Raw genomic sequence first — 144179 nt, forward strand, 5'->3', positions numbered from 1 at the left:
CTGCCTTCTCATTGGTTGTAGACCCAACCACATGACCTCCTCGTCACTGCCTGTCTGTACAGACCTCCAGGTCTTCTATGGTTGGTATTGAGATTAAAGGCATGTGTCTCCATGCTGGCTGTATCCTTGAACACACAGAGATCTGCCTAGCTCTGCCTCCCAAGAGCTGGGACTAAAGGCATGTACCACCACCACCCAGCTTCTGCTATGGCTTGCTATTAGCTCTGACCCCCAGGCAACTTTATTTATTAACATACAAATAAAATCACATTTCAGTACAATTAAAATATCACCATATTTATGTGATCTACAAACAGGGATAATTTGACTTCTTTTCCTATTTGTATTATTTTAATTTCTCTATCTTACCTATTCTCCAACCTAAGACTTCAAGTACTACATAGAGTAGAAGTTAAGAGAGTGAACTCCCTTGTCCAATTCCAGACTTCAAAGGAAATTCTTTTACATATTATGCTTGCTATAGGTTTATCATATATAGCCTTTACTATGTTAAAGTATGTTCTTTTTTTTTCCTAAGTTCTTAGGACTTTTATCATGAAGAGATATTGATTCAGAAAGAATCAATTGAGATAGTGGTTTTTGTCTTTAAGTCTATCTATGCTCTGGATAACACTTACTGATTAGTGTACATTGAACTATCTTGAACTCTGGAATGAAATTAGCTTGGTCATGCTGTGTGATCTCTAAATGTATTATTGAATTTGATTTGCACAAATTTTATTGAGAATTTTGTATCATGTTCATCGGGGAAATCTATAGTTTTATTTTGTTTTTTATTCCTCTGTGAGTCTTTGGTTTTGAAACCAGGGTGGTGCTGGCTTCATAGAATGAACTTGGTCATCATGTTCCTTCCATGCCTGCTTAGGGAAGTTTGTGGAACATTGGTGTTGGCTCTTTAATGACTCGACGGCACTCAGCAGTGAATCCCGCTGGCCCAGAACTTCTCTTTGTTAACTCTTCAATCTCATTGATAGTAACATGTCTGGCTAAGTTGTTCATATTTTCTTGATTTAATTTTGGTAGGTCACATATATCTAGGAATTTGTTTCTTCCACATTTTCTAATTTTTTGGAATATAAGTTTCAAAGTATTCCATAATGACTCTCTGTATTTCACTAGAAATAATAATTTAAATATATTCTTTGGTAATATCATGCGTGTACACAATGTATCTTGGTCATATCCTCCCCTAGCTCTCTCCTTCCACTCCCCAGAACTCCCCCAGACATCATCTTCTCATCTTCATCTTTTTAATCCATTTTCCTGAGGCTAATTGGTGCTGCGCACATGTCCCTGGGTATGGGGCCATCCACCAAAGCTGATGATCTACCATCCAGGGGCCCTCCACCAAAGCTGATGACCTGCCATCCAGGGGCCCTCCACCAAAGCTGATGACCTACCATCCAGGAGCCATCCACCAAAGCTGATGACCTGCCATCCAGGAGCCCTCCACCAAAGCTGATAGCCTACCATCCAGGGGCCCTCCACCAAAGCTGATAGCCTACCATCCTGGAGCCCTCCACCAAAGCTGATAGCCTACCATCCAGGGGCCCTCCACCAAAGCTGATAGCCTACCATCCAGGGGCCCTCCACCAAAGCTGATGACCTACCATCCAGGAGCCATCCACCAAAGCTGATGACCTACCGTCCAGGGGCCATCCACCAAAGCATGGCTAACCTGCCAGTAGCCATAGCTTCAAATGAAAAGGACTTTTCCTCCCAACAGCTATCAACTGTCAGTAGTTCCTTAGCTAGAAGTAGAATCTCATGTGTGTTCCTCCCCTTTCCATGCTGGAATATTGACAGCCTTGATCTTTTTTTTTTTAAGATGGCATGTATATGTATGTATGTATATATGTATGTAGAGTGTGTGTGTGTGTGTGTGTGTGTGTGTGTGTGTGTGTGTTCATGGGTATGTGTGCATGCCATGGCATTTGTGTAGAGGCCAAGTAAGGAACCTATGGACTTTGTCTTCTCCCTGCACTATGTGGGTCCTAGGGATCACACTTGGGTCATTGGGCTTGGCAGTAAGTGCATTTACCTGCTGAGCCATTACTCTGGCCTAACTAGACTGGTCTTATACAGGTCTTGTGCAGGTATCCCTAGCTCTTGTGAATTCATGAGTGCATTGGCCATGTCACATCCAGAAGACAGCATTTCCCAGCACTGCTCTGTATCCTCCCACTCTTATATTCCATCTGGCTCCTCTTCCATGAACCTTGCAAAGGAGTGTGCTATGAATGCCCTGCTTGGGGTAAGTCTCCCACAGAGCCAAATTAGAGAGGACCATGCTGATATCTCCTGATGAGGCTGGGTGGGATTTAAAAATGCATCCACAGCCTCTTGGTGTAGTACACTGTAATCCTGGCACTTGGAAAGTAAAGACAGCAGGGTCAGAAGTTCAAGACCAGCCTTGGCTGCGTAGCAAGCTCGAGTCCAGCATGGACTGTGTGAAACCCTATTTCAAGGGAAAAACAAACAAACAAACAAACAAACAACAAAAACCCTTAGCCAGCTATCAAGAAGACCCGAGCTCTCTTACCCCTATGGGGAGCCTGGAGCCCTTCTCCAGAAGATCTCCCAGGATCTTCCTGTACCGAAGCTGTTCCCGGGGGCTCAGCCCTGGAGTCCAGGCAAAGTACTAAAGTGGTGTGATCTTCTTTTCCTCCCCCAAATTTGCATTTCCCAAAATGAAGTTTATTTTTAATCAAAAGTGTGCTATCCTTGGAAAAACAAAGAACAAACCCACCAACCACAAACCTGCCCTGTTTGCTCTCTTTAGAGTCAAGCACTCAACAATCTATTGTCAACATGTTGACCAGATAAGTCTCTGAGTTAGCTGCTGCCCTCTCCACATAGAAACTTCTCTAGCCAAAGTTAAGAACAGTATTAGTCTATGGGGATAAACATAAATATTTAGAAGATAGTTTGACAATATGTCCATTTAGCAAAATGATAGTGGTGACTCTCCTCTAGACCTGTGACCTCCCCAGTCACGGGATTTTGACTAAGTTTACAGTACCACATATGAATTTGCTCCTTGTGAGCAGGCTTCAAATCCAACTACAAAATGTGGTGTATAAACTAATGATATGACCGACCCATGGTGTGGTTAAGGGGAGGATTTTTATTGTAGATATAAGGGAGAGAACAGCCAGAGGCATCTGGGAGAGTCCAGAGCAGAAAGAGAAAGTAGACTGAACATAGCCAGCAGACTGGAGAGAAGCAGAAGCAGAGCAGAGAGAGAGGAACATAGAGAGATGGAGAGAGAGAGAGAGAGAGAGAGAGAGAGAGAGAGAGAGAGAGAGAGAGAGAGAGAGAGAGAGCTGAAATAGCAGAGGTATTAGGAGAATGAGTAGCTGGGGGGCAGGGAAGCCTGTAAGCTGGAGGGAGTTTAGGTTAAGGGAGGAAGGGAGAAGAAGGAGGATGCTTTGAAATGTGTAACAGGTACTTGTGGTATTAAAAAAAAGCCTGGAGGCCAGCTTGTGCTTTGGTGTGCTAATAGGCACCATGGATAGCCATCTGTCTCTTTCACCTTTTGGTATTTGGGGAAATGAAGTTTCCTCTGGACCTGAGGGTTGGTTAGTCCCAATGCTACTTGCACCAGTGGGCATATCTTGTCTGGCGGGTCAATGTTGTACCATTCAGGTCTACCACTGGATAAGATTATCAGTGACTCTCCTACTCCAAGCTTGCACCACCCAGGACGTTGAAAGCTGGGGAGCAGGGAGGAGGTTTCCAGGTTAGTTTCAGCTTGGTTTCTCAATGTCCTATGATCAAAGCACATTGTGTCTTCAGCAACAGGATTTTCCCATCTAGTTGTTGTGGGCAACCAAGAGCAAGCACAATAGTTCATGATGTGTCTCTCCCCCCACCACCACCACCATGGTGGTTTTTCATTTCAGGCCTCCCTGACTAATAATAACAGATAGGGAGGTATCCCAAGCTTAGCACTTTCATTAAGTGACTCATGTCTTCTAGGATAATGCCCACATGGACAGAGTACCTACATTCAAACTCTTTGAAACACACACACACACACACACACACACACACACACACACACACACACACACACTAAAATCTAGTAGGTTTCTGTAAGACTTTCTTTTTATATGTTCTTAGGTTTGTTTAACCTACACCCTTTCCATCCCAGCTTAAAGCTTTAACCCCCAGTATTCCTACCCTGTACTTTCAGATCTCAGGTGCTCCATTATCCCGTCCTGTCTTTAGTTCCCCTCCCCCTCTCACAATGCCTTTCCAGCTTCCTGATCTCTACAGACATTCCAAATTAAAAACACAAACAGAAAAAATTGAACCTAAGATCTACATATGGGAGAGAACATGCGTTTGTCTTTCTGGGCCTGGGCTACCTCACTCAGTATAATATTTTCCAGTTTCATCTATTTTCCTAAAAATTTTATGACTTTGCTTTTCCTTTCAGCCCAATAAAATCCCACTGTGCCCATGCACCGCGTTTTCCTTATTGTTCATCAGCTGATAGACATCAGGGTCGATCCATCTGCTGTTGTGAATAGAGCCACAGGGAACATGGATGTACAGGCATCTCTGAAGGAGGACATGGAGCGCTCTGGGTGTGTGCCCAAGGGTGTCAGGGCTGGATATACGGTAACTTTTAGCTCTTTGACAAACATCCAGACTGGATTCCTCAGTGGCTGTCCCAGTTTATAATCCGACCAGCAGTAGATATGGGTTCCTCTTATCCCCAGGTGCATGCCAGCATTTGCTGTCATGTGGATTCTTGATGATACCCACTCCGATTGGGGTGAGATGAGACCTCCAAGTAATTTCGCTTTAGATTTCTCTTATGGCTAATGCTATTGAACATCTTTAAAAAATATTTATTAACCATTTATATTTCTTCTTTTGAGAACTCTCTGCTCAGGTCAATAGAGTCCACTTTTTGGTTTAGTTGTTTGTCTTCATGACATTTAGTTTCCTGAGTTCTTTGTAAATTCTACTACTCCTATGTTAGAGGTATAGTTAGCAACAATTTTCTGTAGGTTTGCCTTTTCACTTGATTGACAGTTTTCTTTACTGTACAAAAGCCTTTTAATTCCATGAGCTCCCATCTGTCTATTGTTGGACTAATTTTCTAAGCTATCAAGGTCCTATTTAGAAAAACCTTTCCTGTGCCGTATCTTCAAGTGTTCTCTCACATCTCCCTTTCTGTTCTAGCAGTTTCAGATCTTAAGTCAAGGTCCTTGATCCATGTGGCATTGAGTTTTGTGCTCAGTGAGAGGTAAGGATCTAGTTTCATTCTTCTACATGTAGCTATTCAGTTTTCCCAGCACAATTTGTTGAAGCTAGTCTCTTTTCCTAAATGTGCATTTTTATTAAAAAATTATATGGCCGCAATTGCAAATGGATTTCTTTCTGGGCTTTCTATTCCAATTCCTTTTACTATATTTCCATTCATGCACCAACACTAAGCAGGTTTCACTACTAGGGTTCTGTAGTATAACTTGAACTTGAGAATATCTCCAGCAGTATACTTTTTACTTAAGACTGCTCTGGTTGCCAGGTGGCAGTGGCACATGCCTTTAATCCCAGCACTCAGAAGGCAGAGCCAGGCAAATCTTATGAGTTTGAGGCCAGCTTGGTCTATAGAGTGAGATTCAGGATAGGCACCAAAACTACACAGAGAAACCCTGTCTCCAAAAAAAAAAAAAAAAAAAAAAAAAAAAGATTGCTCTGGTTATAAAGGTTTTTCTGCAGTTCCATATGAATTAAATTTTTTTTTTACTTATGAAGATTATCACTAGAATTTTTATTGAGATTTCATTGAATCTGGAGAATGCTTTACATAGGATGAAGAGATTCTGAATTTTGTCACTTTTTGATTCTTATGATACATGAGCATGGGAGGAATTTCCATCTTCTAATGTCTTCCTTTATTTATTTCTTCACTGTTTTAAAGTTTTCACTATAGAAGTCTTTCACATCCTTGTTTAACTTTATTTCAAGACTTTTATTTTCGAGGCAGTTGTAAATGGAATTGTTTCCCTGGTTTTTTTTTTTTTTATCACTTATGTTTGTCATTGGTATATAGGAAGGCTACTGATTTTTGTATGTTGATTTTGTATCCTGCCACTTTGCTAAAAGTGTTTATCAGCTATAGAGATTTGCTGGTGGACTCTTACATGTAGTTAGAAGTTTCTTCAGTCCTGCCTGGACCCCTGCAGTCCCATGGCCCTTTATAAAATAATCACTCAGAAGCTTAGATTGATTAAAACTGCTTGGCCATTAGCTCAGGCTAACTACTGACTAACTCTTATACTTAAACTCAGCCCATTTCTGTTAATCTCTATGTTGCACGTGTTCCATGGCTTTACCTGTGTGCCATTACATGTTGCTCCCTGAAAGACAGGCTGGCGTCTCCTAACTCAGCCTTCCTCTCCCAGAATTCTCCTCGTCTCCTTGTCCTGCCTATACTTCCCACCTGGCTACTGGCCAATCAGCTTTTTATTTATCGACCAATCAGAGCAACACATATTCACAACATACAAAACATCCCACAGCACTTATATGAGAATAATATATCATTTTCCTTTCCTATTTGTACCCCTTCTCTTGACTTATTGTTATAGCTAAGACTTCCTCTACTATATTGAATAAAAATGTGGAAAGTAAATACCCGTATCTTGTTACTGATTTTAGTGGAAATGCTTTGAGTTTTTCCCCCATTTAATATTACGTTGGATGTAGGTTTGTCATACACAGACTTAATCATGTTGAGGCATGCTTTGTCTATTCCAAAATTTGCCAGGGCTTTAGCATGAAGAGATTTTTTTGTCATAAGCTTTTTTTGCATATATCAAAATGATCATGTGATTTCTGTTCTTCTATCCATTTATGTGATTTATAGCACTTTTTATTTATACATATTGGGTTTTTTGTTTTGTTTATTGTTTATTTATTTATTTTTATAATTTAATTTAATTTTACATATTAACCACGGATTCCCCTGTTCACCCTCCTCCAGCCCCCACCCCCCTACCCCCACCACCTCCCAGCCCACCCCCCATTCCTATCTCCTCTAGGACAAGGACTCCCCTGGGGATTCACCTCAGCCTGGTAGATTCAGTCGAGGCAGGTCCTGTCCCCTCCTCCCTTCACCCAGGCTGAGCAAAGTGTCTCTGCATAGGCCCCAGGTTCCAAACAGCCAGCTCATGCACTAAGGACAGGTCCTGGCCCCACTGTCTGGGGGCCTCCCAAACAGTTCAAGCTAATCAACTGTCTCACTTATCCAGAGTGCCTGATCCAGTTGGGGGGCTCCTCAGCTACTGGTTCATAGTTCATGTGTTTCCACTAGTTTAGCTATTTGTCACTGCAATTTTTCCAATCATGGTCTCAACAATTCTTGCTCATACAATCCCTCCTCTTTCTCACCAATTGTTCTCCTGGAGCTCCACCTGGGGCCTGGCCATGGATCTCTGCATCAGCTTCCATCAGTCAATGGATGAGAGTTCTATCACGACAGTTAGGGTGTTTGGCCATCTGATCACCAGAGTAGATCAGTTTGGGCTTTCTCTCTACCATTGCCAGTAGTCTATTGTGGAGGTATCTTTGTGGATTTCTGGGGACCTCTCTAGCACTTTGCTTCTTCCTGTTCCCATGGGGTCTTTATTTATCATGGTCTCTCTTTCCTTGGTCTCCCTCTCTGTTCTTAATCCAGCTGGGATCTCCCGCTCCCCTAAGCTCTCTTTCCCTTCACCCTTGCCCTTCATTAACCCCCCTCATGTCCAGTTTGCTCATGTAGATCTCATCCATTTCTCTGTCCTTGGGTAATCCCTGTGTCTTTCTTAGGGTCCTCTTTACTAGGTAGCCTCCCTGGAGTTGTGAGTAGCAGTCTAGTCATCCTTTGTTTTACATCTAGTATCTGCCTATGAATGAGTACATGCCATGTTTGTCTTTCTGAGTCTGGTTTACCTCACTCAGGATGATTTTTTTCTAGATCTATCCATTTGCCTGCAAACCTCATGATGTCATTGTTTTTCTCTGCTGAGTAGTACTCCATTGTGTATATGTACCACATATTATTTATCCATTCTTCAGTTGAAGGGCATCTAGGTTGTTTCCATGTTCTGGCTCTAGCTGAGCATGTGCCCTTGTGGTATGATTGAGCATTCCTTTGGAATATGCCCAAGAGTGGTATACCTGGGTCTTGGGGGAGATTGATTCCCAATTTTCTAAGAAAGCGCCATATTGATTTCCCAAGTGGCTGTACAAGCTTGCATTCCCACCAAGAGTGGAGGAGAGTTCCCCTTGTTCCATATCATCTCCAGCATAAGCTGTCTTCAGTGTTTTTGATCTTAGCCATTCTGACGGGTGTAAGGTGGTATCTCAGAGTCATTTTGATTTGCATTTCTCTGATGATTAGGGATGTTGAGTAATTCCTTAAATGTCTTTCTGCCATTTGAGCTTCCTCGGTTGAGAATTCTCTGTTTAGCTCTATAGCTCATTTCTTAATGGGACTGTTGGGCATTTCTTGAGTTCTTTATGTATTCTGGATATCAGCCCTCTGTCAGATGTGGGGTTGGTGAAGATCTTTTCTCATTATGTAGGCTGTTGCTTTGTCTTGTTGACTGTGTCCTTTGCTCTACAAGAGCTTCTCAGTTTCAAGAGGTCCCATTGATTAATTGTTTCTCTCAGTGTCTGTGCTACTGGTGTCATATTTAGGAAATGATCCCCAGCACCAATGCGTTCAAGACTACTTCCTACTTTCTTTTCTATCAGGTTCAGAGTAACTGGATTTATGTTGAGGTCTTTGATCCACTTGGACTTAAGTTTTGTGCGGGGTGACAGATATGAATCTATTTGCAGTCTTCTACATGTTGACATCCAGTTATGCCAGCACCATTTGTTGAAGATGCTTTCTTTTTTCCATTGTACAGTTTTGGCGTCTTTGTCAAAAATTATATGTTCATGGGAGTGCAGATTAATATCAGGGTCTTCAGTTCGATTCCATTGGTCCACATGTTGATTTTTATGCCAGTACCAAGCTGTTTTTATTATTGTAATTCTATAAAGAAGCTTGAAGTCAGGGATTGCATTGAATTTGTAGATTGCTTTTGGTAAAATTGCCATTTTTACTATGTTAATCCTGCCTATCTATGAGCATGGGAGATCTTTCCATTTTCTGACATCTTCTTCAATTTCTTTTTTCAGGGACTTAAAGTTCTTGTCATATAGGTCCTTCACTTGCTTAGTTAGAGTTACTGCAAGGTATTTTATATCATTTGTGGCTATTGTAAAGGGTGATGTATCTCTGATTTCCTTCTCAGCCTGTTTTTCAATTGTATAAAGGAGGGCTACTGATATTGTTGAGTTAATCTTGTATCCTGCTACATTGCTGAAGGTGTTTATAAGCTGTATGAATTCCTTGATCAAATTTTTGGGGTCACTTATGTATACTATCATGTCATCTGCAAATAGCAAAAGCTTGACTTCTTCCTTTCCAATTTGCACCCCCTTGATCTCCTTATGTTGTCTTATTGCTCTGGCTAGAACTTCAAGTACTATATTGAATAACTATGGGGAGAGTGGACAGCCTTGCCTTTTTCCTGATTTTAGTGGAATCGCTTTGAGTTTCTCTCTATTTAATTTTATGTTTGCTGTTGGCTTGCTGTAAATTGCCTTTATTATGTTTAGTTACGTTCCCTGCATTCCTGATTCTCCAAGACCTTTATCATGAAGGGGTGTTGGATTTTGTCAAATGCCTTTTCAGCTTCTAGTGAGATGATCATGTTTTTTTTTTTCCTTTGAGTTTGTTTATATGGTGTATTACATTGACAGACTTTCGTATGTTGAACCACCCTTGAGTCCCTGGGATGAAGCCTATTTGATCATGGTGGATAGTTGTTTTAATGTGTTCTTGGAGTCTGTTTGCCAGTATTTTATTGAGTATTTTTGCATCAATGTTCATGAGGGAGATTGGTCTGTAGTTCTTTTTCTTTGTTTGGCTTAGGAATCAGGGTAATTGTAGCCTCATAGAAGGCGTTTGGTAATGTTCCTTCTGTTTCTATTGTGTGGAACAATTTAAAGGGTATTGGTATTAACTCTTCTTTGAAGATCTGATAGAATTCTGCGCTGAAACCATCTGGTCCTGGGCTTTTTTTGGTTGGGAGACTTTTAATGACTGATTCTATTTCCATAGGGGTTATTGGACTATTTAAATAGTTTATCTGGTCTTGATTTAACTTAGGTATGTGGTACCTAGCCAGAAAATTATCCATTTCTTTTAGATTTTCCAGTTTTGTGGAGTAGAGGTTTTTGAAGTATGACCTGATGATTTTCTGGTTTTCCTCAGTGTTAGTTGTTATGTCTCCCATTTCATTTCTGATTTTGCTAATTTGGATGCTCTCTCTCTACATTTTGTTTAGTTTGGATAAGGGCTTGTCTATCTTGTTGATTTTCTCAAAGAACCAACTCTTTGTTTCATTAATTCTTTGTATTGGTCTCTGTTTCTATTTTATTGATTTCAGCTCTCAATCTGATTATTTCCTGGCATCTATTTCTCCTGGGTGACTTTGCTTCTTCTTGTTCTAGAGCTTTCAGGTGTGCTGTTAAGTCACTAGTGTGAGATTTCTCCAATTTCTTTATGTGGGCATTTAGTGCTATGAATTTCCCTCTTAGCACTGCTTTCATAGTGTCCCATAAGTTTGGGTATGTGGTATATTCATTTTCATTGATCTTTAGGAAGTCTTTAATTTTTTTCTTTGTTTCTTCCTTAACCCATTGGTGATTTAGTTGAGCATTATTCAGTTTCCATGAGATTGTAGGTTTTCTGTAGTATTTGTTGTTATTGAAATCTAACTATAAACCATGGTGATCTGATAGAACACAGGAGGTTATTCCAATTGTTTTGTATCTGTTGAGATTTGCTTTGTGGCCAAGTATGTGGTCAATTTTAGAGAGGGTTCCATGGGGTGCTGAGAAGGTATATTCTTTTTTGTTAGGATGGAATGTTCTGTAGATATCGATTAAGTCCATTTGAGTCATAACATCAGTTAAGTCCTTTATTTCTCTGTTAAGTTTCGATTTGACAGATCTGTCCAGTGGTGAGAGTGGGGTATTGAAGTCTCCCACTATTAATGTGTGGGGTTTTATATGTGATTTAAGCATTAGTAATGTTTCTTTTACATATGTGGGTGCCCTTGTGTTTGGGGCATAAATGTTCAGAATTGAAACTTCATCTTGGTGGATCTTTCCTGTGATGAGTATATAATGCCCTTCTTGATCTCTTTTGATTGATTTTAATTTGAAGTCTATTTTGCTGGATATTAGGATGGTTACACCCACTTGCTCCTTAAGACCATTTGATTGGAAAGACTTTTCCCAGCCTTTTATTCTTAGGTAGTGTCTATCTTTGAATTTGAGGTGTGTTTCTTGAATGCAGCACAAAGATGTGTCCTGCTTTCATATCCATTCTGTAAGCCTATGAATTAAGTCCATTGATATTAAGGGATATTAATGACCAGTGATTGTTCATTCCTGTTTTTTTTTTTTTTTTTTTTTTGGTGGTAGTGTGTGTGTACTTCTCTTCTTTGGGGTTTACCATGGTGGTGTTATCTATTGCCTGTGTTTTTGTGGATGTATCTGACTTCCTTAGGTTGGAATTTTCCTTCTAGTGCTTTCTGTAGGGCTGGGTTTGTGGATAAATATTGTTTAAATCTGGCTTTGTCTTAGAATGTCTTGTTCACTCCATCTAGGCTGGCATCCATGGTCTCTTAGTGTCTGCATTACATCTGTCCAGGTTATTCTGGCTTTCAAAGTCCCCATTGAAAAAGTGGGTGTTATTCTGATAGGTTTGCCTTTATAAGTCACTTGGCCTTTTCCTTTGCTGCTGTTAATATTCTTTCTTTATTCTGTAGGTTTATTTGTTTAATTATGTGGTGAGGGGACTTTTAGGGGGGTCTAGTCTGTTTGGTGTTCTATAGGCTTCTTGTATCTTCATAGGCATTTCCTTCTTTAAGCTGGGAAAGTTTTCTTCTATGATCTTGTTGAATATATTTTCTGTGCCTTTGAGTTGGTATTCTTTCCTTCCTCTATCCCTATTATTCATAGGTTTGGTCTTTTCATGGTGTCCCAGATTTCTTGGACATTTTGTATTAAAATTTTTTTGGGCATTAGTATTTTCTTTGACTGATGAATCCATTTCCTCTATTGTATCCTCTACACCAGAGATCCTCTCTTCCATCTCTTGTATTCTGTTGGTTATGCTTGCATCTGTGTTTCCTGTTTGTTTACTCAGATTTTCTATTTCCAGCATTCCCTCTGTTTGTGTCTTCATTGTTTCTATTTTCCTTTTCAGGTCTTGGACTGTTTCCCTCATTTGTTTCATTGCTTTTTCATGGTTTTCTTTAAGGGATTTATGTTTTCTTTTGCTTTATTTGTATTTTCCTCTAGTTTTTTATAGAGTTCTTTCCATTTTTTGTTTGACTTTTCATTTTCTTTATTGATTTCCTCTACTCTTTTGTTTATCCTTTCCTCAATTTCATTGTTGATTTTTTTCTTTAAAAGCCTCTAGCATCTTCATGATGTTATTCTTAAAGTTGCTTTCTTCTGCTTCTTCCACTTTGGGATGTTCAGGTCTTGCTGTTCGAGGAGGGCTAGGTTCTGGTGATGCTGTATAGCTCTTTATGTTGTTGTATGTACTTCTGCCTTGACATCTGCCCATCTCCTCATGAATTTGTTCTTGTTCTTATCAGCGCTCTTGGTCCAGTCAGAGCTGACAGATTCGGTGTTTCAGGAAGCCTCTCTTGGTCCAATGAGAGGTGGCAGATTCTGCTTCTCAGAAAGCCACTCTTGGTCTAATCAGGGCTGGCAGATTTCCTGTCTCCTGAGTTTACTTTTGGTCCAATGATGGCTCTTTGTCCAATGAGAGCTCTCTCTTTCTCTGGGCCAGGTGGGAGCTCTCTGGGCTAGATGAGAGCTCTCTGGGCCAGATGGGAGCTCTCTGGGCTAGATGGGAGCTCTCTGGGCAAGATGGGAGCTCTGGGCCAGATGAGAGCTGGGGACTGGTCTCTATGTCTCAGGAAGTGGCAGGGGTCTTGGGCAGATGGGTGTAGGGGCAGGGTGTGTAGATTACAGGGTCTGATGGGGGGTCTTGGAGAAGGGGAACCTTTCCACAGGAGCTCAGCCCAATGGTGGGCAACTGGGGCCAAATTGGGCATGTCTTCCCTGGGAACAGCTGGTGCCCAGGGATGGGACCTAGGGGCAGGCCTCCCTGGGTATGACCCCAAAGACTCATCTCTGGTCCAGATCTATATATATTGTTTTAGCTAGGATTTCTATTACTGTAAAGAGACACCATGACCACAGCAACTCTTATAATGGAACATTTAATTGTGGTGCATTACAGTTTCAGAGGTTTAGTCCATTATCATCATGGTGGGGAGCATGGCAGCATGCAGGCAGATGTAGTGTTAGAGAAGGAGCTGAGAGTTCTACATTTTGATCTACAGTCAGCAAAAGGAGTCTGTATCCACACTGGGCATAGCTTGAGCACAGGAAGCCTCAAAGCCTGTCCCAACAGTGACACACTTCCTCCAATAAGGCCACACCTACTCTAACAACGCCACACTTCCTCATAGTATCATTCCCTCTGAGCTTATGAGGGTCAATTATATTCAAACTACAACATTCCACTCCATGGCCACCATAAGATTTAAACAACATCATAATGCAAACTGCAATTAGTGTAACTTCAAAAATCCCCATAGTCTATCACAGTCTCAACAATGTTTAGAAGTCCAAAGTTCAAAGTCTCTTCTGAGATTTATGCAATCTCTTAACTGTAATCCCCTGTAAAACTAAAATCAAAAAGCAGATCATATACTTCCAACATATAATGGCACAGGTTATATATTACCACTCGAAAACATAGAGAAGAGAGCATAGGGAGGAAATGCTGGAGCAAAGCAAGACCAAAAACCAACTGGGCAAACTCCAAACTCTGAATCTCCATGCCTGATGTCAAAATGCTCGTCAGATCTCCAACTCTTTTCAGCCTTGTTGACTGCATCATACTTCTTTCCCTTGAGCTGGTTCCACTGCCTGTCAGCAGCTCTCCTTGGCAGGTATTCTATGGCTCTGGCATCTCCAACATCTTGGTGTCTCCATGGCAATCCAGGCTTCAGCTTCACAGCTTCATGCAATGTCCTCTCTAGACCTCAATTCAGGGACGCCCCTGACACATGCCTGGCCTCAGCAGCTTTACTTAGTCACCGAGGAAGATTCCATAACCTGTTTCTTCTGTCCTTGATTCTAAAACCATCACCACATGGCCCAAACTGCCAAGTTCTGCTGCTTGCTGGGACTGGAGCAAGGCCCCCTTGTTCAATTACAGCTTTTTCTTTCAATGGTTACTGTCACTGCCTAATTTTGGTTGTCTTGGAACTTGCTCTATTGACCAAGCTGGCCTCAAACTCAGAGATCTGCCTGCCTCAACCTCTGGAGTGCTGGGATTAAAGGTGTGCACCACCACACCTGGCTCTGAGCTTTTCTTTAATTGCTTTTCGCAAATTGAAAACTTACCTGTGTGGGATCTTGCCCCGAAGTTACCACTCCCTTTATTCCCACTTCTTAATCTGTTTATTTCCTCAAAGCCAGGACTTAGTTCCATTCCACCTGCACTCCTTTTCTTCTCAAATTGTACATTTTGTATTTTTCCTTTCTTAGTTTGCTTCTTTTCATTATAGATCTGTATGAGAGACCACTAATAACCACACAACAGAGTTCATTACTAGGCTTTTTTCATATTTCCTCTGCCAACAGAATTAATCCAAATCTCTTCACTTTAGCCTCAGGCAGACTCTTCAGACAAGGGCAAAAAGGAGCCACATTCTTCACCAAAATATCACAAGAATGATCTCTGGGCCACATATAAATATTCTTCTCCTCTGAAACCTCTTACGCCAGGCCCACATGCTTCAAATAATCCTCAGCACCACTGTCTTCCATGGTCTTACTAGTATGGCCCATTAAGCAGCCCTTAAAGCATTCCACTGCTTTCCTAGCCCAAACTCCTAAAGTCCAAATTCCTTCAAATAAAAACATAATCAGGCCTATCACAGAAGTACCCCAGTCCCTGGTACCAACTTCTGTCTCCAGGTTTCTACTGCTGTAAAGACACACCATGACCACAGCAACTCTTACAAAGGAAAACATTTCATTGGGGTGGCTGACAGTTTCAGAGACTTACTCTTATAGTTCACTATCATGGTGGGACATGGCAGCTTGCAGGCAGACATGGTGCTAGAGAAGGAGCTGAGAGTTTTCCATCTTGATCAATAGGCAGCAGAAGGAATCTGTATCCATAGTAGGCATAGCTTGAGCACAGGAGACCTCAAAGCCCGCCCCCACAGTGACACACTTCCTCCAACAAGGCCATACTTCCTAATTGTACCACTCCCTCTGAGCTTATAAGGGCCAATTACATTCAAACTACCACATATATTGAACATTTCTGGCTTGATACTGTAAAATCAACTATGTCACTGTGAGCAATCTTTTTTATGTATTATTGAATTCAGATTGCAAGTGTTTTGTTGAAAAGTTTTGCATCTATGCTCAATCAGGGAAAATAGTTTGTAATTTTTTTGACTTGCTTTTGGTATCAGAATAATACTACTAGCTTCACAGAAGAGTTGGTAACATTTTCTAATTTTCTATTTTATAGAATAGTTTGAAAATCTTTGTTGTCTGTTTTTTCTTTGAAATTCTGGTAAAGTCCAGTGGTAAATTTATCTGGGCCTGGACTTTTTTTTTAAATTGGGAGATTTTAAAATTACTACTTCAATTTCACTACTTATATGGCTCTGTTAAAACTGTTTGTCTAATTTTGGTTTAATTTGATAGCTCATATGCATCTAGAAATTCATCCATTCCTTTTAGATTTTTCAACTTAATATAGTATGTTTTTAAGGTCATACCTAATGATTTTTCTGAATTTCATTGATATCTGTTTAACACCTCTTTCAATTCTAATTTTATTAATTTAGATCTCTCTTCCTTCTGTTTAGTGGCAGATGCTTTGCCCATCTTGTTTATCTTTTCAAAGATCCAGCTCTTTGTTTCAGTGATTCTTCTAATTGTTTTTGTTGTTTATTTGTTGTTGTTGTTTTTTGCCATCTCATTGATTCTTGCCTGATCTTACTGATGTCTGTGTGTCTATTGATTTGGGGGTTGTTTTCTTCTTCATTTTTCCAGGGTCTTGAGGTATATCATTAGGTTCTTTATTTGTGATCTCTCTAATTTCCAGGATCTCTCTGTGTAGCCTTGGCTGTCCTGGAACTCTCTATGTAGATCAGGCTGGCCTCCAACTCACAGAGATCCACCTGCCTCTGACATTTGAGTGCTGGGATTAAAGCATACGCCACTATTCCTGGCCTCTCTGATTTTTTGATGTAGGCAGTTAGAGCTATATATTTTTCTGAAAAGACTCCTTTCATTGTAACAGCATAGATTTGTTATGTTGTTTACCCAAGAGGGAGCCTGATTTGTTCTGAAGATTTCTCATTTGATTGTTCAAACAAAGGCTGTTCTCTATATTTATTGAACAACACAGCAAATATGATACTGAAAAAGAATAAAGAACTTTCATTTTAATCAATCTTTTACAGGAGTCTCACAAGAGAAAATTGTTTTTCTAACCCTATTGACTTAGAGCAGCACACAAAGCTATCAAATGTTATCAGTCTATGCCCACATGTTGCTGTCAATATTCTTTGTTGGGGACTGTTGCTTTCAATGCCTTGCTGCTTTCAGCAAATGATCTTAGGTCTTGAACCACATCTTATAGAAAGACACATACATTGTTCTGTGTCAGGGTCATGATGGGTCATGAAAGAAAAAAAGGAAACATGATATGTTGGGGAGCCCAACATATAGTAAGTGTGATAGTTTAAATGTAATTGGCCCCCCATAATCTCATTGGGAGTGGCACTATTAGTAGGTGTGGCCTTGTTGGAGTAGGTGTGGTCTTGTTGGAGGAAGTGTGTCACTGTAGGGGTGGGCTTTGAGGTCTCTTTTGTCCAGCTTTGCTCAGTGTGATAGTCAGTCAGTCCACTTCCTGATGCCTTCTGATCAAGATGTAGCCAGTACCATGTCTGACTGCATACTGCCATACTTCCTGCCATGATGATAATGGACTGAACCTCTGAAATGTAGGCTGCTACCACAGTTAAATGTTTTCCTTTATAAGAGTTGCAATGATCATAGTGTCTCTTCACAGCAATAGAAACCCTAATGAAGACAGTGAGATTATTTAATTAACAATTACATTATTTTCTTAAAGGTCATTAATTCTTTGTTTGTTTGTTTGTTTGTTTATTTATTTTTATTTATTTATTTTTTTAAGAAAGAGTCTCTCTATTTGGTCATAGATGTCCTGGAACTTGCTATGTAGACCAGGCTGGCCTCCAACTCACAGAGATCCTCCTGCTTCTGCCTCCCGAGTGCTGGAATTAAAGGTGTGCTCCACCACTTCAGGTACAAGGTTAGTTAATTCTAAATAGACTAAGTACGCAGTATGTGAGCAGAATGAGTGCATAGTTATAAATGATCTCAAAGAACATTATTAACTTAGTTACAGATTGGATGAAAGTTTGATTACTTTCTACAAGTAATCTAATACTACAAACAGCATTTCTCAGAGAAGTCATTCCCACAGTGTGTGTGCATAGGGAGGTGTCTTCTTATTGAGTAGCCTAGTCTTGAAGCCTCAATCCCCAAAGTCACTTGGCAAGGAGCAATGTCAAATTCTAGAAATAGAAATACACTTAAAATCAATTACAACCCATGAATTCATCACCAATGATCATAGAACTAAAAATGGTAAGACCTGAGTGGAATGTGCTATGTTGATAAAAACTCTTTAGGGTAACTGTGTAAACAGTAAATGAAATGAGATAAAGGGGATAGGAAAGGAGAGGGGGGATTGTTAAATAGACAGAGGAGAAATAAGAAGGGGGTGGAGAGGAATAGTATAGAGGAGAGAAGAAAGGGGGGCTCAGAGGAAAGAAACGTTTCCAACAGTGATAAAGTTTAGAAATAACCGTGAATACGTATATCAAAGGGGATAATAAATGAAAATACGTGAGAATTTTGTAAGCCAATTAGGTAAAGTTGAAAGACTACTAAGTGTGTGTGTGTGTGTTTGTGTGTGTGTGTGTGTGTGTGTGTGTGTGTGTGTGTGTGTGTGTGTGTGTAGACATATAGGCAAAAAAGGAAATAAGAAAATGAAAAAAAAAAAAACATTGCCCTAAAAGGAAAAATATGCATGAACAAAATTAGATGAGAATAGGATGTGTGTTTGTGAGGGGTTATGAATAAAGCATAAGAATTTTAAATATGGCCGGGCGGTGGTGGCGCACGCCTTTAATCCCAGCACTCGGGAGGCAGAGGCAGGCGGATCTTTGTGAGTTCGAGGCCAGCCTGGGCTACCAAGTGAGTTCCAGGAAAAGGCGCAAAGCTACACAGAGAAACCCTGTCTCGAAAAAACCAAAAAAAAAAAAAGAAAATGGAAAGAATTTTAAATATGGGCTGGAAAGATGGAAAGACTGGCTGCTCTTCCAGAGGACCTGGGTTCAATTCCCAGCACCCACATGGAAATTCACATCTGTCTGTAACTCCAGTTCCAGGGGATCTGACACCCTCACACCAATGTATATGAAACAAAATAAATTTAATTAAAAAAAAGAATTTTAAATACAATAAAGAAGTAAAACCCCCGTTACATGTGTAGAAAAGAAGAAAAACCCTAAGAATCATATCAAAATAGAAAGACAGACATGAAGTGGTGAAGCAGCTGTGCTCTGTGCCCTCGGAATTCGTGAAAGGTGTGTGTGTGTGTGTGTGTGTGTGCACGCGTGCGCGGGCGGAGTGAGCTCTGCTTGAGGACTTCCGACCTCCCTGTGCTTTACACCGTTGCTGAGTTATCTTGGGCAAGCACCCAGTGCTCACTAGAGCTGGTGACTGTGTATTCAGGGCTCTGCAGACCACACTTAACCATTGCCTTCTGTCTACTGGCATACAAGACTGTTGATGGCAGCCCCTGAGATGGCTGTTTTAGCCGAGGGATGCCTTTCGAGCGCACTGGGATGTTGGAAGTAATCACAGCATTGAGTTTAGCTGAGACAGAAGACCTGCCTGACTACTTTCAGGGCCTCGTCAGTGTTAGTCACCCCGATGGAGAGATGCCACGATGGGTATCATGTACTGCCCTGGAGCTTCAGAGTCCAGAGTCAGTCTTTAATTGACCTGTTGTGAGTCCTACAAAACAATTTCAGCTATATCCCCTTGGTGAAAACTGTGTCATAACACACTGGTTTGGGTAATGAGCCCAAAATTGAGGAGAGATATTGATTAGTCAGAGACTATTCTTGGCTACACCAGTGTTCACAGAGTGCTCCAAGAGTGATGCCACTTGAAAATTTCTTTCTTTGAAATGATTAAACTTGCAATGAGCAAATCTTGCAATGAGTAAATGCATCTAAAACCACCCCATAATAGACAATACATTCTGAAATCAACACTTTAAATCTCAGCTAAAGGTGCCAGAACATTTGGAAAACCAAAAGTCAGGTGTTGCTTGAAAATCAGTTTGCAGAAAGGATGACTTTACTATTTTTAAGGCAGAAACATGGAGAAACCATAAGGGGTAATATTGAGATTTCCCCAAGAATATATAAAATTTAATACTATAATTCACTAGCAACCCCAAATTTGGGTATTTCCAAACTGGAGCTGTCCATGCTCAATAGGGTTATGGGTGCTGACTTCAGCTAAGAGTCATTTTTTTTTTTTCTAAATTAACTTCAGGAGACTAAAGTCTAAAGATCCACAGTCCCTTCTCTACGGTTACAAAGGAAGGAAAATCTTTGAAAAGCTTAGTAATAAGCTGCATTCTCATAGTTAGTGGGAAAAACTGATTCAAATTACTGTGGTCTACCTGTCTTATTTACTCCATTTATTGCAACTGGCCATATGTATTTGACTACAAAAACAGTAATAAATTTAATTAGGATTGAAAGATTTCTGTATCACCTCTTAAAAATAAAAAAGATTGCACTCAAAAACATGTCTTCCCTTACTTCTCAGTTCTGTGAGGGAAGAGTTTATTCATACACTGGATCCCAATTTGAAGTGTCTGAAAATTCTGGCTCCTAAGGGCATTCGAGGGATCTTGTCACTGAGTTGTTAGAGCAATGAATGTTCTAGATCTTAGATTTAAGCAGTTGAACGTGATGTTTCTGCTCATGTGGACATGGTATTTCAGTTTGCTAGAAGTCAGGTACCAAACTGAAAGAAAATTACTTTTTATTCTAACTAAGTATTCTAAATTCTAGCTTTAACAATGCTTTGCATCATTTATAAATATAGAAGATACTCAGATTTTTTTCAACTGATTAAAAAGATATAATAATTTTTTGGTTTTGTTTTGTTTTTGAGACAGGGTTTTTCTATATACCCCTGAGTGTCCAGGGACTCACACTCTAGACCAGGCTGGCCTTGAATTTTGAGATCTACCCACCTCTGCCTCCTTGTGCTGGGATTAAAGGAATGTACTACCATACCCAATTAAAAAAAAAAAAAAAAGTAAGAATTAAAAAAAATTAAAGTGCTAAAGTCAGCTAGGCCTGAGCTGTATGTATAATGAGGTTCTGCAGAGGAAAACAACCAAAGTACAAATCAGCACAACTAAAGAAAATCCAGGCGAGTAGTTGTATTGCTACTTTTTGAAATTTTTACTACTATTATGTGTGATCTGCTTTATGTCTTTCTTTTTCACATTTATGGAATTTTGTTGTTGTTGCTGTTGTTTTTTGTTGTTGTTTTTGTTTTTGTTTGTTTGTTTGTTTTCTGAGACAGGGTTTCTCTGTGCAGCTCTGGTTGTTCTGGAACTCTGTAGACCAGGCTGGCTCAAACTCAAGAGATCCACCTGCCTCTGCCTCCTGAGTACTGGAATTAAAGATGTGCACCGCCACCACCCAGCTCTTTTTCATATTTATTAATGAATTAAATCATCCATCATCACTAGCTATAACCATGTGGATGGAGAGCAAAACTCCATGATGCAGCTGTGTGAACTCAAAATTAGCATTGTGGGTTTTGTTCTCACCTTCATGGGTTTCTCTGGGGTTTACCACCATCAAAATCTCCAAGTGCATCGTCCTTGTCACTGCCTGCAACTCACTGCTTAAATATGGAGCTCTAGTGTGGGCCCAGGTCTTCTCAATTTCAGTCTGATTTACCCATCTAGTCCCCTGTTCAGTCTCAAAGCCAGGACAATAGGCTGAGATGCCTATTTAACACATCAAAACGAACCTTTGCCTCCAGACTGCTGCGCCCAGCTCCCCTCTCACCTCATCCTTCTCCTCTCTTCTCCCCTCACATGCCTCAGGGTCATGTCCACTCTGGGCTCTCCCAAACGTCTCTGCCTTTGGCTATGGTCCCCCTTTCATCTGCAGTAAACTTTCTCCTCCACCAAGCCTAGGAGCAGCCCTCTCCTTTCCTGTTTCTTTTTTACATTCACTCTTAACCTCAATCCTACTTGCAACTCTGACCAGATATAGCCATAGTGCCATTTTCCTTTCTTTGGGTATGCTCTGGCCGTTCTGGCCTCCATGTCTCTTTTAGAATGTGCCCCTGGAATCTGCCTCAATGCCCTAGTATAGGCCGCGCTGTTATTTCCCAGGTAGTCTTCAGGTTTCCCCATCTTTCACGGCTAACATCAATGTCATCTGCTAAGAGGCTGTTTCTCTGTCTCCCGGTTGATGCATTCTCTGGACCGCCACGCTGCTTCATAGATGGCACTCACCGACATTTTCAATCATATGTTTGTTAGCTTGTCTCTGGATTGTAAGTTCCATGAAATAGGAGATAAGCCATATGCTTATTCATTAATATCCATAAGCAGCAACCACTGTGCACAGCAAATGCAAAGTTCTCAAGAACCCTAATAAACCTGGAAGTTATTTTTCTTCCATTTTTCTCTGAGAACTTTTCTATACTTTATCCTACATTTTGCCTTCGTACACACAGAAAAAAAAAAAACAAGAAATCTATTCATGTATATCACAAATATGGCTTCAAAAATTGGAAAGCAAACTATTTCATCATCAAGTTTATAATTTAAACTATGCAAACCTCACAAAGTGCTCAGAATAGTCTAGCCTACAGATAATAAAAGGGACCTATCTTTTATGTATACTTACTTAAGTGTTTATTCCTGTCTAGATATTCTTCTTACCAGGGCTGCTCATTAAATGTATGTGAACCCAGGTGTACCCCAGTTATCTACCTCAGTTGACTGTAGGACAAGTACAAAATATAGAGGCCAGAGAGGGAGCCTAGCCCAGACTCTAAGTGATCCGCATGCCTGTGGGTCACTCACTACCTGTCTGACAAAATTCTGGTTTCGCCAGCCTTCTGGTTTGCTGGAGGCAGGTCCTGTTTATTCTAATTGTCCTGTAATTAATAGCATTTGTTGTCTCATTCTCAGAGTCCTGTAGACAATGAGTGATATAGGAATCCTAGCTATAGTTTTGTTGTTGTTGTTGTTGTTGTTTAGTCTGGTTTTTCAAGATAGAGCCTAGCTCTAGTTTTTAAGGTGATTACCCATTAAATGCGAGCCAAGCATAGCAGACCTCTGAGGGGGTGGGGGTGGTCTTGAAGAATGGCGGCAATTCTCCTTCCTTTTTTCAGCCTTTAGTGTTTTCTTCTGTCACCCTTGGCTCACTGGAAATTTAGCTGGCAAGGAATCGTACAGTGAACACGTCCAGTTCACACATGTAAGTATTTGAAACGCTTTGATATTAGCTGACTTTGGGGACTTGACACTTGCCACCTCAAGCGTTGGATTCCTCTAACATTTTTACGTTCAGCTTTTCAGACTGTCTTTATTAGAAAAGCCTGTTTGCAACAACCCTACTCAGCTCACGACTAGAGAGAATCAAGTTTCCCAGCCCACTTAATTTGAAAGCCTGCCAAGATAGGTGAAAGACCTTATAAATATGTAAAGCAGGAAGTTCAAATTACAGTCAAGTAAATCCCTAATGATTGATGTTCTTTTCAAAACAATTAAAAGAATTTTTAAAAAAGAACCAAAAAGCAGCGCATTTCCTAGACACCCCGCTAGCACCAGCACCAAAGGGTGGTCCGGAGTTCAGACTCAAGGGTGTACTTTAGTGCTATATTTATTTTGAATTTTTACCACTTCCTGGAGGCCGGGTGGAAGGATCCAAAAAAACTGGGCACCTCAGCCATTTTGTTTGTAAGGCGGAGCGGTGGAACTGGGCCGGCCAGGAAGGGGTTTGGAAGCAGTGTTGAAGGCGGGGGAGCTGAATATGGTTTCAACTTATGTCAGGATTCGGCTACTTAATGCAGGGGCCGTGGTGCTCGTGGCTGCAGGAGGGCCTGGGGGACGGCACACCGAGCACACTTGGACGGGCTTCTTTTCCAAATGGCCGCGTCCGCATCCACATCCACATCCCACACGGACACCGTCTCGCGTGGAGCCCCCCACGCGCCCGTGCGCAAAGGGCGTGCCCAGATGCTCCGAGGACGCGGCCGCTGCCATTGTTGTGCTTGTCACTTAATCCCGAGCCCCGATTCAGGCCCGGGCGGCGGCGCTCTCCCGAGCCCGGTATAAAATGGCACAGTCGTGCATTCTTTCCGAGCTGCGGGAGGCGGGAGCGAGGGCCGAGCTGGGCGGCCGCCAGCCAATCAGCGCGCCCGCCCGCCCGCCAGCGCAAAGTTGTTAACCCCGAGCCTCCCGCCGCCGCCCGCTCCGCATCCTCCAGCTTGCTCCATTCCCCCGAACGCCCTCGGATCCTGCGGCTGCCCGCCCCGCTCTGCCGCCCTCCATGGAGGAAAGTCTCACTTTTGATTTACCAAATATTTTCAGGATGTTTGAAGATCCGTACGCTGCCCGGAGGCTGTTTTTTCTGGACAACCCAGTCCCCAGCCTATATTGTTACAATTTTTTTTTGAGAGCTGGTTGCTGCTTTGCCTACACTGATGGTAAGTTTATAATTTTAAACATTCTTGGCATTACATCTTTGAAAGGGGCACCAGATTAAGAGAGATTTTCATTGTGTTTCTTCTCACAAAACCAATCTTGGTATTTTTTTTTTTCTTCTTTAGCTTCGATCTGTGCACGTTCCACGTAATTTTATCTGGTTAATTTTTACCAAAAGGGGGGGAAAAACAGTTTTTCTCTCCATTGTTAAAGATAAACATATATAGTGAAAATTATACTTTAATTGCTGTGAACTACAGGGGAACTCAGATGTTTCAAGATGGACTTTTTTTGTGTGCCAGCAATGTTGGTAGTGCCAAATATGTACATATCCTCTTTATAAAAATTATCTATTGCCTAATTTGTCCAGAGTCAATTATCAACGAGCAAACTACCGTTGTAGTTTTTTTGTTTGTTTGTTTGTTTGTTTGTTTTAATAGACCTATTGTGATTCCCTTGATGGAGTACTTGAATACAAACTACCGAAAGCAGCTCTGGTATAATGAAGGTGGAGATTGACAGAACCGGGTTTAAGTTATGGCTGTTGCTAAATAGTGGCTCTTTTATTGCTGAGCGGATCTAACTTGTGGTCTAGGATGTGATTTCTTTAAAGCTCTTTGTCGATTCATGTCTGTGGGTCTATCTTGTGTTTTCTCCGGAGAGGTACATTTGGGAGACATTTTGTAATTTTTGGTATTTTTCTAGTTTTCTTCTTTTTGCACACGGTAGGAGATCTTTTTTTTTTTTTTTTTTTTGTTCTGCATTGATCTGTGTTGGTGGCGCTGTGGTGCGCCTCAACAATTTGTCAGTTTTACTAAAAGAAAAAAGGAAGAAAAAAGGTGGGGCAAGATTTTATCTATTATCCTTTAATTTTCATGAAGAAAGTTCAATTTGGTCAGCTCTTATTATTTAGGCGTTTTCTGTGCACTGTGCACCGTGGTGAGAGCAGACATGTCGTCACATCCAATTCAGGGGACATTATGGGCAAGCATTCAGGTGCCAGTTGTGTTTGATCTGATCTGATTTATGATCCCTATCAGATTCTTTAATAATAAGCTGCCGTTTACCCTCCCTCTCCTCACTAGCGTTTTATATTATTTTTCTTATTTTACAAAACCATGCCTGTTAGGACCCTTTCAACGTAACAAAACATTTGAGTATTAGTTCCTTGGACGTTGTAAAAGTTGAATTTCATTTTGAATCAAGGGAATTCTCAAATACCTATTCTGAGTCTGTCTTGAGGATATTCTAGTAGCTTGTCATGTCTGTTTTATTTTGAGCTGCTCCTTGAATTTAGAGATAGCCTTGTTGTTGTTGTTGTTGTTGTTTAAAAAAAAAACAAATATTTTCAGAACTAAGATAATTTTTTTAAGAATATTGCACACCTACTTCTAACTTAAAAATATTGATGTGCACACATGTAAGGATGGGGTTACATCTTTGTTCTTGAGAGTTATCTGATTAGAGAATATGGGATTTAGGCCCAAAGCCTGCTAGGAACAAAAATATGTCACAATATGACATCGGTTTTACTGGTTTCTGTAAAGATTGTAGTTGTTTGTGAAAATAATAGGGGTGTCCTCAGTTCAGAAAAAAAGTGGGAGGAATCAGTAATTATACCTTGAAACATATTATTTGCCAAATAAAATAAAAGCAACTGAAATAGCGTTTGGATTATCTGATTAATAGGTTATGTCTCGAGAGAGTGACAATGTCAGGAGCTGTTAAGTGTCTTTATTTACTTGGAAATAGGTAAATGACCTTTCCACTAATCCGTCAGCAGTCTGGAGTAAAAGAATGTGTGGAAATGAGTAGAAATAGTATTTCCTAGAATCTGTTTATCTCTTCCCTTGAACTTCAGAATAATCATGCCCAGTGCCTATATTTTGTTTATCCCCTGCTCGGAAGGTTTGGATGTGTTCACTGGTACGTTTCATTTTCTCTCTTTGTAGAGTCTAAATGCAGCTTCGAGTGTGGCTTCTGACAGTATAGATTATTTATGGAATGAAATATTGCAGGTGTAAACGTATTATCTAACCTGGTTGTGCTCGAGACTTTAGTTCTCGGAAGTTGATCAGCTGAATAAAATATACCTCCCAGCACATTCAGTGCTAAAATATTCGGTTCTCCATAATGCAGTGATTTTTCATTTTGTTCAATTTCTGAAACTACCAATGTTTGTCTAATGTCATGTCTTTTAAGAGCAAACTGAACTGGGAAGTCCATCCGTAGCTATGCATCCTCTTTGTTCTCCTCCTGACTATTACATCATTGATTAGGAAGTAACCATTAGAGTTCAGTCGTTACTTTTGAAAATACCCATAGACATTTCTGTCACACATACTCTTCTCGATGTGACCTTTCCATCATTGTGTAAGTAAAGAGGTTTAAATCCATGAGGTAAAAAGAATTCCCTGTTTTATATTAGTCTCCATTTTAAAATGTACCTGGTGCTTCGTTTCAGCTCTTGATTCTTTGGGAATTAATTCTTTTTAATTGATAAGATTTTATAGACGTTTAGTTCATGAGTTTGGTGTGGTTATGCTTAGAATTATAAAACCAAATTTTTCCTTTGATCATTAAAAATCCTTTATAAAATTTAACATAGAGAACTAATTCAATTTTTCATGGCAGTAACTGCTAGATCATGGACAATCAAAAATTATTTTTCTCAGAATTCTGCTATGTCATTTCAGTCAAATTGACACCTTTTTGCATATAATTTTATCACAGTAGTAGCAAGTAGCAAAATTGATTCTATTAAAATATGTGTGTGTGTGTGTGTGTGTGTGTGTGTGTGTGTGTGTGTGTGTGTGTGTGTGCTGCCCATCCCTCTTGTGGAGGGAGAGATTAATGAACAGTGAAATGGTCAGGAAACAGGTTGCAGAAGGAAGGATACAGAAGACAGGGACCATCTTTAAGTTGGATTCTAAACAATACAGCTCAGAGAAAAAATGAATTTTGGATCTTCAATAACAGGACTAAAGTGAAGATTGTATTCAGACTGAATGTACTGAACCAGCATAGTTCCCTGACTCCTTACTATGTAGCTGTTTCTATTCCGACATATTGAGGACATTCCAGGTTAGACAAGCCCACTAGGTAATAGGTAATGGTACGATGGGGCAACAAAGGGAGGAAGCACTTAGAGACCTTGAGGTAAGATGTGGTGCTGACCACACTCAGGGCCAGGCTCCCTTAACTTGGGACGAACTTTTTTAAAGGGAAGAATATCTACTCTCTGAGTACTACTTCCAATCCAGAGCTGAAGCTGCATGTTTTAAATGCTACAGTTTGGTCCATCTTGTACAATTTGCCTCTTCTCTGTTATTTCTTGGACACACTACAGATGTTCTATCTATACAGGCAACTGACTGTTCCTGGCCTGATGTTGCCAAGGAAAGAAAAATAACATGCAAAATGGGTGTGTGGTGTTCTGACTTGGTTTTGATCTTTCCACAATGACCCTCAAACGAAGACCCCAAGCAGAACGTAAGGCAGAGCTGAAGATTTCATTCTTGAAAGACACGTTTCTGCTTGCTGTGTATAACACGGGTTTTACCAGGGGTTTTTGGTTGTTTGTGACCTTCTTCTCTCCATCTATAGGACAAGGTGCTGGGTCACAGTAGTGAGGGAGAAAAGAAAGATTCCTTCTCTTATGCAACTGAAAGTCCAACATGGCTCCTTGTTCTAATGATGTTTTAAATCTGAGGCCTTAGGTGTGGGGTGTTCCCATCTGGAGCTGTTGACCATGTATAATTTCTAGAGGGGGAGAAATGTTTAAATTTCACCCTGCTTATATGGATCTGACAAGTGTCCTTCCACTAAAGGATCATAATTTGGGCACCAAATACTCACAGCCAGGTTAGGGAGGTGGTGTTCAGCCTTGATAGCCCAAACAGAATACATAACTGGGTAGCCATGTGATGTACATTCCCATTACAAAGCAAGAAATACAACATTGGCTTATTTGTGTGAGAAAGCGCTTGGGGGGTTCCCTGGTAGGATGAGTTTGGGGCGTGTCTCTGAGCTCCATTTGTTTGTTTGTATTGATGGTTAGGATTCAACCCAGAGTCAGGACATGTTAACTTTTAAAAAACTGTTAAGCTTGGGGGCTGGAGAGATGGCTCAGCAGTTAAGAGCACTGACTGCTCTTCCGGGGTGGGCGTGGGGTGGGGGTGGGGGTTGCAGGTTCAATTCCCAGCACCTGCATGGCAGCTCACAACTGTCTCTAACACCATCCAACACCCTCACACAGACATACCTTCAGACAAACACCAATGCACATAAAAACAAAACAAAACTGTTTAGCTGGGTCATGGTAACACAAGACTTAGGATTTCAAAGCCAGCCTGGGCTATAGGAGATTCTGTCTCAAAAAGAAAAGAAAGAACCCAAAAGAAAAGACAGCAGCAACAAAAAGATAATATATATTGATTTTTATTTTATTTTATTTATTTGTGTTTTTTTTTTTTTTTTTTTTTTCACAACAGGGTTTCTCTGTGTAACAGCCCTGGCTGTCCTGGAACTCACTTTGTAGACCAGGCTAGCCTCAAATTCACAGAGATGCACCTGCCTCTGCCTCCCGAGTGCTGTAATTAAAGGTGCGCCCCACCACTCCTGGCTCATGATGTTTATTATTGAATGTATTTTGTACATTTTATTCACATAGCCATGACTTACACAGCACTGTGTTCATGATCAACATTACATTAATATAGACAAGTAAAAAAGAGTCACCAAAGACTACATTAGAAGTAACTTCACGTGTTTGAGGCAGGGTCCCTGACTGGGACCCAGGGTTCACTAGTTACACGCTATGCTGGCTGGCAAGAAAGCCCCGGGGATTCACCTGTCTTTGCCACCCTCCTGTTGCTGAGATTACAGGCACATGGCATCATGCCTGGCTTTTCACATGTGTGCTGCTCATCTGACCTGAGGTCCGCATGCTTACACAGCAAGGACGTTTCTGACTGAACCCTCTCAGCAGCTCCTTTTCCTATGCGTTCTTATTTTAAAATCCTCTGTGGCGATTCCTAATGACATAGAGCAGAAATTTTAAAGACAAAACAAATATCTTATGAAGTTAATACATTAGACATCTAGCTAACGTTTAGTCTACTAAGCACGTATGGCGCAGGAAAAGTCAAATTAATGTTATTTCTGCACAAATTGAAGAAGGAATGATTAAGGAGTTGCTGTAGTGGTTTAAGATAGCAAAAATTATTTTGTTAGAGAACCACTTAGCTCATGCTAGCTGGGTATGTTAATCACCTGATTTGTTTTTGCACCAACACAGAACCCTGCTGATAATGATGTTAAAACTAAGGCTATTTATTATTTAACTAAGTTAGTAATCTGGAGGAAAGCCAGCTCTAGGTTTGACTAGCTCATCCATTTTATGTACCTTCTTGGGGATTTTCTCCTTTGACATTGTCCGTGATACCAAGATGGCTGCTGAGATGCTTTCAGCAGTCTAGGGTTCTAGTTTTGAAATAAAGAGACTCTGTTTTTGCAAAGGGAGATGTCCTTTCCCGGAAGCACAGAGGTCACTGGACACACTTCACTTTACCCAGTCACGCACAGTGGGTTTGGCTAGGGACAAATGCTTAGAAGGGTGTGTACTTGCTGGGTGTCCAGAATTCACTGGCATTAGCTCGTATTTGCTTTGTGTAGACTTAATTAACTATGTGCGTACTCTGAAGTGACGAAGTGTTAGTGTCTTCTGTGTTCATGGTGACCAGACTAGTCACAGGTGAGCTAATTTAAAAAGGAACAACCAGGGCTGGTAAGATGGCTCAGTAGTTAAGAGCACTTGCTGCTCTTCCAGAGGACCTACGTTCAATTCCCAGCTCCTGCATGGCAGCTCACAACCACCTGTCGCTCCCATTCCAGGAGATCTGACACCTTCTTCTGGCTTCCACAGGCACCATCGAGTACATGGTGTATGTAAACACGTGCAGACGCACACAAATAAGTGAACAAGCATTTTGAAAGGCGGTGACAGCCTAATTGTCTCGGAATCTGCACACGAAGTAGGAAAGGACAGTTAAACTCCTTTTTATGGAGGAAACAGGCAGAGAAATTGGCACACCTTAGGCATGACCCACATTACCTAGTAAATGAAAAACCAGAGTTGGAACTGAGAGGTCTGAGGTCACAGCCTGTAGACTCCCTCTTCTTCACTGCTGCCACAGTAGACAGCTGCAAATTTGCATTTTGTGAATTGACATGTTTTAAATGCATGGTATGTTATTAACTACATAATTTTCTAGTGAGTGTATTCATTATTTCACAACCAATAATCATTTCATGGGAGGAGTGATCCTCATTTAGCAGTGATATGCATCTGAAATTTTCTTTTCTTTTCTTTTTTTTTTTTTTTTTGGTTTTGTTTTTTTTGAGACAGGGTTTCTCTGTGTAACAGCCCTGGCTGTCCTGGAATTCGCTCTGTAGCCCAGGCTGGCCTCGAACTCACAGAGATCCACCTGCCTCTGCCTCCCAGTGCTGGGATTAAAGGCGTGGGCCACCACCGCCCAGCCTCTTTAAAATTTTCTTTTTCTTTATTACTATTGGGTGCGTGTGTGGTTTCTGGTTTGTGCACCTGGAAATCGGACAACTTGTGTTGGTTCTCTCTTCCCATCTGGGCTTTTGGGAATCCACCTCAGTCATCAGGCTGTGGTGCACGGGTTCTTACCTGCAGAGTGATCGCCCCAGCCCTACTTCCGAAAGTCTTCTATGCTGAGTTTAAGGTACCCTTGGGTGACATCATCAAGCATGTCTCGGGAGATTCTTTCAGAGGTTGACTTTTTTTTTTTTTTTACAAATTTTAAACTTATGAAACTGAGATACATTCAAAAAACAAATAAGCCTTGTTGAAATAGGGAAATTCACTACTCATAAAATTAAGTCCAGATAGAATAATGACTTCTATTTTATAAAAAGGCTCATTGGATAAAGGCGCTTGATGCCCGCTCCTAATGACCTGGGTTTGAGTCTCAGAAGACACATGGTGGAAAAAGAAAACGAACTCCTGAAAGCTGTTCCCTGTCCTCCACATGTACACACTCCCTGGCATGTGCAATAGTGATGATGATGATGATGATGATGATGATAACTTAAGGAAAATAATAAAATGTTTCAGTCATTTTCAACTTCAAGTTATAAGGAAGCCTTTTCCTGGGGCATATTTTTGGGAGGATTCCCAATACCTTAGGTCAGTGGGTGTTAAATTTTAGCTCCAGATTCACCTGGATGGATTATGAAAACACAGAGAGCTGGCTTGGACCTCTCTGGTTCTGTAATCAGAAAGTCTGGGGGTGTTCTATGAGAATCTGCTCTTTAAGCCAGTCCCAAATGACCTGTATGCAGTCCTTCGGGGTACACCCTTGGAGAACACTGCCCAGTACATTCAGGCTATAAGTCATGATACTTAATTGGGCCTCAAAAAAATGGGTCACAAAGTGTCATAAGTGGCAGATATAATGAATGAATACATATTGCTGTATTAAATAGGGTGGGCAGGGTGGCCTCACTGAAAGTGATAGTTGACAAAGACTTGACGGGTGTTGATTTCACAGTTGAAATTTATTTGATTGCAATTCACATGCTTGTGCTGCATATTTTAAAAACGTGGCAGTGGGTAAGTATCCTGGTCTGGATTGCTACTAAGTTTTATCAATGCATTCTTGCTCTCTCAAACTTTGTTAAATTAAAAAGCATTTTAGAATTTCAAAAAAGCAACTCACAATTCACCAGTCATTTTGGAAATCAGGTAAACACAGTTTTGTTCTATGCGGTAGGAAGTTACCGTGGGAAGAGTTCTCTGTCCCTGCCATGTTCCTGGCTCTTCTAGGTCTCGTATCCCACCAACCATGAATAACCCCATTCATTGATAGGACTCTGTTTCCAAGTGCCTGAGAGAGGGAAGCTGTCATTGCCGGTGACCTATTTTTAGCCCTAGAACTCAGGCTGTCACCACAGATCACTGGAAACTCTAGATCTTCCAAGGCACAACCCCCAGCTGGAAAGCACTGTATTATGCCAAGGATTGAAGAGGACTTTCCCCAGAGTTTAATCACCCCACTTCTCCATTATTAAACTACAGGACTTAAAGAACATCTAGTTCTGAAGACCTTCACTTTTTTTTTCCCCTAACTGAATGGGGGAGGGGGAAGAAGCTAATTCACGGTCCTTATCTTCCTCAGAAACCAGTATAACCTTCGGTCTGTCCTTCCTTCAGCTGGAGTTCTTGTCAGGAAAATGGTGTGAAGAACTTCAAAGAGGTGTGAGTAGTGTGGCCTAGAACCTAAAAGAATCTGGGGATGGCTCAGCGGTTCAAGGTGCTTGCAGCTAAGTCTCATGACCTGAGGCCAATTCCTGGGACTTACATGGCAGAGGGAGAGAGAACCTATTCTCCCAAATTGTCCTCTGACCTCCTCATGCAGGACACAGTGCCTGCATACACACACATACACACACACACACACACACACACACACACACACACACACCACCACCACCACCACCACCACCATCATCACCACCATCATCATCCAGTACACATTTAGTAACAGACTCGGCTCCTTTAAAATGGCATAAAACTCCAGGGCTGTGGTTCTCCACTGCACTAGCCCCCTTGCTACCTGTATCTATATATACTTAAATTGGAACTTATCTAAACTTTGAAGTTCCAGTTTCTCAGTCATACTGTCTGCATTCCAAGTGGTTACTTAGTTACTTCTGTACGAGGCAGAGCACAGACTATGAGACATTTCTGATGTTCTAGAAGGCTCTCTTGGGTAGCCCTGTTCCAGAGTGTATCTGGATCCTCCACACTTATGGCTGGCTCATACTCTTACCCCAGTACTTCTCAGTGCCGCCCATGTGTGTGCATGTGTCTATTCACGTGTGTGGTGCTGAGGACGGAAGCCAGAGCCTTGTGCTTGCTAAACAGGCACTTCGTGTCTGGGCTACACTCCCAGCCTTCTGTCTACATGTGGGTCACCTAGAAACTTGCAAAAGCATGCCTAGGTCTCACCTCAGGAGATTTTGAGTTTATTGATCTGTATCGAGCTGGGCATAGCATTTCCACAGCAATTCATGACCTCTGCTATGCAGCTGGCGACGGAGGATCTCTCAGATCAGTAGATTCATAACTACTGAAACAAGCCACAATAGAGACCAAGAATCTCTCACTTAGATCAGTAGATTCATAACTATTGAAACAAGCCACGAAGCCAAACTCTGGGAAGGGCTGTCAGTGGACCAGTGCTGCTACCCTTTCTAGTAGCTAGATATCCATCTCCTAGGAGAGCTAAAATAAATGGAGAAAAACTGCACGGTCGAGCCTGTTGTGTGAAGGGAAACAGAAAGCTGACAGCCCACGGGCCACACAGACTTTAGCCAGGGGAGAGACCCACAAACTTAAGTAGATGTTCTGCTTAAAAGTGTAGTGGGCTGACCTCTTCTCCACCCAGTCCATTGTTCTTAACCAGTACAGCTCTTTTCAGTGAAATCACCTAGGAGCTAGGCGTGGGGACACTTGCCTGTAATTCTAGCACTTGAGAAAGGTTAGGCATTCAAGGACTACCTCAGCTACATAGTGAGTTCAAGGCTAGCCACATGAGACTCTGTTTCAAAAAGTAAAGTGATTACTGTACTTTTCTACTGTGTGTTCTAAGTCATTCTGGCTTGTGGCATGCTCAGCTACTAAGGGGACAGTTACACCCTCATGTACAGACCCTGCGAGTTGCCTCCCGGTGACTTGCAAGCATCTGGAGTTTGATAAGCAGAGATTTTAGTTACAAGACAGCTACACCCTTGTTGGGGGCTTGCTGAGCCACACTGGGTTTCCCTTGTGTTCAAGTTCATTGAAAAGATATTCCGGGGCTGGAGAGATGGCTCAGTGGTTAAGAACACTGGCTGCTCTTCAGAAGACCTGAGTTCAATTCCCAGCACCCACATGGCAGCTCACAACCATCTGTAATTCCAGTTCCAGGAGATCTAGCACCTTAACACAGACTCATCAATGCAAATAAATAAATCATTTTTTTAAAAAAATTACTTCCCAGGGCTCATTAGATTAAAGCATGTGATTAAAAACAAACAAATAAATAAATAAATAAATAAATAAATAAAAGATATTCCAGGAGCATATTTCAGTTAGATATTGACCTGCCTTTACCTATTTTTAAGGAAGATTAAAATCGTTCTTAAATTTTATTTTGTTTTGGATAGTCTGAGACATGTTCTCATTATGTAGCCCAGGATAACCTCAAACCTGTGAACCTCCTGCCTCAGTCATGTGCCACCATACTCAGTTTGGATTAGAATTTTATGGTCCTCACACAGGTGACTCCATGGACAGATATTTAGATTTTTGTATTTCTTAATCTTTTAGAATATAAAATAGTCTTTTATATCTAAGCCTCGGAGACTTTTCAACATGACAGGATGCCACATGGCTTCACCTTCTGTCATGTAAAACCGCTAGCTCTTGCAGATGCAACACATACCTGGTGGGCTCCAGAGGTCTCATGGGGGTTTGTTTGACTCTATGGCCCTATTTCCAGAGAGCCCCAGTTAACAGGGTAATGCAGAAAAGCCAACCAGACCCCTTCCTTTCCAGCTGAGGATGCTCTACAAATGAATCACCCCTGAGTGTGCTCACCTGCATTCTGAGCTGCACCCTTTGCACCTGGATTATGTTAGACCAGTTAGATCATCACCCAGCCCCTGGGTGTCTTGTGACAGGTGGTACTGCTACCTCATGTTAGCACCGTGAGAACAGTGAGTTAATGCGTTCGGAGCACCTACGCACCCAGTACCTTCTCTGCACTCACTTTCTGACTGCGGAGATCAAAACGCCTTTCCATGCTTTTCCATGATCACTGCAACAAGTTATCTGAGATAATGAACTTGTAAAGACAGAAGAGTTACTGCCTCAGCTTTAGAGGTTCTGGTCTGTCCCTAGACACCTATCACTGTGTCATGGTGCCAAGTGGTGATGGAGATCTGGGGCAGAGCAGACCCACGTCATGGCCAGTAAGCAAAAGAGGATGAGGGAATGTGGCCCTACCTTTCAGATCCCCCAGTGATCTGAAGTCTTCCCACTTGGCCCAACTTCCTATATAAAGGCTCCACCATCTGCACATAGCACCACCATGACCCCAAATCTTTAATAACTGTAAGAAACTTGAGATCCCAACTCTAGGAGATAAGATGGGCATTAGAAGATCACCCTGCAGCTGAGAACTTCGCTCAGCGGTAGAGCACTTGCTTACCTTATGTGAGGCCCTGGGGTTAAGCCCAGTCCCCACCCTCACGCCCGTGGCCTCATTTAAACACATGGATTCTCGGTGTTAGAACGTTAGAACGGCTGCTGGGGTTGGAGTGCTGCCTTCTCCAGGGGCTTTGTTAAAAGTCAGCGAGAGACTGGGAAGATGCTTCAGTGGTAGGAGCGCTTGTGCTACAAGCCGGAGGACTGGGTTTGAATCCACAGCACTCAGATGAAAAGGCCGCGCATGCTTATATAACCTCAGTGTTGGGGCTGGAGACAGCTTGATCCAGCCAGTCCAGCACCAGAGCCGAGTTTCTTCTTCAGCCAAAGACCCTGTCTCAAGTCAGTAAGACGGAGAGTGATCAAGGAAGACACACGACATATTGCTGTGGGCTCTGCATTTGCACTCTTGGATGCTCACCTGCACAGACTTAATGTGCAGGCACCACACACACACACACACACACACACCAGTGAATGAAACAGACTTTTCAAGAGTTTCTGTATCATCTCCTTTTCACCTATTAGCAAATCTTCACTGAACTTCTACCACATTTAAAAAACAAAACAAGGGGATGGGGATTTAGCTCAGTGGTAAAGCGCTTGCCTAGCAAGCACAAGGCCCTGGGTTCGATCCTCAGCTCCAGAAGAAACAAAACAAACGAACAAACAAACAAACAAAACAACTGTGGTTTAAAGAGAAAGCAGCAAGGACAGGCTTTGGGAAGGGGATAAACTCTAGAGGAGGCAGCTTTGACCGGAGCCCTGTGTGCTGGGCGGACTTTGCACTCACAGAAATGGACCAGCGGACATGCCATGTGAGGTAAAGAAAGCAATGTGAGCCTAGGTTAAGACACAGGGACACACAAGGCCTCTGGAAAGAACTAGAACACATTGGGGTGGCGCTTGGAACCTAGAACTCAGTACCTCCGGAACAGGCCAGATGTTAACCCACTAAAGAGGGGGAAACTGCCTCTGGGTGTTATCATCCGCTTGCTACCAGCCAGCCATCTTTGGAAGGAAAGCTTCCACATTCCGCAGTCTCAGTCTCTGGGCAGCTTTGACTGGAGAGTGAAGAGGTGGGAAGATTGAAAGTGGAAGACGGTTTTAGTGAACAGGCACAGGGCAGCAGGGGACAGCGTGCGGGCACCAAAAAGTTGATGGAATTTGTAGCTTGTCTCTTTAACATTTCTTGTCAACTGTGAGTGTATATTTCTAATACAACTTATATTAACACTTTCAGTCTCTTCCTCAGAATAAATAGAAATCAACAGGTAGTAAAACACTAGCTTAACTGTGATAGGCTAATGGCAGAGCAGCATAGATGTTTATCTTAGAGGACAGAAAACGTTCTAGGCATCATTTCCTCTCCAGTGTATAGGAACCCAGAGCTTTACACAAGTGTGTTTCAGCTGGAAAGCACACATTCATATGATTCTAAGATTTTGCCTTTTAAAGTGGACTTTCTTTTCTTTTTATGTATACATGTATTGGGGGGGGGTGGGTGGGTTTACATATAAATGCAATTGCTCTTAGAGGCCAAAAGAGGGCGTCCAATTCCCTGGAACTGGAGTTACAGATGCTTGTGAACTACCTGATGTGGGTGCTGGCAACTGTAATCAGGTCTTCTAGAAGGACAGTGCGCTCTCTTAACAGCTGAGCCATCTCTCCAGCCCCAGATCTTTCATTTTTTCCAGTATTCAGCTACACTGTTAAGAAACAGTGAATGGGCACAGTCACTCTGGAAAATAAAACTGCGGTGGAATAATGAATTAAGCCAGATGTAGTGAGTGGCTCATACCCTGATCCCAGCAGAGGCATGATGATAACCAGAGGCTCAGGCCAGCTTGAATGGCATGGGAATCTGTCTCAAAACCAAACACACCATTTCATTTTAAACTTGAATGTTCATTTTATTTTACCTAAGTAATACATAGAATTTTAAATTTTCAAACATGTAACTGTGCAAGTTTTTGGAGTTATTCTTGGCTGTTTTATACAGCATCTCACTTTGTTGCTCAAACTCCATTTCTTCCACCCTCAGCCTCCTAAAGTGCACTGATAGTCATTTGCCACCGTGGCCACCATCTGTTGGACTTTGAGTGAAACTTTTCATAATGTCTACATTTAAAATTGTCTGCAATAAATTTACTCAAATACTACCGCCGAAATTCACCTTGTGCTAGCTTTTTAAATGTTTGAATAATTAGTGATGGTAGCTGTAAAAGAATGAAAGTTTCCTCATATACCTTTAAAAATTATTTTATACACCTGTGTGTGTGTGTGTGTGTGTGTGTGTGTGTAGCACGCATGACTGCACATGCAAATTTGCGTGCAATGGTGTGCACACGGAAGTCCAAGGACTCTCCTTGCACCTCGTGGGTTCCAGGAGTCAGCTCAGGTCGTCTGTCAGGCTTGCCCAGCCAGTGAGTGCCCATATCCCCTGAACCCTCTCACCTTCCTCATAAACACCCTTTTTATATGTTGCAATTTGCCTTTGTCAACACAGCACTAAGTGAAGCCCACTTGAGTTTGGAATTCCCTCTCTGCCTCCCTCCACCCTCCCTCTCTGCGAGCACCGCCGCGCCCCCCCCCCCCCATTCTCAGCACCCTGCCAGTGTTTGCAGGCTGTAATTTGCCCTTGCATGCTGCACCTTGTTTCTGTGTTACTGCCTTCTATGTGTATTGATATGCCTCATTTATCTCTTTAAAAGACCAAATTAATTAGGGCCGCACTGTTCTGTGATTATTGGATATTGATTTCCAATTTTATTAACAAGAACCAGAAACAGTAAATATACTTTTGGCCTAAGCTAGATATAAATACATTACTTTGTAGATTTATGAACTACTACCCATATTTTGTTTCAATAAATAATTTTGTAATCTGGAAGCATAAAGATAACAAACGGTACCTTTCAAAATAGGGTATAAAAATAGCGTAGGCTGTTTATGTGAACAGGAAATAAATTGACCAAGGTCAAAAACATCCTTTCCTTTGTTCTCTCCTGTGGTTTGTAACACAAAGCTGGCCTGGGATAGGGCTTGGTAAACAAATCAGATCAGAAAAGCTCAGTTATATAAAACATGATCAAGCTTTTTGTGCCGACTTAAATTGATTCTCTATACATGTAACACTTCAGATTGCTCAGTTGCCTGGAGTGTTTCTGTCATTGTTTGGTTCTTGACTTACTCTTGTGTTAATTATTTTCTAAACCTGCTACAAGGAAATTCTCCATCCTTTTTTAGGAAGACTATCACACTAGTTGCAGATTTTTTTCCCCTCCCCAGACTATATTTTGAATCATTTCCGTGTCAGCCTTTGTTATGAAGTCTTCGTCTTTCTTTTCATTTAATCCTGCATCCTTCTTTTCCAGTTTTAATGATTGTTTGTAAGCTGCTTGGAGCCCTCCAGTCACATTTGATCATGCAGTACAAAGCCTCATCCAGCTGTCCTGTAGGAGCCTTTTGTGGGGCAGGATGAGTACTCAGCATGCAAGAGGTGCTGATTTGGATCCCCAGTGATGAAGAAAAAAAGAAAAGAAAACGCTTTGGTCTGCTGTCAAGTGTTAGGGATTCCTAATGCACCCTCTCTCCCTTGACTCACCCTGTCCTTGAAGCATCTCTCAGGATTTTATTTAATGGACTCTTAAAACTCTAAACTAGCCTTTGTCTACCACACAGATATGCATACTATCAGAAAATACTGAAAGCATAGTTTCATTACAAATCGCAGATCTCAAAAGCTTTTTAAATGTTTTACTTATTATTGTTGTTTGGGGGGGGGGGGGTCCTGACCCATGTGTGGAGGTCAGAGGACAGCCTTGTGGATCTGGTTCTCATCTTTGCCTTTAGGTGGGCTCCGAGGGTGGAACTCAAGTCATCAAGCCCCCCCCCCCCACGGTGAGTACTCCACCCACAAGGCTACCTCACTCGCCCTTGAATATCTTTGATTAGCTTTCCTTCTTCTTTTTTAATGAACCGGAGTTGGAGGTTTTCTTTTTTTGGTTTTTCGAGACAGGGTTTCTCTGTGTAGCTTTGCGCCTTTCCTGGAACTCACTTGGTAGCCCAGGCTGGCCTCGAACTCACAGAGATCTGTCTGGCTCTGCCTCCCGAGTGCTGGGATTAAAGGCGTGCGCCACCACCACCCGGCCGGAGGTTTTCTTTAAAGTATTTTAATATAGGTGTGAACACAAAGGTTAGAAGAAAAAGGTACTCAAAGAAAGTAAGGTACATTTGAGAGCATGGGCTTGGCTTCTCAAAGACTTGTCTTGGCTTAGCTTTTTCAATATTTAATTTTTTTTCATATATTATTTTTCTATGAACTATGGGAGAATAGAGGTAGTCAGAAAATTGAAGTGTCATCACCAAGAATTCATCGTCTTCAGAACAGAGGACAGGGAGCCAGGAGATGGAGGTCAGAATCGGGCCGTGGGTGTTTGTAGCTCGGTGCAGAGCACTGGTGTGGCATGAGCAAAGCTTTGGGTTTGGTGCCCAGCAACACAGGGAGAGGGCAGAGATCACACAGCTGGCTGGCAACAGGACATTGGAACCTCGTTCCTTTAAAAGAAGATGCTCCTCGATAACCATGATAGTTATGGATTAATTTTTAGCTTATTTGTGAGTCAGTTCTAAAAAAACATCACATGTCTGGAAACGCCTTCTTCTTTTTTAAGACAAGTCATTGAAACACAACAGGAGGAGGGAGTATCATGAAATCATGCTCTTTTTTTTTTTTTTTTTGGTTTTTCGAGACAGGGTTTCTCTGTGTAGCTTTGCGCCTTTCCTGGAACTCACTTGGTAGCCCAGGCTGGCCTCGAACTCACAAAGATCCGCCTACCTCTGCCTCCCGAGTGCTGGGATTAAAGGCGTGCGCCACCAACGCCCGGCGAAATCATGCTCTTTTAAACAGTTTTTTTTTTTCTTTATTTTTGCCTGTGTCTGTGCCCTACATGCATGCAGTGCCTAAAACGGCCAGGAGAGGGCGTCAGGTCACTTGAGTGGCGTTTTGCGTGGTTTTGAACTATCACGTGGGTGCTGGGAGTGGCGCTTGACTCAGTGGTGGCTTAGGCCTGTGGCGAGGCATGACATCATGGCAGAGAGTGTGTGATGGAGCTAAGCTGCCTACCTCCTGGCTGTCAGGAAGCTCGGGGAGAGGGAGGAAGAGCGTTCTCTTTTACAACAAAGCCCTTTCCTCACTAACTCGTTAACGTAGGAATCATGGGTCCTCTGGAAGTGCAGCCAGTGTTCCTAACCACTGAGCCATCCCTCCAGCCCCATGCTCTTCTTTTAGACTTACAAAAAAAAAATTATTTATTTTATTCCCACCGAGAATTAAGAATTTTAAGAAAGACAATTGTACAGAGTCTGTTCACAGTTGATGCTTAAGAACCACTGTTCTTCCAGTAGACCGTGAACTTTAAATTATCTGGAAAAAGCATTGGAAGAACTCCAGAAAACAAAGACAGAGAGAGTTGTCTTGAGACAAGGAAGACTAGAAAGGGGCAGTGCACGCAGGCATTTCCCAAAGCCTGGTATGGAGAAGTGTGTGTGTGTGTGTATTCAGTGTGTGTGCATTAACGTTGCCTCGAATAGGAGGTGGTATCCAGGAACTAACTCTTCCTAGAGATACAGAATGCCTGGCATGACAAAGCCCTGGGATCCATCCTTAGTGAGGAAGACAGAGAGACAGAGATTGATGGAGAGGGAGGTGAAGGGGGGGGGGAGAGAGAGAGACTTTGCAATTTGTGCTAAGGCCTAGGTTTACAGTTTTCTTCAAGGGAAAGAAGGACTGGATGGCTGAAAGGTTAGTATAAATCCGGTCCAGCAGTTATGGAATAATGGGCCTGATTTGGACATTCTCTAAAGCCCAATGATGAACTATGGCCAGATAAATTAAAAAGAGGAAGAAAAGACTTTTAAAATAAGTAAAATGGTTTTGAAGGTTTTGTATGAAAGGAAACTGGGTGAAGAACCTTCTAGCAGCTAAATCCTTTGTGATTAATTGGGAGCACTGAACGGGCCGTAGATTTTATGCTCTACTGTGTTGTTCTGAGGGCTGCATGCCCTCCCTTCCCAGCTACCCTGTTGAAACTGAATGGACTCATCTACTCGTCCTTATATTGGTATGGCACTTTGGAATTTGTAGAGATGGTTCTCACTGTACTATTATCTCATTTGTTCTGGATGATTGCCTAAGAGGAGAGAGACCAAGAGTTCATTCCTTAGACTGCTCATCTAAAGTCTTCCCACTCAGAAAAGAATCATTTCTGTAGTTCCATTGTGTCAGTCAACTGGGGATATCACAGAATGCTTGAGAAAATCAGCGGCAAAGATCTACTTTGGCTCACATGTTTGAGGTTGTGGCCCGTGGTAACTTAGTCAGTGGCAGGCTGTTTACCATGTGGTTGGGAGCATGTAATGGGGCTTAGCTGCTCACCTAACGGCTGTCAGGAAGCAGAGGGAGGGAGAGAAAGAGTTCACTTTGACAGCAGAACCCCTTCCCTCCCAAGTCTGTGAATGTCTTGTCAATCATTGAGCTCAGGGTCAGTATCCCAGCATCCACCTCTGATACTGTCTTGGGAACCGAGGTTTCTACACACAAGCCTTTCAAGGACACTTAGGGCTGAACCCAGAACAGTCATGGTAAATAGTAGATATTAGATTGGGATCCAGATCTTCAACCCAGGAAGCTCCTGTCCTCTCCAGGTCCTATGGGTGTTTTGAATGTAAATCCTCACTTAACCATTTGCAGCTCTCCCCGGGGCAAACAGCAGCTGGGCAGTGTCCCCCTGGTGACTCTTGGAAGCTTTGGGCCATGGGAGCTCAAACAGTCACTGGACAGCCTGACAGTGAGGTGAAGAGAGCAGGGGAGGTGTTCCTTGTACAAGCCTTCCTCACCTGAATGGTGTGCATCTGTTAAATGGGAAAGAATCAAAGGAGACAGTCTACCCCTGTAGACTATGGAAATACCGGGCTTTCGTACACCGGTTCTGTAAAATATCATGTAGGTGTTTGGTTTGAGGGTTTTTATTGTTTCCTTACTTAAAGGAGTTGAGGCCCTTACAAACACTGTTACCTTTCATGCCAAGCACACAGAAAGTAAACTGCAGAGCTGTGGGCGTGGCTTGGACGTGGATAGGATGCTTGCCTGGCATGCGTGAGGTCCAGGTTTGGTTCCCTGGCATCAACAAGGAATAAAAATAAAGCTGGGAAAAGTAAAGTAAGTATGATACAGACGTCCTTTAGAGATGGGTCCTGTGAAGGTGACACATATCTATAATCGCAGCGCTGGGAAGGCTGATGCAGGAGGATCACTAGTTTGAAGCCAGCCTGGGCTGTATGGTGAAGTTCTAGGCTAGCCTGGAGTGAGACCTTGACTCAGAAAAGAAAGAAAGAAAAAAAGAGAAAAAAAGGAGCTGGCTCAGGGCACTCTTTTTGCATGAAGTATGCCATCAAAGAACAGCACTAAGGGCTTCGGAAAGCAATTTCCAACCAGAGTTCACTCTTGAGTTTTGAGGATCAAACAAAGCTGAACTTTTTTAGATAGAGAGCTTTATCGTGGAGTGGAGCAGTGGATACATTGCTCTAGTTTCTGTAGGAATTCTGTCCGGTTCTTTGTTTAAATGTCTTGCTTAACATTGTTTATTATTAGGATAAAAATCTTAATTAGGCTCTGAAGAGATGCTCAGCAGTTCCACCTGCCACTCTTGCAGAGGACCCCAGTTCAGTTCCCACTTCCCATGTGGGGTGACTCATAGCCACCTCTAACTCCAACTTCAGGGGATCTACACATTCTTCATACATACTCACATAATTAAAAAAAATAGTTTTTAAAAACTCTTAGCCAGTGGTAATAAATATAATCCTTTATGGCTATATAGATCTTCAAGCTCTTTCAAAGTTTGTGTTTCAGGCATCTTAGATAATTAGATGCATAATGTGGTTAGAGATTTTCTGTTTCCTTGAGTTGTCTTGACTAGAATTTGCCAAAGTGTGCTATAGGTACATTCAGGTACATTTGAGATACATTGTATTAAGTATAGCTGCATTTGAGATACATTGTATTAAGCACAGCTACATTTGAGATACATTGTATTAAGCACAGCTACATTTGAGATACATTGTATTAAGCATACGGTTTCTTTCTGCAGGTTGCCCCTGAACCTATACATCATGAACCCACAACTTTTTAAAGGGCAAGGTGTAATCTATAGTAATTTTCCAGGCTTATAAGTTCATGTATTCATTGATTTCTTCAGTCCTAAGGGTGGAGCCTAGGGTCTTTAGCATGCTAGTCTAGTGTTCTCCCATGGAGCTACGCATCCAGCCCTGCTGGTTTTTTATATAACTAAGATAGCTCTTGTCTTAGAGTATCTATACTGGTGTGTTATAAAAACATACTTTTGGAAAATGCCAAATTAATATCTGGAAAGAAATGTTAGTATTTAAGACCAAGTTTTTTTACTCAAGATGAAAAACTGTTGTCAACCTTAATTTTTATAGACACAGAATCATCTTTATTCAAAGAACCACACACATTCATTCTTTTCTGTCTTCAACCATGACACTTTTAAGTCATTTTTTTAATCATAAGTGTCCTATTATGATTATATGTGTTTGTTTGTTGAGACAGTTTCTCTATGGTCCCGGCTGTCCTGAAACTCACTCTGTAGCTCAGGCTGACCTTGAACTCTCAGAGATCCTCCTGTCTTTGCCTCCTGAGTGCTGGGATTAAAGATGCTCACCACCACGTCTGGTTATCTGTGTTCTTTATAGTAAACAAGAGTCAGTGTACAGGAAGGGTCCCTAAAAAGGATAATGCTTAAGAAAACTATGGTGCATACTATTAGGCTGAACATAGCAGTAGTGGGTTACTGTGGCGGGGGTAGCAAGTTTGAGGTCAGCTTGGGCTACATAGTGAGACCCTGTCCGAAAAATAATCAAATGCTTTTAAAAGAATATTTAGTAATAAGGGAACAACCAAAAAATGTATGGAGATACAAAGACCATAAAACAGATAGCAGTAGTTTTATCAAGAATATGTAGTGTTTTTCTGACAATGTAAAACAAGCAAAGGAAAAAGTAAACCCAAAACTAACAAAGCAAGCCCGAAAAGATTGGCAGAGATGAAAACACCAAAATGTTAACCTTGTGAATAAATCAATTAAACAAATATGTCACCACATCTCAAGGTGGCAACACAGTACCATTGCCATGGCTTTGGCCTTATGTGTCCTGTGTTTGGGAAAGTCAGATCTCCGGAAATCAGATCCGGATGGGAATTCTACCTCTGTCTGTGATTCCCGGAGGCAGACTGGTCTTTGGTGCAGCAGCTCCTGCATCTTTGAACCCAGAAGGAGGATGTACAAAATGCATGCCTGTGAGGAATGTGTCCTTTTCATGTAAGGGAGCCAGGAGGGTGAATTCTGAGAGCCTCGGGCTGGGGCCTCAACCTGGACTGATACTTAATGGTCAATTCCTTTTGGCAGGTGAATGAATTAGTTAGTTTCCTTGTTGCTGTAACAGAATAGCAGACAGAGCACTTAGGGGAAGAACAGTTGAAAGAGAAAGTCAGTCTTGTGGTGAAGGCATGGCTGAATTCATGGTAGCAGGGGCTTCTTCCATGGCACTGCCCGGAAGCCGAGAGCCACACTGGGGTCAAGACTAGTGTAGAATCCTCAAAAGGCCAGTAAGGCTTATGTCTGCCAGCTAGACTCCATGTCTACAAGGGTCTACGGTTTCCCAAAACATCACCACTGGCTGAGCCCAAGTGTTCAAATCCATGAGCCTGTGAGGGACATTTCAAATTCAAACTATAAGGACAACAAACTACAAAAGTCTAATTGGAGGGCAGGGCCAGTGGCTCCTGGCTCAGGGCAGGGCCAGTGGCCGTGGCTCAGTGGCTGAGAAGAGTGCTTGCTGCCCAACCGGACAACCTGAGTTCAGTGCCCAGGACCCACAGCTGAAGAGAGTCCTGACCTCTGACCTCTATACATGGGCCGTGGCAATGCCTCCCCTCCAACAACAGAGAAATATATAAATGTGAAGAAAATCGTTATAGGAGGGCACTTGGAAATGAGTAGAAATTTTGCTTGGCTTTGGCCGCCGATGGATGACTAAGGTGCTCCAGGTACCACAGCCGGTCATTCCTCCAACCCGCTTGTTAACACCCCAGCCTGTTTGCCCACAGCACCCTATAGACATGATCCTCTCCTCCCTGGTGACCAGCTCCTTCCTTTGTTCTCCTGATGAGCTCATCTTGTCTCCAAGCTTCTCCCAACTCTCTCTCTTCTAGTCCTTTCCCTGGCCCTTCTTCCCCCCGCTGTCTGGACTCCCGGCGTTCCCTGGGGCTCCATCCTCTGCACTCTTCTCCTCTTGCTCTGTGACTCATCTCTGTCACCTGTAATCTTACTCCATGGGTTTGGAATCTTCACTTTCTCTTCCCTCCTGTGGAGGTGACGAGGAACTGGATGCAGAGTGCTTATGCAGGCCATGTTACTCAAAGCGTCAGTGAAAATGGACACAGTGAAAAACAGCGCTCCATTTCACTCAAGTTAACTTATTGGATGGCAGGAAAGATAATTCTGCACCCAGGGTCAAAAAGAAACTAGAAGGAAATCGCATGCTGTTGAGGAAGCGAATGCAATTCGGTGTTCCAGCACTTTCTCGAATGCCCGCTCATCTCCCACCAGCCCACCTGTGTGATCATTCACATTGGTCACCACTTTACTGGCAGCTTTTCTGTTCCTTCAGATCTCACCCCCTTCCCCCTCCTGGACTGTGCCTCATTGACTCACATGTGCGTTCCTTGGGAAATGGTACACAGGTTGGCAGTCCCATCTGCCCAGGATTGTAAGGTGCTTGAGACTTGTTCTCTGAAGCTCAGGGTCTTCCACCTGTTCTGACTGCCTACTGGTCCTTCCTGAACTCCAAGCCTCAAGTGAGCCCTGGAACAGGATGAATGAGGTTACAGTAATTAACACAACTCACTTGAGATATACTCTGCCAAATATTTTGAAGACAGACAGTTTAATTCTTACATTTTAAAATATTTTTTTAGATGGAATTTTATTCTTCTGGCCCACCTAGTTGTTCAGCTCCATGACATAGAAAAGAATTCTGGTTTCTCGGTTAAACACTAGGTCGCTGCTATTCAAGCTCAAGTTTCAGGGGTTTCCAACTTGGGCTTTTCCTCCACTTCTCCCGCTATAACAGGTGGACTCCTCGTTAAAATGCAGTCCAAGGGCTCAGCTGCCTGCCTGTGGGGTGAGCAAAAAACCCATGGCCTATAGGACCTGAAGGGACACGTCCTAAAGACTGTCAAACTCACTCACCCTTAGAGGGATAGAAGTTCTGAATTTTGACAAAATCTGTGTGGTGGTAAGTAGGTTTTCTATAACTTTAGAATGTACTTTACACAATAAGATGGGATGGATGAGATTTATTTTTAGTGTCTATATTGGTGAAATCACTTCTTGAAGTTTTAAAATTGTAGGTGTAAATCACATGCAGATATGATTTCTGGGATACTCTATTAAATATATTGCCATATAAACTGTAACATTTCCTTTCTAGTGTTTTCTAGGTTTAAAAAACCCCAACACATCATAAAGGGTACTCAGTCTAAATTCTGTGTTATGTTGGAAGAATTCTTACTGCCATTTCTGTGTGACTTGTTATGAAAATAAAAAACAACAAGGTAAGGGAAATCACTGCCTTAAGTAAAACACGTCCCCTCGGTACCACTGCTCTTGCACAGTGCTCTCGGCACCAGCATTCTCATTTAGCCCATTCTTACTTCAAGATTTATTTTCCTATTTCCCCAATCAAATGCAATAGTAGCATCTCCCGTTGAGAGGTTATACATACGGTGTTTTCTCATTTCTCTAGCACCGACAGCTTGGTCCTAAGTCTGAATCAAGTATTTGGTAAATATTTATTAAGTGCTTACAGGAATGAGGAAGCTGGAGTCCTGCTAACTGACCTGGCAGTATGACATTTAATCCTGCTGTCCTATCAAAGAATTGAACTCCTTGTATTCCTCTGCATTCCTTGTGGGGCGTTTACCCACCACCCCCACAGCTTCCCAGAGTTTTCTTGAGTGCGAGCAGCAGGAAATATTAGATAGAAGGATTTATAGCGGAGAATGTTGCGGAGATAAACAGATAGAAAATAAAGGATAGCCTCGAGAGGGCCTGGAACCTATTCCAACGGGCCCCGACTGTCTCTGGTCCAGGGTTTTTATAGAGACGCCAAGGGGTGGAGCAAAAGACCTCCTCCCCCAGCACAGCCAAGTGCAGGCCATCTCAGACACCTGCACTCAGGCCCGTGGTCCTGATCATCCTCTATTTGGACCTGCTGGGTAAAGCCACGAGGAACCCCAGAACAGGCTCCCACAGGTCCCCCCTTCTTAATATATAAAAAAATAACTATTAATGGCTTACAGCAATCTCCATAGCTGTTACACCTCCCAGTATGGGAGTAGAGGATGATATAGATGGCATTTCTCTTTTGAATTAGGTCCAAGGTGACCACAGCAGTCTTAGCTGCCTCAAGCCCTTTCTAAACCAAAACTCTTAAGGCGACTACAAACTTAAAGAATCCCTTAGCTTCAACTTTACCATTAACAGGTTAACATAAATATTGCTATACATAGTCACAATTCTCTCAATCTTACAACTCAAAGCAAACTCTTCACAGAACCATTAGAATTAGCATATATGGTGCTATATATAGTTAACAATTTTCTCCGTCTTACAATTTTAACTCACTCATTTGAATTTTCTTGTTAACAGAACATAGGAAAAACTTCGATGTATTCACATCAAACTTAAACATTTTCTTAACTCCACAAAACCAGGGTGCATTAATATCAATAGGTTTCTGCGAACATAATTCAATCTCATAACTCCTCCTTTTCTTTATAATTTTTTAAACAAAGTCTCAAACCTAGTTAGAGGAACCCAAACTTATCTGTTTGAACAGTTCCATTTGTAACACAAAACCAGTTCCATAAGTAATTCCATTTTTACATAAACAGTTCCACAAAACAATTCATAAATCTCCAGTTAATAAAGCATATACGCATACACAAAATTGCATCTTGATTCTAAGTAGAAATACATTTCTTCATTTAAACAGTTCCATTTTTAACCCAATTCCAGAAAACCGTTCCTAGGTCATTACTATAAGTAAGCTCAAAATTGTCCCATTGCAATGAAATCTCTATTGTTCATTTCATTTAAGTACCAAAATTCAAATGATAAATATTGGTACTAGCCTTCCAAATTTGAAGAAATCCATAACCAAAATCTTTTTGTAATTTTATCTCATTTTAAGTTCAAAAAGTTCAAACAAGAAATAAATTCTGGTATCAGACTTTCACTTCCAAATATGAAGAGACGTTTTTCAACCAAAACTTTTTGCAGTTAATTTTTGTTCAAACAAGCGTCTCTGCAACTTTTGTTCTCACAGACAGACCTTTTTAGTATAGTAATATTTTAAACCGCACCGTTTTTGCTGTTAGCTCAGGTTTTTCTGTGCTGCGTTGATATTCCATGGATCTCAGCCGCGGATGCCTTGTGCTGGTTCTGGCCTCCGCCATTCTTAGCTTCTTAGCAGCTTCTGGAGCTTTTGAAATCATTTAGACTGCCTACTTTGCAGTCTACTAGGACACTATCTCCTGTGTCTCAGGTGTTTTCACCATATACATTAATAGACTCACACTTAACATTTACACTTTTTCACAAACTCACATATAACACTTTTTTTGCCTTGCAAAGCATTTAGACTCATATTCAACATTTACACGTTTTTACAAACTCATATACAACATATTAACATCTACTTATTTATACTTTATAGAACTACTTTAGCAAATATATTTCCTATTAATTCTTATATTCATTCCATCTTATTTCTTATTTAAACTTACATTTACAACTAGCATCTTACAAGCTTATTACTACATGTCTTAAGACTACCTTAGATACTTCTTACAAGCTTATATTCTTAAAGGAACTCTATAGATCTATTTTACAAACTTATATAGGCTACCATTAGCATATATCTAACTTAGCAAACACCTAAAGATTTCTTAACACAGATATAACAAGACAGAATTTCTACAAACTCACATATCTTATTTTCATTTTTCTACTTCTTACTCTTAATTATTATCACTATCTCTATTATAAAGATTTTCTTAACTAGACAGGAAATACGTACATCATTTCTAAAGTTTACAGTTTATAGTTAGCTTTGTTATAAAGCACTGGGATTTAGTGAGTGTTATTATAGAGTTGTGATACTTGTTGCTAGGGGATTGTAACATTCTCAGGACAAAGCCACACTCCAAAGTTGCCAGTTCTCTCAGCCTTTCCGGACCAGCAGAGATGCACTGTCAGCGGTAGACAGTTTTTAACTAGAGGCTGTCCCCCCTTCACCCAAATTCATAATAGCTCCCCTAAGAACTTCAACTCAAACAAACGTTTCTATCACAGCAGTACTTTTGTTTGTTCTACTGAAAAACTTTACTTCACACTGAGGGTGAAATCACCATATTTAGCTGCTGTAAAGCTCTTCGCCAAAAACTGCACAGCTATTAGGTGGTATTTTAAGGATTTTAAAGTGACTTGTTTGCTCTTATAGGTAGCTTTTTGTCATCCAACTGCCGTAAAAACTTTGCACAGCTATTAGGGTAAATAAGGCATTTTACCAACGGCGCCCCAAACCGCGAAGCACCTAGTTCCATATCCTTTCAATTTTTCATTGGAACTGACACTTAAACTCTTAGATGATTTTCCTCCTTATTCTTTTTAAAGGCTGTATTTTAAGTTTACCATGAACATATTTTTGAGCTGACAAAAGTGTTTCAGGGCAATGTCGCCATCTTTAGCGAAAAAACTACATTTCCCAGAATGCATTTCCCTTATCAGTCCATAATAATATCAGTCCCATATATCATTTCCCATAGTTCTTATCGGGTTTGAGAGTCAACTGGTTCTCTTGTACCAGACTTGCTTACAAATTCTTGCCCGGGAGGTTTGAACAAAGTTTTTCGCTTTTGCAACGGGCGATTTGAACAAGCACTTTACATTTTTAGCTATGGGACATTGGGAGGTTTCTAGTCTCCTCAGTTGGCTTCAACAGGTGTCTCTCCTTCAGTTGACACTGGCCCCCAGATCAGAAACACGCCTGTCTCGTTAGCCGGCATTGAGGCTGGCATTTCTGATAGCAACTTTCCTCGGGGCTTGTGTTTGTTTTAGCCAGTCAGTGAAAAACAAGATCATTTACAACAGCTTTTCCATAGCTCCTTCAGAGATTTTCTCCCACTGATTTATCTCATTTTGCTTGCTCCTTCCTTCCCCAGATGCAGAGCTTCAGCTATCTGCGGCTCTGTACCTCTGCTAGCTGCCTTTGGAGGTAGGGGCTTTTTTTCTCCCCCCGAATCTGCCTCAAATTCTAGCAGCTTTGTCAGGTCATGCATTTTCTGGGGAGGATTATGTCCCTTTCTCTGTTTCTTCAGAGTCTTTCTCCCAGAAAGTATCCAGTTTGGTCTCAGTTTATCCCCTCTACCCCAGAAACAGTTTCCAACACTACAGTGGCGGCTTTCTCTGCTACTGAAGGTAGGGGTTTTCTGTCTGTTTCTGTTTTCAGGGTCTATGGTTTGCGTACAGACTGAAAAATCTAACAAGGGAGGTTTTTGCCGTTTCTAAACTCCCATTAGGACAGGTGTTTTGCCTCATCAGGCCTTTACCTGGCCCAGTCCCCCAGTGGGTTGCATTTGCTTGTCTGGGTGCTCAAGGACAGAGCTTATGCCAGAGGCAATCACCCCTTAGGGCTACACTCCCTCATCTCATCGGGAGTCAGTTGAAACAAAGCTTTCTCAAAGAGATGCTTTCTCTGACAGAAAAGAAAGCTTTACTCCTGGATAGTTCTGTTCTGCCCTGGCTGGGCTCTTTCCTCAGACAGCGTTCTGACTCAGCAGCACGACTGCTTCAGACACAGTTCAGCTTTACTCTTTTCCCAGAAAAGTCCTTTCTCTGATAGGAAAGCTTTTTCTCAGATTTCTTTTTGCAGCTGTGGACCTATCAACCCGGGACTTGTAGGAAAGCACGCGACTGTGCTGTTCCCACAGGCTTTAGCTTTGTTTGTTCATTAGCAATCTTCCCCTGGGTCCTGCACCTTCCTGCCTCAGCTCTGTGCTCCAGGAAGTTTACAACGCAGGAACCCTAGTATCCCCGAAATGCACTCCAACTCAGAGACGCTGGCCAGTCACCTCTGGGTTTTTGGTCACAAGCGAGGATACAATGCTAACAGTTTGCATTGCTTCAGGGGATCTTTGCATTAGGGCGATTAGGAGCTCCTTTTCATTCTGAAATGCTCACTCAAAACCTTTGCTGCCTCAGCTCAGCTGTAACTGTGGAGCTTGACTATTTTGCTTTTCTCAGGTCAAGTTTCCTGCCCTTTTTGGGCTCTCTGTAGCTCCCAAGCGTTTCCCTCAGGGTACTCTGACCCACTGTCTTTTACTAGCTTGAAGAGACAGAGCTTAGAAGGGGTTTTTAGAAACTTGTCCTTGCCTCCTGCATTGCAGGGATGATTTTTAGAGCTTGAAAGAGAACTTAGAGGTTTTGCTGTCTTAAGTTTGTTGTTTTCCCTTAGAGCTAATCACAGGTGGTCCCCATACTAATATCTTCAGGTGATTCTAATTTTTGTCCTTCTGAGAGAGTTAAAGGCTTTAGTTTTTAAGTTTAAGAGCTTTTGAGAAAGATTAAGGCTTTTTAGAGAGATTTTTCCCCAAATTTTCCAAGAAAAGCTTTAGCGTTTAAAAGAAAGATTTTTTTACCCCAGGAGAAAGACCAACTTTTCCCAAAACTTCCCAACTTTAAACTTTGACTTCTTACACCCCCATTTTTGCCTCAGGGAGAAATTACTTTCTCCTGCCGCTTGGACTTAGCATTTCAGCTGTCCCCAGGACAAAAGCTTCCATAGGAAACGTTTTCTTCCCCATAAGCTCAAAGAAGAGCTTTTTTACTACCCGTAAAGCCCAAAGAAAGATTTTTTTCCCCCAGTTTGCTTTCATTGCCCCCAAAGTTAGAAAATTGAGTTTTTCTGTCTAGTTGCCTTACTTATTTTTTCCTACACAATCTTATACTTCTAAGTTTTTCCTAAACTATATTACTACCCTATATCTTATACTTATCACAGATAGAAATTGAGAAAGGGATAGAAGATAGAAAATTTTGACAGAAGAGAATTTCGCTGCAGCATCGGACATCCTTCCAGTCCGCTTTCCTTTTCTCTCGAGGATAAAACGCCTGCCTTCCCAAAAAATATATATAAAAATATATATATATTCCATAACACCGGCATGCCTTTCCACTGGCAGGGCTGACTCAGCACTTTCACCAAAAACTCTGTAATAAAACTATTATTTTCCTTTATCTTTAGTCTCTATTACTTTGTCTTAAGTCCCTGTTCATTTGTCTTTAGTCCCCCCTTTTTTTGTTCCTTTTTTCTTTAGTCCCTTTTTTCCCTTCTTTAGTTCCTTTTTTCCCCTTTCTTTAGTCCCTTTTTTTCTTTAGTCCCTTTTTTTCTTTAGTCCCTTTTTTTCTTTAGTCCCTGTTCGGGCGCCATTCTGTGGGGCGTTTACCCACCACCCCCACAGCTTCCCAGAGTTTTCTTGAGTGCGAGCAGCAGGAAATATTAGATAGAAGGATTTATAGCGGAGAATGTTGCGGAGATAAACAGATAGAAAATAAAGGATAGCCTCGAGAGGGCCTGGAACCTATTCCAACGGGCCCCGACTGTCTCTGGTCCAGGGTTTTTATAGAGACGCCAAGGGGTGGAGCAAAAGACCTCCTCCCCCAGCACAGCCAAGTGCAGGCCATCTCAGACACCTGCACTCAGGCCCGTGGTCCTGATCATCCTCTATTTGGACCTGCTGGGTAAAGCCACGAGGAACCCCAGAACAGGCTCCCACAATTCCTGCCTTCTTAGGCGTGAGAAGGTTGTCCTGAAGCCGGGCCATCTGTGCCACTCTTGGCTTTCAGTACAAACACATCCATGTCTCTTCCACCTTCCCAAAGAACGACACCCCGCTAGCTCTTTGCACCCACCATCCCTCCTCCCCCATTTTATGTTCTCCCTCCCCACTTAAATCTTATTTCTGAGACTCCCCCTCTAAAGTCAGGTAACGAGAGATTGTATTCTAACCCCCTTATTGTCTCTCACCAGCTTCATGACTGTAGGCCACTCACATGCCCTCTCTGACCCTGCAGACGCATCACATAGGGCTATTGTGGAAGCAGTGAAGTATTCTTGCCAAGCTCTTTTCCATTGCTGGGAGTGTGGTAAATGTGCAGGAAGTGATGGGCATTGTTCTTGCTGTCTTAAAGTGGAGTTGACTTCAGAGAAAGAGAGGTTCATGTAGGCTTAAGGACTGTTGAGTTCATCTAACTGTTTGGTTTTCAGATTAGGAAGTAGAGTTTAGATGAATTAAGTTGTCAGTTTCATGGAGGAGGTGATGTTAAGTTGGATTTTGAAGGATAATAAAATTGGTCTTAGCCCGATCTGGTGGCATGTACCTGTAATCCTAGCGCTTGGAGGCAGAGTCAGAAGGATGGGGAGTTCACACCAACCTAAATATGTAGGGGAAACATCTCAAAAAAACCAGAGCCGAGTGTGTATGAAGCTGAGTATAGAACTCTTGCCCAGGATGTGTGAGGCCATCAGTTCTCTGTTCTCGGTGCCATCGAATGCAGTGACTTGTATCTGTGGACTGTTCTCTGTGGGCCAGGGACCATTCTAAATGCATTTCTCATATTGTTTCATTTAATATTCAAGACACTCTTGTGAGGTAGGATTTCTGAAGATAGTCTAGAGCTGGACAAGAAGGAAGTAAAGCATGAATAAAAACCCAGAGGTAGGAGCGCTGCGCTGACTGCTGGAGTTGGTAAGACTGACCAGTGAAGAGCTTGACGTGGGTAATGAGAAGTGATGTTAGCAGGGTCACAGGAGGTCTTGACCCCCATCCTAGAACCAACTTAAGCTTTCCTTGTGGGCAAAATACGGAGCAATTACAGACCTATGACTTGGGTAAAGAGGACATGGAGTAGAAGTTAGGTTTCAGGCAAGTTGACCTGTGGTGTGTACTGCGAAGCCCTGCTAAAGGCACAGCTTGAACTGTGCTCCTAATATCAGGGTGATGATATTATAAGTAACTATTATTTCCATTGATTAAACCTTGCATCTCACAGCAGGGGGCAACAGACAGACTCTCAACACTCACATCCCAGCACTCCTGAGGCAGAGGCAGGAGGATTGTGAGTTCCAGGCTAGCCTAGACTACACATCAAGACCCCATCTCAGAACCAACAGCAAGAGCACATGTAATCCCACTCCAAAGAGACTTACATATCTCTTTACTTTCTGCTTCGACGCTGTCCATTCAAATTCCCACCACTTCTCCTTGCTAGTTACCAGGATTGTTGCAGGAGCCCCCTCTGTCCCTGGCTGAGTCACTTCCATTTTCCTGAGTACCTGGCAGTCGCTGCTCCTCTGTCTAGTTCATATGGCTCAGCTCCTCCACTAATGCCTTTCTCTCTTCTGCTGTTTCATTCCCCATCTTTCGGGAACCAAGTCCCATGCTGCCGTCTATGATGTTTGATCAGCTTGTCTGTTGCCACACCCACGGGGGGGGGGGAGGGGCGGGAGTTGCTGGCTTGTTTTTTTTTTTTTTTTTTTTTTTTTTTGGCGGGGGTTGGGGAGTGGGATGGGGAACGGACAGGCTCTCCTCTATAGTCCAAGCTGGTTGCAACACTGCTATCCTCCTGCTTCAGCCTCCTGAGTGCTGGAATCCCAGGTGTGTCCTGCCACACCTGCCCTGACTGCTTTCTTTTGCATTTCCCTGGGCTACTACATTGGGTTCACCACTCCCTTGTTCATGTCCTCTACACATTATCACCTCTTTGTTCGGTATCTATTTGTGATGTGAATTATAGTTCTTTGACCACAAATCTCTTCCTGGAGATGTTTCCTTTTGAGGAAAATGAAGTGTATTCAGCATGTAGCACTTGGAATATATTTTTGCTGCATTGAGAATTTCACATAGCTTTTGCTGGGGAGCTTTAAGTAAAAAAGAAAAATGGATGAGAGAGTTAAAGGTGGTGCAGGGCGCCGGGCAGTGGTGGCGCACGGGAGGCAGAGGCAGGTGGATCTCTGTGAGTTCGAGGCCAGCCTGGGCTACAGAGTGAGTTCCAGGAAAGGTGCAAAGCTACACAGAGAAACCCTGTCTCGAAAAACGGGGGGGGGGGGGGGGGGGTAGTGCAGGGCTTGTGGTTTTTCCTCCTAAGGGATCTTTGAGGAGAAGAACTGAGAGTTAGATCCGAGCCTTCATTACTCTGTCCTGCTTCTCGGGACGAGGAGGTATGAAGTGAATGTGAGTGCAGCCGAGGAGTGGAACTCCTTTGGGCCCTGGGAAACATGGAAGGACCTGAGAGTTGGGTCTAGGGTACGAGGAGATGGATGGAGAACTGATTGGAAGACAGGTGCTCCTTGGCAGGCATGTTGTATGTAAAGGGCACACCGATTTGCATGTAGATCCAAGTTTGTTGTGAAGGATGATTTGAAAATTTTTAGAGAACAGAAGAATTATTTCTGCCATGTCCATTACTGCTGATGTAGGATGTAGAAAGCATATATCCACAAGCTGCTTGTCAGTCTGTTTTATATTGCTGGGATTGGAACCCAGGACCTTGTGCGTGCTACCAAATCCCTTCATGGGAGCCCTTAGGTTGTCATCTCAATGAAGATCAAAATAATTTATTCCCTTGGCTCACTCAGTAGACACTATTTTGTCTTCTGAAATCTTCAGTTCCCCAACTATAAATTCTCCTACAAGGATTTTCAGTAGCCTAATATTCCAGGCCAGAGGACTGCCACTGTTTAGCCCATGTTTCCCTGACTGTTGAACCTGGCTAAATATGGGTCATGTTCCATGGTGGATCTGGCAGTTCTTTGGGTTCCAGGAATATGATATGGTCTCCATGGCTCTGAGATGTGTCTGTCCCTCCTTCTCCCTCCGTTTCTTCTCCCCTTCCATAACCCATGCTTAGCTACATGATCTCACTGGGATATCATCTCCCAAACCTTTTGTGAATCCTTAAATAGAGCCTCACCCTAGGCTGCGGACCACTTCTGCCAGTTCCAATTATAAGCATCGGTTTTCATCCTCCGGAGAGGCAGTTAGACCCGAGATGCTGGAGGGAAGGCAGGTGAAGAGTCCTGCTGCCTCGCAGAGACGAGCGGTCAGTGTTGGAGTGTTAGGATAATCTTGGAGAACAGCAGCAGTCTGTATCCTGCTTGTCTGCTTGCCCCTGGTCTAGTGGAGCCAAGTATGCCCTTTTAGGACAAAGGTTGTAATTAATGTTACATAGCAACAAACCTCAGAGATAGTTTGCCTGTGCACGCTAAACTAATTAACAGTTCGTATCAAACCCTGTATTTAAGAGTAGTGATTATTTTTACTATGTAGCCCTCAGGGAAGAAAGCAGATTTATAACACGTTTTTTTAAAATCGTGATGAACATTTGAAATTTTGCCGCCAAACTTTTAAAATCCACCCCAACAGCCTTCCCAGTTTATAAAATATCTCACTGAAGAGAGAGAGATATCTGAGTACTTATTTTCATGTTTAATACAAACCAAATTATTAAGTCTTATAAAAACATCTATTTTTTCTTAGTGAATTAACTTTTCATCTCCTATTTCTGGTGTGGCCGCCGAACCACCACAGGTCTTTGATTCGATTTTATAAAAGTTTCCGGGAGAACAGATGGCTAGAGTGTGAAGCTCCGTCTACGTTGAAGTAACGTTTCTTCTAAGACAGCAGAAATGTTCCAGCTAGCTAGCAATACGGGACTGGCTCTGGGATTTGGAAACAGTGTTGCACCAAAGATTGTTACAATTTGCGGTAATTATTCAGCTTGCTTCAGTTAAACTAAAAGGAGTGAATAAAATGTAGGATTGGGGGGGAAAGAGCTACTCTGGAGCTGAATATATAAGTAGTATTTATAGAGAACCTTGGATGGGAGATTGGCCACTGATTTGATGCCGAACCTGGTAAGGATTATGACTCAAAAGTTTTGTCTGTCTTAAGAGTCGGCCTGTGATCTCACGTGCATTTTTAGTTCTAAGTCCCTGGACCTCCCGCACTGCGCTGCGCTCGCCCTGCGCCGCCAGCCCCGCGGTGACAGGTGCCCGCGCCGGGGACGCAGGCCCGAGCATCCCGGCCGCTCCTGGCGGCCGCGGCTCTCTCCAGGGCTCCGCGCGGGGCGCCGAGAGCTCGTCGCGCCTTCTTCGCCCGTCCGAGGACCGCGCGGGGCGGGCGCGAGGCGGCCGGGCGGAGCCGGCGAGGCGAGAGGCGAGGCGAGGCGAGGCCGGCGGGCCGGCGGGCCGGGGGTTGGCGGGACGCGCGCTCCGTTCCGTGCCGCGCCGCGCCGCGCCGCGCCGCCGCCGGCGCCCGCTCGAGCCCGCGCTCCCCCCCGCGCGTGCCCGCGCCGCTGCGCGATGCAGTGTGGGGAATGGCTGGGGTTGGCTGAAGAGCGCACAGTGGAGTTTTAATGTCCGCCATGTTGGCCATGGCGTATTGAAGAGAGCGAGTGAGCGAGGCGCGGAGCGGCACAGCCTCCCACCCTCCCGGCTGGTGTCAGGGCCCGGACGGCGGGCTTTGCGCTCCGCCCCCAAGTCCCCGGCAGCGGCAGGCGAGTGGAGACCGAAACCCCGGTTCTCCATGATCCCGCTGGCCGGGGCCGTTTCCCCAGAGCGGAGAGGTATCTGCTGCGCCTGAGATGAGTAAACTGTCGTTCCGGGCGCGGGCGCTGGACGCCTCGAAGCCGCTGCCGGTCTTCCGCTGTGAGGATCTGCCCGACCTGCACGAGTACGCCTCGATAAACCGGGCCGTGCCGCAGATGCCCACCGGAATGGAGAAGGAAGAGGAGTCGGTACGTGTTAACTCCCCTGTCCGACCCGCCGCCAGGCCCGCGCCCTCCGCTGCCCGCGGCGGCGGCGGCGGCGGCGGCGGAGCAGCAGACCCACACAAAATGGCCGCCATCTTCTCGCCGCCGCCGACGTTCGGTCGCCGGCCGGGGCCGGTCCCCCGCCTCCCCGGGGCTCGGTCCCGGGCCCGCTGCGGCCTGGCGGGGCCCACTCGAAGGCCTTCCGCCGCCCCCCCGGCCACTGGTCCCCGGGTCCCGCGGAGTTCGGGGGCCCGAAAGGCACAAAGGGGGGTCACGTGACGGAGCCGCCGGCAGCCATTTTGTGGTCTCCGTGCTTGGGTTGGGCCTTGTGCATCCGGAGAGGGAAGCGGGCTGGGCGGCGGTGGGGGTGCGAGCGAGCGAGCGGGCGGGCGGGCGGGCGGGCGAGCCGGGAGTGGGCCGCGCCTGCAGGCGCCTCGCAGGGCCGCTGGGTGGCGCTCCCGGGCCGCCGCGGCGGCCGGCCGGCCGGCGGCGCAGGCTCTGGGCGCACTCCCCCCCCCCCCCCCCCGCGGGCTCGGTGCAGTCCCCACGTGGAGCCTCCGAGCGGCCTGTCATGTTGACTTCTGGGGCTCAGGCTGATTTCTCTCCCCTTCCTGCAGGGAAATGCCGAGGGTGCCCCTAGGCTGCCCAGGCGCCCTTACTTCTGCAGAAACTAAAACTCCGGGGATACTCTTGCTTCCACCCGCAGTGCCGGTTTATCCTGGCGGATAAGGAAGGGGGAAAAAAAAAAAGTCTCCCCTACTTTTTGATCTTTGAGACAATGTTGCAGATTTGTTTACAACGCGTAGCTCTCTCCTAAAGCCTGCAACTTTTTAGTTACTTCTAAGTGAAATTTAGATTCGCCTGCTTTCAAAGTAAAGATAGAGAAGACCCGGTTCAATAACTTGTTAAAACTCTAAAACTTGAAAGAAGGTGCTTTTTTTTATTATTAATAGCCGAGCTAAAGTTGAGTGAATTCTTCACCGACATCCTAATATTAAGTTGTCCTAACTGGGTGGGCTGCAGTAATTACATTGTTTATACAACTAGTAGATTTACTATAGCCCTGGCCTATACCCTGCTGTGGAAGTTGGATCGGGACACAGAGATCAGAGAATCTTCCTCTCATTTCCCCCAGATCGCTAACATTATAACTTGATGACTTCTAAGGGATTGCATACGTTGGTTTCCAGGTACAGCCACTTAAAACAGGGTGCAGTGTTGTTGACAGTTCAAGGAAGTCGAGGACTCCCATGGACTTGTGTGCTCCAATTTTGTTGTGGAAAACTGTACTGTAATACTTCTGTTGGTACTGTAAGAATTTTCGATTCTCTGTAATGTTTTTCAAAATAAAACTCTTTAAACTGCTTGGGTTGTTTAACCTTTTAAAGTAAAATAGTTTTGACAGTCGAATGTTCCTTTGGGGCGGAGGGTCTTGAATTGAACCTCACAGCTGAGCGCTAAGTGTATGTAGTAGATGAGACGTGTCGGGCAGTGTACTGACTTCTCAGCAGCGTATTGACTGGGAGAGCAGTGCGCCTTACTGACTTGTATCAACTTAGAGTAGAATGGTGCCATTTGTTTATTTTTAAAATAAGTGGTTTGTTTTTTTTTTTTTCTTTCAAAAAATTAAAGTACTTGTGACTGCAGAATCTTGTCTTTTTGTTTTATTTTTGTTTCTCTACGTAAGTTTTACAGATACTACTTTCAAGTTGGGGTGCTGGTGTTACCCTGCTTGAGGAACTGATTTGTAGCTCTTGTGCATCTAAGGTGGGAAATCATTAATTAAGCAAGAGCAAGACCCACAACAGTACACTTTAGAAACTGAGTTAGGTCTTGCTTATCTGAGTCTTTTGGACAGCCCCAAGAGCTACAACCTAAAACGAGAGCTGAGTTCAACTGAAGGGGCTGTCCGTGCATATTAACACTTACAGATAATTTTGGTCACAAACAGTTTTGGTATTGTGCAGTGACTGTCACTGGGTTTTAGCAGCTGAAAGCCCAACTTTTGTGAGATATGGGGATTTCTTTTTCTCCCTTTAGAGTACCTTTTTCCATCATCTGTTTAGAATTTGTCAAGTCACAGCCAACCATAAACTATGTATGAGTGAAGCCTAGATCTCTTGATAGAAGAACGTCAAGTCCTTGGTAAACAAACTGCTCCACAATACTGTGTGTCCCGCTGCTGCCCTAGTGACAGGCTCTGTAAGCGCAGTATTGAAAGTAGTATGTGTGCAGTATTGAAAAGTGCCAAACATGTCGTAATTTGGAGTTCTAATTTATACTTGCAAAAAGAAGAGTGAAGTTCAGCCGTGGGCATGTGACCCATCCTCCTGACAGGTCCTGTAACCCGGGGCCTGAACTGATGTTCTAGGAAAGGGAATAATACCATCTCAATTTAGTCTCAGTCTTGAGACTCTTAGAACTAGAATATATTCATCATAATCCAACTTCATGTATTAATAGGATTCTAATTAGACACAAGAGAATTAGATGAGGCTAGGTTCTTACCCACTGCTTTATAAGAAGAGCATTTCATGATAAACATACATCTGCAGAATTGTAGTATGGGATGTATCTACTTAAGGATATAATTGTTGCCTTTATAATATTTTTTGTGGTTAAGGAAATCTGGGTCTTGATTTGCCTGTGTAGCCCAGGCTTGCCTCAAACACACTCTCCTTCTTTCTCAGCCTCCTGGGTGCTGGGATTAGGTTGGTGGCCATCTTATCAGCTTAGAAATCTAATGGCACTGGGAGGAAAACTTCTCAGTGTACTCCTGTTCTGCCAGTTTCATTAATAAAACTGAATAAAGCTTAAGCCTGGTAGCACAAATCTGTAATCAGAAGGCTGAGGCCAGCCCAGGGAATTCATCAAGACCCTGCCCTCAAATGAATACAAAAGCAAAGGACTAGGCCCTGCTTTAGTGATAGAATGTTACCTTGTGTAAGGTGCAGGTCCATTGCCAGTACCTTCAAGATGAATGTATTGGCCTAATTGGGTATGCTTAATTTTTTAAGAAATGAGTTTATGTACATGATGACCCACCCACCCCCACTTGTGGGGAGGGGGCAAAACATTGTCACTCCATTTTAAAAACATTTTTTAATGTAGAACTGAAAAATAATTGGGTTGTAGTGCTTGAAGTATTTGACTAAATTGTAAATGTTAAGGAATTGTTTCAATTGATACAATGTAATAAGTAGCACCTTGCTAAGTCAAAAAGTAACAGACAGTGGACATTTTATATTTAGTCACCTGTACATTTTAAAGTCCAGGGAAACAATAATAACTTCATGAAAAAAAGTGGGCACTGGTGGGGTGGGGACCAAAAGAAGACAAATGTTTATAAAACAAATGAGAGGAGGATAACCCGTTATCATTTAGCATCTCTTAAATATATAATAATTTCATTATAAGGTCTGAACAGTGCCGCAGTTTTACTTATAACTGGAGGGTACCTTTCCAAAGAGATTTAGTACTATTGGATGGGTTTGTTACAGCTGACTTAAGTGACTAAAATTGGGACTTCACAGTTTTCTTGTATGGAAACATTTGCAGATCTTAACTAGTTGTATTTAAAATAGTATTTGGCAACTTTAAGCTACTTTAACTTTTTCTGGGGGACATAGAGGAACAGGCCATCATTTATGAGGATTGGAGACTTAGTCTGTTTCCTGGCTAGACTAGGTTGGCTGGGATAGTTGAAAAAAATTGGAATGCAAATGATACCACATTGATATTAGCCATGTGGTCTCTTGTGACTGGTAGAAATCTAGTTATCATAATCCAACTCCATAGATTTATAGGATTCTAAGTAGACACAACAGTCTGGTAGCCCTGCCTTGTCTCACCTTCATTCCGGCCTAGTATATAGTGTTACCACACCCAAGTAAAGGATTTATGGACAGTTTTGTTTTTTTCTTCTAAAAAATTTTTAAGGTAAGGAAAAATTGGAAATATGCACATATTCCTAATATAAAAACTCCACATTTAGTTTTTCTACAAGATCTAGTTTTTCAGTTTCTTGAAAATAAGTTTGACAGTTTGAGTGATAAGTTTGAAACTCTGGGTTCCTTTTGAAAGACGACCTTTTTTGTCCTTAATACGCTAAGCCAAGTTTATCTCTCGTATCTAAAACTGTCAAATTCAGCTCATTTTTCCATCCTGTCGATGGTCTTACAAATGAAGTGAAATATCCATTGTAGCAGAGGCAGAAATAAGAAACTGTGGATTGTGTGGATTAGGAAGGAATTGGGAAGATTGGGGCATTTTGCATTGGATAGCAAAAGGTCTGGACACAAAGATAATTTGAGAAAATAAAGTTCAGTTTCCACTTCCAGTCTGTCCAAGGTACTTTTCAAGATGATCTTTGGTTATCTGAGACAGCCTGTCAGGTAGCTGAGGCTTGCCAGGAAACCCCTGATACTCAGATCTGCCTCCTGAGTGCTGGGATTATAGGAGTGTGGAGTCGCCTCTGCACCGAGTCAAGGTGTCTAAGCTGGGGCTTGCAGACGACACAGCTTCTGGAAGTTAGTGAATTCCCTTGACAAGCACACAACATTTTGTGTGGTCTTTTGAAGGAGAAGGCTCATACTTTCTTCAAGGTTAATATCTGCTGTTCTTGAAATTTCAAATGGAGACTCGTGATTTTATCTCAGTATGGCAGTTATTTTTAAAATAAATCTATAAAGAGATAATAATTGAAAAACATGAGTAAGCAACCCAGAAAGAGACTGAAGAAGAAACTACCAAAGGGACCCATGGAAAACTGCCATGCCTGGTTACCTCAAGTATTGTTAACTTTTTTTTCTAGAGCTTTTACTATATTTATTTGGAAACCAAGTTCTGTAAAGGAGTACTTCTGTAAAAGTGTACATTCAGTAGTCATATGTCATGTTTTCCAGAGACAGGCTGTTCAGACTAGCACAGAGCCATGGTGATGGTAGCAGGGAGTGGGTCTTGGCATGAGTTTAACTTCCATTGTATTTTGCAGTTTGATATTTGGGGTCAGTTTATAGCTCAACTTCTTTTTCTTTTATGTAAAAATTTTTTTTTATTCATTTTACATACCAACCACAGATCCTCCTCATCCTTCCTCCCACTCCCCCCCAACTTCATTTTCTTAAGAAATTATGATAAAAATGAATGGCTTATATATCTAAAGGAATTTTTGTGGGTTATTTGTGATCAGCACTGAAATTTTCTACCAAATTATATTTTTTGATTACTAGAATTTAATTAAAATCACTGTTTAAATATAGTTTGTGTTCCATGGCACAGTATTTAATAATAGTAATGGTGATGAAACAGCTATGGGAAGCATGTAAATACACAAATAACAATATTTGGTTGTGTCTTTAAGCACTTGTTAAGTGTTCTGCTTACACATAAGAAAATCCTGACTCTACTCCTTAGAATTAGATAACACACAAGGAAACGAGACTTTATATTACAGTCAGGTAGTGAAACAAGTTGTTTCTGGGTACACAGGTGATAGGAAAATATAACTTAGAGACAAGAGAGTGCATGTAACTTATGAAGTAAGCTTTGGACTGTTAAAACCTTACTTCTAAAGCTAGGCATGGTGGCTCATGTAGTCCTGCAGGGGTGGGGGTGGTCAGAAGCTGCTGCCCTTGGCTGAAGAGTAAGAAAGACCCTGCCGCAGAAGAGGAGAAGCAGCAGTGACTTTGTGGTGGGCGTAAGTTAGGTTATAAGGAAGTCACTGATTTGACTACCTTCATAGAATTATTTTCAATGGATTACTCAGTGCTGTTCTCTTCAGCGTGTTCACAGACTGAAGGCTTGGCTAACTTTCTTAAAGCCTGTGGTGGTAAGTGTTAAACTTCGGGGCGCCCAGCTCAGCCCCTTTGACCCAGGAAGTAAATGTCATCCAGCAGTCACTGTCTCTGTGTTGTAAACGGATAGCAGCAAACTTGCTGGCTTCAAGGGCAGGGCATTCTGTCGGGGGTGCAGCCTGGAGGAGTGCGGGCATGAACAACACAATGTTAGCTTTAAAAAGCTTCCTTCAGCTTGGGATGCGCATTGTGACATAGCTTGCTGAATTTTGCAGCAGATTCCTGAAAGAAGTCATTTGGAGTATGGCCCCCTCTGTATTAGCAGGTATACACATAACAATTTAAAATGTCCTGGGGGTGATATTTTTCTCAGTTCTAGTCTTTTTATGTATTGGGATGAATTGGTTTAATAATTTAGAACCTTAAATAGCAGATAATATATGCTTTTTAAAAAAATGCACCTAGACCAGTCCTTTGATAAGTCACTTAGCCTTCCTGGGTGGACTTGAGTCTCGGTGTGTCGACAGTCTTCTGACCACCTTACGGGGTAACTTTGAGGAGTAGAGAACCACATGTAAAAATGGTGAACACACAAAAGCTGTTGCCAAGTACTAGTTAGTTTTTAGAATGGCCTTTGTATTGGTGCCCTCGTAATTTAACATTTATGTAATCTGAAATCTTTATCTGGTATAAAATGTGGAACTCCCTAAAGAGTTCCACAATACAGTTGTAAAAACTGTCTTTGAATTTAGTTAGAGAGTTAGTTAGAAATATGTCTAGTCCAGCCTCTGATGTCAGTAGGGTATACACAGGCAATGTTTTCTAAGATGTGAAAGACAAGGTCCTGGTCTATAATAGTTTCTTGTTAAGGTGGCATTGTGACTTAAATCTTGAATGAATTAATGCCATCATTTTGCTTGTAGTTTACAAAGAAGGTAGTCAAGGTTCTTGAGTTATTGGTTCTGGTTTAGTCTCAGTAGGCTCAAGTTTAAAGCCAGGTTATGAAGGTTATATAGGAAATAAATGGATATATTTCACAGAGCACTTTGGTTGTTGTGAGAATTTGGAGTTAGGACCAAATTCTGTAATCACGGTTTCAATTAATGTTTTATGAGTACAGGAGTCTGAAGTTTAAATATATAAACATAGTGGTTCTGAAGTATAAATAAAAACGGGTCACTGTTGTAGAGCTCCTGGAGTTGAAAGGCACTGTACAGACAGTAAACACATCTGAGCCCATTTTGTCCCCATAAGTGGCAAATGTCGCATTCTCTGGGAGCCTAACGAGTCCTGTGGATGCAGCAGTGACCACAGAAGGGTGTTCTGTGGGGCTTACACTCCAGCCTGTTGGCTTCATGAGGGTAGGAATTCTATCTGCTTCAGTTGTGGATGGTTTCTAGAGTCTGAAATGTCTGGCATGTAGTAAGTGTCAATATTTTATTAAATGATTAGCTGAAACCAGAGTGTATAAAAGTAAACTTTTAACATGATTCTTAAAGTGGCAGTACGATAAAAACACAGAAATCCAGATAGAAGGAAGACAGTTTTCTTTTCATTACTGGTAAAGGTACACTTACCTGAGACTTGTAGTGAGAAAGATCCTGTCCTGTGAAGAACCTCAAGTTAGAGAACCTTCCAGGCAGGAAGCCCAGGATGGACCCAAAAGAAGACCTGAGTGACCAGAACACTGTGAGGCCTTAGAGCACCATGAGGCCCATGGGTCCTCAGGGGTGAGGAGCTGGAAGTGCTTTGAAATGAGGGTTCATATAAAGGAGCAACATACTCCGCCATTTTTCCCCCTGAAATCATTCTGAAATACCGTGGAGGGAATGAGTCCTTTGGGGCAAGAGTGGGAGGATTTTGTTTGTTTGTTTTTTAAGGTTTTTTTGGTTGGTTGGTTGGTTGGTTGGTTGGTTGGTTGGTTGGTTGGTTCTTCGAGACCGGGTTTCTCTGTGTAGCTTTGCACCTTTCTTGGATTTTTTAAGGTGGTAGTAATGGACATGAGGAGAACTCAGTGGATTTGAGACACGTTTTGAGTTAGAACCAACAGAACTTGATGAATTTGAATGTACTGGGTGGAGAGAAAGGATGCAAGGAAGATGCCCTGAGTTTTAGTTGAGGGCTGGACAGATGATGGGGACACTTAATGAGATAGGGGAAATTAGTAAGGAGGATATAGAAAAGGTAGAGAATTTGAAAAGCCTCTTAATCCAAATTTAATTAGGCATATAAGACCGTAGCACAGTGAGCAGCTGAGTGTGAATGATTTGAAAGTCACGAGTTGACTTATAGGCTGGGTGGGAAATGGGTGAGCTTATGTATTTAGACTCTGGAACTTCAGTGGATGAAGCTGCTTGGGAGTATGTGGAACCTTTAGAAGGTGGGACCTAGCTGGAGGAAGTGAGTCATTGAGGATCCAGTCTTGAAGTAACCCTCCCTGTCTCACTTCCAGTGGACCTGTCTTCCTTGGTCAACACCCTGTAACAAGCAGCCATGGCAACATCCTCCAGCTGCCCCACTTTTGTCCCCCGTTATAGCGTGTATCCCCTTAAACTGTGAGGCAAAATGAGTCTTTCCACTCTCGAATTGGGTTTGTCTGGTGTCTTTGTAAAAGCAACAGAAATTGTAACTAATAGTACTATTTCGTTTGATAGACTTTAGCGTATGGTTGGTATTTAAAGTTATTGCCTGCAACTCAGGAAGGACTGTTGGAGGTGCCAGCCAAGACTCCAGGAAAGGTTAATGTGGTTGGCTTTGTGCTGTTGGCTTGTTCCAGTGAAGTGCCAGGAAGGAATGTTCATTGCTAGAGAATGATAGAAGGTGAAAGGGAGAATGTGGCGAGTACGGGGGTGTTTGGGAGTATCTTTGCTATGAAGGGGAAGATAGGGCAGAAACTGGAAGGGCCTGAGGTCTAGCCCTAACTCAGACAAAGGAGGTGAAGAAAGCTGAGCCTCAGACTGCTTTGAGGGTACTGAGGTCGAAGCACAGGGAAGAAACCCCAAATACAGCCTGGCAGCACCACGTGTTGAAGAGACAGTTGGAGTGGCGTACAAGGGCTGCCCAGAAAGAGCGCCAGGGATCCCGTTGAGCGTTCCTGAAGCTGATCTGAGCGGAGGAGGAACTTCCAAGTCTGTGGGAGAAGGAGGGACTGTTCTAGAAACACAGGGCCAGGAATGGTACCCTGCCTGGCCAGAAGGGACATCAATCTAGAAAAGCACTCCAGAGTTATCACCAGCTTTATTCTAGGCTAAAGATGGTTCTGGGCTTGCCAAGATTGAACATAGGCTCAAACGAATCTGAGGTTAAAGCAACTTGTGTTCCAGAACAAAGACCACAACTCTGGGAAGCTAATGCACAAATATCCTGCAGCATAGAACTGAGCACTTGGCATCCAACTAAAATCACCAAGATGAGGCCAGGCAGGGTGAGACATACCTGTAATTTTAACATACTGAAGCTGAGGCAGGAGGATTGGTTTGAGTTTGAGATCAGCCTGGACTATATAGTATGTTCAAGGCTAGCAAAGGCTACATTGCAAGACCCTTTCTCAGAAAGAAGAAGAAAATTTCCAGATATACAAAGATCAGAAAAATGTGACCCATTAGGTAATCACATAAGTGGATAAAAGCATTTAAAGTTATAAGTAACAGTAAATTACTAGAGTTAGTATGACAATGATTTCATTTAAAAAGAGGAGCCAATCCCATATTCTCTAACTCAGTGGCTCTGCTCTTCATAACCCTTTCCCTGCCTCTCCTGGATCCATTTGATGGAGGAATTGGTTACTAGTTGGAAAAGGAATATCCCTCTTTTTTAAGGAAGGAAGGCAAGCTGTATCGGGAGGGGTGGGATTAGTTAGTAGAATTGGTAATGAGGATGTGGTCACATATCCTAAAGTTCTGTTTCTCTGTGACATATGAAGTGAGGTCATCAAATGGGCTGGAGAGATGGCTCAGAGGTTAAGAGCACTGACTGTTCTTCCAGAGGTCCTGAGCTCAATTCCCAGCAACCACATGGTGGCTCACAACCATCTGTAATGAAGTGAGGTCATCACCAGTGAGGAGGGAACCTGGACAGTTGAAGGCATGGCAAAACTTAATGGGAAAATGTAATAGGGTTGATGGATTTGCTGAAAGCCAGTATTTGTGATCATTTTAAAGTGATCATGTGAACAGCTCAATGAAAGTCAAGCATTCCACTTGAATTTTGGCACAAAGTGTAAACAGTGGGGTTTATCTAAGGTTGCAGTTTGCCCAGCAAGTTCAGAAGAGGATGATAGGAATGATGAAATCAGAAGTATTGTGAAGCAAATTATGATGCTGAAGCATGGGAATCTAAACTATGTAAACAGAGGAAGACGACATAGGGGAGCTAATGTAGCAGAAAATTGATATAGGGCTTACTGGAATGGAAGGTTTCGTTGAATTGATTACGAAAATGGGAGTGTATGGATAGGTGAAAGGAACTGAGTCAGGACAGTAAAGAGCAGGATGCTTGAGTTTAGACTTTAGAGGTACAGTTATGGTGAAAGCAAGCTCTCTGGGGTAGAACCTCAGGAGCGGTGGTAGAAGTGTCTGTGAGTCTTGTTATTAGGTAATTCTAGGTGTGGAGACTCTTAATGATAACAGGGTATGTATTGGGACTGTGGTGGGAGCTCTGGCTGACCAAAGCATATGGTGACTATCAGAAGACAGTATGAAAGGACAACCGAAAAGCATGGTGTGGGCAAGCTGTGGAAATCAAGGAAGGCGGTACCCACCTTAGGTGTGTGTGTGTGTTAAGGAAAAGGACAACCGCATGAGTGCTGCTTGGGGGCACTGCAGAACCACTTAGAGCCAGAAGATGAGGGAACTGGAACTAGAAGAATTGGAGAAGTAAGGAAGCATGGAAGGATTGGGTCACATTAGCTGCTGTGGAGATCAGAATGCTGGGAAGAGCCAGCCGGCCGTCCTGTTGTTTCTTGTACTCTGCAATAATAACCGATGCAGCCCCTACTAGAAGCTGAGCTGTAAGGGACCATGCTGCAGTCGGGTGGTGTGAGTCTGAGGAAGCGCTGCTCCCTGGGTAAAAAGGTCTCAGCCCCCAGAACTTGAAGAGATGCTCATCACTGCTCATGGACCGTCACATCCTTTGGAGGGAGGGATGACTGGGTCTTGCTGTGTAGTCCTCTCTGGCTTCAAATGTGCAGCAATCCTCTTGCCACTGCCTCCCGAGTGTTGTGATTACAGATGTGCATCACCATGCCTCATAAATACTTGCCCAAGGATTTTTACATAGCACAGCTCTTTTAATGCTCAGGAAGTAGACCTTTATGAGTTGTTACAGATTATCTGAGACCTCTCCTTTCTCTACATTGGTTCTTGACAGAGGCTTAACTATTTTCATACCTGAAGGAAATTCATACTTTTGGGGAATTTTAGAAGCCACTTTCAACTGTCACAATTATTGGGATATCGTTGAGTTATCAGAAGGTGGCCTGTATACATTCACAATACAAAAATAGTCCCACAGAACATTCTAATAGATAAAATTTGTATGTGAATTATCTGTGTCTGGCCCTAATTCCATGTTTCTCTGTGAAGTCTTCCTTTCTTTTTTTCCTTCATGTAGTTTTGAGACCTAACTGCATCTTCCAGGAGTGCAGCTGGTATGTAAAGTGCTATGTAGTGTACAGTTATCGGACTCTCTCAGAACCTCGACCACCTCATTGTAATGCTTCAGGGTCAGGACTCAAGTCACTGGAACTTCCTTTGGTTTTAGTCCCTGAAGGACAAAACTGTTCAGTGGGTTTTAAAATGTCAACAACTCTCTACCCATGAGGATATGAAGGTTGTGGAGTGCTTTACTAGTCAGTGGATTTGACTTTTATACAGGTCTAGTTTTTTATTTATATTTAGTGTGACATAATGTATTCAGAAGCATTGCCTACTGGACACGAAAGTCAATTCAGATAAATTGTTTTCTTACCTATGTGCTCAATTTCCCGTGGGATGTCTCAAGGGCATAAGTGCATTATAGAAAAGTTCTTAGCTGTCTAAAGGGTTTAAGGAGAGAGAAGTGTTCCGTGCCTTTAACAAGCGGTGGTGCACACCTCTAATCCCAGCACTCGGGAGGCAGAGGCAGGCGGATCTCTGTGAGTTCGAGGCCAGCCTGGTCTCCAAAGCGAGTTCCAGGAAAGGCGCAAAGCTACACAGAGAAACCCTGTCTTGAAAAACGGAAAAAAAAAAAAAAAAAAAAAAGTTCTGTGTACTTTCATGGTTTTTTGTTTTTGTTTTGAGACAGGGTCTCCCCAAGTAGCATTGACTGGGTAGTAGTAGAATTCACTATGTAGACCCAGTTAACATCTAACTCATGGAGCTCGACCTGCCTCTGCCTCAGGCATGTGCTACCATGACCAGCTATTTAGTAACTTGAAGCTCTTGAAGCTGCTCTGTACCAAGGTTAAAGCACCTTCTTGGGAAGGTTTATCACTGCTCTTGGTCTCCTAGATGAAGATGCAGAAACCCCTTGCTGTGACACATGGGCCTGGCGTGATCTAAGGTCTCTGCTTGTGCTCTTTGACTTGGCTCCTTTGCACTTCCTGCCCTTCCCCTCCCCCTTTTTTGTTTGTTTCATTTTGCTTTGCTTTAGAGCAGAACTAGTTGTATTTAGGGAAAGTGAGACAGAACTCGCAAGAGTGGACGGGGCTCCAAGGGAAGAAACCCCTTCAAGTCTGTCCTAGTAGTTCCTTGCTCCGTGACAAATTATTCCCAAGTTTAGTAGCTTGAACCAATACTACTTCTTTGTGGTCAAATTCTTCTTTGAGCCACTGGCTCCCAAATGACGACAGGGAGACTTCTTATTGTGAAAGCTTGGCTTTAGCTTAGACTTGTCCCACTAGCTCTTATAACTTAAATTAACCTGTTTATTTTAATCTGTGTTCTGTCTGGCTCGTTACTTCTCTCCATACTGCTCATGCTGCTTCCTCTGCATCTGGCTGGCCTCCTCGCTTTCTTCTTCCCAGAGTTCCCTCTCTGTCCGGAAGTCCCGCCTATATCTCCTGTCTAGCTATTGGCCAGTCGGCTTTTTATTACACCAATCACAGCAACACATTTTCACAGTGCAGAGGTACCCCACAACGCTTCCTGGGGATCTAGAAGTGGCTTATCTTCATGATACTGTCCTGAAGCCTTAGAGTAGTTGTCCTTCCAACATAGCACCTCACTTCCCCCGAATAAAAGTGTTAGGGGAGGGCCGTAGTCTTTTATGATCTGATTTCAGAATTTATACACCGTTAATATGCTGTTGGTCACATAGGTCTACCTAGGCAAAATGTAAGAGGGTTTTACACATGGCCAGGACCGAGAGACACCACCATTGGCTTCACATCCCTTCCATCTGCAGCTTATTCTTACTTACCTGGGCCCAAAGCCCCTAAGGCTCATCTCATTACAGTATCAGCTCTGAGGCTGGCATCTTACCCAAGTCAAATTCAGTACAATTGAGAGTTGCTGGGTATAGTTCCTGGTGTTCAGCTTCACAAGCATTATGCTTGACCTAGAAATCCAAAAATAAAGAAGGTTATTATTACCTACCCCACTCCAATGTAATACATGTAATACTGAGTCACATTTTCAACCCAGTCCATTGTTTGCTTTCTGCCAACATTTGGGCTTCTAATGGGGTCTGTTTTCTACCATCTCTCGTCTCTTTCAGCTCAAGAGACCAGTGTTTCTACATATATAATTCTTTTAAAAACTTTTTGAGTCTTCTTCAAAGTGTATTGAATTCTATTAGTTGAAACTATTTGTATAATTGAATTATTCATTTGGTTTTGCTTGAGAAAGTGTTTTGTAGCTTAGGTTGACCTTGAACTGGGATGTAGTCAAGAATGACCTTGGATTCCTAATCCTTCTGCTTCCATCAGCCAAGTGCTGGTGTAACAGGTGTGAGCTACCTATACCTAACACCTGGCATCTGTGACTAAGCCTTTGAGATCACCCCTTTACTAGTCCTGCTGAGAGACGACACTCTTCTATTTCTGAAAGGCTCTATGAGCTAATCTGTAAAACAAGTGCTCTAGCGCCTGTTCTGATCCTTCTGAGGCAAGGCCTGAACCTGCGGTCTCTGTATTCCACTGCAGTCCCCTGTATGGGGCCTAAGGAAGGAAGACCCCAGCTGAGCCAGCTGAGGCCAGCTTGGGCTATAGTGAGACCCTGTCACAAGAAAGGTGTTGCTCTCGGCACACCATTTGGACCGTGATTTCTGGCAGTGCCTAGGATTTGGTTTGGCTGAGCATCCGTTTCCAAATGTTTGCATTATTTGTGAAGATATACTTTAATTTTTTCAAAACCATCAGCCTGGCTCTTGGTCTAAGATCCCTTATTTTAATTGTTCTTATTTATTGCTATGTATAACAGAAAAATAATAGCATTTCTAACTTTGGTTCAGAAAGTCTCCCTAGTTCCAACACCCAATTCACTAATTAAACTTTGCACTTTTCACACAACTAAAGGCAAAAGTGTAAACTTCCTGCCCCTCGCTTAAGGCTGTGTGCTTTCCAGTGTCCAGTGCCCTGCCCCAGCTTTTCTGTCCTCACCTGTACCGTCTTGGGACACATGGCCACACTTGAATCAGTGGCCTCTTCACTAATGAGCTCTCACTGGTCCATGGACCAGTTCCAAAGCTATTCGGGTCTTTTAGGCTTTTCGTTAGGGAAGCAAGGAATCAGTATCAACAAGTGTGTTGCCTGTTACTGTGCAACTGCCCTGAAGTTAGCAGCTGGCAACATCACCATATATAATCTCATGGTTTCGGAGGGTCGGGAGCCCTGGACTGGCAGCTCTGACTCAGGTTCCGAAGAGTCCTCCAGGACTGCTAGCACTGCTTGCCTGCAGACTGTTTCCAGGCTCACATTCTAAGCCCATGGCTTCTGCTCCTCATCACCCAGGCCTCTCCATTGGCTGTCTGCATGACTTGGCACACTGTCACTTCCCCAAGAGACACTAAGAGCACACCCAAAGGCTGATCTCTGGCTACCTAGTCCTATAAATGTGTCTCAGGTTAGTCTTGAAGGCTGGCCACCACAGCCACTGCCCAGACATCTCAGTAAACCCTTTCATCAGCTTAAATGAAAACTGTCTTACAGTTTCCAAGTGTCAGCTCCTGAACCCTAGAGAACAACTTAACGTTATGTAATTGCTCACCATTCTAAGCCCTTTGATGGCAGAAAGCAGCGTCTTTAAAAACTGAACATTGAGGTCACAAATGTTTCTTGAACATTTCTTAAATAGTAACTTAGGCATTCAATAACGTCATATTTTAAATGATACTCAGCATTTGTATTTTGGGAGTGAGACTAGTGAAGTAGAATTTTAAGATTGGGTTATATGAAGGACATGAGAAATGTAATGAATCAAAACTGTAAGCCGGCGAGAATGTCATGAGCTTTTCTGAAGTACCATCTGTGAAGTTCTATGCTGAGTGTGCCAGCTTGCACATCAAGAGCTACATTCAAAGTGTGATGCTAATGCCGTGGTGTCTGCAAACATGTCTCTTCTTCTCATGGGGTTTAAAATCCATAGGGCACATTAGACAGTGTGAAGCGTCTGGATTAAATTCCCGGTTTTTAAAGATGAGAAGTAGAGTTTTCATCTGCAGCAGTTAAGTTGCCACTCAGTGTGAGGAAGCTCAGCCAACTTGAGTAGTTCCTGAAGAGTCGTCTTGTTTACCAGTGGAAGCAAAAATAAGCAGAATAAATCACGTATTCCCAAAATTGATTTTTTTACTTGAGTTAAAACTTGTTTTTTATATTAATTTCCATTTCTCTGATCTGAAAATAAAAGGTTGATGGCAGATGCTTTCTTACTACCTGAAGTGAAGTTCCCATCTACTATCAGCAGTGGAGCACCATACCTGAGAGTTCTGTATAATGTTTTTTCTTTTGTGGATTTTTCCCTGTAATATATTTGTACTAACATAAAGCAGTAGCGTTTGTTTTTTTTTTCCTTCTGTGTACCTGGAAATATTAAAGAATCTACTCCATAAACACATGTTCTTTGATGCATTTGTCCTGTAGCTCTTTCGGGTTTTTGTTTGTAAACAGGGTCTGGCTATGTAGCCCAGGCTGGCCATGAACTCTTTGGTCTTCCTAGCCTCAGCCTCCTAAGTGCTGGAATTATAGACACATGACACCACACCCAGTTTTATAAAAGAATTGCTATGCCTAATTAGGGGTATCTTGGCGTGAATTCTGTCTCTTTCTTACCCAGCTAAATAAACAGCCTGGTGGTAGACTGCCCTTACATCCACTTCATGCCCAGATTTGCTGAATCCCAGTGGAGAGAGGTTAGACTGGCAAGAAGTTGAGAATTTAGTTGGACAGTTCAGGCAGGCTTACAAACGTTGAAAATAACCCTGAATAAAATGCTAGTGTCTGGTAATTTCCTAAATATTTCTGTTATAGCAAGTGAAAGTGTTTGCCATGAATGCCTGATGACCTGAATTCAGTCACAGAAGCCATGTAAAACTGAAAGGAGAGAGCCTGACTTCACAGTGTTGTTTTATGGTGTCCACATGCACACCTATGCATACACAACATACAAAGAATACTAATACTGTTTGTAAAGAATTTTTAATGTTGTTATTCCCATCGTTATGCTACTTGCTGGGAGCCATCCCCGGTGGTGGATGGGTCCTGTAGAGGATGTAAGGAGTCAGAGATCCCCGGCAGCTACTTCCCTAGTTTAGGGGACAGTGTTCCACACAGATTTAAGTAGTTCCTAACTGAGCCTTCGAAATTCCAGTTGCTGCCTCCTCAGTATTCATAAATCAGTTGTTCTTTGAAGACAGAAAAACCTGTTGCTGATGGTTTTGAAGTGGTGTGTGATGCTATGCTGGCTAGTTTTATATCAACTCACCACAAGCTAGAGTTATCTGAGAGGGAGCCTCAATTGAGAAAAGACCTCCATAAGATCTGGCTGTAAGGTATTTTCCAAATGGGGAGGAAGGCCCAGACTGTTGTGATCTTGGGTTCTGTAAGAAAGCAGGCTGAGCAAGCCATGAGGAGCAAGCTAGTAAGCAGCATTCCTCCATGGCCTCTGCATCAGCTCCTGCCTCCAGATTTACTCTGTTTGAGTTCCTGTTCTGAGTTCCTTTAATGATAGACTAGGATGTGGGAATGTAAGCCAAATAAACCTTTTCCTCCCTGACTTGCTTTTAGTCATCACGTTCCATCACAGCAGTGGAAACCCTAGCTAGGACAGATGCTCTGGGCTTTGTATCATTTGGCCTGTTGTTTTTGACTTCTGAAGCCTTCAGATTCCATTCAGCAGCAAGACCAGCTCTTTAGTCCCATTATTAAAGCATTCCCTTTGCATTCCCCTCCTGAGTTTACTAACTTCACATGTCCTTCAAGTCCCAGCTAGGTCACTTTCTTAGTTATCCATTAGAGCCTTTCAGACTGTCATAGCAATTGCTGCTGAAACTCATTTTATGTAAGTCGCTTGATACAGTCTTTCACTATAGGACTCCGAGCTCCAAGTACCATTATCATTGGACTTTAGCGCCTCCATTATTTGCGACTAGGTTGGTTAACTTACTCATACGTTTCTATCCAGTCTATCCCAAGGGTGTGCTTGCTCCTCTTGAACGTTTAGAGTTAGTTATATCAAGACACTGGTTTTCCCATGTGATTGCTGTGCTGAGACAAGTTTCTCAACCACTAGGCTTCGTTGCCACACTCTTGTCACCGACAATAGAGATCCATGAGTGTGACTCTGACTTGACTGTCCCTTTCAGTTATCAGATAGGATAGGAACGGCTAGACTGTAAGCAGTAAGCCTTTCCCCATCCTAGTGGCTTTGCAGCGAAGACTCACACAATGCCTTTCGGTTGACTCGGCTTCCATTCTTCATAACCTCCCTCCGGATGCAGACGGGCAGAGTGGTCTCAATCCCAAATGTGACTGTAGTGGAAGAGAAAGCTTAGGAAGATGAGTCTTAAGTCATCTCTTAAATGTTCTGGTCACAGAGGAGGAGGAGAAGAGAGTGGGATTTAAGCAGACCTGATATTTAGCCAAGAGAGATTAATGATCAGAAGTTAGGGTAACAGTCGACAGTACTTACTCCTGGGTGATGTTGGTTCCTCAGTGCAAGGGGAGGATCTGAAAACGTCAGGTCCTTGGTGCTAACACTTGGGATCCTCACATTGTGTGTATTGCTCAAGGCAAAAACAAAAAACAAAACAAAACAACAACAAAAAAAAAATGTTCTGGTCAGAATTTGTCTAGCAAAAATAATGTAACAAACCTAACCATAGAGGAACCAGTAATTACAGTCTTAGCATATGACTGAAAGAAATGTAAATATTTGGGGAATTAATACTGATATAAATCTTCCCTTAGGGTAAAATGAACTCCTCTCCGCAGTGCAGCCTACCTGAAAGTCCCAGTTAACTACAAATGTGAAGTCTTTTTATTTCCAGGTGGCACAGTAATTCTGTCTGTAGGTCTGGATGTGTTGCCTCTTGCCCTGGATATGAATGACAACTGTAGCCTTCCTCCTCCTCCTCCTCCACACCCGAGACTTGGCTGGATAACAGAGACAGGATGACAGTGATAAACACTCCATGTCGATGAAGGAAGCTTGGGAGGAGAGCTGCAGAAATCCACAGGATATTCGTGTTCTTGGGCACATCTGCCATTGTGAGGCGGCTCCTGCTCCATAGCTCTTTGTGGCTTCTGTGTTGATAGCTGAGAGAGTCCCCCTTTTCTTTTGCCGTTCTCGGCTTTGAGGTGTGCTCTGGCTTTGAGATTTGGATCAGTTCACAGCCTCCTCTCTACCTATGGCAAGGCAGAGACAGAAGCGGGCCTCTAATTGGGCCGAGTGCTTCGTTGAGGCTCTGGATGTCCGTCATCTGCTTGTTGGCAGCTAAGCTCTGTGCTGTGCTGGCTTCCGCTGTGTTTCCATTCTGCTCGGTGTGGGCCAGTGTTCTCATCCAGATGCCTGTCTTCCAAAGACGGCCTCCCTGCTGGCTTTGTCTGTCTGCCTGCCTGCCTGTTGTCTCTCCTCACCGTGTGTGTGTGTGTGTGTGTGTGTGTGTGTGTCTGTCTGTCTGTCTGTCTGTCTGTCTGTCTGTCTGTCAGTGTGCCCTTTTGTGTAATGCTAAATAGAACAACCAGTGAACTGTTTTTTCTTTCACTTTTTTAAAACTTCCCTAGGGCTGCAGGTTTAGTTAAAGTACGTTATCAGTCTTTTCAAGTTGTTGTGCTTTTCACCACGCATGCTATGGATTGTCATTGTTCTCACTTCCTGACTTTTTAATCTGTGGCATCTGTTTTAGTTTTTCTTTAATGTTTCAGGTTTTGTTTATACTCCCTCCCCCTATTTATATGTTAAGATAGGCATAGGTCAAGCTATGGTATGTTTGTGGTAACTACCTCAAAAATCTCAGGATATAATAATGTCAGAAGTTTGTTTCTTAGGCTGGCGGTGGTGGCACACGCCTTTCTTTAATCCCAGCACTTCAAAGACAGCCAAGGCTACACAGAGAAACCCTGTCTCTAACCTCCCCCCCCACACACACACACAAAGGGAGCAGGGATGATTTCTTGCTCTTGTCGCATTTTATATCTCCATAGGTCAGCTGGGGATCCAAGCTACTACAGTAATCATTGTTTCAAACATGGTGATGCTGGAAAGCACTTTGAAACTTTGAAAGTCTTTGAATCTTAGCCTAGCAGTTAAATGCTGTGGTCCAGATGGAGGTAACTTTGAGAATTTCCTGCCAGAAAGTTGAGTCCTCCCAGAAGCATCTGAGGAAAGGCATTTTGAGTGTCTCTGTTTTATTGGCTGGGGAAGATGAAATGCCCAACAGTGCCTTGTATTTGGAGCAGTCTGCTAACTGTCCTGTTTTCAGAGAACCTTTTGTTGTGTTTGTTTTGAGACAGGGTCTCTATGTAGCCTTGGCTGGCCTGAAAGTCCTGTGTGGACTAGGCTGACCTCCAACTCACAGAGATTAATGGTGTGTACCACCATGCCCAGTTCAGCGAACCTTTGTGAGCAGATTAGATGTGTGTCTTAAGATGGTTGTCTTTTCTAATGCTTTAGTTATTAATCTAGCCTCCCCTCTGTTTAAAAAAAAAAAAAGTGTTTGCTTTCTGGCCATGGTTTGATTGGGGTTTAAAAATACCATTTACTTACTCGAAGCTATTTTGTGATTGAAATTTATAGACTGAACAAAACTCCCTAATTGAACAGATGTTTTAACACCACTCCTGTGCCAGCCTTTATTATTGCAATGTTAACGTGCGATTTTAGGCTTTAAAAAAAATAAAAAGATTGATTGGCACTGTCTGTTAAAATTTATGTTTTTGGAATGAGATCATGGCTACTTTGGGTTTTTGTTTTTCATAGAATTAGCCTATTATTCTCACCAAATTTAATGGAATCTCTAAATTCCAAATTTAGTGTGGTTTACTTAATATCTTTGTAAGGAGTCTCTCTTAAGTGCTACCTGAGCTGCAGTTAGTCTTTATGTGAGCCAGAGGCTTTTACAAGAAGACATGTCGTCCGTCGAGGTGCCGCACATCAGCTAAAGACACAGTGAGCTGATGGTGGGGGCCGGCCTGGAGCCGCTGCGGGGGGGGGGTGGGGAGGGTGGGTGTGTGACGGTTGCGGCTCCTTCCCCTTCTTCCCCACAGTCAGTGATTAATGCATTTCTCTGTTTTCGTGGAAGGAGGTGACTAGATTTATTTCAGAGCTGGACACAGAGTCGTCACACTCTGTGTGTGAATTTGAAATGAAGTGCAGTTGTGGTTTTGACTGGAAGCCATGAGAACAGAATCCTGTGTGGCTCCCACTTGTTTCCTTTTGTGTTCCAAAGTGTGTAGAGGCCTCACTGTCCTAGAAAAGCTGAAGTGGCCGACTGGAGTCTGTGTGCTTTACAGTACTAAAGTTTTCAGAGAAAGCCCTTGCCAGTGGGACTGGATGATCTTCAGAGGTTTAACTATCGACAGTGACAGTTGGCCAATAAAAATTAGGTGGGAACTGTGAACTAGAGTAGATCTTTCCTCAAAAAAAAAAATAAAAATAAAAAAAAATAAAAAAAGGAAAAAAGAAAAAAGTAGTTGCTGAGTTTTGTTTTAGTGTTGGGAGGGTTTTGTATATTTTTATTACTGTAGTACTGAGGAGTGAATCTAAGGCCTTGTGAGCTTCATATATACAGTAAGGATTTCTGTTAGTCTGAGTTCAAGTCCATTGTATCATAATGACCATTAGAATAATAAGCAGCAGTAAGGCTTCGTTGATAGAACTTCTTGGAATTCTCAATATAGCCCTGTAAGTTAGGTATTATTTTTCAGCCCCTTACCAGTAAGAAAACAGATGTTAAATTGATTTTGAAGTGCTAGGTACTGTACTAAGAGGTTCTATTTCATTTTTGCCCTTATAATAGCAAATACCTGATTATATTTTTAAAAGGTAATTGAGGGGCTAGGGCGATTTCTCAGTGGATAAGAGTGTGTACTGTGAACCCTGAGGATCTGAGTTCAAGTCCCGGCGCCCACTTAAAGACAAGCATGACTGCACATCTCTGTAACTCCCCACCCCATGCTGTAGGGTTGAGGTGGACAGCGGATGCTGGGGGCTCACTGACTGGCTGGCCTGGTCATTGGCCTAGCCGATTGGCACGCCAAGTTCAGCAAGACACTCTATCTGAGCCCTATTCTGGCCCTCGTGTACACCACAAACACAGGAGAAACTGAGGTTTAAAGAATGCCATACCAAATCGGTAAATGGCAAACTGGAATTTCAGCCCACGTTTCTGATGTTGCTCTTTGCATGCTTTTCTGCTTGACTGTTGAAAAATTCTACTAGAGTCAAACTATTTTCATATGCCATTACAAACAAAAGCAACTTGTGTCACATTAAGCTTATCAGTAATTTGAAATTATCAGATATTTCTTTTCTTCTGCATTTAATTAGCAAATGAAGAAGAAAGGATTTTTGAGACCGTCAGGCTTTTCTAACTGGATGGGAAGACACTGCTGTTCACACAGGTGAGAGGTACTCTGAGAGGTCATGTATGCTTTGCTGAAGCCAAGGGACCGGGTGCCGCTAAAGGCAGAGAATTCCGTACAATTATTTTTAGTCTCAGTTTGAAAAAAGTAGTAACTGTCACTTTTTCCCACTGTCCCGGTTTCCTTAATTGCCCAGGTCTCAGCATTTGTGCACACTCTGAAGGTTTGAGTTTTCAGATGGCTTACACAAAATGTGTAATAAGGTAAATGGAACACTAGCTGAATACTGTGTGTGACATCAGCCAGCTGGAAAACAACATTTCTTTATAGGTCGAATTTCATCAAATAGACACTTTGTTTTGACCACATTTGTTCATCACACAAGTCTTCCCTCTGAATGGTGAATAATTTGTTTCTTTTAAATAAACAGTAAAATGTTTTTATACTAATATACTTAATTCTCAAACCAAATGAATTTCCTCATAATTTCCTTTTAATTAAAAGCGGATTCTCTTCCTATAAGGAAGTTTCTTTTCCTGAGTATATCCTATAAATAATAAATCACAGGCTTGCAAGACGGCTCAGTGGAGAAAGGGCTTGATCTGCAAGCGTGAGGACCTGAGTTCAGATCCCCGACGACCATGTCAGAGTGAGGCGTGAGGGCACACACATGTGTGCTCCAGCACTGCTTATATAGCCAGCCAGTCGAGCTCAGTCTGTGAGCTCTGGTTTCAGTGAGAGGACCCCCGCCCCCACTCAGGGAAAAGTGGACATACATAGCGGAAGCCACTCGGTGTGGACCTCTAGCATCCCCCACCCCCACCCCCAACACACAGAAGAAACTACGTTATTCCTACATACTAGTGTGGTGTCAAAGTTTCATGTGTTGGAAGGACTAGTAGATATTAATATTCTGGTTTTAGACTCAGCAAGATAAAATAATGCTTATTGAAGTTGTAATTTCCCTTCACCATGTTCAGTGCGTCCAAAATTGAGTGATAAAGAGTAATGAGTTACCAGGAAGCATAGGTATATATTGTTGACTTTCCAGTCAAATAAAGGAAGTTAGGAAATCTGCTGCTTTCCTAAATTGACTATAGCTTCTCGTGATCCTTGTAGCCATTGTTTAGATCCTTAGCTGCTTAAAGTATTTGTGGCTCGCTGGCAGTGGTGGCACATGCCATTAATCCCAGCACTGGGAAGGCAGAGCCAGGCGGATCTCTGTGAGTTCGAGGCCAGCCTGGTCTACAAAGCAAGATCCAGGACAGGCACCAAAACTACACAGAGAAACCCTGTCTCGAAAACAAACAAACAAAAGGTATCTGTGGCTCCTCTTAATATTAGCAACCAACCTGAACTCAGCCAGAGCTGGGAAAGGAAAGACTCGGAGGAATTAGGCACCTTTGAAAGACTAGGGTTGTGAAGCCAGACCAGAACCCAAATCCATCTCCTCCCACTGTGGGCAAGTGGCATGATCTTACTGAGCCTCGCTTTCCTGTAAAATAGGTGTACATAGTAAGAGGCCTAAAAGTAAAGACGAAGTGTGCTTTGTATGGAGGATTCTAGTAGCTGCCACTGGGAGTCTCCCTATTCCAGACCACTGCATGTCAGAATCTAGACAGATGTATGTCAAAGGTCTACAACTGGTCTGTAAAGAATTGGACAGTAGATGCTTAGCTTTGCAGCCTTCCAGTCTTCCAGAACCCCTCAGCTCTGCTGTGAGGCAAAAGCATGCTTGGGCAGTCTTCAATGACCAAGCAAGGCTGAGGCTGTACTCCAGCAACATCTACAAGCACCGTTAGGCTGGACTTGCTCCTCCCCCCCCCCCCCCCCAGCTGGAGTTTGCTAACCTCAAATCTTCTTCCGTAAAATGTGGTTCAGCATTAGAGCATCTGTAGTAAATAGAGCTCCTTTTAAAAATGAAAAATAAAAATGTAAACTTCATGGGAAATGGCTCATTTTAAATTCATCAGTGGAAGGAACTACAGGAGTTTCCCAAAATAGGTGATTCTGTTGTAGAAGAGAAGATTTTAGCATATCACAGCTTAACATTATAACTTGATTTTGAAGCTTATTATACAGTGTGAATTGGGACTCATCAGACTTTTCAGTACATCACACTAACATAAATAAGGAAGCTATATAAGTGTTTACAGGACAGGCATCGTCTGTTTGGGCAGAGCATGGCACCTGTGAGGACTCTGCATCCTTTTTCCCTGACTGTTTGCTGAGATTGTTGATGCAAAGACAGTGTGCCGACTTCCAAACCGCCCCTCCAGGAGCACCTTTTTAAAATCACCTTTTCTAGGTGAGTCAGTACAAGAGTATTCAGTGACTACTCCTGTCAACCCTGAACTTTTTTCCTCTCAAAACTGTATCATACCATCATTCTGCTACCGTGTTATCTACCCTGTAAGCTATGTGGCTGTCCAGCAAAGAGGAGGAGACACAAATATCCATTCCTGCTACGAGTCTACTTGTTTCTTTTTGCTCTTTAAAAAGCGATTATTTGGAGATCATTTCAGTTATAGGAAAGGTGTGAGAAAAGAGTAGGACAGAGGCTGAGCAGATAGTTTGGTCCATAAAGTGACTGTGGGAACCCAAGTTCAATTCCCAGAACCCACATAAAAAAGGAAAAAGCACTAGTGGTGACTTGTGCTTGTAATCCCAGCACTGAGGAGGTGAGACAGAGGCCTGGGGCTTACTGATAGCAAATCCCCAACATCCATCAAAAGCCAGGTGTGGCACCCCACATTCTAACAGCACTGAGGGTATAGAGGCAGGAGGATCTCCCAGAGCTTGCTAGCTAGCCAGTCTAGCCAGGCTTGGGAGGTCCATGTTCAGTGAGAAGCCTTGTCTCAAAAGTGGTAAGTTTTGAATCCCCGGTTATTGGATATCCACCACCGCCAATGTAATAAGCCAATCAAACCAAATTGACAAATCCAGGTTTAATGAACAGAGCAAAGCAACTTCTGGGTGACCCTCGGGAGGGCAGGAGAGGAGTCGAATGGTAAATATGGCTACCAGGTCTTAAGTAGCCTATAGACATGGTCTTGAGCAGCCCCGGGGAGGGGCTGCTGCTTGGTGGGCTTTTTGAGGCGGCAGGGTCTGGAATGGAAGGAGTGAGACCTGAAAGTTCTGTAAGATACTGACTCTGGGTGGAAAGTGGTGGGGTATTAGGTTGGAAGAACTAGTTAGATACACATCACAAGCAGCTCACAGCAGGAAGACAGTAGAGAGCCTCAGATTAAGAGTTAAGCCTCCGACCAACCCTGCAACTACCCAGGCCCAGAACCAGAGTTATGTGTTGGCCCACTCCAACATCTACCTCATCTGTGATCCTCTGGAGCACATGAAGGGACTGGTCCTGTGGACCCAAAGCTGCAGGGTCTCCACGACACAGGGCAACAGCAGGATAACCAAGAGGAGTCCCAGTGAGGGCCCAGCATTGATGGTGTTGCAGAAACCAGAGGCCTCGAACCAGACCCGTGACTTCGCAATGAACACTTGCAAGGAAAGATGTCTGGACAAAGGGGTTTATTTGGTGACTCACTGTGCTACACCACAGCTTCCATGACAAGATTGATTTTTCCTTTCCATTTTTTCAAAACCCTTAAATTTTATTTCAGTGGGGAGGTTGCAAGGGCAGAGGAAGAATACAAAGGGACAGGGAAATGAATGGGGTGGAGATGCATGATGTGAAAGACACAAAGAATAAATAAAAAGAAAGTTTAAAAAACAAATGAGTTCAGCCTCTTCAGAAAGACCACTGGCAATAGCTCCAGAAGAGAAGGTGGGACAGTGTTCTGCTCGCTGATGAGCTGTAACTTTGAGGTGGAAAATACTGAATGACTTCCAGAAAAAGAAAAAAAAAAACAAAACAGAAATCTCTAAGAGTTGGACCTGATTTGGAGATGGGGAAGGAAAGGAAGGCACTGGGGGAAAACTTGGCTTCAGGCCTGGGTGAGGGAGGCAGGACAGCTGAATAAGATCAGAAGAGACCAGTGGGGGAGGGGAATGGACACGGATAGAGGTTGATCCCAAGCTCTTGTGAAATCTGAGTGGAAATTAACTTGCAGACCCACGGCCAGCATGGGAATAGTGGGGCTCTGACAGTGGCGAGCGGTGTGGACAGGAAGTGGACGGTGATGTCTTAACTGTGGCTGTGTGTGTCCGTGTGTCCTTTGGATGTGTGTGTCCATTGGACGTGTGTGTCCATTGGATGTGTGTGTCCATTGGATGTGTGTGTCCATTGGATGTGTGTGTCCATTGGACGTGTGCACCGTGAGTCAACGTGCTGCCTCCGCTGGCCTCACAAAGAATAAATAGCCTTTGTGTTTCCTTTGACTGCTGCGTTAGCAGAAACCAGAGGCAGCGGAGAGGAGCCGCTGACGTGAGGAGTAGAGGTCGCTGCGGAGTGTCTAACCAGGAAGGGAAAGAAAGGGGCGTTGGGACTTGTTCTGATTGGACTGTGACTTTCCTAAAAGTAAGGAACTGTAGTTTTACTCTCGCCCTCTCCCTGCTATGTTGAGCATCACATCGAGCCTTGCAGGAGCTTGAAAAGGGCAGCGCAAACAGCCCGTTGGGGCTACAAGGAAGGACTTAAAGGCTAGGATCAAAATTAAACTTACTCCGCCTTTGAACATGTTAGTAACTTAGGCCCTGGTTGTTTTGTGAGGAAGTCATGTGCTAGTTAGGTCAGAAGACAAGGTGTGTGGGGAAGACTACACAAGCTAGCTCTGTGAGAAACAGTGGGTTCTCTGCCCCGCTCTCCAAGGAGGCTCAGGCAGGTGGGCATGGTTGTCCAGGACTGAGAGGCTCTTCCTGCTGCAGGAGAGCAGGTGGACTTCTGACCTGATGACTGAGTCTTCTCAGTAGCTCCAAGTCTCAGAAACAAAGGTCATTTGTACTTTGGGGATTTGCTGACCAGTATCACACAGTATTGATGAGAGGTGATGGCTGCTGGAGGGCGCATGCTGAGCTGCCCGTTACTGTCGAACTCTGGTGGAGTGAGAACATCTTCTCCATTGAGTTAGGAGCTGTGGACTCTGGTGGAGTGAGAACGTCTTCTCCATTGAGTTAGGAGCTGTGGACTCTGGTGGAGTGAGAACGTCTTCTCCATTGAGTTAGGAGCTGTGGACTCTGGTGGAGTGAGAACGTCTTCTCCATTGAGTTAGGAGCTGTGGACTCTGGTGGAGTGAGAACGTCTTCTCCATTGAGTTAGGAGCTGTGGACTCTGGTGGAGTGAGAACGTCTTCTCCATTGAGTTAGGAGCTGTGGACTCTGGTGGAGTGAGAACGTCTTCTCCATTGAGTTAGGAGCTGTAGACTCTGGCAATGGCTGTGAACATCCTTCCTTGCCACGTCCCCTTAGGCCACCCAAACATGCCCAGTGCTGAACTTTAGCAGTGAATTAGCAGCTAACTCATACCTTGAAATAGCAAAACTTCGTTTATAACTTTAAATTCTGGAACTTCAGGATTATACTTTTAAGTTCGAATATAGTGGAAAATAACCTTTTCTGTTTATTTCTTTTGGAAAACTATTAAACTGCTTTATTGTGCCACATTGTCCTTCAACCATTTTTAACTATTCCCTGGAACATTTGAAATATCAAATTATATATTTAGTTTTTGTTTGCCTTTTATGAAATTTTATCTTAATTTTTTACGAAGTCTGTTTGAAACCATAGTCATTTGCGGACCTTATATAACTAGGACAATTTATTTATTTAATTTTTTTTAAGAAGCTTTTTGAGTATTTGTAATGTGTTAGGTCTGATTCTCCTCCTAGAGCAAAACAGTAGGCGAACACTCAGCTGAAACAAATGCAGCCACAGCCTCCACGGCTGATGGACGGTATGGAGGAGTTGAAGCAGGGTAAGGAGGGTTCCCTTTGTTTTGTTTTGTGGTACTGGAGGATCAAACCCCAGGGCTTCATGTGTGCTAGGCAAGTGCTCACCACTAAGCTATATCCCCGGCTTTTTTAAAATAAGAATTTATGAACATTTTCAAGCACAGAGACAGTTGACGACTTCCCCGGTGATTGCCCATTCGTGGTGTCTCACCAGCCAGCCACTGCAGTTAACGGGTTTGTTTGCCTGCTTGTTGCTCAGCTATGCGTCTCCCAAGCTAGGAACGGGCTTCCAGAGCTCACCCATCACCCTGTGTTTAAAGTACATTTTCATTTCAAACGCCAGTTCGTGTTTGTGTTTCAGAACTCTAGTGTAGTAGCATCAACTAGAGTTCAATTGTTTGTTTTTTCGTTTTGAGGAAAAATTGACATACAGAGTAATTTACAAATAGTGTTTATTAGTTGAATTGTAGCATTCATAAATTCGCATCACCTAACCCTACATCAAAATGCAGAACATCACCATCATCCTCCTTGAGACTCCTTTCCTCCGAGGGGGCTGTTTGCTGGGATCTTTTCTACCTTGGGCTGACTTTGTGTGTTTAAGAACTACTTATAGGTGGACTCCAGTGTGTGCTCTTGTGGGTGAAGCCGGAGTGGAAAGTTGAACTAGTTCCTTTTTGTTACTGGTATTCCACTTTTTCACTAGACCATAGTTTATCCTATTTGGGGCGTGGGGAGACTGGTTGTTTGATAATGGGGTAAATCCCAGATCCCCGTATGCTGTACACATGCTTTCCCCCTGAACTGTTACTGTAGTGGGTCCACCTGTGGCCACTGCACTGGATGTCATTTTGAGGTTCTTGTTACTAAGATGATTGAGCATTCTTACACAGGTCTTTTTTGAGCTTGTAGCCAGTTTCTCTTGAGTGAACACTTGGAAGTAGATTTGCCAAGCTATATGGACTGTGAATGTTGGGTTTTATAAACTACTGTGACTTCTCAATGACAGCATATAAATGCTGTCCTTCCAAATCCTCCTCATTTTTTTGATGTTGGCCTTTTCAATTGTAGCCATTCTAGTGAGAGTATAGTGGAAGAACCTTGGTAAGCAGTGATCCTTCTAGGAGGAGACTTGTATACAAAACTTGAAGGAGAAGCAGAAGAAAACATTGTTGGAAGTTTGACAAACAGCAAAGACTCTGGTGTGATAATAGCTGGATTAATACCCTTCAGTAGATTTTTAACAAAATTACCCATCTCTTATTTACCCAGAAGGAATTTTATATATTATTGCTACTTAGAACAAACTGTCTCTAATTCAGTTAGAATAGTCTGAATGTGGCCCAAATTGTTACCACTGTTGTGAGGTCATTACTTGCTTAAATAAATAGATTTAGTGGTTGTGGCATTTGTCCCATTCTGTTATATAGCAGAAAGAAACGTGTTTCCTTGTGATTCGTGCTTTGTTGAGATTGCTTTCTCTGCTTTCCTCAGTGATAACTTACAAAATATTACAAAATAAACGAGGCTATAACTAGAGTCTCAGAAGTTTGCAAAGATATTCTTGTCTAGTCCTCAAGGTTAAAAAATAATCCCCAAACACCATGAAAAAACACCTCTTGAAGAAAAAGTTAAGCGGCACACTAGACGCCTTTCATCTGAAGGAGCTTGCATTTTGGGAACTGGTATGTAAACATAATGACAGCCTGCTATCCTAAGTATAAAATGTGCTTCTGTTGGAACATATGTGAGGGACAGTTTTGTGTCCGTGTGCATGAGGCAGCCGTGAAGAACAAGTAGGGTTTCCCATGCTGAGTGAGCAAAGGCAGATTCTCATGGCACATTGACAAAGCCCACCTTTCAGACAGATTCATCTCCTGGACCTAATAGAACTCTGGGGTTTTGTTTTTGTTTTTGTTTGGTTTTTCAAGACAGGGTTTCTCTGTGTAACAGACCAGACTGTCCTCAAATTCAAATTCACAGAGATCTGCCTGCCTCTGTCTCCCGAGTGCTGGGATTAAAGGCGCTTGCCACCACGACCCAGCTGGGATTTTTTTATTTTTTTTTTTTTTTTTTTTTTTTTTGGTTTTTTTTTTTTTTTTGGTTTTTCGAGACAGGGTTTCTCTGTGTAGCTTTGCGCCTTTCCTGGGACTCACTTGGTAGCCCAGGCTGGCCTCGAACTCACAGAGATCCGCCTGGCTCTGCCTCCCGAGTGCTGGGATTAAAGGCGTGCGCCACCACCGCCCGGCTTGGGATTTTTTTTTAAGAGATGTTTTCTGACTTTTCAAAAGTGAAGGGCATGCCCTGTCTAGAGCCGTATACTCTTTGGCAGTAGGTACCCTCAACCAGCTCTCATAATCAGGCAGTAGACATCAGCCTATTGACAGAGCACAGTATGGAGGTCAGAGAAGGATCTTGGCTGTCAGCCCTGCCTCATCTTGCACCTTACTTGAAACAAGCTCTCTCATTGTCTACTGCTGTGTATACAAGCTAGCTGTCCCCTGGACTCCTGGGGACTCCTGTATCTACTCCCAATCCCATTGTAGGAACGAACGCTGGGATTACAGATGTACTACAGCACTCCTGCATTTCGAATGTGTCCTCAGTGCAGGGTGGATTTGCAGGCGGATCCAAAGGATAAACTGTCTTCCATGTTCATCTAAGCACTGAAGGATGGCTGAAGGGTCTGAACTGGGAACAAGTGTACAAACTGAGGATAAAGTGCCCTGCCCCCCTTCCCTTCCTCCTCCTGACATCAGGGTGTCTGCCCTCCCAGCTGGGGCTCACCAACACCCTGTCTCTGGGCATAGGGGAGAGGACAGGACCAGCTAGAGCTCCGTCCTCTTCCTCCTCCCGCCATTCACCCTTGTCTCTGCTGTCCCCCAGGAACCAGTAGTAATCTGAAAGTTTCAATACAAACATAAAACAGATTTATAAACAGCATTTGTTTATACACCATAGTGTTTTAGCTGTGCGACTTTTCTGAGATCAAGTGTGACGAACTAAAGTGTTCTGTAAGTTTGACTTATAGAACTTTCTGTACATAAAAAAATCCAGAAGATAAAACTAACAAAAGTTTGTACGGTTACTCGGTGAAACTCACTCCTTTAACATTACATGGAAGCAGCCCTTTCAGAGCTCAGCAAAGAAAAGTGACAATTGAGGGAACCTAGCAATAACTTGTTAGGAAAATACACACCTGTTATACCCAAAACAAAAATATGCAAAATAAATTGAGATGAATAAAAGTTGGCGGGGTTTGTTTGTTTTTAACGAGATAGTGAGCCAGGTGATGGCATCTGCTTGGAAAAAAGGATAGGGCGGGTATAGTACCATTGAGTTTGGGGTCATCCTGGGTTGTGTAGTGAGCTCCTGGTCAGCTTTGGTTCCATAGTGAGACCCTGTCTAAAAAAAATAAATAAAATGGCCGGGGTTGCTGAATAGTATTACTCCAGGGAATGTTGAAATAGATGTTGGGAGTCTGTTTAAGCACATTGTAGTTGTCTGCGGATGCTTTCCCGTGTCTAAAAAATACTTTATACATAGTACAATGGTGATGATTTGTTTTTGTGGCATTTAAGGAGAAAGTTTATACATTTAGATTGTTCCCAGGTGGTTTGTGTTTCCTCCACTGTCTATATTGTGAAATGATCATGCATTTGACTTGTACAGTGAAACCTAGAATATCTACTGAAGAGAGTAAAGTCTCGGTATGGAAAGCTTGTCGGGATACATCTCGTGACACAAAGCGTGTAGTAAGACTGTTTTATAATAAGGCTCTGTATATCACTTTATAATATACTGCAGGTTGTATTTATATATACAGAAAAAGTATTTAGGAGAATATATGCATTCTTAGTGACCCTTTCATACAGCCAGAATACTTTTCACTCGTGTGTGTGTGTGTGTGTGTGTGTGTGTGTGTGTGTGTGTGAGAGAGAGAGAGAGAGAGAGAGAGAGAGAGAGAGAGAGTGAGTTTATGCTAAATTCGGCATTTGTAGGGCTAGATGAGGACAGTCCTTTTATAGCAGCTGATGGCTCTCAACTAGTAAGAGCTTTCTGAGTAATAACTAAATCAAAACTTGCTTTGCACACTTGTTACACCAAACCTTTCGGCCTCACGGTTATCTTAAGTTCTAGCTAGTTTTGTAAAGGCACTCTCGGCTCTTCCCCTCCCCCCTCACGGACTGACTGGAAGACTTGCCAGGAATCACAAACTGTTAGATGTTGGAGTTGGCTCTAATCCAAACAGCCTGAGTCCAGGGCACATGCTTCTAGCCCTATTCGTACTGTATGTCCAGAGGGAACTTTGGAAATTCAGAAGGAAAATTATTACTTGAGACAAAAGGTCTTTTGAGTATATGTCCCCCATGAAAGAGTCTTTTAAGTTTATAAAACTATATGAACAGGATAGTTGACTCATAAAATATTTCTTACACATAGCCTGCTGTCTTTATGTATAGTAAGTTGAGCTCTGCTTTCCATCCTGGGTCTCTGAAGTAGTACCAGCCACAGATGTAATGGTGCACAGTCCTGTAGTCCAGGAGACACCTGCACTGATGGCTGTTTGTCTGTCACTTGAAGATTCGAATATAGACAGAGCAATCAGGCTCACACTGTCTTTCCTGCCAGCCAAGCAGTTTTGACAGAAGCTTCTGCTCCAGTTGCTCAGGATGGAAACCTCTGTCCTAAACTGTGTCTGGAGCCCTCTCAATATGTGGGACTGGGGTGAATTGAAAAGACTGGTGCAAGTATGCCTATGGCCTCTGCAGTCCCTGCCTAGGGCTTAGTAGCCAAACCTAGTGTAAACTGTGGGGTGGCATCTGTCAGTCATGAGGCTGAAGTTCATAGAACAGGGAAGAAGCAATGGACTCATGAAATCTTTTGTTTGGGTTTTTGTTGTTGTTTCGAGACAGGGTTTCTCTATGTAGCCCTGACTGTCCCGGAACTCACTCTATAGACCAGGCTGGGCTTGAACTCAAAGGTCTGCCTGCTTCTGTCTCCCAAGTGCTGGGATTAAAGACGTGTGCCATCACCTTCATTAAGTCATTTTGTGTAAGGATCAAGATGGAAGAATTAGACTCAGGCTTAAATCAGTAGAAAATTTGTGGAGCTAGCCCTGGATTCTTCTCCAGCCTTCTTGGTTAGTCTGAGGTATGGGGACTCAGTGGTGAAGTCTTCAGCCGGGAGCTCTGACGTAGCTCCACCCTAGGTGTGCTTTTGGCTTTGGTTTTAAGAGTGGAGAAGTAACATCTATAGTGAAAGATGGTTCTGCTCCCAGAGTTGGCCTTCTGTGAGCATGACTCCTGTGAAGTCGTTGGACAGAACGCTGTTGGATTGAAGGACCCTCAAATGGCAAGCGTGATCAACATCTGGGCCTGTGGTTACCGTCATAGTCCTTCCTGTTTTTACCTTTGAACGTGCCATTAGATAGATAATGCTCATTATGAAAAGCCCGATGGGTCACTTCCAACCTGAGGTTCAGATTCCATGCACGGTGCAATGTAGCTGAACCCTCCATGTTCCTTCAGCCCCTTCCGTTACACACATGATGCTTTCCCAGAGCTGGGGAGCATATGCTACCTAGAGACCTTTTCATCTTCTTCAGGACTAGGACTCCTACTGTTTGTTGTCTTCAGCTTTCAAGATAGATGTAGCCTTATCCTGACTTCACAAATGTGACCCTTTTCAAGATTCTTACTGACTTTCCCAGAATCGTTCCTCTCTTGGAAGCCTGATGCTGTGGCACATGAGGAGGACAGCTGGTGTGGGCTTAGCTGTGTGTGAGGACCAGTCACCTTCTCCTGGATGCAGCACACCGCTGGTTGTGCTCCTCAGCTCCACAGCATACTGTGTTGTAGTGCATCAGCATGGTGCATCCGTGCTGGTTACTCAGTGCCCGTGTGAAGTGCCTCGTTCGTGTGGGCGTTGTACCTCATATGTGGGCTGAGAGAAACTCACGGTCCTCACTGAAGGGTGACTGCCTTCACTTCGGATGCCTCAACTGTTGCCTTACCTGTGATAAGCATCTAGAATAAAAGCCAAAATATAGTTATCGCTGCCATCTCACACCCCAAATGTTAGTTCTGTGTTAAGCTTGTGTCCACCAGCCCAGAATGGCTTACTGGCAAAGCATAAGGGAAAACTTTAAAGTTGCCATGAGAAGCAAATCACCATTCGTGGGTTCTCTTTTGTCTTGAAGACTAGCGGGTAATTTGCCATTTGAATGCTAACCCTTTGTAACCTGGCTGCTGTGAGGTGGGCTTAGAATGTCTCCCTGCTCATTCTGATTTGTTCCATTTTCTGATTCCTCCATGTAAACCAAATGACATTGACATTTTTATGCTGATTTTCTTCCTAGTTGATAAATATCTTGTATTATCCTGAATGTGAACAAGTAAAGTTAAATTTAAAAACAAACAAACTCACTCTTGTCTTCAGGTATAAGCCTTTATGCTGTTAGTCAGATTCTCATCTTTGGCAAATATCACCTGTCAAGGAAATAGTGTCTCTGCTTAAAATATTCTTATATGCTGTGCACACCTTTGACGAGCACTAAGAGCCAGAGTCAAGTGGATCTTTGTGAGTTTGAGGCCAGCCTGGTCTACATCATGAGCCCCTGTGTTGGGGGGAAAATCTTACACTAGCTGTGCTGTTAGGTCTCCCAAAGTTCCTCCAGTTGCTATACATTCTGATAGGTCCGTTTCCGAGCTGACGCTTTGTGTTTTCCCTGTTTTTAGGAACACCATCTTCAGCGGGCTATCTCTGCACAGCAGGTGTACGGCGAGAAGCGGGATAATATGGTTATTCCAGTTCCTGAGGCAGAAAGTAACATCGCTTACTATGAGTCCATATACCCTGGGGAGTTCAAGATGCCAAAGCAGCTCATTCACATACAGCGTGAGTGTTCTTTTAATGGTTGTTTTTTCTTCTGTATTTATCTTTTTATTTGACTTGGCAAAATCTGTTTCATTGACCATCGTGGCCTAAGTTAGTAGAGCCTATTTTCCACTTTTAACAAGGTATGTGAGAGTCTGGGGATGTATCTCTCTGATGGAGTACTTACTTAGCATGCCACAAAGCTCATTAATCATTTTTTAAGAATTAATACCAATGGTATTCAATCTCTTCCACAAAACACAAAAAGAGGGAACATTCCCCAACATGTTTTATCACATCAATACTAATGACATCCAAATCAGGTAAGTCAGATGATCACAAGATGTTACTAATACTTCTTATGAACATAGTTGCCGAAGTCCTCAATAAACTCTTAGAGAAAATATCTTCACCCAACAATGTACTGAAAGATACGATATGCCACAGCCAAGTGAGCTATATTAAGATTGGAAGGCCAGGTCAGCATTTGAAAATCAAGCAGTATAACTTACTGCATTAGCAGGCTGTACTAGTTATATTTTTGTTCATGTAATACAAGTTAAGAGTTATCTGGAAGAAGAGCCTCAGTTGAGTAAAACCTCTTTCATCATATTGGCCAGTAGGCAGTTTTACGGGGCATATTCCTGATCAGTGACTGATGTGGGAGGACTCAGCACTGTGGTTAAATAACACAATAGTTATTTAATAAAGAATAGTTTGGGAAGAGTACATCGGTCCATCTCTTGCCTAGGCAGCACAGCAGAGCTGGCCCTGATGGCATGGCCTCGGAAGAGCCGGTTCTGAGGGCTTGAGGGCAGGAGAGCTTGCCCTACCCCTTGCCAGTGTGGCGCTCTGGTAAGCTGCCCCTCCAGCCAGTCCAATGACTCATTGCAGTAAACATTTGCAAGTAAAGCTGTTTGGGCACAATCGTGCACCGTGTGACACACTGCACATCGAAACTTCCACAGCCAGACACGCCTTTAACCCCAGCAGGAGGCAGAGACAGGCAGATCTCTGTGAGTTCGAGGCCAGCCTGGTCTACAGAGTGAGTTCTAGGACAGTGTTATGTGACACCATCTTCATGTAAATAAAATGTGTTTTAAGCATTTACACCCCCATCCTGTTTCTCTCCCCTTTCTCATCCTTTTTAGTCCCTTTTCTTCCCTAGAAAGTCTTCCTTTTGCTTTCATGTCATTTGTAAATACGTGAATTTATTATTATCTGTAAAGCCCAAGGCCCACAAATGAGAGGAAACATGAATGTTTGCTTTCTGAACTGGCTGAATTTGCTTAATATGATCATCTCCAGTCACATCCATTGTATGGCAAAGAACCTAACTTTGTTGTTCTCTGTGGCTGAAAGGTTCCATTGTGTACAGGCCACGGTTTCTTTCTCCAACCATCCCTCTGCTGTTGGACACCTAAGTTGGCTTGTAACTTTCAGCTGTTGTGAGTAAACACTGGTGTCCAATGTGTCTGTGACATGCTGATGTGGATGGAGTCTTTGGGAGTAAACCCAGGGAGTCGGCCATGTATTGGATGAATTTTTATTTTGGGGGAATCTCTGTGCTGGTTTCTGGTGTGGCTGGATTAGTTGGTTCACTGGCCAAGGGCGAGCAGTGGGTAACTGGTTCACTGCCCTCGACAGGCAGTGGGGTCAGCTCCCAAGCGGTGGGTGAGGTCGGGTGCCTTAGCTTTCTGCTGGCACTTGATGCTTGTCATCCTTGTGTTAGCTCCTCTGACTCGGGTGAGCCCCAATCTTGGTGCAGTTTTTATTCCCGTTGCTTTCGTAGCTAGTGATGTGGAACACTTTTCTGTGTTTACTCACTATTTGATCTTTTCCCCTGAAGACTGCTCATCCCATTAGCCCGTTCGTTATTCATTGTGTGGTCTCATTGCCTGTTGTTTGTACAGTCTGGATACTAGTTCCATCAGATGTTCAGCTTGCAGAGATTTTCTTCCCTTCTCTCTGCTGTCTCTGTGCTCAGTTATCGATTTCCTTTGCTCTACAGAAGAGGTGGTTGTTGTTGTTGTTGTTGTTGTTGTTGTTGTTGTTGTTTATGAGGTCCCAATTGAATATTTTGGCCTTTTTTCCTGAGTCTTTTTGTAAAATCATGTGTTTGTAGGTGCACAGGTTTATTTCTGTGTGCTCAACTCTGGGGCGCTGGTCTGCAGGTCTGTTTGTATGCTGGTGCCTCCCTGTTTGTCTGCCATGACTGTGGTACAGCTGGAAAGCAGGGCTAGGGGTGAGATTTGGTGTTTTTAGGGTGAAATAAATGTGCCTTAAGAAGGCCATGATGAAGTGTGTTTGGGAGTGTATGCCTCTCTCTGCCTCCAGAATGATAGTGCTATTACTGCTGTGTAGTGTAGGCGGTAGTAGCCTTGTGGTGTTCGTTTGTAAATCTATTGCTGAATGTTATTTATTAACATTTCACCAAACATTAGCTTAGGAAACTCCTTCTATTTTTATGTTGACTTGGCTCAGGAACAAAGACATTATTTTCTCTTTAATTCTAGTCAGAGTTCTACAAGAAGAAACATTAAAACCATTACTGTCTTCAGCTCCATTCTCTAATGCTTCTAAACTATTTCACATAGTTTTGCTCAATTTTCTCCTGATCCACGGGATCAAAAAGCAATAATATTCCATAGCAATAAGCACACCAAGTACCTGTGTCGTTAGGAAAGTGTCTGACCCCAGGCTTAAGCAGGGGAGGGACAAGATGACCCTGGACTGTCTAAGTGCAGTAATAAATTATAAACCACTGGGAGAGGGATGGTAAACTCAGGAAGGTGATGAGTAGCTCATGCTTCCAGCCAAATGCCAGAGCTTGTGACACAATGGAGAGGTCCCATGATCGAGGTGACATCACAGGGATCGCTAGTGTGTGTTGAACCTGAGGGTTGGAGAGTTGGATATCTGAATATTTCAAGCTCTTCCCCTACATTGGGCAGCATCCTGACTTGATAAATCAGAATTCCCAGATGGAGCCCAAGAAGGGGCTCAGCTGGTAGAGGCACATGCCACCATGCTGAGTTCATTCCCTGGGCCAAGTTTCAAAAGGAGAGAACTGACTCCTGAAAGTTGTCCTCTGGTGTGTGTGTGTGTGTGTGTGTGTGTGTGTGTGTGTGTGTGTGTGTGTGTGTGTGTGTGTGTGTTTGTGTGTGTGTGTACATGTAATAAAAATTGTAATTATGTTATGAGGAACAGGTAAATATTGTGTGCCTCCAGATGTGATATTTTGAGGACTGAAACAGTTCTATTCTATTCTAGTCAAGAACGCAATCTAATTATGATAGAGGAACAAATCAGATTTAAAAAAAAAAAAATGACCTGTTAGCCGGGTGGTGGTGGCGCACACCTTTAATCCCAGCATTCGGGAGGCAGAGCCAGGCGGGTCTCTGTAAGTTCAAGGCCAGCCTGGTCTACAGAGCGAGATCCAGAACAGGCACCAAAACTACACAGAGAAACCCTGTCTTGAAAAACCAAAAAAGAAAAAAGGAAAGAAAAAACAAATGTGTCTGCATGTGTGACATCGCCTGCATAGCTTCAGGTACATGTGGAACTAAGATGAGAAAACCTAGCATCTTTACAAATACAGATAAAGGCACTCAGTAGTCCAAAATGTTTTTATTTTGCAATGTGCAGAAATTTAGACTTTCAAGAAAAAAGAAGGGATGGGGGGGTGGGGGGGTGCGAGGAGGTTTTGTTTTTCTCTCTTTCTCCTGAGTGTGATGGCTCATACCTGATACCTGGCATTGGGGAGGGAAAGGCAGAAAGAGTGTCAGCCGAGGCTGCATAGTGAATTATAGAATGAAACCCTGTCTTTAAAAAAGAAGGGTGATGGACCATCAAGATAGCTCATTTTGAGTTAGGGTACTTGTCTCTAAGCCTCATGACCTTTGTTTGACCCCCCAGGACCCACATGGTGAAAGAAGTACCCAAAAGTTGTCCTCTGACATCGAGAGTACACAGACACAAAAATAAATGAAATGTAAAAGGTTGTTTTTCCTCCAGTAGACACTTTAAAACACAATCAAACGTCATGTTTTCATTGCTTCCCAGAACAGGTACTGTGTCTTTATGGCCAGATTCTGAAAGCATGCACGAGCTAGTATTTCTGTGCCTGTCTCCATCTCTACCTACAACGTGTTCCAGGGCCTTGCTTTGCACTTATCACCAGGCACGTGTGGGTGTTTAGCACTTGGAATGCAGCTCATGTTGTCAGAGGCTGAATTTCAGACTTTACTTGACTAGTAGAAGTTTAACCAAAATGGCTAGGGGATAAACATCATTTGGTTAGAAGCAGAAAGATGCTTTCTGCCTCTGCCTCTGCCTCTGCCCCTGCATACAAAGGTCTCCAGAAGCCTGCTTGTGGAGCAGTGACAGGCAGTTGGAAAACAGTTGAAGAGCCAATGGCTGCAGAGTCTGGCGTACACAGGTGCTAGCCAGCACTGAGAGACTTGTGTAAGTCCAGACATCCACTATATCACTCCCACCACGTTTAGTAAGTCAATGGAAAAGACAGTGAAATGTGTTTAATTCTGCAGATACTTCTTACTAAAGTTCTCTGGGCACCCAGGGAGTGTCCCCTTATTTCACAAATGACTAGTTATTGCTGTGGTGGTTTCCTCCTAAGTAAGTAGATTTACATAACACTGAAGTGCTTCTCAGTGGAGTCTGCAGACAGTGGCACAGAAGAAGTTACTCAGAACACTTGGAGGTTCATAGGGAAGACATGGGCCTCCCTACAAGATCAGTCTCTTCTTACATGGGGCAAACACGCTTAACAACTGAAGTGGAAATAGTACAAAAGTGACGAATACAGGGCATGATTGGGGCGGGGTTTAAAGCTGTGTATAAAATTTTAGGTAGGATTGAACTTGGTGGATTTTAGGTAGGATTGAACTTGGTGGTGGTGGTGGCGGTGGTGGCGCACACTTTTAATCCCAGCACTCAGGAGGCAGAAGTGGGCAGATCTCTGAGTTCAAGGACAGCCAGGGCTACACAGAAAAACTGTCTCAGGGGAAGAAAAAAAGCTTTCAGGATTGCTTGAAATGCCTCTAATTTATACAGAATGTTCTATATCTTCTGTTGAGGGTTTAGTTTCTGAAACAGAAGAGCTCAGGAGCCACTTCCTGGGTGAGTGATAGGCAAAGCACTTTAAAGGACTGATGTCAAGCTGGATTTTTTTTTTTTTTTTTTTTTTTTTTTTTTTTTTTTTGGTTTTTCGAGACAGGGTTTCTCTGTGTAGCTTTGCGCCTTTCCTGGGACTCACTTGGTAGCCCAGGCTGGCCTCGAACTCACCGAGATCCGCCTGGCTCTGCCTCCCGAGTGCTGGGATTAAAGGCGTGCGCCACCACCACCCGGCCAAGCTGGATTTTTAAAAGATTGCATTGGCATTTACCTGCTTAGTAGCTAAAAAAGGACTGCTACAAAGGTCTGAAGTCATAAACTCTAGCATGCTGTATGATGGAATCTTGATATACTACTGGGTCATCAAATACTGACATTAGGGAGACTGTTAAAACAATCAATAAAAAAGGCCTCACCATCCTAGGCATTGGATTGCGGAGTTGAAAGTAATAACCCAAAGGAAAGAGAAAATAGATGCTTGGATGTCAAGCTGTTTAGTTTTCCTTAATATCATCCTCCCTTGGTGTCTGTAAGCCATTGAATGCCTTTGGATGCTGTAGAGTGGCGATTCTTGACAGCGTACATAAGCAGCAAGGCATTTGTGTCTGGCAAGGTGGTGGTCATTCTCTAGACTTGTACCGTGGGAGCTGTCACCACTGCGAGTTGTAGCCTCCTTAGTCTTTTGGAATAATAGCTAAATGATTTATAAAATAGGACTTAAATAATCTCGAAAAAAAATCCCATGTAAAGTGTGGACGGGGCGTCCTGTTTGTTCTTTTTTATAGCTTTTATCTACATTCAGTTTGTCTTTGGCTTTCAGTGTTGAAGACATAGTAGGAAATAAGCCTAGAATGTGTGTGACTCTGAAGACAGAGCCTCGAATGTGTGTGACTCTGAAGACAGAGCCTAGAATGTGTGTGACTCTGAAGACAGAGCCTAAAATGTGTGTGACTCTGAAGACAGAGCCTAGAAGCCTTCATTCTTTAGGAGCCCAGGCCTTGCTTTATGCAGCATCTGTGCAGCCTCAACCGGTGGAGTCACTCAGTAAATGATTGCTTATGGTTCCTCTGTCAGCTTTTAGTCTGGACGCCGAGCAGCCTGACTACGATCTGGATTCTGAAGATGAAGTGTTTGTGAATAAACTGAAGAAGAAAATGGACATCTGTCCATTGCAGTTTGAGGAGATGATTGACCGTCTAGAAAAAGGCAGTGGTCAGCAGGTACAACTTCATTTCTGTATGTGTGTGTTACATATAAATGCCTGTATTATGTGAAACCATGCAGTATTAAGGCGGGCTGAGCCAACAGACTCCGGAACTCAAGGCATGAATTTGCATCTGCCTAGTCTTAACCTGTATAATTTTGAGCAATATATTTAAGTTTTTCATGCCTCAGTCACCCCCAGCTATATGTAAAGATAAAAATAATAAACTGGAAGGGATGTGGTGATACATACTTTTAATCCCAGTGCCTTTGACCACAGAAGCAGGTGCATGGATCTCAGTGAGTTAAAGGCCAGGCTGCTCTACATTTTAAGTTCCAAGTTAGCCAAGGCTACATTGTAAGACCCTGTCTCCAAAACAAAAACAAGCAGAAAAGTCTTCAACTGCCATTTGTGTATTTGGTGAACAAGTAGAAAGTGACTAATATCAAGTCCTAAAGTCATGAAATACAGCCAGCCGTGACCTGTGGAATTTGATAGGAGATCGCTGGAGATGGGGCTCCCTTAGTACAATACCTGCCTAGCATGCATGTTGGGTTTGCTCCCCGGCACCAGTAAATCACCTGTAGTGGTGTGCACCTGTCTTGATTCCAGCACTTAGAAGGTGGTGGGAGGATCAGAAGTTCAAGGTCATCCTCTACAAGTTCAAGGCTAGCCTGGGATACCTGAGACCTGTTTAAGAAAACATGCTGTCAGTACTGTTGTTGGCTTGATTGTTGTCGTTTAATGAAGCAGTAATAGATGGTTTTGAGTCCTTGCATGTGTGTTTTTTGAAAGTGACGTAATGGTTTTACATTTAGCCAGTCAGTCTGCAGGAAGCCAAACTACTGCTAAAAGAAGATGATGAGTTAATTAGAGAAGTTTATGAATACTGGATTAAAAAGAGGAAAAACTGTCGAGGGCCATCACTCATCCCATCGGTCAAACAAGAAAAGCGAGATGGCTCCAGCACAAATGACCCTTATGTGGCTTTTAGAAGGCGGACTGAGAAGATGCAAACTCGAAAAGTAAGTGCCTTTTGAAGAAGAAGTGTAGGTATTGATACGGGACTTTGTGCCCTAATCTGTGCCTTCATGTGACAGCCCTTGAAAGTCTACAAGAGGGGCTGTCCAGTGGTTCAGAGCACTCGTTTCCTGTCCCCATATCAGACAGCTCTCCAACATCCAGGACTCCCCTTCTGACCTGTGGGCACGTGTGTGTGCGCACACACACACACACACACACACAATCGTTTTTTTTAATCATTCCAATTTTAGTGTATGTGCTGCCAAAGCAAGCACTGTTTTTTTTTTTTTCATTTTTTTAATTACACTGGAAAATATTGAAATAAGTTGACCTTTAGTTTTTATAGGGCTCTTAGTAATACATATTAATATTGGCTCACAAAAAAAAAAAAAAAAAAAAAAAAAACCTGTACAGACTTGCTGTCTTGCTGTTCTGTGTTCCCCTCCCTCCTGTGTCTTTAAACTGTAACCTGCAAACGCACACATTCTATGTGCAGCTGCTTAGAAGTGCTTCTTGAGGTTAAGGAAGCAGCTTTATCTTTCCAGAACCGCAAAAATGATGAAGCCTCATATGAAAAGATGCTTAAGCTGCGTCGGGATCTGAGCCGGGCTGTGACTATCCTGGAGATGATCAAGAGGAGAGAGAAGAGCAAGCGGGAGCTGCTGCACCTGACACTGGAGATCATGGAAAAGAGGTGACGCTCGTGCTCGTGTGTTAGGACTGAGGGCACTCACAGTGCGTGTGTTTCTAAGTGCTGTAATTACGGGAATGCTTTCCTTAAGTAACAGAGGCTGTGATGCAAACTCTGAGACTTTAGTCACAATTCTGTCTTGTTTTCTCAAAGTGATTGGCTTCACAAACAATGATCGGGTGTTTCTATTGAGAAATTCTTTTGTTCTTTTGAGTTGTTTCTGTGGCTGTGTGAGGCAGAGTGAGAGTGTGCTGTTGAATGCTGGTTGTTTGTTTGGGGTGTTTTGTGGGTTAATGGGAGATTTTTAGTACTAGAGATGAAACCCAGGACCTCGCACACTGTAGTCAAGCATGTTGCAATTAAGCACCAGATATGCATAAATTTTAATACTCAGATGACCACTTGGTGAGGTAAACAGTAAAAGCCCAGGTCTCAGGGTCCTGCTTCTCAGTTCCTCCTCCCCCCACCCCAAAAATATCACTTAAATTTCTTGTGATTCTTTCAGAAAAAAATACTTTTGTAGCACAGACAGCCCTAATTAGCAGGAGGTTCCTTGGCAGGACTTGGGGCTTCACAGCCTTAGGACTTCCCCCTCAGTCCCCAAGACAAGGCTACAGGGCTCTGGATGTAACGCCATCCGTAGAGTGCTTGCCTGGCAGGCAGGAAACTCTGGGTTTGAGCCCCAGCACCAGACGATCCAGGTATGATGGCTCTTGGCCTGCAGGAGGTGGTAGAGACAGGAGGATCCAGAGTTCAAAGTCAGGACTTTAGAGGCTCAAAGGTCGAGCACTGGCTGCTCTTGCAGAGGACCTGGGTTTGATTCCCAGCATCTACGTGACAGCTCACAACCTTCTGTAAATTTAGTTCCCAGGGACCCAGTATCCTCTCTGGCTCCATGGGCAAGGTACACACTTGGTACACAGACATACATGCAGACAAACCACCCATATGCATTCAAAGTCACCATTGAGTACATACCAGCCCAGGATTCATGTCTCAGAACAAAAGCTCTTAAGTGGTTTACCCTACCTGCAGCGGGCACGCCAGGTAACTGGGAAGGTGGATATTGGATTAGTCTGACTTGTAGACCATTTCAGTGTTTATGGAGTAATTTCACTGTACTCTATATACAGCTTAAAGTCTCCTCTCTGTCGTTTCAGGTATAATTTAGGTGACTACAGTGGAGAGATCATGTCTGAGGTCATGGCCCAGAGACAGCCAGTGAAGCCTACTTACGCCATCCCCATCATCCCTGTCACTAACAGCAGTCAGTTCAAACACCAGGAAGTCACGGATGTGAAGGAGTTCAAAGTTCATAAGGTGATTAGGCTTGGTGACAGTAGCATCCATAAGGAGGAGAAATAAGTAATTCTACCGCAAGGTGTGCTGTCCGCTGGAAGGAAACCAGCTCGCGTGCCAGTTTCGTTCCCGCTTCTCTTTCTTCCTCGAGAGACGAGGTCTGATAGAGGAGGGTCGCTGCTAGGGGCCGTGAAGGGTCGACGTGATTCACGGGGCCGAGGCTTGGGGAGAGCAGGAAGCCTCCCTGGCAGTGTGAGTGAAGGAAAGAGCCGACCAAGGGACCTTTTAACAGTCGGTGACACGGGTAGTGGTGTCGAAGGGGAAGTGTTTGGACAAGTTAATACTTAACCAGATAATTCACAATTTGTGAGGAATAAAATTGGTGAAGGGGAAATAAAAGATGACAGTCAGTGTGCCTTTTTGAAAAACGTGCGTCAGCTTGGGGGGGGGGGCACACTCCTTTAATCCCAGCACTCGGAAAACAGAGGCAGGTGGATCTCTGTGAGTTTGAGGCCACCCTGGTCACAGAGTGAGTTCCAGGACAGCCAGGCCTACACAGAGAACCCTGTCTTGAAAAAACGGGGGAAAAAAGACAGGGTAATTAATGGAATAGTTCTTTTACCTAGAACAGATTTTTCGATTTTCATTTAAATGTCGTTGTTGTTGGGCTGGAGTTGGCTCCGTAGTAAGAGCACACACTGCTCTTGCAGAGGACCAGCGCCACATGGGATGGTGTATAGCTCTAATTCCAGCTCCAGGGGACTTGATGGTCTCTGGCCTTCCCAGGCGCCTGCACATACACATGGCGTACATTTTAAAAGCCTTTGAAGCATATTTGTTTGGTTTGTTTTTTGTTTTTTGGTTTTTTTTTTTTGGTTTTTCGAGACAGGGTTTCTCTGTGTAGCTTTGCGCCTTTCCTGGAGCTCACTTGGTAGCCCAGGCTGGCCTCGAACTCACAGAGATCCGCCTGGCTCTGCCTCCCGAGTGCTGGGATTAAAGGCGTGTGCCACCAACGCCCGGCGAAGCATGTTTGTTTTGAATGGAGAAAATGTAGATTATTCGAAAACAGAATGAACCTCTGAGGGTTGCGGGGACTGCCAGGGAGGAAACTGGGGCCTTTTTTAAGTGTGAGCAGTTTACTCCCCAGCTAATAATTAACTAGAAGTGTTAACAGAAGCTGCAGGCTGTGGACATGGCTTCTGGTGTGTAACTGATTTGTGTCTGTGTTGCAGCAGGAGAAAGCCGACCTTACTCGACCCAAGCGCAAATATGAGAAGAAGCCCAAAGTCTTACCGCCGTCGTCGGCCGCCGCGCCTCAGCAGCCGAGCCCTGCTGCACTGCCCGTGTTCAGTGCTAAAGACTTAAACCAGTACGACTTCCCCAGCTCAGACGAAGAGCCTCTGTCCCAGGTAAACAGAAGACCAGTTCTCTGCCTGCGGAGGAGGAGGAGGAGGAGGAGGAGGAGCGCAGGAGCCCACAGGTCTGACCTCTCACTGCTTTTTTTCAAGGTTTTGTCTGGCTCTTCGGAAGCTGAGGAAGAGAATGACCCTGACGGCCCCTTTGCTTTCCGTAGGAAAGCTGGCTGTCAGTACTACGCTGTAAGTGTCCGCCTTTGTTTGTAAAGAGCAGGCCTCAGATCAACTGACAGAATACAATAATTTGGATTTTTTTTTTAAGCCTCATTTAGACCAAACTGGCAATTGGCCCTGGACTAGCCCTAAAGATGGAGGATTGGGGGATGTTCGCTATAGATACTGCTTAACAACTCTCACCGTACCCCAGAGGTGTCTCGGATTTGCACGAAGACGGGTTGGGCGCGGTGGAAGGTAATGCGCGTCTGCTTTCCTTGCATCGAATGCTTTTAGACACTGAAATCCGAGTTTAAACTGAGGCCCTCCTTGAGAACAGACTAGCGGCTCCAGCTCACTGCTTACCCGGTTTGTCTGCATGTGCCCCCTCCTCCCACCAGCCCCCCCACTGCATAGTTCTAATGGACCCCTGTAGGCTCCTTTCTCCCCAAACTTCTTAACGTCTAAACTAAGTTACCACAGGATAAAATCCTAAGGAAGGACAAGTGTAAATTGTGTTTACACACTCAGGATTTGGTTCAGGAAACCACAAACAAAGTCACTGAATTCTGGGGGAGAGTAGACGTTAACTACTGCAGTGGTTGCCTCTTGTGCTCGTGGCTCACTTGGTCAGGATTCGGTTCTGGGGTCTGGAGTAGAATCCCCTCATGCATACAGTGATGGAGAGAGAGCGGCACAGCACAGGAAGCTCTTATCCAGCACTGAGATTGAGGCCAAAGACCCAGAGCCAGCAAGATGGCTCAGTGGAAAGAGGCATTTGCCACCAAGATGACAGCCTGAGTTCAATCCCCAGGACCCACACGGTGGAAGGAGAGAACCAACTCTTGAAAACTGTCCTCTGACCTCTGCGTGTGCCCTGTGCCCTGTGCCCTGTGCCATGCACACCCACTGTATAAAGAGCCAGATACTACAGTGATGAACTTTGGCTTTTAAATATGCAGTATACTTTTATTCAGCTTTGGGACTTTCGGGAAAGAGAAAAAAAAAAACCTCTTTGATGTAATCTCTGACGTCTGCTCCTTGTGCAGGGTCCTGCTGGACAGAGCGCATTCAGACTATGACAGTATGTTTCACCACCTGGATTTGGACATGCTTTCCTCACCACAACCTTCTCCAGTCAATCAGTTTGCCAATACCTCAGAAACCAATACCTCGGACAGATCTTCCTCGAAAGACCTCAGTCAGATACTAGTCGATATCAAATCATGTAGATGGCGGCACTTTAGGCCTCGGACATCATCCCTACATGACAGTGACAGTGATGAACTCTCCAGTAGGAAATTACATAGGAGTATAACTCGGACAGGAGCCGCGCAGCCTGGGACCCACACGGGCAGTACCTCCACGCAGAGTAAAAGCAGCAGTGGCCCCGCACACTGTGGTACGTTCCTTTGTGGCACCCATCGCCGTAGCAGGGTGGGGTCGTCCATCTTGTTGAGGATGTGGTCTGTGACAGCCACGGTTAGACACCTGAAGGATTTCTTCGACCTCTGCTCGCTAGTGTTGTTGCTGCGTGCTGTTGTTTGTGTGCATGTATCCTTCCTTAACCACAACCACAAAGAGATGGTGTGTTGCTATGTATTTCATGTTTCATTTGTTACCGTGAGGCAGCCCATGAACCGCAAGACTCGTAAATTTAAGTACTAAGAAAATAAAAGGCTTCCCCCCCCCCCAAGTTGTTTGGGGTACGTACTTGAACACCTAGCTCATCTGGTCTGCTTAAATGTAGAGTCAGTAGTTACACATAACATGTACTGACAGAGTCATTTAGAATACATGCGAGAGAAACTGAATTTTAATTCTTTAGGAACATTTTTGATAATACCTACTTTGGTGCGATGAGACTAAAATACTGAAAATACTACAATACTCTTGGCTTTCTTTTTTGAATCATTTGAGTCTACATTAAGTTGTATAAATTATAGAAGTTCACTATCAAGACGGCTCAGCCGGTAAAGGTGCTCAGCACCAAGCCTGACAACCTGAGTTCAGTCCCCAGGACCCACCCAGTAGAAGGAAAGAACCCATTCAGGCTGTCTTCTAGCCTGCATACATGTGTGCATGTACACACCCAAGTATATCAATACAATAAGTGAGTAAGTATTTATTTACTTGTGATTTTGAGGCAGGGTCTCACTATGTAGCTCTGGCTGTCCTGGAACTCACTTTGTAGACCAGGCTGGCCTTGAACTCACAGAGGTTCTTGGCTCTATCTCCTGAGTACCGGGTTAAAGACATGTGCCACCATGGCTGACTAATGTTTAAAATATTTTTAAATTACATTGTTAAAGCTCTTCTAGATTAATTTTAATATAGATTTTTTTTTAAAGGATTGCTTCCCTAATTACCTATTTAGGTACAATTAAAGTGCTTTCTAAGGATGAGAATTCACTGTCATCTTCAGAAGCCTTCAGAAAATGCTTCATAAACTAATCTACTCATTAGTTACAATTCTATGAACTGTCTAAACTTGAGAATTGGAAAATCTGTTTCTGGGATTTAACTGATTATAATTGCATTAGTTTTGGTGACTTCTTCTGTCCTGTGTAGTCCTTAACGTCAGGCTGGAGAGCTGTTCAGTATGGAGGCTTAGATAAGCACAAGTGTGGCAAGTTTAAAGTGTGAACTTGTAATAGTTACTCAAGAATAGTTTTTAAGATGTAGAAAAGGTTTGGAGACCTTATAGAGAAAATAGCCATTTTCCATCAATCCACATCATGTCACCCCCTATGGTGTAGACATTGAAACATGGAACAGACCTCCAGATTCCATTAGGATTATTTTATGTGAGGTAGTTTGCTGGCACATTACTTACGTAACCATGTTGGTGTCTGTTGCGAAGTTTCCTGTGTGTTTCTCAAATGTCATTAAAAGGTAAACATTAGCAAAAGTTAGCTGGAAAAAGACCCTTGATAATCATGTAATTTTGTACCTTAATCACTATTTTTGACAATGGGGCTTTTCAAAATGCTGTATTTATTTTCATATATACTTAGAGAATAAATGCCAACAGACTACACAGTGACACTCTGCTTTCATGCTTGTGAATATTTGTGAGATCTTGAAGCTCTCTCTGTGGCTCTGTAAATTATGTCATGTGTGCATTAAACATAGGTGAGTTCAGCTGACAGTCCTCGGGGACAGAAAAGAAAACCTAGCTATGGACGTGTAACACAGAAGCCGAAGCACATTCTCCTCTAAGAAAGCACTCTCCAGAGGCAGCCTGGGTCGGACGAGAGTCTCATTTGATATTGCCTCATAGGCCAATCATCTCACTCCATCATACTTGTGGTTTTAAAAATAATTTTCCTTTACACCATGACCCCTAGATGTTAAACCACACTTGGTACCAAAGAAGCCATGATTTGGACAATGCCAGAGGAATCACTGGCTATACCAAGATGTTTCAGTCTCTAGCCACGTCCTCTCTGAAAGCATTGCCAAGCTGAGCTTACCTGTGCTGACTTAAACCATCGGGGCAGATGGGAGTCCGTTAACACGCTGCCCTGCCCTGCTGGGGAGGCCGAATGATGGCTTAAAATGTAACCATTATTGGATCATTCAGTTACTGATCCAGATAACTAAAATTGCTCTACACAAACAGCACCCGCCAGGCTCCTTCCCTGAGTCGTTACTAGTGAGTTCTTAAACACTCATTTTCGAAAAGGAAATTCTGAAGGAAGGTGCCAGGAGTCCACTCATTTCCTTGAAGAGTGCCTGGTTGTGTAGCTTGTTCCCGCTGCTTGGGATCCACGTTGCTTGCTTCCCAGTCTCGGCCATTTCACAGACTGTGTACCACAGAGGGTGTCCCCAACAGGACATGTCTGATGTTGGGTAGCCTCTGTGGAGGTGTTGGTGAATCCTGTATACACACACACACACACACACACACACACACACACACACACACACACACACACTTTTTTTAAAAAAAAATATTTATTTATTTATTTATTTATTTATTTATTTATTTATTTATTTATTTATTTTATATACAGTGTTCTGCCTGCAGGTCAGAAGAGGGCACCAGATCTCACTACAGATGGCTGTGAGCCACCATGTGGATGCTGGGAATTAAACTCAGGTCCTCTGGAAGGGCAGCCAGTGCTCTTAACCCCTGAGCCGTCTCTGCAGCTGCATCCCCTTTGTAACAGAATGAGGATCTTGGAGAGACCTGCTGATAGGGATTTAGAATTTCTAGGGCTAGATCTACTTAGGGATAAATTATTTCTTCTTAATAATCATTAGTTAATCTGTAATTTGGACTGTTACCAAATAGTTTTCTAGGCCTTTTAATCTATAATAGCACCTTTTCAAATTCAGTGTTTGCTCAGTAGTTAAGCATTCATTTTGTGCACTTGAAGTTGAAGGGATATCAAATTACCATAATTAGACAAGACTCTATTTCAGGGGCTGGCAACATGGCTCAGTGGGTAAAGGCTGCTTGCTGCCAAGCCTGCTGTCCTGAGTTCTATCCCCAGTACCCACATAGTGGAAGGAGAGAGTCACCTCCCACGAGTTGTCCTTTGTCCTCCTGGTGCACTTGCACACTCTGTCTCTCTCATAGAGAGAGCAACACACACACACACACACACACACACACACACACACACACACACACACGGAAGGAAATGGATGCGTGGGTGGATGTTTCAGAAAGACTAAAACTCCTACTGCAGTGATGCCTTAAAATTCTAGTTCCCAATGAAATTTAGCATCATTGTAAGTTGTTTGCCTAGACTCACACCATCTGTAAAAATCCGCTTTGTTTCTGTAAGTGACATGTTCTGTGCATAGAATTAGTATATTTGACTTAATCTGTGTGTGGGAAGGACTATAGTCTTGTGCACTGATTGTTGTTACATTTGGAAGTCTCCCGGACCCTGCGCTTTGTTGAAGGCTTGCTAATCCAGAATCTTTTCTGGACGATGGACTTCTCACTTGGCATCTGCATGAGGTGCCCTGTGAGTTCGGCACACAGTGCATGTGTGTGTGTAGATGGTGCACAGGCAGGCACGGCACCCCCAGATTAGCACAGGGCTAGGGAAATGCCGCTCACATTGGAGCCATCCATAGCCGGTGAGCTCAGCTCTGACTCAGCTGGCCACCGACTGGATTGCAGCACACCTTGTTTACAAGTTGGGTTTTTCAGGTGGTTAAAAGCTTGGGAACCCCACTGATTTCAGCTCCTTCATGCAGGGATCCTACTAATTAGAGTCATTTCACTTCAGAGCTATTTTGCTTGTTTGTTTGTTTGTTTTTGTGGGGCTGGGAATTGAATCTAGGGTCTCCTGCATGCTAGGCAAGTGCTCTACCACTAAGCCATATCCCCAACTTTTGTTTTAATCACCTTTTTTTTTTTAGGCCTGTTAGAATCAGAAGTTGCTGACTCGAGGATATGTTTTAAAACAGATTTGTGGCTTTTGTGTGTTTTTTTAATGAAGTATAAATGCCTTTAAATAACCCAGACTCCATTTTGAAATGACTCATTTCTTTCTGGTATCCCTCACACCACACCCCACACCCCCTTAAGCACCTCAGTTAGATTGCTGACGCTACAGGGGTGTGTGCCTGTAACTTAGACGGATCCAGGCACTGGGCGGTGGTGGTGGTGGCACATGCCTTTCATCCCAGCACTGAGCTCTATGAGTTAGAGGCCAGCCTGGTCTACAGAGCGAGTTCCAGGACAGCCAGAGCTGTTACACAGAGAAACCCTCTCTGGAAAAACCAGCAAAGGGAAAGAAAGAGGGTGGTTTCTGACATCTGCTTGAGTATTTCTGATGAGGGGGAAATAGAACCGATCAAGTTATTCCACACTGAAGGAGCTTGCTTAGAAGCTTATCCATACATCGTGCCAAAAGCAGCCTCCTCGAGTTCAGACTTGTGTTTTCTTACGGCAGTGTGCTAGGTGTGTGCACTCTCCCTGTCACACTGTCCCCCAGAGATCGCAGTCCCACTCCACCCCCCACCCCGCCCCGGGGCTTAACTTCTACATTTATTCCACAAACATTCTTGCTGGTTAGGGACCCTGCGTGTACGGATTCTTTTTTCTTAAGCATTTTGCTCATACAGATGAATATCTAAGGTTTTTATTATAGCTTGTGAATTCCAAATCTAAAGCTGTTTTTCTCTGTTTTAAGTTTGAAGTCTCACCCACTGGTGGTGGTGGTGGTGGTGGTGTGTGTGTGTGTGTGTGTGTGTGTGTGTGTGTGTGTGTGTGTGTGTTTTCATCCGCTTTGTGACTCCAGGACCTCAGTCTTCATCTCCAGTGTGAGGTTATAGGAGGAAGTTAGGGTCCAACACCCTCACCTGACCACAACCCTTTTGGTTCTGCAAAGCCGTCTAGATTTGCTTGGTTGCCTGTGCCTGTCGTTTCTTAGACTTGACTGCTGCGCTTTATCTGAAGTAGATGTAAACCTGGAAACTTCCTGCCTTGATGCCTGGTTCATAGTCGAAGTTTCAGAAAGCAGCCACACGTTCGCTTTACTCCGTGGAGCATTTGATTAGACCTTGGAGTTAGAACGGACCAGTGACCTTGAGTGCTTCTACAACTCTGTGATAAATAGGAATATAAAATCCAGTTCACGTTTTAATTATGCACATTCACTACCTTACCTTTGTACAAATTCACATCCTTAATTTTATTTCTGAGAGGGAGCTAAGAGGACTTTGGCAGTTCATCCTTGTCACGTTTAAATGAAGATGCTGAACCACAAGGGGCGGCATGCTCTTGAGCTGCTGTTTGTGAGAGGCTTTTATCGTCTCACTGCCAGCCTGTTTGTTGCTCTGTTAATTACAGATCACTTACCAGAAACATCCAGGCCAGATTTTACACCTAGACTCCAGACAGAATAGCTTCATCAAAAAACAGCTATTTCAGCCTAGTGATGGTGGCACACACCTTTAATCCCAGCAATCAGGAGACAGAGGCAGGTGGATCTCTGTGAGTTCAAGGCCAGCCTGGGCTACAGAGTGAGTTCCAGGAAAGGCTCCAAAGCTATGCAGAGGAACCCTATCTTGAAAAACCAAAAGAAATAGCCATCTCAGATTGGGAGTTGGCTGGCTGTGGGTTAAGTATTGTGTCTTTATCTCTGCATCTGCATCGCCAGGAGACAGATGTTAGGATGAGATTGACACACCCCCAGAAACTGGGGTGAGCTTGATTTAACTAGGGCAAAAGTATTTGGAAGTTCATTCAAAGTTGATTTCCAGTTAATTACCACTAAATGCTTAACTAAAACACAAATATCAAAGATACACAGAAGAATTTTGCAGGGAAAAGGCATTGTTATTTATGAGCATTTCTGTTTGCTTTCACTCATACCAGAGGTCTTGAGTGAATGCTGAATTATGATGTTTCTAAGTGTGTAATGACCTGATCCTTCTAGAAATATTTTTATTTTAATTACTAAATATTCCCTATTGGAAAAGTAAAGGCTGAGGCAACACATTTGCTTTTAGGAAGTTAAAGTAACTTTCAAACACACTGGTAAAAAATATCTAATAAATTAAGTATCTTAAGGTTTAAACAGTCTTATAGAAAATAGTTACGTTAACTGTGAACCTTTACTCCAGACAGCGTTCATGGTTTAGACCCAGTCACTTTTATTAAGTGTTGATGTGTGCATGACAGGAATTACTTATGTCCTAGTATCAGTAAGTCTCTCATAGAGCTTGATGTGTAGATTACAAACAGTAGGAAAAAACTTACAAGTCAGAGACCAGTTCAATGGAGCTGTAACACACAGAAGAAGAGGATCAATGGGAGCATTTTTCCAGTGAGAAGGTACTTTTTTTGCCCATGTGGCCCATGAATTTAGAAGACCGTGTATAGGTGCTAATAGTTGTACGGCCCTTGGCTTCTAGGTCCTTCCCAGTCCATTCCATGTGTGGTGGGCATACTGGCTGTTGTCTAGTGGTATCAGGCAGAAACCGGATCCTGGAGGTTAGGTGAAAACGAGAAAACTTGATTGGGTGGGCTGATATTCCAGCTAAAAGACTTTGTAGCAAGCAAATCGGGTGGGTATGTTTGAAAACTAGCTTGAGCTCGAGGAGCTTTGGGTAATCAGTGGGTGCCCTGGTACCTGGGGGATACGTGCTAAACTTTTTATTTTTTTTCCTTAAAATAACTTCTACTCAGACAGGAAAGGTTTCTTTAAAGAAGTCCTTGCAGTCAGGTAGTTCTGGTGTTATGTGCTTTCCTCCCCCCCCCCTTTTTTTTTTAAACTGGCAAAAGGAAAAGAATAAAGAAACAGGTTTCCTTTTTAAAACTGCACACACTTTTTGGGGTAATAAATGAACATTTTTTTGTTTGTCTTTTTTAGAACTGAGCTCTCCATAGACACACATAGTAGCATAACACAGTGTCTTTCCTCAGTCATCACTCTGTACAGTAATCAGCATAACTCCGTTCTTATTGACTGGATTTTGTCCAGGTGGGTTAATTGGGTGGGGAAAAGTCATTAACTTAACATTGGAAACTCCTTTTCTTCCTGTTGAACTTAAAAGATTAGTTGTTTTTGTTTTTGTTTTTTTAAAGTAATAAGCTATCTGATTTACCTTTTATTTAGAGGAAACCTTTGTAATGACTAAAATAAGAAGCTATGTGGACATTAGTGTTTGCACACAGCGCTCTGGGGAAGGCCTGGGCGCCTTGGCATGGCAGTCTGGATAAAGTAGGAGCGCAATGGTGGTCACCAGGTTTCACCTCATGCTCAGCACAAAGTGCATCTCCAAGCCTGTGGACTGGGAACACAAGAGCACTTTATACACTGTCCAGCACAAGGGTCACAGCTTAGAAAAGCAAGAGTTTCCTGTATTTAATTCGGGAAGCTTCACTCTCTTTTTTTCTTTAAATTGAAGCCACTTTTGTTAAATGTGGCAGAAAAAGCTGGGGTTTCCACCTAGAAGTGATCTCTAGCAGGATCATATCTACCCAAATGCTTCAGTTTTGCACAAAACCATCCTTTTCTGATGCTGGATATTTTTTTTTAGTGTTGTAAGGTGTCCTCAGTGTGTGTGCATTTTTGTGAATCGTCTCCTTGTTTTCTGTTAAGCATTTACAGCCGAACAATACCAGCAACACCAGCAGCAACTGGCGCTCATGCAGCAGCAGCAGCTTGCACAAACTCAGCAACAGCAAGCAAATAGTAATTCCTCCTCCACCGCCGCGCCACAGGTGAGGGACTTGTGTGTCTTATGATCATCCTCATTGTTTCCCGCCAGAGTTCATCTCTAATTACCAAGTGTTGTCATAGAACCTTGCATCTAACCAGCAGAAAAGTGGCTTTGGCCTGAATATACAGGGTTTAGAAAGAACATTCCAGGTGAGTATGGAAGCGGTTCCTTCTGCTGCCTATTGTACAGAGTAACATAAGAACATAGTTCCCTTAGCTGTAAAGCTGCTGCGGCCTGACCTGTGTCTGCAATGGCGCTCTCCACAGCCCAGAGCCCCTGTGCAGCTCACTCTCCAGGTTCAGAATTAAACCCAAACCTGTTCTGCTCTTTAAAACGACTCTTAAAGCAGGGGGAAATATTTGCTGTATAGATAGATTTGGGGCTGAAAGGCTGAGAATTGAGTCTTGTAAGCGTCTTAAAGGGAATTTCACAAGAGGCCTTTTAATTCTTAAATTATATCTTTTTTATTAAGGGATGATTGTCTTACTAGTTCAGAGATGTCTTTGGTTGTGTGGTGGTTGGGTCTGAGCAGTGAGGGTGGGGAGGGAGGGAAGTAGAGAACAGGTGAATAGAGGTTACATGGAAGCTTACATATTTGCCTTATATATTTGACTGTTCGAGAAATATTTCTAACCACTCAGTTGGAACTTCTTGCTGTTATCGCAATCTGTACTAAAGGCATTATTTTTTTTTTTGATAATTGTCTTATGTACGCTATATTATCTTATAGGAAGATGAAAATGTATAAACCTTTAGACGGGGAACTTTTCTGTCTCTGAGAAGAGACTAAGGTTTCCTGGCAGCCAGCTTTCAGTGCTGTTGAAGCTGACTCTGGTGCACCTGTGTGTCTGTATGCTGGTGGAAGCCGTTACATTGACGGCTGGCCTTGTGTTTTCCTTCCAGGGTTTTGTCTCTAAGACTCTGGATTCTGCTAGTGCGCAATTTGCTGCTTCTGCTTTGATGACGTCAGAACAGCTGATGGGATTCAAGATGAAGGATGATGTGGTGCTTGGGATTGGGGTGAATGGCGTCCTTCCAGCCTCAGGTGAGGATAAAGACATCTGCATGGCCTCGTGTTTACACGCATGCATATTTGTACACGTCGTGATACAGCCACCCAGTGCGGTGTTGACCTGCTTTCTTTCCCTCCCCAGGAGTATACAAGGGCTTACACCTCAGCGGCACTACACCGACAGCGCTTGTACACACGAGTCCGTCGACAGCAGGTCCAGCTTTGTTACAGCCTTCAAATCTTACACAGACTTCAGGTTCCCACAGTGCACTGAGTCATCAAGTAACTGCTGCCAATTCTGCGACAACTCAGGTTCTGTTTGGGAACAACATTCGATTAACTGTACCTTCATCGGTCCCCACTGTAAACTCTATCGCCCCAATAAACGCACGACATATACCTAGGACTTTAAGTGCTGTTCCGTCATCTGCCTTAAAGCTGGCTGCCGCGGCAAACTGTCAAGTTTCCAAGGTCCCCTCCTCGTCCTCTGTCGATTCCGTTCCAAGGTGAGTGGTTATTCTAAGCTTAAAATGTTGGTGCCTGTCCTGGATCTCGCTCTGCAGACCAGGCTGGCCTCGAACTCACAGAGTGCTGGGATTAAAGGCGGGGAAATGCCAGTGGTTAACAAGTACTCGGTTTTCCTAGGGTCTCAGGGAGCTTAGGAGGAAAGGAGTGGCAGGAGGAGAGCAGATCACACCAGCAGCTTCAGCCAGTGCTCTTCCAGAGGTCCTGAGTTCAATTCCCAGCACCCATAGGGTGGCTCACAACCATCTGTAATGAGATCTGGTGCCCTCTTCTGGCCTGCAGGCAAAACACTGTAGACATAATAAATAAATAAATCTTTAAAAAAAAAAAGACTTCAGCCAAGAGCGAGAGCAGTTTTGTCGCAGCCCATTGGGAGCCTTTACTTTGCACACCACAATCCCTGTCCGCTCAGTACCAGCTGTATTGTTGGGCCACTCGTGGCTGACCATCCGACTGTGGTTCCACTCTTCCCCACCACCAGCCATCATGACTTCCATTGCTGTGGAATTGTACACACATGGGAACATTTATAGTATGTGGGACTTCTCCGATCCTGTCTCTATTGAAAAGCAGGAAACAAATTCCTGGAGGTCAGTGGACTTTCCAGGGATACCTCTAGATTACTAGTAACCTCTGGTTACTAGTCCTGCATCTGCCTCACTTGGTGAGGTTCGTTAGGACCCAGATTTAAAGTGCTGACATGAATCTTAGTCATTTTTGTTTGGGGTTGAAGGCGGGAGATGGCCCCATGGGTAAAGGTGCCAGCCGCCAAGCCTGACGGCCTGAGTTTGACCCACTTTACCCACGTGGTGGGAGGAGAGCAGCAATCCTGCCCGTTGTCCTCTGGCCTCCACACTGGCATACGTGTGCCCACACACGGTTATATAAGGTTTCAAAGTGGTTCACAGCCGAGGAAGACGGTTTAGTCGGTAAGTTACTTGCCAATGCAAACAGGAGCATCTGAGTTCAGATCCCGAGATCCCACATTTTTTTAAAAAAGCTACACGTAGTGTTGAGTGCGTATAACCCCTCCACTGTAGGAGGTGCGGGAAGGGATGGGATGGGCAGATCCCTAAAGCTCCTTGCCAGCCCAGCCATCTCTGTGATCTTCAAGTTAGGTGAGAAACCCTATCTCAGAAAGTAAGGTAAAGTGATAGGAAAGGGGCCGCCATCTGCCTCGGGTCTCCCGAGCGCGCACGCGCGCTTGTACACACACACACACACACACACACACACACACACACACACACCCCTAAAAAGGAAGAAAAGCTTAGGCTGCTGAGGTGGTTCAGTAGGTGAAGGTACTTGCCACTAAGTCTCACAAGCTGTTTGGTCCCCAGAATCTACATGGTAGAAGAAGAGACTGACTCCCGAGAAGTTCAGCTGTGATATACTATGATGTATATCATATATGTCACGAGCACACTTGTGTATCACATGCACACTAGATAAATAAGTAAATAATGCAAGAAGAGAAGTTGAGTGTGGAAGGCGGCTGTAGCTGTACCTTTCAGAGCGTGAGAAGTTGGGGAGTCAGTGTGCAGGCCCCTGGGTCACTCGGGCTCTTCCACAAGTTTTCAGCGGGCCAGTTGGCCATGGAACTAACTGCTGACACCTGATTTCTGCTTGCCTGTTTTTCATAATTATAAAAATTCATACTCCTCTTTGCTCCGCTGTCCATAAGTGAAGATTCTCCCTGTAATTAAAGATAACTAATGTTCTTCCTTTGTTTGCTCCGCTTGTACGTGACGGTTAAGTAACTGAGCTTTTATCCCACCAGGGAAAATCATGACTCGGAAAAGCCAGCACTGAACAATATAGCCGACAACACAGTAGCGATGGAGGTGACGTAGCTTCCTGGGAACAGGACTGCAGCCTGGGGACACGATCAGGTGCTATGCATCAGAGGCGTTGGAACGCAGGGGAGGACGGAATGCACACATGCGTTTCCATGGCAGCTGTGGGGACTCGGCAGCACTGCGCATCTCTCATGCTTCAACTTTTCTTTTCTTACTGTTAATAGGAAAAAAAATCAACATCTGTAAATTAAGAATACAGCAATTATCTGTATAGTACTGCATATTTGTAATACCCTTGTATATATGTTACTTGAATACAGAAATGTTCATTTGTGATGCTTTGCACTTGGGGGCGGGGGGTGGGGAATAAACTGCAACCAGAGTGTGAGCTGTGAGCTGTGTAGCTGGTGTCATCACATCATGTGCATGGTGCGGAACCTGCTGTCTATTTATTGTGCCGTGTTTACAGGTTTTGTACACTGTACCCTCATTGGTTCCTGTGCTGTAGTAAGTGTGTTAGGTAGCTGTGGACTCCTTGGTATTTTGTAAATGGTATAACATAACTTGGTTCCCTCTGGGTCCTTGAGTTTTCTGTGTATCATGTGAAAAAAAAAAAATGGTGACATACATACAGAATTTTACAAAAAAAAAAAAAAGGCACCAGTTTTTTTTAAAATGGGGAATGTACTGTTCAATGGGGATCTTCTGGTCTTCTACCATTAGGACGCGCAACAAGCTAAAAATGAAGTCTCTTGACCCTCCCGTCCCCGCCCACCCGCCCGCCCGCCCACTGCAAGCTTGGGCGGCCCCGGTACTTAAAGCACTAATGTTACGTTGCTGCTCTGCAAACAGCCCAGTCGTCCCATTTCCTCCCACCAAAAGTGTTAAATCAAGTACGCAAACGGAGTCCTTACAACTGGAGTTTATGTTGTCTTGCCCTTTTTTTAGCACAAAAAGATGTACTTTTTTATTGTGGAATCGTTTAAAGACTTCATTCTTTACTTGTTCTTACAGAAAGGATATAGGGAGAAGAATGCAGTAATTGCTGTCCGTGTATCGTCATTCCAGTGTGTAAAACAGCCAGCCAGCTTTTTTCCTTTTAAGATTCTCCAGAAGGCTGCGAGGCCAGAGCCACAAATATCGGGTGCCTTCCTTTGGAAATATTTGACCTCTCTTCTGTGAAGAGAACGGTACTTACCAGACTACTACTAGTGCTTTGTCAGTACCGGAGTCTGAATGCCCAGTCCAATGGCATACGTTATCCTTAAGGTTTTTAATCCCACCTGGAAACATTGTGATAGAATTCTCACAAAATAAACCCAGGGCATTACATGTTGACAAACTAACGCGCAGTGGTCTTTGCTTTTATTTTCAACCCCAGAACTCTGTGTGACTGTCCGTTATTTTAGAAAAGGGGTGAGGGGAGGCTCCCATGTTTTCAGTGGTTATTTTGACATGACTCTATGCCTACATCAGAGAAAGAAATCCCTGCCCTCAATTTATGACCTCATGGAGGTGAGAATAAGTGAGATCTAAAATGTGTTTTACCTACTGGGAAGCAAAGAGTTTGGAAAAGGCAGGGCCAGTGAGCTAGCGTAAAAGGCCAAAGGTGCTCACTGTGTCAAGCTGGGTCAGAGACACGGTAGCAGAAGCAGCTGGCCAGAGGGTGCGAACAGCAGCAGTGTGTGGCATGGAGAAGGGGGGTGATGGAGCCAGGTGGGAATAGCAGCGGTGTGTGGCATGGAGATGGAGCCAGGTGGGAATAGCAGCGGTGTGTGGCATGGAGAAGGGGGGGGTGATGGAGCCAGGTGCGAACAGCAGCGGTGTGTGGCATGGAGAAGGAGGGGTGATGGAGCCAGGTGGGAACAGCAGCGGTGTGTGGCATGGAGAAGGGGGGGTGATGGAGCCAGGTGGGAACAGCAGCAGTGTGTGGCATGGAGAAGGGGGGGTGATGGAGCCAGGTGGGAACAGCAGCAGTGTGTGGCATGGAGAAGGGGGGGTGATGGAGCCAGGTGGGAACAGCAGCGGTGTGTGGTATGGAGAAGGGGGGGTGATGGAGCCAGGTGGGAACAGCAGCGGTGTGTGGCATGGAGAAGGGGGGGTGATGGAGCCATGTGGGAACAGCAGCGGTGTGTGGCACGGAGAAGGGGGGGGTGATGGAGCTAGGTGGGAACAGCAGCGGTGTGTGGCATGGAGAAGGGGGTGGTGATGGAGCCAGGTGGGAACAGCAGCGGTGTGTGGTTGGAGGAGGGGGGCTGATGGAGCCAGGTGGGAACAGCAGCGGTGTGTGGCATGGAGAAGGGGGGGTGATGGAGCCATGTGGGAACAGCAGTGGTGTGTGGCACGGAGAAGTGGGGGTGATGGAGCCAGGTGGGAACAGCAGCGGTGTGTGGCATGGAGAAGGGGGGGGGGCTGATGGAGCCAGGTGGGAACAGCAGCGGTGTGTGGCATGGAGAAGAGGGGTGATGGAGCCAGGTGGGAACAGCAGCGGTGTGTGGCACGGAGAAGGGGGGGGTGATGGAGCTAGGTGGGAACAGCAGCGGTGTGTGGCATGGAGAAGGGGGGGTGATGGAGCTAGGTGGGAACAGCAGCGGTGTGTGGCATGGAGAAGAGGGGTGATGGAGCCAGGTGGGAACAGCAGCGGTGTGTGGCATGGAGAAGGGGGGGGTGATGGAGCCAGGTGGGAACAGCAGCGGTGTGTGGCATGGAGAAGGGGGGGGGTGATGGAGCCATGTGGGAACAGCAGCGGTGTGTGGCATGGAGAAGGGGGGGTGATGGAGCTCTGTGGGAACAGCAGCGGTGTGTGGCATGGAGAAGAGGGGTGATGGAGCCAGGTGGGAACAGCAGCGGTGTGTGGCACGGAGAAGGGGGGGGTGATGGAGCTAGGTGGGAACAGCAGCGGTGTGTGGCATGGAGAAGGGGGGGTGATGGAGCTAGGTGGGAACAGCAGCGGTGTGTGGCATGGAGAAGGTATGACGAGCTATGCATGCAGGCAAAGGCTCTGCTTTCTGTACAGAAAAGAGCTTGGAGCAGAGAAGTTCAACTGCCTCAGTGTCCAAACTAGACTTCAGAACTCACGTACAAACCAGGTAGTTACATGTGCTTGTCATCCCAGGGCTGAAGGGGGGGGGGGGGATAATGCAGCCTCAGGGCTCACTGTCCAGCTAGACCAGCCTACTTTGGAAACCAGGCAACAGGAGACTGAACAAGCAAGGTGGGCCCCATCTGAGGGAGCCCTCTGGCCTCCACGTGGACGAACAGACAAAACTCAAGTTCAAGATATTTCACCTGAGCAGATGACCATGGTTAAAAATATGGTAAGAGGAAGTAGGTCTAGGGAATTGGGAAGGGTTGAGATGCTCATTCAACATCCAACTCAAGATGAAAGCATGACACAGAAACTGGTGGGCGATGGGAGGGGTTGAGCTGGAGATCAAACATTAAGAATCTTTGTGGTTGCAGTTGGAGGCATAAGGTTACAAAAAGCAAGGGATAGAGAGTCTACTGTGGCAAGGTGGTTTTGAGTTCCTTTTACCTCTAAGAATCCCCTGCCTTGAAGGAGTAGCCAGGTAATGTATAAGGAGAAAGCAGGTCTGTCCTTCTATCCAGTGTGTAGTCAGACTGAAAACCTAAATCTATAAACTGCTGGCATAAAGAAATGTGGCGCAGAATAACTGAGGTCAGGGTCGGAATTGCTGGAGTGCATGCTACAGATAGAGTAAGTCCAAGGTCCTCAGAAGCCTGCCCTCTATGTCTGCAGGCAAATTCCTAAGTGTTCCTGGGGCAGTGAGGAGTCCTGGCTGTACTGGGTTGCTGGTTGACAGGTAGTGGTCGTGGTCCACACAGCATCTGCTCTGTTGCATCACAACTGAGATTCAGGGAATATCCAAACTCGTATGCACATTTTCAAAAGGAGATGCCTTCAAAACAAGTTTGGAGGGACCCCTACACTACGTTTCCAGTACTTTCGCTACCACGTTGTAATCGCATGAAATAAAAGTCGTGGTAGCCAAACAGCAGCTTAAACAAGAAGGCCTTGGGGAAAATGAGAAAAGGTCACTGGCTGACAGTCGCAGGCTTGAACTCACACCTGCCAGACTCCAAAGGTGGCAGTGTTTGTCTACAGCTCTTCTGTGATTAGACAGATGCAGTTTCCTTGGTAACCGTCCTTACCATGGTTACCAAGGTAACCGTAGAGGACACTATCACTAAGCTTTGGTCTGGATTCATGAACAAAACCTCAGATACATCACAGACTCTGGCTTTTTACCTAGGTAAAGGAGTTTTGTCCTTTTAAACTCCAAATTGTATGGCTTTGGGGTTTTGTTGTTTGTGGGGTTTGGTTTATTGTTGTTGTTGTTGTTGTTGTTGGCGGGGGTGGGGGTTAGTACAAAAATAATAGCAGCCACAGAGAAACAGACAAACAGCACATCAGCACAACTGCATATTAACAGTGTCAGGCGCTCCGGCAGAAGCTGAGGCAGGCAATCAAAGCCCAGCTCCCTTGAGGCTTACGTCCCGGTGGGCTCTGCCGTGCATGGCGGACTCGTCGAGATTAAAGTACCATCCTATTAACATGACTATCTTGAAATCAGAATAATGTAACACAATCACTTAATTTTTTTTCAAGTAAATGTAACATCCAGCCTCTGAAATTACGGACCACACGGCTGAATAAAGCAGGTATAATATTCCAGAATATTCTGAATAGGTACAGAAGCTAAAAAATGGAGAATGGTCTACATTTGTAACTCTATAAAAGAGTAGGGCCACTGGTGTGGGAGAACTTCAGTGTTACAGAAGGCTGGCTTGCTTTTCGGTGTGCGGGCAGGTGTACATGTGTGAAGGGGGTAATGCATGAGTGGGGGGTACATGTGCATGGGTGTGGACGTGTGTGCATGTGGGTGTGGTGTGCATAGGTGTGGAGTGAGTATGTGGCAGTGTGCATGGTACAAGGAGACCAGAGCTCAGTGTCCTTTCCAGTATTTTTTTTATTGTTACTGCATTTGAGTGTGTGTGCCACAGCATGTGTGTAGACATCAGAGAACAACTCGCAGACTGAATCTCCCATGGAACCAAACACTCATGGGTTGGCTAGGCTGGCAAACTCCAGGATCCTGTCTCTGCCCTCTGGCATTACAATCTTATGCCACCACATTCAGCTTTTATGTGTGTGCTGGGGATTCAAATAACCCATGTCCTCAGGCTTGCATGGAAGGCGCTTTCCTGGTTCAACCATCTAGCACGCTAACAGCTTTATTTTCTTTTTTAACTTGATTGTACCATGTGTATGAGCTTTGTGAGTGGCAACATTGTGTCAGGATGTCAAAGATTGACCATACCTGGCAAAAATGGACTCTCAGTTCTAGAAACAGCCAGACGTACAGAATACATTTATTTCAGTGAGTTGAAATCAAGGGGACTGCGATTCAACCCTTTGAAGTCGCCAAGGGCAGAGCGCTTCATGCTCTGCCCCGCTGCTGCCGGCTAGTGGCATCCCGTATCTTCCCAATGCCTTCTGTGTGCTCGAAGCCCCCACTGCCTAGGCTCCCCTGGGAATGACCCCCCCTCCTCTCCAACCAGCCCTGTATAGTGCTATAAATGGGCACTTGGAAAATGTTCTCAATAATCTTGTCATCTCAAAATTCTCAGAATCAAGGCCCCTGGGCATGATTCCACCTACATGTAAGGCTGTTCGGTCCTGTGGTCCTACGTGAATGGCCCCGGAAGCCCAGTTCATGGGTCACATACGTGAAATGTAGCACAAAACTGACAACCTGGCTAATAAATACATGTTGGGTGAATATGCTGTTTGTCCGTTCCTGTTATTTTCAAATTTAAAATCTTTCTGACAGTAAAACCTTTTTTAATTATAATTTTGTCTCTGTGTGTGCATGTGTGAGCTGCAGCTTGAGTATGAGTTGCAGCATGAGTGTGAGCTGCAGCATGAGTGTGAGCTACAGCATGAGTGTGAGCTGCAGCATGAGTGTGAGCTGCAGCATGAGTGTGAGCTGCAGCATGAGTGTGAGCTGCAGCATGAGTGTGAGCTGCAGCATGAGTGTGAGCTGCAGCATGAGTGTGAGCTGCAGCATGAGTGCAGAAGTCAGAGGACAACTCTCTACCAGGTGCGTGGTCGATCCTGGGTCATCAACCTTGGCAGCGGGCACCTTCGCCTGCTGAGCTGTCTCACAGGCTCAACGTGGCAAATCTTTCATTGAAAGAACTCCTGTCTAGAACCTAATATGTAAAGCAAATAGAAGTAGATCCGTTCTACTTCGTGTTAGTGCTTTCCCACTCTTGACACAATTCTATGTCAATAATGTAAATGAACCAATCGGGGACTAGAAAGATGGCTCAGCAGTTAAAATGGCTTGCTGCTCTTACCAGAGAACCTGAGGTTCCCTCCTCTTGGATCTTGCTATCACAGAGGGCTTCATCACTCAGATTGTTCTAGTTCGTTTACATTGCTGTGATGAACACCGTGATAAGAACAACATTGGGGGAAAGGGCTTGATTCCTCTAACAGCTTATAGACCATCGTGAAGGAAAGTCAGGCCAGGAACTCCAGGCAGCAGCCTGGAAGCAGGAATGGACACAGAAGCCATGAGAAACAGAGACCAAAAGCTACCTCTCTAAGCAGATCTGGAAGGCTGGTAAAGCTATAGCCAGGTTGAAATAAAAGGGAACGCAGCTGAGCAGTGCTGGGGAATCAGAGGACACAGGATTACAAACGTGACCAAGAGGAAATGACAAGGAAAGATCACAAACTTATCCCAACACATCTCACAGCTTAAACGGAACAAGACTTCCTTCAAAAACACAAGTTGACACAGCTATTTCCAGAAGAAATCAGTGTTTGTGTGTAATAACAAGAATTTTTTAAATGCTAGATGCAAGCTATGGAGACGGCTTGGCGTGTAAAGTGCTTGGCACCGAAGTCTGAGGACCTGAGTTCAGATCCTCAGTCCCCACGGACAGTCAGATGTGGTAACACATGTCTGCATCCCAGTGTTCCTCTGCAGAAAGGAGAATCCCAGGAAACTTTTGGACCATCCATCTTGGTGTATGTAGCAGCCAGACATGACAGACACCCTGCCTCTAAGAAGGTGGAAGGTGAGGATGGACACCAGACATGACAGACACCCTGCCTCTGAGAAGGTGGAAGGTGAGGATGGACAGCAGACATGACAGACACCCTGCCTCTGAGAAGGTGGAAGGTGAGGATGGACACCAGACATGACAGACACCATGCCTCTGAGAAGGTGGAAGGTGAGGATGGACAGCAGACATGACAGACACCCTGCCTCTGAGAAGGTGGAAGGTGAGGATGGACACCAGACATGACAGACACCCTGCCTCTGAGAAGGTGGAAGGTGAGGATGGACACCAGACATGACAGACACCCTGCCTCTGAGAAGGTGGAAGGTGAGGATGGACACCCAAGGTTGTCCTCTGACCCCCACGTGTGTGCAGTTGCAAACACACAAACCACAAAGGGAAGAAAGGTGGGAAGGAAGGGTCAGCCAGGCTCTACTGTGCATGGTTATAATCCCAACACTTGAGGAGCATGAGGTCAGAGGATGCTGAGTTCAAAGCCAGCCTGGACTATAGTTCAAAGACACTGTACTTAAACAAAATAAAACAAAATGATTACAAGAAAAAAAATCTCCAGATGTGGTGACTCGTGCCTTTAATCCCAGCACTCAGGAGGCAGAGCCAGGTGGATCTCTGTGAGTTAGAGGCCAGCCTGGTCTACAGAGCCAGTTCCAGGACAGCCAAGGCTACATAATAGAGATGTGTTGTCTCAAAAAAGAAACAAAAAATTACAGAACAATGTATCCACAAATGTCAGTGCACCCATGTGCATGCACACACAAATACCAAAAGTTTTAACAAATTAATTGTAACAGTATACACAATTTCCAGCCCAGCTCCCAGACCTTACAGGAGGGAATTGGTGCTGGAGATGATTTCAGTCACCAATGGCCAAAGACTTAATTGTCGGTATCTACTTATTAAGCATCCATAAAAACCACTACACAATGGGGCTCGAGGTCGGGTGAATGTAAGGGCTGTCAGTAAAAGTTACATGAAAACCACGTATGTAAACAGCTAACTAGATAGATACATAAGTTACATAAGATGCATAGATAAGAAATTAATTTACCAGCTATTGCCAGTTTCTCATGAAAAGTAGGACACAGAGACCGCTAAACAAGGGAAGCGCATAAAGCAAAGGGTTGTGGGTGGCACCGTGACCAACGAGAAACTGTTTGAGAGAGCTGCCGCAAGCTACTTCTTTAAAGTGGGGAACTGATGGAGAACGAACGAGGAGCAAGAGTCCGTGCCAGTCCTCTCCCTTCAAAGAAGGGCCACCCACACACTGACGGTGTCTGCACACACGCAGGGCACCAAGCTGCACCGTCCAAGAGTGCATGGCCTACGCTCCAGCTGCCCCTGACAGCCGGGCTGCAAACCATTTCAGGAGCGATGGTGGGGTCTGCGTTGCTCCGTCCCTCCAAAGACTGTTGAACACACACCAGTAAGCTGAGACCTGTAGTTTTTCCTAGGGGGTGGGGGTGGAGGGTTCTGGTGTCGGTGCTCCCTACGGGGAATGAAATGTAAGCTAATTGCTCTCCAGGGCAGCTGCTGAGGCTTCCGGGCTTTGGTGACCTTGTCAATCCATTCCTTCGGAAATGAGCGCCCCCTATTGGCACCACGTTCCTAGCATCCTAACTTTTTTTTAAATATAGGCCTGATAGAGTAGTTCTTTTATTATTATTATTATTATTTTATTATTTTATTATTTTGTTGTTATTTCAAGACAGGGTTTCTCTGTGTAGTTTTGGTGCCTATCCTGGATATATATCCTCTATAGCCCAGGTTGGCCTTGAACTCACAGAGATCCACCTGGCTCTGCCTCCAGAGTGCTGGGATTCCCGGCTGTTATTTATTTTTATTGTATGTACATTGGTGTTTTGCCTGCAGGTATGTCTGTGTGAAGGCATCGGATCCCCTGGAGCAGGAGTTGCAGACACTTGTGAGCTGCTATGTGGGTACTGTGAAGCAAACTCAGGACCTCTGGAAGAGCAGCCAGTGCTCTTAACCACTGAGCCATCTCTCCAGCCCCGCATCCTGACATCTTCACACATTGCCTGGTGTGGTGGCACTTGGCTTTAAAAACAAAGACAAAAAAAATCCTGCACCATCTTACATCTGTTTCTTTTGTCCTATGCTAATTAAATAATAGAGTGTATCATCTGAATCTGGGTCTGACTGCTTGCCTGCCCCACAATAAACCAATCCAAGTGGGGAGATAAGATGTTGAGGCAAGAGTCTGGGAGCCAGTGGCAGCTGTGGGCTTGTGGTGGCCCTTGAGACCCCAAAAGAAGGAGACGGTGATGGCCCACATCTGACATTGCTTCAGTGGTATTTTCCTGCACAGTGCTGGCTGCAGCCAGATGCCCTAGGCTTGGGATGGCAGCACTACCTTCAAGCCAGCCTGGAGTCAGGCCAGCTGAGCCCCAGGGTGGAGTGGTCAGTGACCTTCTTACCCAATGGAGAGATGGCAGTCACCCCCTGGCCTACACAGGCGTCAAAGCCCAGCCCAGATAAAACAAGTCCAAGTGCTGGCAGCCAGTCATTAACTTTGGTGTGTGACAGCCTCTCTGGTCCTCAGTTTCCCTTGGATAGCATACTTACTTCAGAGACAGGCGCAGATTCAAAGACCTGAAAAGTGTAGGTTTTTTCTTTGTAAACTAGGTTGTTGGGGGCTGGCAAGGTGACTTGGTAGTTAAGGGGCCTTGCCAACAAGCATGATGGCCTGGCTTTGATTCCCAGGACCCACATGGTAAAAATCTTGACCTGACTCCCGCAGGTTGTCCTCTGACCTCCACATTTGGGTAGAGGCACACACATGCCCTCCATGCTAATAATAATAAATAATAAAACCTTTAAAATAAAAAATTTAAAAAAAAAAGATGTTGAGGCAAGAAAGGTGACTTTATTTTAAAAAAGCCAGAAGTGGAAATTGTCTGCCCGAAGCCCTTGGGAGGGTTTGGGAAAAGCTGGTGACCAAGAGGGACTTACAGGTGGCCAAGGTGCTCCCCGACTGGTGGGAGCCTTCCTGAAGCAAGAGGGCTGGATGGTAAACACCTGAGCCATGACAAAAGAGGGTCCCTGTTTCTTCCGGATGGAGAACAGGTGCATATATAACAGTCTCCTCGGTGGTATGCTACAAAACCTGCAGGAGAGAGTGGAAACATCCTCAGTGCTCTGTTCCCATAGTTACTGCTTTTACTCCTCTCGGGGTGAGGACTTCTTACAATCTCTTCGAGCACCCGGAGTGTGGCTCACCCAGGCTGAGTGTCTTACCGAGCCGCTGGTCAGGCTCTCTCAGGCTAATGCCACTTCTTTCTTTTATTAGGAAAACCTCATAGCTGGGAGGTGACTGGTAAGAACTCTTGCTCTGCAAGTGTGAGGACCTGAGTTCAAATTCTCAGCACCGTGTGAAGACTGGGCATGGCTTCCTGTAATGGAGGGGAGAGGCGGGCAGATCTCAAGAGGTTGCTTAGTTGAAATGGCCAGCTTCCAGTTCAATGAGACACTTTGTTTCAGGACAATAAGCTACAGAGTAATAAAAAAGGATACTCACTGCCCTGCTCTGGCCTCTGCAAGCACTGGCCCATGCACCCCCACACCCACGTGCATGTACCACAGAGACAAGAGACATTGAGAAAGCCCTTTGAGGATCATAAAACCATGAGAAATATTCACTTATGTAAATGTCAAAAAACCCCACAGCACACAGCTAGGTCACATGGAGTTATTGAATTAATAGAATAAAAAGTCTTTTTTTTCCTCTCAAGATAATGAAATGGATGTGGCAAGTCCTAAATATTGATGCAGTCAGTCTCCTGCAGCTGTCCTCGTACTGGGAGGCAGTGGAACCCTCTGGGCTGTTCCCGAGTGGGTCCAGACCAAGCAGGACAGTTCTGTGATGCTAGAAACCAATCTTTATGGACTTCCAGACAGCCCATGAATGTAGATGCCTGCATTCTGTCACCCACTGCGATAGAATATCATCCACTCCATTGTCTAAAAGAACCAGAGGCAGAATTTCAGAAAGATGTGTGTGAACATCTGTTTATAGCAGCATTATTCATAATGGCCGAGAGGTGTGAGCAGGCAGGTGTTCGTCCACAAAGCAAAAATATTATTTACATACACACCTGGGAATATTACTCAGCCATGAGACTGAAGGCAGTCCTGTGTAGCCTAGAGCAATGTTGAATGCATTATACTGAGTGGTACAGAACAGCCACATACACTATCTATGGTAGTCATCTCACAGAAGGTAAAGTGGATATGTCACCACAGGATGGCAGAGGGAGAAACAAGAGCCATTGATAGACAAAGAGATTTCAGCTTTATGAGTTCTGGCCAATGGTCCTACAACAATGTATAATAAATTAAGCACTTAAAAATAGTTAAGGTGGTAAACTGTGCCATATGTATTTTCTCATACTTAAAAATTTTAAAGCAGTGACCCTAAGCAATCAAAACTCCTCACTTTCTTTTAATCTCATTGTATTTATTATGAGCAGTGCTCCTAAGGCCACATCCATATTTGGATCCTGCTACGTACACGAGGGCTTGTGAGAGCCAATCCCAGCTCGGCGTTCAGTGGAATCACACCGATGCTTGTCTCAGCTGTGGTGGGGTGATTTACCCCACAGAATCAGGAACAGGAAAACAGGTTGTTGCGTGAAGAGTTGGTCATTAGACATTTACCAACACACCACACAGACTAAAGTTGGGCCCTCTCTCCACTGTACAATAAACTAAGCACAGATGTAGAAGGTCTCTTCCTTCACAGGCACCTTTGATGGCTCTGGGGGACTGGGAGGGAGGTATAGGTAAGGTTATTTCTGCTCCTGGTTTCTTTTGGAGCAAGATACATGGGAAGGAAAGTAAACAGGATCACAGAGACCAGCAGGGATGCATTGAGCCTGCAGTTCTGGGTTCAGACCTCGGCTGTCTGTTCTACCTGTGCAGGGCTGGAGAGATGCTGAAGAGAGGTGCTGGAGAGAGGGATGCTGGAGAAGTGCTGGAGAGAGAGAGATGCTGGAGAGGTGCTGGAGAGAAAGATGCTGGAGAGAGATGCTGGAGAGAGGTGCTGGAGAGATGCTGGAGAGATGCTGGAGAGAGGGATGCTGGAGAGATGCTGGAGAGAGATGCTGGAGAGGTGCTGGAGAGATGCTGGAGAGAGATGCTGGAGAGAGAGATGCTGGAAAGAGGTGCTGGAGAGATGCTGGAGAGGTCCTGGAGAGATGCTGGAGTGAGATGCTGGAGAGGTGCTGGAGAGATGCTGGAGAGATGGCTCGGTGGTTAAGAGCCAAGAGGACACACTGAGATCTGTTCCCAGTACCCACACTGGGCAGCTCACAATCAACTGTAACCACAGCTTCAGGGGGTCTAATGTCTCTGCCTCCTCAGGTGCATGCACTCATGTGCACATACTCAAACACACACACAACTTAAAGTAAGATAAGAGATTGGACAAATGGCTTAGCATGTATGGCTCTCAAAGAGGAGCTAAGTTAGGTTCCCACTAGCCATGCCTAAAACTCCAGCTCAGAAGATCCAACACTCTATTCTAGCCTCCTTTGGCACACACACACACACACACACACACACACACACACACACACACACTTTAAAATAAGCAAAAATAAATCTCTAAAAATAAAATAGGAGGGCTAGAGAGATGACTCAGTGATTAAGAGCACTTGCTTATCTTGCAGAAAACTCGGGACTAGTCCCTAGTATCTATCTACATGGTGGCTTATAGCCACCCATGACTGCAGATGACAACAGGCTTTTCTGCGGCTCACATACAAGTGTGCAGGCAAAACATTCATACACACAAAGTAGAATAAATAAATCTAAAAAATTAAAATAAAGTAGGATCAAGCTCTTAAAATTGATGCACCTCTGTGAGCCCTCAGGCAGATGTCCGGTCTTGTTCTTGCACACCCCACATCAGAGACAAACATGCCTCTTTACTTATTAGCAATACAAAGATAACCCAAAGCTAGGGTTTCTGGAATCCATTCCAATCAGAGGCAACAAGATCCAGATCCCTGGAGCCACTGGCGGGAGGCTGGTTGATAAGACACTTCGCTCTAAGCCAGTTACTGTCCTATTCAACCTCTCCAGTGAGCTGTCAGTGGTTGTAGCCACGGGTGCCCCCTGGTGGCAATCTTGGGGATAGAGCGAAACCAAGGGGCTGTGCTGGAAGTGGAAAAAGAAACCCAAGCAGACGCGCGTCCATGTGTGTTAAGAAGTGCGCGGGGCCTGCGTGGAATAGACGCAGACCATCTCTAGGATCGTTACCTTGTGAACGTGATGCTTTAAAACGTGTTTTTAAGGACTAGAAGATGGGCATAACCTCTCACACCTGGAATCCCAGCCCTTGGGAGACTTTCGCAGGAGGGTCACGAACAGGTCGCTAGCCCATTTGTGGTCAGCCTGGGTTACATGACAAGACTCCGCCTTGTAAAAAGAAAAAGGGAAGAGATCAAAGCAATCTGTCCTGCACAAGGAGACGTCACCCAATGGGTGGTTCCTAGCTTTATGCAGATGTTCCCTAAAGTGATTTATCAAATTACCTGGCAAGAGTCAAATGCATGCTCTCTAACGTCGCCACACCCTACTGAATAAACTGAGAGGACGTGATAAAGGAGCCCCTCGGGTGAGTCTGTGAGCGCCGGGACCCACGCAAACTCAAAAGAAGTGAGCAAAATTCCAGAGGTTGTCCTGGCCACAGCTGCCTCTACTGAACGCCGTCTGTAAAATCTACCCACGTCACAGGAGACAAGGTCACAGGACTACAAAATACAGTGTGTAATGATCGGATAGATCAGAGTCCAGAAAAAGCACATTAACTGCAAAATCGATATTTCATAAGGGAAGATTAAAGCTGTAGTTCCAATACCAACTTCCTTTTTCACGTGGGTGACCTTGGCCATGCTCAGCCTGCTACCTGGTGATGTTTTAAGTGAACACTGCACTGGTAAGTCTGGAGGAGGATTCCAGTCACACTGTCTGGCAGAGGTGTAGACAGACGGACACCTAAGTCCCAGTTATTGTGTCTGAGGACAAAGAATTGGAGTAGTGGTTAGGAATAGAAACTGAGGCAGTGAACTAAGAAGAAAGCACTCCTGATGGGGGAGGTGGGCTAGAGCACCTGCCAGGAAGGACTTGCGGGATGCCGGCCACTGCCTCCTCCTCTGAGCTCCCACACTGGCTGTTATTCAAAGCTGACAGATAATTCACACTATTGCATAAAGTGGGAGGGGTCTCCCCAGCTATCACTGGACCTCACTACACTGCAGCTCCCACCCCCGTCCCTCACCCAAGAAAAGCAGGCAGGTCTGAGCTGCAGGTCAGCCTGGCGCTGATTCTTTGAAAATTTATAGGCACAGATTGCCTTTCCCTGGGTTCCATTCTTGTCTCAGACTCCTCTCTTCTCATGTTTGGGGAGAGAAGAGGAATTGAGAGTGAGAGATGGAGTGAGGTGGCAGACACATCCCTGAAGATCCATTCTGCCTGGGTGTAGGGAGCCGCAGGGTCTCGGTCCCCACCAGCACAGAGCGTCACTGCTCTTAGCCCTCTAGACCCCAGGGTGTGCCAATGGGAAAGCTTGCACCTTAGCATCATTCTGGGAAGCCAAGCCTGGTAGCACAGGCCTGGAATCCCAGCTACTTGGGAGGTTGAGATAGTTGGATCCCAAGCCCAAGGTCTCCCTGGGATATAAAGTGAGTTCAATGCCGGTGTGACTGTGACTGTTTGCTGTCTCGTGTGGGTGTGAGTGGAGAGAAGTGTTGGGGATATAGCTCCGTGGCGGAGGGCTTGGCTAGATTCAAATCCTTAACACTACAAAACAAAACAAACAAGCTATACAGGGCATTTTTTTACAGATGCTGGGCAGGATCCAGAAATATGCAGTTTTAATAAGTAGACGAAAATGTCATCTGAAGGGTTTCTGAAGCTCTGCTCAAACTTTACTGAGCATTCCCCAAGTTTCAGAGGCTTTAGTCTACAGCAGGCTGGACCCATTTGGGTCTAAGATAAAGTAGAGCATGTGTGTGTGTGTGTGTGTGTGTGTGTGTGTGTGTGTGTGTGTGTGTGTGTTGGGGGCAGGGCAGAGACTTTTTGCCTCGTGGTAGCAAGAAACAGAGAACAGGACAGGAAGTAATGACAAGATCCACCTTCCACACCTTTAATCCCAGCATTTGGGAGGCAGAGGCAGGTGGATCTCTGAGTTCAAGACCAGCCTGGTCTATAGAGTGAGTTCAAGGACAGCCAGGGCTACACAGAGAAACCCTGTCTCAAAAAAAAAAAAAAAAAAAAAAAAAAAGATCCACTTTCCAAGGCACATCCCCAGTGTCTTTCTCCAACTAAGACTACCTCTCACTGGCCAATTCCAATTCAATGAAATCCATTGATTCACTGGATGAAAAAAGAAATAAAAAGCAAAGGACATGACCGCTCCTAGGTATAATGGAGGAGAAAGTTAACTATAGATAAAAAGTGGTTAAGAGCACTGGCTGCTCTTCCAGAGGTCCTGAGTTCAATTCCCTGCAACCACAGGGTGGCTCCCAACCATCTGTAATGAGATCTGGTGCCCTCTTCTGGCCTGCAGGCAAAACATGCAGATAGAACACAGTATACATAATAAATAAATAAATCTTTAAAAAGGGGGGGGGGCGGAGAGCATAGGCAGAGCCAGAGACATCTGGGAGAGTCCAGAGTGGACATGGCCCTGACCATGTGAGTAGGGGAGGGAAGGGAAGGGAAAGGGGAGAGAGGGGAACCATGTACAGCAGCCAGGAGGTCAAAGGTACAGAAAAGGGGCTATTAATCAAAACGGCTGGATTCTACAGGGAAGAGCTTCTGGGGCATGGCAGCCCATCCCCTGGGCTGGAGAGTGTGGGGTGGGGGCAGGGCATGGCAGCTACCCCCTGTAACAGTGAAGGGCTGAGGGGATGTTGGGAGAACCTGGCAGCCAGATTCTCTGATAAATAGGTACCTCAACCATTTGTCCCAAGGTTTGAGACTTAACAATTCCCACTCTCAGGATCCAGTGACCTTTCAGCATAACCAGCTGGGGACCAAACCATCAGCCCGTGAGCCTTAAGCCATAACATTAGGTGTATATGAAAATATGTTCTGGTCAGTGGTCTAGGCTGTGGGTGAAGTAAAGATTGTAGTTGTTGATTTTGTCTTGCTTTTGGAAACAGAGTTTCATGTAGTCTAGGCTAGCCTCAAACTGACTATGCAGTAGAGGCTATCCTTGAACCTCCTGATCCTCCTGCCTCCATTTACCTAGTGCGGGCATTCCAGGTGAGTGACAGTCCAGAATGTGTGCGTCTAACACGCTCCTCCTCTGAAGTCACTCCGGTCACCACCTGAGCTGTCAAAATGATGGCAGTCTAGCTGAGATGGAACATAATTCTGTGTGTCCCTCTCTCTGCTGATAAAAACAAGAGTGGATCTCACATGATTGCTTGCGCCTGGGTAAACTGGGGGAAAGACAAGCACATGTACCCCAACCTTGTAGTCAGCTAAGATTTTGTCTATTTTTGAAAGCCGTATAAAATTCAAGAGGAAGTCTTCAGGGACCAGGTGTTTTCCCATCTCTTGCGACAAAACTGCAAATTCAGGCTCCAGCTGGGAGCATTTTTTTTTCCTTCTCTCTTCCCCCCCCCCCCCCTTGGGAAAGAGTTTTGAACTCATTGACAGCAGAGATGAGGATCTCATTCAATATAAACTAAAATGTCTTTGAAATTGTTATCTGCTAAATTGCGTACAGATAATAAGGCTCTGGCCTAGAGGGACATCACCATCATGCCCGTGGCCAGGAGATGGGCAAAGTGATAAGTTGGCCTAGATGCTCACACAGGACCAGGGTTTCAGAAAGACCTTTCTTTGCATGTTCTTCTTTTTGGTTTTATTTGAATTTTTAAGTTGTGCTAAAATATTCATAATGTTTTCACCTCTCTGAGGTGGGACCTGGCTAGTGGAAGTAGATCTGCCTCTAGCTCCTGTTTTCTGTCTCCTGGGCTGTACCAGGTGAGTGGGTGTTGCCCCACATCCTTGCAACAGTGGAAAAACATCCACCACGCCTCCCTCGCCATGACAGACTGAAGCTGTGACCAAAACAGACCTCTCTCCCCGCTCAGTGTCTCAGCCAGGCACTAACATAACCAGTGCCCCTCGTAATCTTTCTTAATCCTGTTCTCCCTAACTGTCTTCATCCACTGGGAATATGGAGTCTTCCCAACAGCAAGGTATGTCTCCATCCTAACACAATGATTGGGGCTGTACCATACCTACCTCCTTCCCCCATTCCTCCCTTAAGATCAGTCATGCAGCCGGGGGGTGGCGGCCGCACACACTTTTAATCCCAGCACTCAGGAGGCAGAAGCAGAAGGATCTCTATGAGTTCGAGGCCAGCCTGGTCTACAGAGTGAGTTCCAGGACAGCCAGGGTGGTTACACAGAGAAAAACCTGTCTCAACAAAACAAAACAAGAAAGAGTGGTCATGCATTTTAAACCTTCCATAACCGAACCTGCCCTGCAATTCTTTACCGGCATGAGAGAGCAGCACAGGGCACCGAGAACACGTGTGAGCTGGTAGGATAGGTCAGTGGTCACATGCTGAGCACATCCAGGGCAAGAGCCACAAGGGTTTGTTCTGCCCAAGTTCCATCCTGGGGTGCACTCTGTATAATGGTTCTGAACAGGGAAACCCTCAAATGCCTGAAGACTCAGAAGGGTGTTGGGTATTTAGTAAAATGGTGTTAATGACCAAATCTGTTGACCATAAATGTTAGTTCTCCTCTCTGGGCACTGAGGCCAGTTGGTTTCCCAGGTGTTCATCTAAATCAGGAGAAAGGCCTTCATTCTCTCACCGCTGCAGGACTTTGTAAACTACCATCCCTGCACGTACAAGTGCTCACTAACAAGCTTCACTCCAATCCCACAAAGCTGCATTCCCCAGCTGAGGCAAAGTGAACACCATTCATTACACAGACAAGGGACACCCACTTATCTGCAGTATGCCTGATTCCTTTTGTTACATGAACAAACTGATTCTGAAGTCTCAGCCAAAAACCTTACTGGGAAAATTTAAAGTTTAAAAAGAGAGAGAGAAAAAAAAACCAAAACAAAACAAAACAAAAAACCTGGTGCTTTAATCCTAATAATCAGGGAGTCAGAGGCAGGGGGAATCTCTGTGAGTTTGAGGCCAGTCGGGTCTACAGAATGAGTTCCAAGACAGCCAGGGAAACCTTGTCCAGAAAACAGAGAGAAACCCTGTCTGGAAAAACTAAAACAAAACACAAGCAAAAAACTAACTCAAAGAACTTAATTTTAAAAATAAGTCATGTACGTATATCTGGTACTGCACTCCTTAAATCTCAGCACTCAAGAGACACAAAGGTAGGGTGATCTCCATGAGTTTGAGGCCAGTCTCATTTACATAGTGAGTTCAAGTCTACTCAGAGCTACATAGAGAGAGAGAGAGAGAGACACTGTGGGGGGGGGGGGAAGGGCTGTGTTTTGCAACCCTGTTGGCAGACTCACATAAGTCAGGAATATTTCTGCATCACTTTGCTGCCATTAAATAATTTGACAGAAGCACAAACTCTAGCAATCAATTCTGACATCTCTTTTAACTGAAATTTATTGAACAAAAGTCTCTACAGTCATTTTGGTTATAAATGTGGGGTAAATGATACATAATTACCACTTAAACTGTGAATGTACATGAATCAGAACTATTGGTACAAGTTTACAAAAAGCAGCCCCTCCCCCCAAAGCACATTCTTGCAACCTTTTTTGCCTTTGAGAGATTAAGCTGAAAGCTTCATTTCCTGACTCCTTCCTTCCTGTTGGAGAACAGTCCAATAAACTGGTGAAATACTCTGCCACTTATATTGCATAATTTATTTTATTTCTGTTTTCACCAGGTGCCATTAGTATCCCATACATAGCAATGAGATACATTTTTTACTTTAAAATACTGGGTTTTACTTTTTTTTTTTTTTTTATTTTATGTGTAGGGCTGCTCTACCTGCATGTATTGTCTGTGTCCCACATATGTGCAGTACCCGCAGAAGCCAGAAGAGGGCATCAGATCCTCTAGAACTAGAGTTACAAATGGTTGGGAGCCGCTGTGTACCCTGATCCTCTGAAAGAGCAGCCAGTGCTCTTAACTGCTGAGCTAGCTCTCCAACCCCTAAAATATTTTTATACAGTAAAATGTGTCAAGTTGCAGAAAATAATGTGCATTGAAATCTGGGGAACATCAACATAAAGTATTTGTGTAGGGTCTAGAAAGTGGTGAATATGAAATGGAAAATAGGGTCCTACTTTTTACATGTGTTATTTATTTATTTAAGTCATTTTTGATATTCTTAACTTACAGTTTTTAATTCACCCAAGAACTAACTAATGCCTCCTCTACATGCCAGGCTCTAAGAATTCAAACTCAGGATACACAAAATAGCCCGTATCTTTAAAAGACTGCCTCTTCAACAGGGAGAACGGTCCTAAACACAACGACACGAGATGGTTTGCAGTGTGAAGTTTTGTACAAGTACTGTAGGAGCAGAGGCGGCCCTGGGTATGCCTGGCAGTGTGGTGGGGTTCTTTACAGAGGAAAATAATTGAGATGAGAAGTTGTGTAAATAAGGGAACCACAACGTGGCACACTCTGGAGGATGTAGCTTGTCCGAGACAACGGGAAGAAAATGTGTGTTCTGAGGTCTTCGTATGCCAAGCTCAGGAGTCAGAGGGATCTGCAAGGAGGTTCAGCAGGGAAAGGTTTTTGCTGCCCAAACTGATGACTTACGTTTGCACATGGTAGAAGGGGAGAACCAACTCCTACAACTTGTCCCATAAACTCTAAGCATGTGTGTGCGCACGCGCGCGCACGCACACAGTAAACAAGTAAATAAGGAAGTAAATAACGGTAAAGGAAAACTGTTTGGGTTAGATCCTGTGGTTAGCTGGGAATCATCCAAAACTTTGATCTGGGAAGTAAAACACACCACAGCACTCTTGCGGATGGAAGCCGAAGCCGTGTAGAGAGAGCACTGGAGTGCCCGAGGCCAGAGACCGGGCGGGCGAGCAGCAGGCAGCGGTGACAGTCCCGTGTGACAGCTGGGGCAGAGCGGATAGAGAGGTTAGAGAGGAAAGGGATGGCTGTGTGGCAGACTGCCAGACAAAGCAGTGCATGATGGGACAAGGAGGGGAGACGGCCCTTGCCATCCATACCCCCAGATTTCTAGAGGTTCCTTCAGGATTCCACTTTCTCTCATTTCATCCAGAACAGCATTCTTCGCAGTCACACTCTTAACACTGTCATGCAAATTGACAGGAACCATTTGGTTTCCGAATCAAGCAACTGTTGATTGCCTGGTCTTTGGAAATCAGTATTCCATTCACAGCACTGCAAAGGCCTGCTAATGAGGTGCCTGGAGCAGATGTTGAGAGAATGCTGAGCGGCAAGGGTGCTCTAGTTAGAGGTAAGAACTTCCCATTACAATTTTCTGCTGCTGTCCGCCTGGCCTCCCCACTACCTGACACCGTTTGAACTATTTGCCCCACACCCTCCTCCTACGGCTCATGAATTGGAGTAAGACGTCATTCACTACACACTCTGGGATAACTACTGAGTGGCACAGTGGCTCTGCCCAGGGAGGATTAAAGACAGGGATTAATCTTGGGACACGTGGCAAATGTATTCCCGTCTTCTCTTTCTTGCACAAAATAATTCACAGATTAAAATAAACTTTTCCTGAACGTGCATGGTAAAGTAAAACTCTTGGACTATAGAGGTAGCAATAAGACTGTTAGGTCTCAACTCCCGCACCACCCCAAACTCCTCCCCCACCCCAAGATGGCAGCCTGGGCTCAGTTCAGGTGGACTCTGGCCTGTATCCACTCCGCATTCCTCAGAAACCTTGTAAACTGGATTTCTGTTTGCCAGGGAAAGCCATTCCTCTTATCAGTTCCTGCAGGTTCCTGCAGCCCCCAACCTGGAGAGGGCTTCTAGTTCTCTATTAACAAGATCAGAGCCCCACCCAGTTCCCAGGCTGTTCCAGCTAGCGGGCCTCCTCCCACGACAGCGTAAGCCCTTAGAATTGGCAGGACTCTACCATTTGTCTGTTTTCTTCCTTCCTTCCTTCCTTCCTTCCTTCCTTCCTTCCTTCCTTCCTTCCTTCCTTCCTTCCTTCCTTCCTTCCTCCCTCCCTCCCTCCCTCCCTCCCTCCCTCCCTCCCTCCCTCTCTCTCTCTCTCTCTCTCTCTTTCCTTTCTCTCTCTCTCTCTCCTCTCTCTTTCTTTCTTTCTTTTTTTTTTCTTTTGTTTGTTTGTTTGTTTTGAGACAGGGTTTCTCTGTGTAGTTTTGGTGCCTGTTCCTGGATCTCACTCTGTAGACCAGGCTGGCCTGGAACTCCCAGAGAGCCACCTGCCTCTGCCTCCTGAGTGCTGAGATTAAAGATGTGTGCCACCCCCCAGCTTCCTCCACCATTTTTGCTATCTTCTGGGTTCCCATAGCCCCGGCAATTGGCAGTCTGCTCCTCTCTCTGTCTTGTCTCTCTGTCCCCGAGAGGTAGCCGAGGCAGACTCCCCCAGATGCCTCTGACCACTCTCTCACTCTTATCTACAATAAAAACCTTCCCCCTAACCAAGGATCGGCCTTGCCAGTGGTTTCTTTACCGCACTCCTCACTCACAAAGACCACACAAAGGACCACACTGTTAGCAGCTCACGTCACCTGGCTGACCAAGTGACATCAGCATGGATCTGAGTTCCAGGGCCCTCACTGAAGATTCTAGGTGCTTGTGTCCCAGGGCAAAGAATTAGACCAATGACCAAGATCAGAAACAAAGAGTTTATTAGGAAGGGAAAGCTGTAGTATATTTACATAGTACACGCCTATATAAACTGTCAACATGACCACTCCAGGGCATGGTTAAGGGGAAGGTTTTTATTGTAGATGTGAGGGAGAATACAGCCAGAGGCTTCTGGAAGAGTCCAGAGCAGACAGAGAGAGTAGTGGACTGAATATGGCCACAAGAAGGGCGGGAGTGGTGAGATAGAAAAAGAGACCGGACCAAGAGAGCCTGAAACCACAGGGTTACAGAGAATGAGGGACGGGAAGGGGAAGCAAGTCCATGAGCTGGGGAAGTCTAGGGTAGGGACGGGGTGGAAAGGGCTGAGAGGAGCCACAGAGACTTGCGATACTGAGGGAGCCTGCAGGCCAACGCGGGCTTTGGTATGATAATAGGCATCACAGACAGCTGCCTGTCCTGAGTTTCTTTTGGACCAGACAATGCCCACTTTCATATACCAAAGGTTTCTTGAGCATGCTCTTTTGTGTGAAATCCAGGTGGGAGGACCTTGTGTCTTTCTCAGACAATGGGACTCTTTCATATGTTAATCTTGAGACTTCTATCTCCAGTCCTTGATCCCCTATTACAATCCCTGATTTCCAGATCATCTGTCCCACTCACCGTAAGTGTGAGTTGTCCCCAAGGATACACAATTGGTCCATCCTCTATAGCCCTTCTCCATTTCTTTGCTCATAGATAATTCTATATAATGTCATCTATTGAATATTTTCCATATGTGGTGGTTTGAATAAGAATGGTCCCCAAAGGCTCCTATATTTGATGTCCAGTCACCAGGGAGTGGCACTGTTTGAAAAGGATTAGAAGGTGTGGCCTTGTTGGAGGAGGTGTGTCACTGGGGGTGGGCTTTGAGGTTTCAAAAGCTCATGGGCCAAGTGTCTCTCTTTTTCTCTCTCTGCCTGAAGACAAGGATGTAGCTCCCAGCTACTGCTCCAGCTCTCTGCTGTGATGATCATGGACTAATCTTCTGAAGCAGTAAGCAAACCAATTACATGCTTTCTTTTATAAGAGTTTCCTTGTTCATGGTGTCTCTTCACAGTGACAGAACAGTGACTAAGGGCACTATTGTTACTAGAGAAAGTAGGGTTCCCCTTTTGTGGATTCATTAATAAAGATTTCAGAAATGATCTTGGCAATAAGTCTGAGGTCAATCTTAGAGTTTGGGGTGTATTAGTTAGGGTTTCTGTACCGGATATTAAGTCTCTTCACCAATGCACTAAATCAGATCAGGCCAAATTAATAAGCCCAGGTTTAATCTAAGCAAAGCATTCCTGGGTGGTCCCAGGGGAAGAAGAGAAACCATGAAGGGAAACCACGAAGAGGGAGCTTTAAATGCCCCCGGGGGTGGGGCTTTCTTGGGGCAGGGTCTAGAATGGGAGGAGCGATACTGGGTGGAGCTTCCCAACATTTCTATGGCTGAAGAGACACCATGACTGTGGCAACTCTTATAAGGAAAACATTTAATTGGGGTGGATGGCTTACAGTTTCAGAGGTTCAGTCCATTATCATCATGGTGGGGAGCATGGCAGCATGCAGGCAGACGTGGTGCTGGAGAAGGAGCTGAGAGTCCTACATCTTGCAGGCAACAGGAAGTGAACTGTCTCACTGGGCATGGCTTGAACATATATGAGACCTCAAAGCTCACCTCCACAGAGACACACTTCCTTTAACAAGGCCACACCTCCTAATAGTGCCACTCTCTTTGGGGGCCATTTTCTTTCAAACCACCACATTCCACTCCCTGGCTTCCAAAGGCTTGTAGCCATGTCATAATGCAAAAATGCATCCAGTCCAACTTCAAAAGTCCCCATAATCTATAACAGTCTCAAATTTATTTAAAAGTTCAAAGTCTCTTCTGAGATTCATAGAATCTCTTAACTGTTAATTCCTTATAAAATCAAAATCAAAAAGGAAATCACATACTTCCAATCTATAATGGCACAGGATATACAATACTATTTCAAAACGTAGGGAAGGAGTGCAGTGAGGAAATACTGGACCAAAGCAAGACTGAAAACCAGCTGGGCAGATTCCAAATTCTGCATCTCCTTGTCTGATGTTAAAGCACTCTTCAGATTTCCAACTCTTTTCAGCTTTGTTGACTGCAACATACTTCTTTCTTTTGGATTGGTTCCACTCTCTAGTAGCAGCTCTCCTCAGCAGGTACCCCACGGCTCTGGGTCTGGCATCTCTAACATCTTGGGTTTCCAAGGCAATCCAGGCTTCAACTTCATAGCTTCATGGCCTCTCTGGCCCTCCATTCAGGAACACCCTGACACATGCCTTGTCTCAGTGGCTTTCCTTAGGTGTGGAGACAAATTCCATAGCTCCTTTCTTCTATCCTTAACTTTAATGCCCAAACTACATGTCAAAGCTGCCAAGTTCTGCTGCTTTCTGGGGGCTGGACCATGGTCCCCTTGTTCAATTACATCTTCACCAACTTCTGTTTTCAATAGTTTCCTTCACTACCTTAGCTTGGCTGTCCTGGAACTTGCTCTGTACACCAGGCTGGCCTCAAACTCGGATATCCACTAGCCTCTGCCTATCCAGTACTGGGACTGAAGGTGTGCACCACCACACCCAGCTCTAAGCCTGCCTTTAACTCTTGTTCACAAGTTGGAAATTTAGCAGAGTTGGATCTGAGGTCATCATTCCCTTTATTCCATTTCTTTCTTTCTGAAAGACCCTAGCCCTTCAGGCTTACACCCCCAAGCCTCAGGAAAGGAGAAACTTCAAGCACCAGGAAATGAGAAACTAAAAATCTAGTTCCAAGGGCAACCTGATTTGGCCATTGTTCAATCTCCCCTGCAACCATATAACAGTGTAAAAAGATTTCTGTTAAGAGATGTGCTCAACTGTGACTGGGAGAGTTGCAGGTGTTCCAGGAAGGACCACTGTGACCTTTGTGTAAACTCCACTCCTGCCCTGATACCCCCTTGAGGTTTCAGGAAGAATGTATCTGTTGACATAACTGTACCCTGTCTGTGATCACTCTGTAACCAGACCATGATCTTGTGAAACGAAATTGTATGGGAATTGTAATCTTATGGCTTTTGTGGGTTTTTCCTTTAAAAACCCCCATGTGGCTGTAGTAAGATGCGGCTCTTGTTCTTAGGAGCAGAGTTTGCCCTTCTATATAGAAGCTTTAATAATAAAATCCTCATGCCGTTGCATCAACTGGACTGGAGTCTGGGTTCTTGGGGCACCCACTTGAGACCCTAAACTTTGGGGTCCAACACTTTCTTTCTTTCTTTTTTTGCTTTTTGTTTTTTTGAGACAGGGTTTCTTTGTGTAGTTTTGGTGCCTGTCCTGGATCTCACTCTGTAGACCAGGCTAGCCTCAACTCACAGAGATCCACCTGGCTCTGTGTTCCAAGTGCTGGGAGCTGGCTCCTTTATTCCATTTCTTAATCAGTTTATCTCCTTGAACACAGGATTTAGCTCCATTCCACCTCCAGGTGCTTCTTTTCTCCTCAAATATTTTTTCCTGCTCAGCTTGCTCCCTTTCATTGCATATCTTCATTAGAATTAGCACTAATAACCACACAACAGAGTCTATACTAGACTGTTTTGAGATTTCCTCTGCCAAGGGAATTAATCCAAATCTCTTCACTTTAGCCTCAGGCAGACTCTTAAAACAAGGGCAAAAAGCAGCCACATTCTTCACCAAAATATCACAAGAACCATCTCTAGGCAACATACTATAATTCTTCTCTGAAACCTCTTGAGCCAGCCCCGCACAGTTCAAATCACACTCAGCACCAGTCTTCCATGCGCCTATTAGGATAGCCTATTAGTCAACACTTACAGCATTCAACTGCTTTTCTAATCCACAGTTCTAAGGTCCATATTCCTTCAAACAAAAGCATAGTCAGGCCTATCACTGCAGTCCCCCAAGCCCTGGTAACAGCTTCTGTCTTAGTTAGGGTTTCTATTATTGTGAAGAGACACCATGACCACAGCAACTTTTTTTTTTTTTTTAAATATTTATTTATTACATATACAGTGTTAGGCCTGCATGTATTCCTGCAGGCCAGAAGAGGGCACCAGATCTCATTACAGATGGTTGTGAGCCACCGTGTGGTTGCTGGGAATTGAACTCAGGACCTCTGGAAGAGCAGTCAGTGCTCTTAACCTCTAAGTCATCTCTCCAGCCCCCCCCCCAGCAACTCTTATAAAGGAAAATATTTAATTAGGGAGGCTTACCTTTTCAGAGGTTTAGTCCATTATGATCATAGTAGGACATGGTGGCATGCAGGCAGACATGGTGCTGGAGAAGTAGCTGAAAGTCCTACATTTTGTGGGCAACAGGAAGTGAACTGTCTCACCGGGCATGGCTTGAGCATATATGAGACCCCAAAGCCCACCTCCACAGTGACATTTCCTCCAACAAGACCACACCTCCTAATAGTGCCACTCCCTTTGGAGGCCATTTTCTTTCAAACCACCACAGGGGGAAATAACAAGCTATCAATCTCAGCGTCTGTCACAGGGCAAGGGAGAGGGGGAAGAGAGAAAGTCTAGCCTTTGGAAATGGAGGCTATAAAGCATGATGGAAGGAGAATGAGGAGACCTTCAGAGGACGAGAGAAGGCCCAGAGCAGCCAGGAAAGCACACCTAGGCTTTGATTAGGCAATATCCAAAAGAAAAAGAAAAACAGCCAGGTCAGGTAGCCGAGGTCAGGAATCCCAACTATTCCAGAGGCTGAGGTGGGGTAACCATCAGGCTTGCCTGGGCTGGAGAGTTGAGTTCAAGGCTGTCCTGGGAGATTTAGTGAGACTCTACCTCAAAACAAAAGGTAAGAAGAAGGCTGGGGGACACAGCTCAGAGACAGAACACTTGAGCATGGGGAAGGCCCAGCTCAGTCACCAGCGCTGTTACAGAAATAAGCTGTGGTTATGTGGACAAAGCCCAGAGAGGGGGGTATGAGGGGAGAAAGATGACGTTGGTAATGCTTGTCTTGGAGTCTGACAGACTTCAGATGTGGAAGGGCCGAGGATGCAGCACAGTGGAGAGCACACTACTTACCACAGTAAGGCCTCTGGTTCCAACCCAGCACTGAAAAGAAATCAAATAAAAACTTACATAAGCCGGGCGGTGGTGGCGCACGCCTTTAATCCCAGCACTCGGGAGGCAGAGCCAGGCGGATCGCTGTGAGTTCGAGGCCAGCCTGGGCTACCAAGTGAGCTCCAGGAAAGGCGCAAAGCTACGCAGAGAAACCCTGTCTCGAAAAAACAAAAACAAAAAAAAAAAAAAAAAAAAAAAAAAAACTTACATAATAAAAGAGTTTGAAGGGATACAAATAATGAAGAGATTACTATTTATGGGTATGGGTGTTTTGCCTACATATATGTATGTGCCTGGTGTCCTTTGAGCTCAGAAGAGGGTGTCAGATCCCCTGAGACTGGAGTTACAAACTATTATGAGTCACTTGGTTGGTGCCGAGAAACCAAGTCTGGGTGCTCTGGAAAAGCAGACAGTGCTCTTGACCACTGAGCCACATCTCCAGTCCCTCTGTAAATTCTCATTAATTTGGTATTAATAATTTTAAAGTTTGAGGAGGTCTCAGCCGGGTGTCTGTTGTGTAATAATACCCTGGATTTCTATGCGGTTTTCACTAGGGGGCAACCTAACCACAGCTGTCCCTCCCCAGCACCAAGCTGAGGCCCTTGGACCAACCACTCCAGAGCACTTAGTAAATTCTGCAGGCTCACCTGGCTGTAGCTCTGTTGGTAGAGCTAATCTATCATGTACGAATTCCCAACGACCCATAAACCAATCATTTTTTTGCCACAGGCCTGCAATCACAGAGACAAAAGGATCAAGAGTTCAAGGTCAT

General features: G+C 44.1%; 1 protein-coding gene across 8 annotated transcripts; it reads left to right on the top strand.

Annotated features, from left to right (window-relative positions):
* The first annotated feature begins 23344 nt into the window (after positions 1-23344).
* On the top strand, positions 23345-117699 carry Epc1 (enhancer of polycomb 1). Of its 8 annotated transcripts, none has more exons than XR_013051427.1 (15): positions 58205-58357; positions 92760-92919; positions 99109-99254; positions 100057-100263; positions 100807-100955; positions 102113-102272; positions 103484-103660; positions 103760-103849; positions 103929-104077; positions 104869-105221; positions 112165-112275; positions 112897-113018; positions 113921-114062; positions 114172-114535; positions 116335-117699. XR_013051427.1 is itself a non-coding variant. In XM_076572419.1 (15 exons), exons 1-15 carry the CDS (start codon positions 58205-58207, stop codon positions 116405-116407), a joined length of 2514 nt encoding a protein of 837 aa, XP_076428534.1. In that variant the 3' UTR covers positions 116408-117697. The 8 variants fall into 8 exon arrangements, 7 of the variants coding, with proteins under 7 accessions (XP_042133863.2, XP_076428534.1, XP_042133861.2 ...); XM_076572419.1 differs by lacking the exon at positions 112165-112275 and adding an exon at positions 113098-113166 and having other exon boundaries at positions 116335-117697; XM_042277929.2 differs by lacking the exons at positions 58205-58357; positions 112165-112275 and adding an exon at positions 23345-24072.
* Positions 117700-144179: the final 26480 nt, after the last annotated feature.

This window comes from Peromyscus maniculatus, chromosome 5, assembly GCF_049852395.1.
Source record: "Peromyscus maniculatus bairdii isolate BWxNUB_F1_BW_parent chromosome 5, HU_Pman_BW_mat_3.1, whole genome shotgun sequence".
NCBI lineage: Eukaryota > Metazoa > Chordata > Mammalia > Rodentia > Cricetidae > Peromyscus > Peromyscus maniculatus.

What these genes read in the sequence shown, in the direction of transcription:
- Epc1 (XM_076572419.1), top strand. Translation starts at nt 58,205, where the DNA reads ATGAGTAAACTGTCGTTCCGGGCGCGGGCGCTGGACGCCTCGAAGCCG. An exon ending in CTGGAGATCATGGAAAAGAG is followed by an intron (nt 100,956 to 102,112) that starts GTGACGCTCGTG and finishes CTGTCGTTTCAG; the next exon opens with GTATAATTTAGGTGACTACA. An exon ending in TGGCGTCCTTCCAGCCTCAG is followed by an intron (nt 114,063 to 114,171) that starts GTGAGGATAAAG and finishes TTCCCTCCCCAG; the next exon opens with GAGTATACAAGGGCTTACAC.